This window comes from Populus euphratica, unplaced genomic scaffold (genome assembly GCF_000495115.2).
Source record: "Populus euphratica unplaced genomic scaffold, PopEup_1.0 scaffold26.1, whole genome shotgun sequence".
In the NCBI taxonomy this organism is placed as follows: Eukaryota; Viridiplantae; Streptophyta; class Magnoliopsida; order Malpighiales; family Salicaceae; genus Populus; species Populus euphratica.
In genome coordinates this window covers 962,602-1,100,439 of record NW_011499896.1, presented here as the reverse complement: position 1 = coordinate 1,100,439, position 137,838 = coordinate 962,602, and the positions used below count along the sequence as shown (strand labels likewise).

The window sequence follows — 137,838 nt, the reverse complement described above, 5'->3', positions numbered from 1 at the left end:
AACAAGTTTGCTATCATTCAATCCATTTTAATCAACCCCATTTAACACCCCTCCCACAACCAAATTTTTGATGATTTATAAAACAATTACATATGATTAGATATGCTTAGGTGTTTGAACCTGTAGATCTAAATTATAATCATCATAATGAATTAATACCGTGAAGAAGCTATTACTAGGCCACTTCCTTGAAAGAAAAAAACAAAGTGAAAAGTAGAATATAATCCACCCTTGAAGAAACAAATTGTTAACATGAAAGAGTTGTCCAATCATGCCTGGTTTCTGAATGAAACTTTGTGAAAGTCAACAAGACTCTAAGGAACCCAGAACAACCAATCTATCCCAAGGAATTGCCAAACAAAAGTTGATTTTATGAAAAATCCTTTGGCGCATGCAACTTCAGAGTGTTCTGATCTATACATGTTGCCTGTTCAGCTATTTATGCCTTTTGTGTTATTCATAATTGTAAATTTAGGCCCTGTTTGTTTGCAGGAAAGTTGTTTCCTTTTGGAAAGTGAATTCCGGGAAAGTGAATTCCGGGGAAAATGAATTCCTGAAAAGTAAAGTATTTTCCGATGTTTGGTAGTGTTATGGAAAATGAACTGGAAAACACTTTCCAGTGTTTGGTTATGTCATGGAAATTGAACTGGAAAATAATTTATTAATATTTTATTTTTCTCAAGTTTATTAAAATAATAAGGAATAAATCTTACAAATTAAAAGGTTGAATAATAATGAAATTGAAATTTTTTTTTCATAAATTATCTCAAATAAAATAAATAATAATCAAAATAATAAAGATCAAATCTAAAAAAAAAAAAGATGAAGAAATTAAAATAATAATAATTAACATTTCATAAAGTATTTCAAATAAAATAAATAACAATCAAAAGAACGAGGACCAAATTTGATAGAAAAAGTTTTTAATAAAAAACTAATAGGAGAAAAGCAAATAACAATTATAAAAATGAGGACCAAAGTAAATATAAAAATTAAATTTTAAGAAATGAAATTGAAAAATAAATATTCAAAACAAAATATATATAGCAATCAAAAGTTTGAGGATCAAATTTGATATAATCAGCAAATAATGACATTTCTAAACTTTTCACAACTTTCGGAAAGTGTTTTCCTCCCAAATTTTTCAAGAAAACACTTTCCTGAAAATCAAGCCAAATTTTCCTTTGACTGGAAAGTGTTTTCCTTTTATCAACTTTCCTAACAGCAAACAAACACAAGAAAATTTGGAAAGTGATTTCCCAGAAATCACTTTCTACAAAACAAACACAAGAAAGTTTGGAAAGTGTTTTCCCGGAAACCACTTTCCGGAAAACAAACACAGCTAAAAAGGAAAACACTTTCCTGAAAATTAAGCAAAATTTTTTTTTTACTAAAAAATATTTTCGTTGACCAGAAAGTGTTTTCCGTTGACCAGAAAGTGTTTTCCGTTGACTGGAAAGTGTTTTTTGTTGACCGGAAAATGTTTTCCGTTGACTAACTTTTCTAATGACAAACAAACACAGGAAAGTTTGGAAAGTGTTTCCCGGAAACTGTTTTCCGGGAAACAAACATAGCCTTGCTTACTTTTGGACAGTCAATTATGTTATAAATCATGTTTTAAGCTCGTACTTAGGTCACTTTTCTATTATCACATGTCTGATAATTTTCCTAATCTTTTAATTACTGGTTGTTCAAACATAGTAAAAAACTAAATCTCCTGCAAAGTGATATGTCACTTACAACATAAAATCTTTAATGAGAGCCTGGTCACAAGCTTGGGTGTGCATGTGCGGGCATGCAAGGTTGCCAATGACTTTTTAATAATAGAGAAACATAGATACATTTATTGAACAGCTACTTATGTCAGTATATATTTTTTTCAGTTAGTCTCCTCTTAAGTCTTTTTTAAGAAATGATGGTACTCAGATGACCAGCTCTTTGCATCTAATTTTTGTTTAGCTTTCTTACACAATAATCCTTCTATAAGAGTTCCCTTTATTTCTTTCTATGTCTATCTTAAAGTTGATTTTTTTTCTTCATATTTTTAGTTAATTTATTTTTATCTATATGAATAATTATTCTCAACCCTTCAATCTCCTGTGGATATATTATTTCTCAACCCTCTCAGATTAATGTAATCAATTTGACATGCTTAGGCTTCTTGGAAGTTGGCCTAATCTCTTTGTTGGAATCCAAGAATTGTATTCTCGAGGGGTCATACAGTGCCATATCAATTCAGGTCATATCTCGGAATGGTGAGGGACTTGTATCAAATTTAGTGTATGCTTTGCTCGGCGTTTCAGCAATGTCACGGGTAAGTTTCATTGTTACTCAATATAAATCATAAATGTAATTTCTTATGGGTCATGGGCGTGAGTGCATGATGTAGTTAAGTTGAACGCTTCAATCTTCTTTTTGATTAAAATGCTATATGATGGTATTTTAGGTCCTTCCTTCTGAATAAGTCTTGGCTTATTTTTCTTGTTTGGCCGCTAAACTAAGCAAACTCATGGTTCTATTTCTCCTTGCTATCAATAGTATTGTATAATTGTCTATTGAAATAGCAGTAAAAAATTGAAAAGGATTTTAACTGGAACATAAATTCATCAGAATTTGCTTTGGAAATAGAAGTTGCACTCTTATTAATTTCCCTAATTCAAAATAAATCCTTGTCTAATTATCATGTTGAACAACCTGTGAGTAAAAGTGTTTTTGAATATTTTGTTTTATTCTCTGAAGTATAACACATACAGAATCATTGGTTTTCTTAGATTGAAATAATTGAAATAGAGAATGAAGAAGAGGAAAGAGATGGGAAAGGAAGAGAAGTATAAAAATGATAGAAGTGCTGTCTTACTCTTTTAGACACACCCACCCACCCACACACATGTATATAGTATGTAGACAATTACATAAATACATTGACAAGAAGAATGTAATATTTGGATAACATAGTCTAACTACTCTTTATTGGTAGTTGGTATGTTTGGCATGCTGGATTGGGTCGGAAGAGAGGCTAGATTGGACAAGTTTTGTTAGTGTCCTTCGTTTGGTTGAAACTAGCATGGACTAGATCTGTTTTATGTTTGGTAAGATTGGTAAGAGTGGGGTTTAGACAATAACATGTTGTGATGACAACAATGTTTTTGTTCTGTTTCATGCAAGTAATATTATGATAAATATTTGGATTAAAGAAACTATTTATCTATTCTTTGTAAATTATTAAAAAAAAATTGAAGTATTATTTTATTTTATTTATCTTGTGCTATTCGAGTTTCAAAAACAAGAGCAATTAATTATTTTTTCCATTAGTTTCATAAATATAATGTCGGATTTCAAAAGCCCAAGTCACAGATTGAAGAGTATTCTTGGACTTGAAGGAAATGGGTATAGGTATTTTGGGAAGGATGTCTAAGATAATATTGTCATATGAATGGGACAGGTTTTGTCGAATTAGCTTGAAACAAAAAGGGTGCCTCTTGCCCATATCCCGTCTTGTGTCATTTTTAACCAAACACTCTCAAACTCATTTATCTTGTCTTGTTATTTTCCATGTACCAAATGAGCATCCTACACACTGCTGTAGCTACAAAGTGACGTGATTTTTTGTAGCATGCGCAAACTTGTTTTTCAAAATGAAACCTAATAAGCCTGAAATCCGAAGTACGTAGAACTGGGTACTTTCTATCTTGCTTCAGTATAGAAATAAATTAAGCATCAGAAAGGAATTGTTGAAGAAGTTTAAGGGCTAGCAAAATTGGCCTGGGTTCATTTGAACTCCCGTGTAGAGCACTTGGGACTTTCTATTTTCTGTAGCTTGATGTTTTGCTTGTATTATTCCAATACATTTTATGAAGACACAGCTAATACCCTTTGCTTGATAGGTTCACAAATGTGCAACAATCTTGCAACAGGTGGCTTCATTTTGCAGTTTAAGTGAGACAACAACTTGGAAGGTTGTTCTGTGCTGGGAGTCTTTGCATGGATGGCTACATGCAGCGGTCTCTCTCTCTCTCTCTCTCTCTCTCTATCTATCTATCTATCTATCTATCTATCTATCCCGTGTCTTTGCATGTGTGAGTGTGAATTAGCAAAGTTTGAACATGTAGGAAACAAATTTGTGAGATATACTGATTGTTGATCCATTGGAATATGAAGCGTTCACATTCTAATATAAGAGAGTAATTACTATAACGTACTGCTGAGTTGCCTATGATCCTTGTTAGATTAGGCTTGTTTCTAGGTTTTCCTTGTGTTTTATTTTTTCAAGTCTTGACATCGTTTGGCCACTGTAATCGCACCAGGTGCAGGCTCTTCCAGTTGAGTATCTAAAGCAGGGGGAAGCTGAAACATTAGTACCAGTTTGGATGGAGGCCCTGGTTGGTGCTGCTTCTGATTATCTTGGGAGCAAGACTTTCAGTGGGGAAAATAATAACTATGGACACATGCAAGGAAAGGGAGGAAGAGTTTTGAAGCGCTTAATTCGAGAATTCGCTGATAGCCACCGCAACGTCCCCAATTTGACCTAATTCCTGCATAAAGGCTGACTTATATCAAATATGGCTGATTCACCCTGCAGCTTCAAGAGCTACTGAGCCAATTGCTGCTGTCAGTACACTTGCTTTGAAGCTTGGTGGATCGAGGGGGTCAATGTTTCGAGCAAGGCCCCTGCATCGTAACTATTATTCTTTAGCCTAACCTTCGTTGTACAGTCTTGCCCTAATCCAATTTTGATAGATCTCTTTCGTAAGATATATATACATATATTATTTATTAGCTCTTTAGTCTTTCTCTGCATGAGCGGCTGGAGATAAACTTTGTAGAGGATAGATACTTGAGAAAGAAATCAACACTGCCTATTTTCCCCAGAAACAAATGGTATATTTTACGACTTCTGGGCTAAGGAAGTCATTGTTTGACTTTAACCATCTTGTAGTTTGCTTTGCCTTATTGTACCTGAATTGCTAATTTCCATCATATCCTTCTCTGGTTTGCCTCTGGTGCTGTGAATTTGGCCTGCAGGGACACTGGTGTTTTTGTAGATAAGAACGAAGAAAAAGACTTAGAGACAAATCAAGAGAAACTAATTAAACAATGAGGTTCGATATGAACTAGAAGAGCCCAAAACAGAAAGAACAATTTGCATTGATGAATTTGCAGAACGAAGATCTCACTAATTGATCACCTCGGAATGGAATATACAACTTTATTACGTATGTCCGATGGAGGCTTCCTTCTCGAGGTTGAATGGAATTTTTATAAACATAGAAAAACAATACCTAGTTAACATAATGTTTTTTTGATATTGTTATTGAATAAATTAAACTTGGATATTATTGATTGATTATTTGTTTGTTTAGCTTAGATTTTAAATTGAATTGTATTAAAGTTATATAGATATGATCTTGTTGATTTGATGTTAAAAAAAAAAAAAAAAAATTTAAGCTAATTTACCAAACTTGTAACCACAAATTATAAACTATATTAGGTTCAATTAATTAATTAATTTTATTATATGATAATATTTTATAAAACTCATTTAAAATCAATTAAATATATAAAATATAAAAAAAATAATATCCAACATTAAATGATAAAATTTAAAAAATAAATCAAAAGACCAAAACAAACTCCAAAAGACAAAAAAAAAAAAAAAAAAAAAAACTTAGTCATGTGACCCGAGTCAGGCCTAACACGTCTCGGTCTATTTTTTTCTTCTTTTCTTACCTTTATTTTTTTGAAAAAAAAGCGACACAAATTAAGTTTTTTTTGTTGAAAGTCTTATTCTCAATTCAATTTTATCTAACAACCCTTAATTAACACCATACAAATCACTTTAAATCATTCAACAACTTCAAAACATCCAAAAACCACATAAAAACAAAAATCAATAGAATAAAAAAATTCAAAATGAAACGGATCTTTTTTTAGATATGTTTATAGATAAAACCCACAACAATCAAATTCCTCTTGTCAATAGAATTCCTTGACATCAAGAATAACAAGTTTAGTCATCAAAAAGTGATCAAACGAATTATTTTTTCTTTCCTCATTGTTTTTAAATGAGTTTCTTTCTCTTTACTCTAACTCATGGACTGAAAAATAAAAAACATGAATTTTGAATCAAAATAAAAATTATAATTAATGCGATGTTAGCTATATATTTTCTTCATGTTTTATATCTTAGTCTCCTACCTTTCAACTTTTTATTTTTATCATAATTTCAAGTATATTTATTTTTTTCTAATTAGGTTATAAAAGGATTTGATTGAAAGAAAAAAAATTAAAAAAAATCCAGTTATTCAAAACCCCATATGTTTTAGTTATCTTGTTAATTTTTCTTTAGCTCATGGCAACCTCTCTTGGAATGCTGCTGCCTCAGCCCCATCAATATTCTCACTAGGAGGTGACTTGAATCAGTTTCTACTTTAACTGGCTTACCATAATTTAATTTTTTTTTTTCATACACGACAGTTCCGAACTATGTAAATTTCTATCAGTGTCATTAAAATGGGTTTAGCTTGATATGTCAATCCAGAAACTTGCCACTAAAATATTTGATGTTGACTAAGTTTTAATTTAAATTAGATAGGAGTTAATACAGTCAAATATAATCAACTCGATTAAATTTTAATTTGACTTTTTTATTTTAAAAAACTCAAAATAATATTATCATAACTTTTTTTATATAAAAACTTAAAATAATATCAATTTGAATTGATTCAAATCAATTTTAGCTAACTTATTCAATCTATAATTTGGATCTTGAATCAGGATATAAGTCGAACTAATTTTAATAACTTTGTATTCTACAATATTATATGCCAACATATTACTTTATCCATATCCAAATATCCCAATAGTAAAATATTAAATTAGTGTTCCATGCTACCTATGGTCATGATTAATTTTTTAACATAAAAAAATATCTAGATATTGTTAGTGTATTTTAAATAAATAAGAAAAACTTGTAATGTGAGTTATAGATCCAACTAAATTTAATAAGTTGGTTTGATAAAAAAAAAAAAAACATCAATGACAATAAAATAAGCTAAATTAATAAAAGTTGATCATAATGACATGAACAAAATAAACATTTGTTAATATTCTAAAAAAATAAGACCCCGAAAAGATTTCTGTAATTATACTTAATAACAAAATTGAAATTAAATAGATTTTAAAATACATTTCTAATTCATTTAATAATAAAAAAAAAAAAGGCAAATCAACATGATTTTTAATGTTGAAACAAAAAAAAACACCAAATTAAAAAATAACAACTTGAATCAATCCTAGTTTAAATGGCAAATACATAACTAAGGTTATAAAAATAGGACAACCTCGTAGAAAGAAAAAAAAAGACACGAGTCAATCTAAGTCAACCTGTCAAACTCACTATTTAAGTCTCGTGATTGAGATGATCTTATAAAAATCAAATCAAATAAAATTACAAAGTTCAATTACCAAACCAACTAAATATTAAAAGATGATAGAGAAAAGTATTCAATTTAAAAAAACAACCCAAAAAAGACTCATGTCAACTCAGATGTATCTGTTAAACTCGATACCCGAGACATGAGACTAAGATAACTCAATAAAAAAAAAATAATCATGAATTCTGATTTTCAACCTAGTTAACATTTCAAACTTGTTATACTGCTTATGAGATTAGGATTGTCCCATAAAAGAAAAATCAGAAAAAATTATAAAATTCAATCCCCAATCAATCCAATATTGAAAAATAAAATAAAAAATATTGAAAAAAAATAAAAATAATAATTAAAAGAATGAGGATCAAATATAACATAAAATATAATGACATGACATCTTGCTATTTTGGAGAGAATCAAAGTGGAAATCGTAAAGAATAAAAAGAAAAGATAAAAAAATATAAAAGGATGCTAGAGCCACAATGGTTTTTTTCTGTCAACATGTATCGCATCCCAAGAAAGTTTGTGTTGAACTATTTTAAACTCTACAAATAAGACGTTTTAACATTGAATGAAGTCGCATGCCTCGCTAGAATATAACATCTTCTCTCATACGATGACACATGGGTTGATACCGTATTCAGTTCTTTAATTATCTAATTTAATTTAATTTTGTCAAATTAAATACTAATTGAGTCTAATATTTTTCTCTTGATATTACAAGATGTCCATGTTTAGACAACCAATACAAACCATTAAATTCAATCCCAAAAAAAAAAAAATTAATCTAATGCATGGCAAATGATATTGCCCCTAAGGCATTCCACTCAGACTCAGTAGTTACAAATTTAACCAACTTTATTAAGTATGAAGTGCGTGCAGTGAGATTACAAAGAGCCTGTTAATGTATATGGATGGAGAATTTGCCTTGCACAATTGAATTGGCAAGAGCAGAACACAAAACCGAATCAATCCCCCGGCGATACACATCATTTGTCCCTTTTCTCTTGCATTTTGCTGCTGCTGTTGTTTTCATCAAAGATGGTGACCGAACTAGTTCAAGAAAGACAGTTACACACGCACACTTTTAGTTTATGGTTAGAGATTATGCATTAAAAACTATCATTAGTTGAAAAAGCTAATGACGGGAAAATCTTCTACTTAGATCATATGGGCGACCAAGATCTTTCTTGAGAGTCAATTCTTCTTTAGAGGTGGCTGAATCCACAGACAAGTTTTTCTTCTTTCTCGGACAAAAAACCTTTCCTAAGTAATCCTTGGTACATCTCGGCGAGGTGGAAATTGAGGGCTGGTGCTGGCAAAGATGTCTTGCATGAGGCGTTGACAGATTTTCTCTACAGGTGGTCAATCAAAAATGTGAGCTTCTTCCAATTTTCTAAAAGATCTTAATAAAACAAAGGTTGAATAAAAAAATAGCATAAAGAAAGATGAAGGTTGAAAAACAAAAAAGAAATATGGGGATCGGACAAAAGAAAAAAAGGGGAGGGGTTTAGCATGCACGCGCAAAGGGAAGCCCTAGCCCCTAAGAAACATCTTTGACTAGTCAAGTGAGTAACTACAGAGTAGTAAGCAAAGCAGCTCATTTCGCCTGCATAGGAAGGGGAGCTCTTCTTCTCACAGGTAATTTTGAGTTTCAGCTTCTTTTCATCTGCCTTTTATTCTTCTTCTTATTTTTAATGTTTTTGTCTGAAAATGGATGTCTTTTTTCTACAAGTAGAGAGCACAACACTATGGAAGCAGATCTGGTGATAATTTTCATCTTCCAATCTGTGTTTTTGCATCACTTGTGTGCTTGATTCGTGTCTTGAGAAAGGGTCAAAACTTAGCTTTGACCTTATTCATGACCTCAGCTCTGGTTTGTTTGATGCCCAAATATTTCATCAAGATGGAGACTTTGCTTTTGGATGGTTTTGGTTCTCTTGCGATTCCTGTTTTTGCTCACCGAAGTGATAAGCCATCGTCTCTAAATGCTGGTGTCATATTTTTCAATAGCAGTAAAGTGTATTGACACTGTTTCGTTTCCTTCTCTTTCTTGTTTCTTTTGTGTTTCTGTTGTATGGAATGTGTGAAATAGGATTTTCTCCTTGTGGGTATCTTATGAAACTATTGAGAATTTTTAGTTTATTCGATTTTTCAGCTGCCACGACTGTTAGAAGGCTTGCTATGGTTTAAAAAATATTGCTAGTTTTCTCAGTAATTGCTTCGTTATCCAGCAGATCCCTCGCCATCTGATCTTATATTAGATAAAATGCTATTTTTCTTTTCTTTGTAATACACTATCTCCACAGCTGTAAGTTTGAAGGTTGCCTGGTTCTCTTTATTTTCTTCCTTATATCCAGCAACAAAAAGGACAATATGAAAAACACTCAATAAATTCACCTTTACCTGTAATTCGTCTCCCTTTATGAGAATATTTACTTATGCACTATTATTTTTACTTATTACTTTATCACCACCTCAAGCTAGGTCTTTCTTCCTGGCCTTAGCTATGCCAGACACCTCTCTCTTGAAAGGCCTATCGTGAAACATCATTTCTGTATGCTCTTGCATCAGTGTATAAGTTTAACCATCAATGTTCTTCCTCTTGGAATGGAGATTCAAACATCAACCATCTTATAGCTTTCAATGTGAAGTTTTCGTATCCCAGTAAATGTTTTTAGCTTCATTATTTTATTAATGGAAGCTATGGGTGTAATCATCAGTTAGATCATATTGTTACTCAAGGTGCTAGATCCAACTCAACATGTTGCTGTGATAAAGGAATGCATTCTGCTAGAACTTTTTGAACCGTGAAAGTTGTTTGCATATGGTAGCCATGGATAGCAAATAAAATATAAGAGAACGTTTTAAGTGTATGTTGTATTGTTTTTCTCCCCTCTTTCTTTAGTTAGCCATGCAGATGAAAAGTGATATGTGAAATCTATATTTGTTTTTCATTTTCTCACCATTTTTCATTTGTCTATACCGGGAAAGTGACTTGCTGGCCTAATTTTTTGGGGAATTGCTTCTTGTCAGATTCATGTAATTTTTAAACACCCAAAGAAGTGCTCATTGTATATTATTTTGTAATCAAAGTGCTTATATGCTAATACTTCACAAGTTAATTTATGAATACGTGTTGAGAAAGTGATCATTCGTAACATGAGTGACATTGCATTTTGGAAGATAAACAGGAACGTGTTTTGAGTGTGGATCTTGGATTTGTAATGTTTACTTTCTCGCAAATTCTTGCAAAAATCTGCATGCAGCTTCGTGAGTACAAGCTATCCTGTGTAAAGTTCTCGCCATATAGAAAAGAAAACGCATCATTCATAGTATAAGAAAATCGATCACAGAAAAATTTAAATAACATTCATTACGTGTTCTACAAGTATTGTTACAAAGGGCTCATTTATGTCTTTTTCCTGATGGACGGTTTATCTTCTTGTTTATGCGGAGTTGGTTTGTATCTATGCAGGGTAACCATATAGTTTTTTTCGGTCTATAGTTAATCAACATGGCTGATGGTCATGAATCGGATAAGAATATTGAGATATGGAAAATCAAAAAGTTGATTAAGGCATTGGAGTCTGCAAGGGGTAATGGCACGAGCATGATATCTCTTATAATGCCTCCTCGTGATCAAATATCTCGAGTCACAAAGATGTTAGGTGATGAATTTGGAACTGCTTCAAACATTAAAAGCAGGGTCAACCGCCAGTCTGTCTTGGGTGCCATTACATCTGCTCAGCAGAGGCTGAAGCTTTATAACAAGGTTCCGCCGAATGGGCTGGTGCTTTATACGGGAACAATTGTTACTGAAGATGGAAAAGAGAAGAAGGTGACAATTGATTTTGAACCTTTCAAACCTATAAATGCATCATTGTACCTCTGTGACAACAAGTTTCACACAGAAGCACTCAATGAACTCTTAGAGTCTGATGACAAGTTTGGTTTTATTGTCATGGATGGGAACGGCACCTTATTTGGGACATTGAGTGGAAACACGCGAGAAGTGCTCCATAAATTTACTGTTGATTTGCCAAAGAAGCACGGGAGAGGAGGGCAGTCTGCTCTGCGGTTTGCTCGACTTCGGATGGAAAAACGGCACAACTACGTCAGGAAAACTGCAGAGCTTGCCACCCAGTTCTTCATTAATCCTGCTACCAGTCAGCCCAATGTTGCTGGGTTGATACTAGCTGGTTCAGCGGACTTCAAGACTGAGCTCAGCCAGTCAGATATGTTTGACCCACGGTTGCAAGCCAAGATATTGAATGTGGTTGATGTTTCATATGGTGGAGAAAATGGTTTCAACCAAGCTATTGAGCTGTCAGCTGAGATTTTATCAAATGTGAAGTTTATACAGGAAAAACGTTTGATAGGGAAATACTTTGAGGAGATCAGCCAGGATACCGGGAAGTATGTCTTCGGTGTTGATGATACATTGAAGGCTCTGGAAATGGGTGCTGTCGAAATCCTTATCGTGTGGGAAAATCTAGATATCAATAGGTACACACTGAAAAACAGTGCTACAGGAGAAATTATCATAAAGCACTTGAACAAGGAGCAAGAGGCTGATCAGAATAACTTTCGGGATTCAGCCACTGCTGCAGAGTTGGAGGTTCAGGAGAAGATGCCCTTGCTTGAGTGGTTTGCCAATGAGTACAAGCGATTTGGTTGTACACTTGAATTCGTCACCAATAAGTCACAAGAGGGATCGCAGTTTTGCAGGGGGTTTGGTGGAATTGGCGGTATTCTTCGCTACCAGCTTGACATGCGATCATTTGATGAGTTGTCCGATGGAGAAGTTTATGAGGATTCCGATTAGGAATTCATGAGTTCGTTATCACAGGACTGTGAAAGCTTTTGTCAAGTTCGGTGGGCCTTTGTGACTGGTGGTGCCCGTGATTTGATCAAAACATTACAAGATTTTTCTGCTTAAATAATTGCATATTCAGCTGTTCATCATCAGATATTTTGGGTTGTTACGGTTGACCAACAGTTTCCATTTTCTTCTCCTCGTTTCTTTCTTTCCTCTTTGTGATCGTGAATCCTTGCAATGTGTCAAACTATTCCATGAGGATCTCACAATCACGATTTTACCATAGAACAAAAGAATTGTCTAATTGTTTGCTTGCTGTTTTTGTGCAATTAGTGTTGTTGATGGGATGCGGACAGCTAGCCAGCCATGGCATATCATGCAACTTTATGTTAGTTATAGTCTCGTGGCATCTTGCAATTTTGCACCTTTTTGTTTGTCAGATTCCAGTGTTAAGTTGAGGCTTCTCGCATTTGAGGGTACTTTCCTAGTGATGATTTGCAGTTCTCTAGCCTTTTGTTCTCTCCTCGTGCTGGATTCGGTTAAGTCGAAGCTTCTTTCTACTGACGGCATTGATCTGGATGCTTGCATTCATGGAGTTTGTTACTGATCGCCTTAAGTTTACAATTTCAACGTGTTCCATCACGTTCATAAAATGAGACGTTTCCTTGAAGGAGCAAGGGGGTTGCCTGATGCAGCTATACATGCCAAAACTTCTGCTTCCTAGCGACGGGTGGCTTCCAAAGTGAGCTCCTGAAATTGAATGTTCAGCCGCAGCTTGTGTCGGAAAGAAAATCGGAGCATGCCAAGCTTCTTCTGCAAGATAGAAACTAAGCCATTGAAATTTGATTATATTTTTTTTGTCCAAACCATTCAAGAGAGGCAGGATTACGTCAGTTGTGGAGCTTGTGGATTTGGAAGTTCAAGGAAGTGGAAGAGTACCATAAGGGAGGCCGAGGTTTTGGCATTTCAATGAAGTCTCCAATGAAGTTTTCCGTGCAACAAAATTTTTAGAAGCAAATTAAACTAAACGCTAATAGCTGTGTTTTTCAAAAATTTATTTTTTTATATATTTTCAAATAATTTTGAACAGTAAATACAACTAGCTATTTATTTACGCAAGAAGTAGAAACCAGAAAACAGTGTGGTTGCCTCAGCCACACCTTCATGACTCAACTGCATGTTTATTGCAGTTCCTCCTGTGATTCTCCGACCAGACAACAAATTGGTGTTGCTAAAACCATGAAGCGTGTAGGAAAAAATCCTCGTGTTCAAACAAGAATGAGAATGCAATCCGAGGATCAAAAACTGCTAATTCATACGTTGCATCAGAAAGAAGCAGCCAAAGTTGTACGCATTACATGGACAAACAATAAACAATTGGAATCACTCGTGTACGATGAACATGGCATGTTGGCAGAAGCAATGGGAGTTCCCTCATATAAATGAAATATGGATACTAGGAATTTTATTGAACTGGAGCAACTGTCATGGTTAATTAGGGTTTGGAGAGAGCCTCTAATATAACTTGCAGCAGTGACCTCCCATGCTGCGAGTTAGGAAATTCAGCAATCAGCAAGTTCTATAAGTTGCTCCACCACATGTGGTTCAGCAAGTGTGCTGGTGTCTCCGACTTCATCTAACTGCTTGGAAGCAATTTTCCTCAAAATTCTCCTCATTATCTTTCCACTCCTTGTCTTTGGAAGGCCAGGCGCCCAGTGAATTTTATCAGGTGCTGCAAATGCTCCTATCTGAAAGATGGAACTATAAGGCTCCAGCCAGTGCAACCAATAGAAAACATGTATTTTTACGCAACACCCTCCTTCTATCAATTAAAGATTGTTATGGCTTAAAATCACTCCAAATAAGCCAGCCAAACAGATGAAAGGAATCTGATATGTATTAGGCTTGACAAAACTAAACACGTCAGATGAGGGGGTATCAGACAAGAAATTTTCACCATGTATGCACAAAAGACCTCTTTACATGATTTCAAGGGCCTCCTTTTTTTTTTTGCACAGTAGAGTAAGGTCCAGCATGAAAAGGATACTAAATCTAAAAGATGCAACTTTGAAAATGTGAGAAAACACCACATGTCGATTGCACTAATGAGCAAGCATAATATGTTTAAAAAGCTGGTCAAGCTGCTCTATTGAATACAGACCTGCTTCCGCACTGTGAGTACAAGACTTTTCCGAAGTTCTTCACTGTAAGGTTCACCATCCACAAGGGTAACAAAGGCATAAATCCCCTGTCCTTTAACCTAACAACAGAAAGATAACGAGGTTTAGAAATACTGCAGAAAGAAATTTTTAACAGTTCTCTCAAAAACATGGGGACATTGCATACCTCATGCTCAACACCAACCACAGCAGCTTCTGCACATTTTGGATGTGAAACAAGAGCAGATTCAACTTCAGCAGTTCCAATACGATGACCACTGCACATATTATCAAGGTGACAATGAAAAGAATTGCACACTTGCAACCATAGAAGAAATAATGCAAATTTCAACTACAGGGAGGGGGGGTGGTCACTGTACTTCCTTGAAAAGTGTTCAAGTCACTGAATTTATTTAAACTTCGCTGGAATATGTGCAGGAAAAAAAAAGAGAGAAAAGGAAAGGATTGAGACCCAAAACATACCTCACATTGATGACATCATCAACTCTTCCAGTTAGCCAGTGGTATCCATCTTTGTCCCTGCAACATGGATGTAAGCCATCAGTAGTTTTTTGGCCATTCTTAGATCCCAGATAACAATGGAAACAAAGCTTCAAGGTTAAGCCGTTATGGACACCATCAAAATCCAAAATTAAGTACACATAAAATGGAAATGTCATTGAGATTTTAGAAACCCTGCTACAGCCGTCACCAGTAAAATAATAGCCAGCAAAAGGCTTGAAATACGTGGTTTCATATCGTTCATGATCCCCATAAAGAGTTCGGAATGCACCAGGCCATGAACTTTTTACACACAAATACCCACTGCACTCTCCTTCAATCTCAACACCCTTCTCATCAACAATGACGGGCTACAATTGAAACAGAAGAAGATTGATGAAGGGTGGGGAGGCATAGACCAGGGGAAGATATTAAATGAAAAATGGATAAGATGTTTGATTGCATAAAAACCTGAACACCAAAGAAAGGGAAAGTAGCAGAACCAGGCTTCTGTGGCCAGGCACCTGGTAGTGGAGTAATCTAACGGGCAGCCACAGATACAATTATTAATATATTCCAATGGTGAAGTCACGATAAAAGACTTCTAGAAAATACAAAGAGAAATAGAAGTTCTGTGAAATTTCTGGTAGCCATGAATAACAATTATAGTACAATTACAATTGGGAAATGATGGCATTGCACCAATAGCAAATAAAAAGAATATACAAAAATACCATGACACCACCAGTTTCAGTTTGCCACCAAGTGTCAGATATAGGGCACCGTGAGCCTCCAACTACATTGAAAAACCACCTGTAAGAAACAGAAATGCATTAAGAATTCTTTCTAAACTAAAGACCAGTTTCCAGATCAAGAAAAAGTTAATATAGCAAAAAACCTCCATGCACTTGGGTTAATGGGCTCGCCTACACTTCCAAGGACACGTAAGGACTTGCGTGAAGAGCGAGTAACATGCTGCATTACCAACAATAGTTGAGATTAACATGTCATTCACAATTCACAATACTTGCTTGAAGAGCTCCTTTAACCATGCATGTGTGCTCTTGCATGTAAAATCGATAGCATAAATATAAACTTAAAAATAAAAGCACCATAAATATAAACTTGAAAAAAAATGTAACTTCAATAATAATTTGCTAGATAATATAACCAGAGCACCCCCATGATCGAATGAAGTACTGAAGTACAATCCATTCACAGCCACTGAAAATTTCAGATCCTTCTCATGCAACCTTTATTTTTATTTTTTTTGGTTAATTACATTTACCAGGACAACAGAGCTCAGAAGGAATGAGACTCATGTTAAGAGCAACTATGAACATATATCAAACAAATTTGCAAATAGGAAATGAAAAAACAACCACATGGCTTTCAAAAGGCATTGTTAAATTTTAATCTTATCTTGATTGGCAATCATAAATTCCCCAAACCAATTTTGTTAGCACTAAGATAAATTACTAACACATTTCTTTTGTAACAATTTTTTTTTTTTTTTGTGTCGATAGAACTAAGAAAAACAAGCTATACTAAGAAACAATATATTCTATAACAAATAAAAAATAATGTTGCATGTCCACAATTTCTTTTTAGAACAAACTAAACATGGATATGCACAATAGAAAACAGGAGAAAAAATAAATATACTAGAATAATGTAAGATAATGGAGTGGGAATAACACCATCCTACTTTTCATAAACTTTATTAATGCCTTTACTGACAAATTATATGCAATGTAGTGGATATCTTGCCTCATCACTCTCACGCATCAGGGAGCGCACCAGGGTAGGGGCAGTGTAGAATATTGTCACCTTAAATTTGTCAACAATATCCCAACATCGCCCAGCATCAGGATAAGTTGGAGTCTGCAGGACATGCAGATACATTTTATAAAAATGAAATTTCTACAAATCCAAGAAGGTCACGCCATATAACTGGAATTGAAAGCTGATACTGGTAGGGAGAAAGTAGTTTGACCATGTTTAAAGAAACATAGCTTCCACATAATTGCATATCTTAATTTTCTTCCACAAGCACCATATTCAGTTAAATTATTAGAATCTTCCACCAAATAAAATTTCAGTCAATATTCTACTAACAGACTCAATTTTAATTCTGTTTTTTACAGTTTTTTCAGAAATTTTGATCTGTGAGATAATGTATTCACATGAAAAATAGACTTTAAAACACATGCCCAGTTTGCTTTCCTCTATAGAAACCTAGTCCGCCATACCAAGATCGTGAGTTTATATTCAAAATTTTCTGTCATAGAATTTCAAATTGTGAGAAGTTTACACAGATTTACCTATGAAGTTTCTGGGTTGTTAACTCAGTTCTCTGATTAAAAGAAAAAATATAAATGAGAACTTTCCAGACTGTAAGTTCAAAATAAGTTACCCCTTCAAATACGACAACAGATGCTCCATTAAGCATGGGTCCGTAAGTCACATAGCTATGCCCGGTGATCCAACCACAATCAGCTGTGCACCTAATGACAAGAAAAAATTCAAAAATAAAAATTGAACAGGTTAAGGAGCCACTTCAAACAGAGGAAGTGAAAGAAACAACAAGACAGATCTTAGTTTCATGGATACCAGTAGATGTCAGATGGTTTGTAATCAAAAGCATACTTGAATGTTGTTGCAGAGTAAACCATGTATCCTCCCGTTGTATGAAGAACTCCCTTGGAAACCATTTATTTTAGAAAAGCAAAGAAACAAGAAAAGGAGAGCCTTGGTCTAACCAAAGAATTTCATTACCTTTGGCTTTCCTGTGCTTCCACTAGTATATAGCAGAAAAAGGGGATCCTCTGCATCAACCCACTCCACCTCACAAGTAGTAGGATACTTGGGGACAAAGTCCTGAAGATGAATCATTTCCAAGAAAAAACAACATTGTATGGCCACTCTGCTGACTTCTTTTCTCAATAAAAATATCTCCATTCATTTTACCATGGGAAAAAAGAAGAAGAAGAGAACTTTGTATATTCAATTATTATCAACTGGTGGAGTATAAACTACCCTTTCCTACTCAGACAGGGGTAGTATACATTGAATCAATCATTCAGCCTCACAGCCATGCTCTATTGATTTATCACATGTTAAAGTTAAGTGGCAAGTTGAAGTTCTTATATTAGAATATGAGAAAACTAACCTGCCACCAGACATCTCTTCCCTCCTGCCATTTAGTGCCTTCCCTCTTCATGGCATTTTGGTTTTCATAAGTTAGGCATACATCTGTAGAGTTGAAAAAAGAAGGAAAGAAAGAATAATATGAGAAGTATGACCTTCTATCCAGTTTGGAACGCACAAAAAGTGAAGTTTCTCATGATATAACACATACATTATAGTAACCAAAATTGAATTCGCAGAGACATGGCCATTAATTAATTTACATGCATGCATACCTACAGATATTCCATTTTTTGCAGATTCAGCAAAGGCGGCATCAACAATGTCTTTAAGGTGTATAGCCTTGGCACCTCTTTTGACAGCATTACAAGTAATCACAACTTTTGGTTTGCAGTCTACGATTCTCTGAGCAAGAGATTCTGAAGAAAATCCTGCAAATACAACCTAATGGGAAAAGAAAAAAAGAAAAAGGGTAAGAGGTATTTATTTATTTAGAGAGCAGACTGATGAGAAGAACAAGTCGTAGCAGCTGTACCGAGTGAACAGCACCAATACGGGCACAAGCAAGCATGGCAATGGGGAGCTCCATGAGCATTGGTAAATAAATAACAACAGCATCGCCCTTCTTAACACCAACATCTTCCAAGTAATTTGATAGCTACAGATAAAACAAGATAATACAGGATAAGAAGGGCTACAAAATTCAACTAAGTGACCAACATACAGAGGCTATATCTATATCCTTTCGTTTTTTTTTTTAAAAAAAAGAAAGACCTGGCAAACTCTGTCGAGGAGCTGGGAGTAGGTTAAACTGTCTTCAAAACCAGGATCATTGCCTTCCCAATAAATGGCAATCTTATCAGCATTTCCTGATTCAATATTTCTGTCTAAGCAGTTGTAGCAAATGTTGGTCAAGCCTCCCTTGAACCACTGCGCAATTACAATAAATTACTGTCGTTAATGGGTGTGCAAATAAGCTAACCACACCCTCAATTAAAAAAAAAAAATTAAGCCTTTCGCACCCACATTTAGCCGAAGCTTCAGATACCAGTGGAGCTATTCGGACTTAGATATGCCACAAGGAACTAGTGACGAGACTCAAATCTGAGACCTCATGGTTGAATGAATTCTTATTCATAATAATTACTACAATTAAAATAAATACAGCTCTAAAAACTATATTCAATTGCACAAAAAGTTGCTCAAATTGGCTATTAATTAACTAGATCACCATATAAAGAAGTGTTTGCGTGTGTGTGAGTGTGTGTGTGTAAAAGAAAGTAAAAAGGTGGAGATAAAGATGAAAAAGATGAAAAAGAAAAACCTGAATACTGATATTGCCTTTGCGAAAGTCAAAATTCTCAGAGCAAGCAGGTTGATCCCATTTCTTTTTCCAATAGAACTGAGAAGCAATATCGGACCAAAAACCAGCCGGATCTTCAACGGACCTTTTGTACATCTCCAAGTACTGTTGAGGAGAGGAAACATGAGCTTGACGAGCGAAATCATCGCTAGGAAAGACAAGATCATTCTCTTCAGAAGCAAGTGCTTCTCCTAATATGACGGCGTGGAGGGCAGAAATCTTGCCGGCTCCAGACGGCACCTCCAGCATTGATGTCACGTGCCTCAGCTTATTATCCGTCGCCATCCGAGCACTCCTCTTGTAGTGATAATTATTCCAAATGGAACAACCACAGGAGGTAGAGATGGAGGTGATTCTTCTGTCCGGTGATTTTTTATTATTCAGAAACAAGAAGGGAACTCGACTTCCAACGAATTTGCTGTTTAACACCGGAGCCTGCATCTCTCCTACTATATAAATAAGATTAATTAATTTGTATTTATAATTCTTTTTTAATAGTCCCCGTAGAGAAGTTAATTTTTTCTTTTACTTCCTTTATTAAAGTTTATTTAATTTAATATAAATTACTATTCTCCCACGGATGCAGATGCGGCTATTTTTTATTTTAAAAAAATATTTTGCAATGATTTCCACGCTTTGACAGGCTGGCTTTTCAAGTTGATATCATCACCCTCGCCCTCGTCTACATGCCCAAAAAATAAAAATTCATTTCCCATGAGAAAATTAATTCCAAAAATTAACAGCGAAAATAAAAAATGGGGTAGCGATGAAAAGGGCGGGGTTTGGTTTTGTACTGGGTTGGGGTTGAAGAGAGTGAGGGTATCAGAGAAAAAAACAAATGACACCATGAATGGAAGCTGGACTTACCTTGATAAACAAAAACAAAATCGTGTTTGAGGTCTTAAATCCAGGGATTCTGAGCCACCTTCCGAAGGATATTTTGCTGATATATTTATATTTTCGCTGACCACACCACGTCCACCTTCACATGCCCAGCTAGCTGGTGGCTGTAGCCTTTACTATTTTGGTAGTGGTGGTGATGGCTGTTGTAGAAGAGGAGAAGAACTCAAGGGGTGGTTTTGAAGATGGAGGAGACGGGATGGGACGATGGGAGTTATCCATCTTTCACACGTTTCGTTTTCAACGATAACTTTTCTTTTTTTGTCGCTATTCTATTTGCCTGCCTGTGGTGGTGACTTCTGGTCGTGGGCACTAGCATCCAAGCTTTATTCACTGTTCCGAGTCTTAAAGTCAATTCAATCTGAAATTTCTCCAGTAGTAATTTGGAAAATGTTTTCAAAAATAGCTAAATGCAATGCGTGCATTGATCTTAAATTGCTCGTCATTCTTCTTGAAGTTAACCCAGCTAAAGGGCAATCCTAGCTACCTGGATATGGATATGGTGTCATTTGATCAAGTCCTTGTGGGTCTGCGCTGTGCTGTGAATTGAAATAGAAGAAAGAGACAAATCAAGAGATCCTCGGGATTCTCAGCCCAAGTTTAAGAGAGATTAGGCTGCTACTTCGCTAATACTAAAAACTTGAAATCTAACTAGAACGCGTCGGGTCAGTAACTGTACAGCCGGCACCGTTCATCTTTTTATAAAACCCGGTGGATGACATTATTTATTTTTTAACAATTCATTTTGTTACTTGAAATTTTATTTTATGTGATATGATTTTAATTTAATATCAATTATTTTTTATTTTTTTAATTAATGGTAAAATTGGAAAAATATAGATTAAAATAAAAAAAATATGAATGGTGCCATAAGTTTACAAAGAAATATATATTTTGATCCTCTCACTTTAAAAATAATATAAATTCTATAGCTTCGATTTTTTATCAAATTCAATTGTAATATAAAATTTTATTTTTGTTATTTTTTAGTTTTTATTTGAGAAAGAAGAGAGAGAGAAATTACCAACAATATAGAAAGAAAAATATCTTTAACATCAATTTAGGTTATCAAAACAGTTAATATTTATGTCAAATGGTTCTATTTAATAAAAAGAATTCAAATTAGATATTTTTTTACCTTAGTTCTTGAAAAAAAATCTAAACTCACTTTGATTTTTAGTTTTTTGGATGATTATTCAATTTTTTTAAGTCATTGATAGGTTTATCATTATTCTTAAGATATTTTGAGTAAAAAATTAAAATAAAAAACAAGTTTTTTTGGTAAAAATAATTTAACGTTTGATTTTTCGGTATTATAATAGTCGAAACTTGGATAAATTAGATGATGCATCACCTAATATTTTTTTAAAAAAATAGAATATACAAAATGTCATCCTGCCCCGTTGTAATAAAAAAAAATACAAAGATCTAGTATCGCAGACTTACCAACATGGACCTGCTTATGGGCCTTGACAAAATGGGTCAAGCTCATCAATGCATGGCTTTTGATATTTTTTTATTTTTTTTTAAAAAGTAATTTTTTTAATATTTAGATTACTATCTTTTCCATCTTCTATTTTGTTTAGAGAGCATGTTTTAAATGATAGTTATTTTTATTATTATAAATTTAAATTTAAAAAAAATTCTTATTCATCTATAATTATTTTTGTTTTTTGTATAGATGAATTTTATTTTTTAAAATAAAAAAATTACTTTCAAATAACATTTTTAATATATGTAATCTTGAATACTATTTTTAGTCATTACTTTTTATTTTTTATTTATTAATACATATAATTTTTAATTATGAATAAAAATTTTAATTATAAAAGATGTTGAAAAAACTTGTATTTATATTTGGTCGACCCTCCCATATAACAGGACATGAATGGAGATTACGAGGATGAGTCCAATGTAGCAGAGCGGGGAGAGGCGTGCACATTTTTCGTTTTCTACAGTAGGTTTTTTGGTCCCCGTTTTGTTTACCGCTGTTGGTAGTTGGGACCCGTGCTTTAGCCATGGTTCACTGTATTATGTGTTAATAAATAAATAAATAAATAAGTCATCAATAATAACTGAAAATAAAACTGAAAAAATCAAGAAACAGGTATAGATTAATTTGCAAAATAAAATATTTATCTTGTTATATTTATTAAAAAAAATTATTAATTTTTTATTTGATCAAACTATAATGAAAATAGAAACACACTAAATTGATTGAGTAAAGTAAAAGGTTAAAAAAATTATACGAGGTTGTATATATCAAAAATATTATCTAAAAATAATTTTTTTATCATAAAAAATAAATTCATCTATGCAAAAGATAAAAAAAAATTATGAAAAAAATCAAAAAAATCTCTTCAAAAATTAAATACACACAAAATAGTGTTTTTAAAAATATCTATAAAAAAGATTAAAAAAAAAATCATAAGTGAATGATAACAATTGAAACATAAATTTAAAAATTATTTTACAAAAAAACATTAAAGAAAGGTATAAATAAAAACAAATAGGCCGGATATTATAGCCTAACTTATTAAATTTGTGATTCAAGTTAAGGAATCAACTAGATAAAATATTTTTTTATCTTAAATATACACCTAATATATATAATTTAAAAAATACAAAAGATAGCTAAAAAAAACTCAGGCATGCAAGGCCATAGGCTGACACATGTAGGTGGACCTTCAAGCTCAAGTTTGTATAATGGTTTTATTTTAAAATATTTTAAAGGATTTGATAACCACTTATATTTATTTTTAAAAAAATTATTGATTTCACATTACATGTCATGTCAAGACAGATGACATATCGTCTATAAACTCAAATTATAACCACTAATATGCTGGGTGTAAAATATGGACAATATTTTTTTTGTTAAAAAAACCTAATTTTCAATTTATTTATATCTAAAAACACTTTATTAACATTATTGAAAATTTAAAATCTCACAAACCAATCTATCAACTTAAAATACCAAAAAACACATTTTGTTGATTAAAAATAACTTAAACAATGATTTTTTTTTTATTACTGGAATTCAACGATTCTTTTCTTTCTTCTCTTTTTAACCATAGATTAAAAAACAATATAAATAAATTTTTATACTTAAATTGATTTTATTAAATTTTAAGGGGTCTAAATTATATAATATATTTTATTTTTAAAATTTAAGAATCCAAGTGTATTTTTCATATAATTTGTGCCATGTCATCAATGTTTGGTGTCTATTTAATTTTAATTCTAATTCTTTTAATTCCATTCTTTCCTAAAAATTCTAAATTAATTAGCCTTTTAATTAGGATTAAATTTCTCAAAATAAAATTTTGAGGACGAAAATGAATTGCCAAAATGAAAATTTTTTTAGAGTTATCTTTTATCGCATTGCATCTATGAAAACTCAATCAGATGGTCTTTTATCTCATGGATTTGTGGGAACTCAGTCATCAGGATCGGAGAATATGTTGCAGAAAATTCCCCAGTATCTCTTCAATCAATCAAATCATTGTAAGCTGGGTTGTTTTTTTGGTGAAGTTCGAGGAAGCATTATTATTCACATTGGCTTTTTCACTTAGAAGATAGATGGGTAAGGGTGTGATGGTGGCTGGATAATCAGGGCCTTTGATTGGCGGCGATGGCCATTGTCAGGTGGCGTGGTTGCAAGTGCTAGAGGTTGGGTTTCGACGTGGAAAAAGAGGACTTAATTATTTGCTAATGTTGCTACCACTGTTGGTATGCCCTGGAGGATGGGTTGCATGGTGAGGTCTTCAGACAGAGAGGAAAAGAGCTTTGTGGCTTGGACGTTTGTGGTTATGGAAAATAGAAGGGTGCTGCTGCCGGCAAGGGGAGGGGTGGCTATGGCATAGGCCGTGGGTGGTGGTGATGGCGATAAAGGATGAAAGAGAAGAAAGAGAAGGGAAAAGGAGAAAAAGGATCAGCTAATTAATAAAAAGGAAAAGAAACACAACGACAGCCCGATCTAAAACACTCCCAACTACCAATTGCCGATATAAAAAAATATATATATTGAATAAAATTAAGTTACAGAGGGTGCTGTGAGGAAGGAAAAGGAAAAAACAAAGAGAGTAAAAAGTCAAAAATATTTTAGTATTTCTATTAAGTTTTAAATATGCTATTCAGTATGTAAAGTATAATTTTTAAAATGATAAAAACAAAGTACTTTCGTATTTAAATATTGGAAGGGTCAAAATAAATTTCTCTATTGTTATCTATATTTCAAAATAGAAGTGCCAATTATTATCATACATATATCATAAGAGGTCAGTTTTTGGAATTACTGCACTCTCACTCTCTCACAGTACATTATGGATGGGAGTAGTATATATATATATATATATATATATATATATATTTTGTAATTTTCACATTTTGTATTTTTGAGCTGAAATTAGCTCTCAATTGAATATTTTTTAGGAGGGATATTTGAATTAAAAACTAAGGAACTCAAGTAAAGCTAGAGTAACATAAAAGGCAGGTCAAAACTTTTGTTAACACATTTATTTTAATTGCATATCCTTTAAAAATGTTAAGTGACGAGTCCCTTTAATTTAAAATATATATATTTTGATAGTTAATTTTATTTTTTTTCAATCTTTTTTTAGTAGGAGGAAATAAAGGGTGTCGTCGAATTCTAGCTTAAAGAAAAAAATAGTCGTTGGAGAAGAATACGGTCACCAAAACAATTGATTTTTGTATTAAAAGGTTCCATATGATGAAGGGGTTACTTTAAAGTATTTTTTTTTTACCTTAAAACACCTAAAAAAATATGAACTTCGGGAAGATTTTTTGTTTTCAAGTGGATTTTGGGTTTTGGGGTGATTTATTGAGTTTTTGGTAGTTATGAATTCACTCAACAATGTCTCTAAGGTGCTTTCTTGGTATTTTGAAGCAAAAATAAATTGAAAATAAGTTTTACGAGTAAAAAATAAAGGATTGTGTTTTTCCAGCCATCGCAGTGGCTAGATTTTGTTTTGAAAAAAATAATGCATTATTTATGTGAATTTTTTTAAATAAATTTTGGGTTTGTGTTTTAATTAGATTGTGAATATTTTTAAATAATATTGAATGTGTTTAATTTTTAAAGAAGCACGCATGATTCATGTATGTTTTTTTCTTAATTTTATATAAATTAAATTTGTTTTTTTAATATTAGCTTTTTTATAAGATTTTTAATATGTGCAGCCTTGCATCATTTTTTAATTCAATAAATTTTATATATGTGTCAGTTTTTATTACAAATTTTATTTATTTTTCTATTACAAATTTATTTTTATAGAAGAACCCATTAAATAAAACTAGGTAAATTATCTGTATTGTGATATTAGATATTTTGATCTTTATTTTTCACTTGGTTTTCTTAATTTTTTTTATTATTGATGATTTTTTTATTTCCTTACACAATGACTATTTATTTACTTAATTAGACACGTGCATAAGTTTTTATATTTACATCTAGAAGTTTTTTTAGTGTAAAAAAACAAATTGAAAAAAATTATATATTATTTTTTATTATATTTTGACGTTTAAGATTTGATGCTTATTTTTATAATTTTTTTTTATTTTTTCCCCTAAACCTTTTATGAAAGTTTTATTATTTTTAATCTCACCGTTCAATCCAAGTTTATAGTGTTTTTTTTTTTGTTTGTTTTTGTTCTCTTCATTTTTATTCCTTGGTTAATGTTTTTATTCTTTTCAATTTAACTCTCAAGTTTAGAATTTTTTTTTTGCCTTTTGATTTATTTTTTAATGCAATTTTAACTCATTATTTTTCTTGTAATTTTTTTGTGTGTTTTTTTGTTGTGATTTTAATCCTCGCAATTTCTTTAATGTACAATGCTTTCAGCCTTATAATTTAGGTCATGATTTAAAAAGTTAATGGTAATGCAATTTTAACACTCATTACTTTTCATTTTTTTTATTTATGCAATTATCCTACTTTTATTTAATTTTTACTTTGTTAACAAATAAGATTATTGAAATATTTTGAGAATATTGTGAAGGTATATTTCTATAATATTGACAAGCGTTCATCTTTTATATTACATCATTGTTTTTTTATTTTATTTGCTCTCAATATTTTATTTTTTAATGATATCATTAAATTAAATGAATTTATTAAACTCATTCGAACCAATTACTCGAATATTATATTTTTTAAAAAAAATATTTATATCTTTTTTAGGTTGATTTGTGATATAGCAAGGATCATCTATCTAATAAAAATGCCAATTTTAAGAATTTTTCAAAAATTTTAAATGATATGAACTTGAAATAATTTGAGTTTTTAAGTTAATTCACTTCATGTTACCTATAAATCAAACACTACTTTAAAAGATATATACAAGGTGGGTTGGGGACAATATAGAGTTAAAGTCTATTTGTTTTTATAGTTACATCGTGTTTTTCTTTTTAAATAATTTTTTAAAAAAATTATTTTTACGTGCTAATATGAAAAATAAATTAAAAATTATTATTTAAATATATCTTTAAATAAAATTCACTTTAAAAAACAATTACTATTATAATATCAAATATTATTTTAAAGTGTGTTGCTTCATAAAACTCATGATTTCCTTTGAAAAACAAAAATATATTCCTAACCAATTATAAATTATAAATAGTAATAGATCTGGGGAGAAATTTTTCCATTGATTATCAACTCATTCATGACATATAACTAGAAGATATAAATAGATTAATCTACTTTAATTTTTTATTAATAACGTACAAGGTCTATGTATATGCATTTCCATCTCAAAATCATAAATCATGATAAAAGTGCCAACTCAAAATTGCGTTGACAACAATTATTATAATTATAAGTACAACTAAAATGCGCGGTGGTAAAAATACTGTGGATGGTTCATAATTTTTTCTATTTTGTTATTATTAAAATCAATTAAATATCTAATTATTTAGGGTATTTTATTTATTTTATAATGAATTATTTGTCATTACTACATTAATGTAGCCTATATATATCTTTTTAAGTTTGTCATGTACAATGACATGATTTTATTGTCCTTGATCAGAAATTTTAAGATTTTCGGTGAGGGATATTTTTGTTTTCTTAAATTTTATATACGATAAAATAACTAAATTATTTCTTAAAATAAAATTTTATTCATTAATAGTCAGAGGTATTTTGATATTTTTAAGATTTTTTTATATATAATAATAGGTTCGTAGAGGAGTTTTTTAAAATCTCAACTTTTAATATAAAGTTAAATTCCTTAAATATCATCGGGATAAAAAATTAAAGCTTCCTTGGAGAGGCTTTTTGTCTTTTAAACTTGGCTTTTTTGTTATACTGGGGAGGTACAAGGGGAACTTTGGTCTTTCTATTAGGAGATATAAAAATTAATAAAAAGAAAATGTTGATGACACGTATAGGCCACTAAGTGGACACTGTTGACATCCTTCGGGTGAAGCATTTGACGAAGTTTTACAGTCAAACGATGTATTTATAAGCGGTGCTGACATCTTCTACGTGGTGTGCAGTGTATGCAGTTCCAGTGTATTTTATTATTTATTTTGTATATCAAATTTATTGTTTATTTTTTTATTATTATATATTTTTTTAATTTTTTAATTTTATCATTATCATTTACTTAAATTTAATTTTCATATCATAATTTCATCCTTAAATATTTAATTTTAATTTTTTTATATTAATTTTTATTTTTATTTTTTTTATCATTGTTTATTTGTTTTGGATATTTTTTTTTGTATTTTTTCCTCAACTTAATTAATTGTTATTTTTTTAGTTGATTTTTTTTTTATAAGATTACTCTAGTGGTCAGGATCATAAATTTGTACTAACATTAAAGTCAATTCAAAGACAGGGCAAAGCACCACCAACCTGACCAGCTTAGAGTACACAAATTTTTATTTTTAATTTTCAAAATAATGATCCTGAATATTATTTTTAATGTCAAAATGTGGTAGTGATAAAATCATGGAAGGATATAGGATAAAATTTACAGTAAAAAACTAAGTCTGGGTTCTTGGATTTCAGGAAGGAGAAGGGATTAGGATAGTGGTTTGGATTTAAAAAAAAAATCAATGAAAAGGTTATAGTATTCAATTCAATATAAAGTTTTTTTAGTCAATAATTGAAATATAATGTTGATACTATAAATATTTTGAATTATTTTATATATATTTTCACGTAAAAAACAAAAAAAATCCTCACCACTTTTACAAGTACTTTATATAAATACCAAGTAATTATCTTTCAAGCTATGAGGATCATGAGTGCAGAGCAGCATGGGAATCCCTGGCCATGCAAACAGATCGTTAGACGTAAAACCTTCCGTTCGTGAAGCACCTTTATTACAGCATTTTAAACTAGAATTGTGGGGCTCCTATACAAGAGATCCCCTCCAAAAATTGGCGTATGCCGTTATTTGCGGCGTGCACACGGTATTTTTTATTAAAAGGCGAAAGAATAGTTCGCTCTGTGCTCACCGCGCGGCTGCGTGATTTTTGCGTGGAGAATGTACTCATTTATATAGCAACGCCTCGCGTGTTGGAGTTTCTCTTTAGGCGATGTGGGACATTCTCTCTAACGTTGCCAAAAACCTCTTTGATACTTTATGCTTGTTGTGTCACTTCGTTCCACGGGCTTCGACGAATGTTTTTCTTCTTCATGGATTAGTAGTATCACTTATTTTATATATCTAATTTATTATCTATTTTTTATTATCATGTGTTTATTTTTATTGATTTTTCTAATTTTATCTTTTTTATTTTATATATCTAATGTTTTTAGTATCATATCTTACAGTCAGAATTACAAGTTTTGAACATTATTATGAATTACCTTTAGTTTTTTTTTTAGTTTTTATTATAAAATTAATTAATTTTTAATTTCATCATTAAATATTTAATTTTTTTAATAAATCTTTGTATTTATTTTTCTCACTTTCTCTTATCTAAGGTTACCACAATCCCAGCTTTACTATAATTTTTTTCATTGCTTTTTGTTTAAAAAACTTAATTTCTTTTTGTTTTGTTGCTAAACTTTAGATATATATATGTGTGTGTATGACACATTTTAAAAAATATGTATTTTCATTACATAGCCATTACAATACTTAAAATCGGATGGTAAACTTTAATTGCTTTTTTAAAAAAAAAATAAAAATTGAAGGCAAGCATGAATTGTTTTAACAGTAGAAATTGCTACAAAGTGGTGTGTGTGAGTGTGTTCTCCATCGGATATTAAAAATCCCACTCAAGAATTACATATCCATTAAAGTGTTCTTGCGGTAAATCCCTTAAGGCATACAGTATAAAAAGGCATATCGTCTAACTAGGCAAAATTTGAATTAATCCAATACATGCGAATTTTTGTTTAGGAAAAAGGATGAACTCCGTGGATTTTAAATATGAAATTTTATTAAAAATTTTGAGCTGCATTTAATTCAGAGTATTCCAAATAAGATATATATATATATATATATACACATATATACATATATATATATATATATATATCGCATGATTAAGAATTTAATTTAAAATTAAAAGAGAGGAAGAATGACTCAATTATGATTAAGAAAGATTTCAGCTTGTTAAAAGATTACTAGACCGACTAGATAAAGGATTTTATTTATACACGAATTTAACATACAAGTAAATTGCCTACCCCCTCGAATATGACAAAATTATACAAACCGCCTAAAAATTCAATAATTTGACAAGCCCGTCCTCTACATTTAAGTAAATATTAAAAAAAAAACTCATTTATATATCCAAATGCCCTTGATATTCATGAAACCATCCGCTTTAACATCCTTTAACATTAAGGAATTTCTAGAAACATCAAGAACATTTTAGATATTAAAAGGTGTTTTTATAACATCTTTTCATCTTTAATCAAGCATAACCTTAAAAAATTATCTGGTGGTTAGATAATTTATTTATATCATGAGTTCATCTTTTCAGATTAGTATTTTGGGGGCTTGATATATCCCAAAAAAAAAATCTCGAGAACATTTTCTTTCCTTTTTTTATACAAGAATGGATATAATTTTCTCTATAAGAGTGAAAATTAATTATTGCTAGTACATTATTATCTCTCATGTCCCAACATGAAGCGAACATATTGGTTAATTTTCATTTTTAATAATTTTTTTATTAAATGGCAAAATTACTTTTATACTTTTAGGGAAATTTACTAAAAACATACCATGCATAGCAGTTTCTCTTCATATTTCAAGTTAGAATTTAATTACTATCTCAAAACATAAAATATAAAAATAATAGAGAAAAGATATCACAAGAGATGGGGACAAAATCAGGTTTGATAGCAATATACAAAACATGAAGATAATAGTTTGGATTTTTTTAAAAAAAATTCATAGAAAAAGTTATAGTATTTAATTTAATATAAAGTTTTTTAGTCAATAATTAAAATATAATATTGATACTATAAATATTTTGAATTATTTTATTAATTATTTTTATATATTTTCAAGTGAAAAAAAATCTTTACCGCATTTACAAATACATTTTATATAAATACTAATAAATTTTTATTTATTTTGGGGTAAATTAAAATATACTAATAAACTTTTTTTAATTTATTTTAATTATATTAATAATTATTCAAGGAGGACAAAAAGCTCATGAATATTTTTTTTTAATCTCAAATGTACGAGTAATTTTCTAAAACAAAATTTTTCAAAAGTTCTATGCTTGTTAAGTGTTTTTTTTTTTCAGGGTTGTTTGAAAGTAAAATATAACTGTTTTTAATTAAAATTTAATTTTTTTATCATATATTTTAGTTTGGATCTATGTTTTATTTAATAGTATAATTACTTTTTAAATAATTTTTTATATTAAAATATATATTAATAATATTTTTATTATTTTTTAAAATTATTTTAAATATCAACTCATTAAAATGATTTAAAAATATATTAATTTAAAATTAATAAAAAAAAATTAAATTTTTTTAAAATATTTTTTAGGCCATGTTTGTTTCCCGGAAAACAGTTACCGGGAAACCACTTTCCAAATTTTCCCGTGTTTATTTGTCATTAGAAAAGTTGGTCAACGAAAAATATTTTTAGGTCAACAAAAAACATTTTCCAGTCAACGAAAAACACTTTCCGTCAATGAAAAACACTTTCTGGTCAACGGAAAACACTTTCTAGTTAACGAAAATATTTTTTAGTCAAAAAAAATTTGGCTTGGTTTTTAGAAAAGTGTTTTCCTTTTTGGCGTTTATGAAATGTTAATTATTATTATTTTAATTTCTTCATCTTTTTTTTTATATTTGATCTTTATTTATTTTATTTGAGATAATTTATGAAATTATTTTTTTTTCAATTTCATTATTATTCAACTTTTTAATTTGTAAAATTTATTTCTTATTATTTTAATAAACTTGAGAAAAATAAAATATTAATAAATTATTTTCCAATTTATTTTTCATAATATAACCAAATACTGGAAAGTATTTTCCAGTTCATTTTCCAGAACACTATTAAATATCAGAAAATACTTTACTTTTTAAAAATTTATTTTTCTTAAAATTCACTTTTTTAAAATTCATTTTTTCTAAAATTCATTTTTAAAAATTTTTTTTTTCCTGTAAATAAACATATCCTTAACTTATAAACAAATAGCAATTAGACTGCTGCTGAGGCGCTGTGATGCGGTGGTGGTGCGGTGATGTGGTCTGGAAGAGAGGGCAGAAAAAAGGATTTCGGCTGAGGAGAGGAGAGAGGTTGTGTTGTTGACAAAGATAAGGACACGCGCGTCTTCGTCGCATATAAAGTGTAATTTTTGAGAAAAATAAATATTATCTTGCTAGAAATATTGGACATTCTTAATAATTTTCCGATTTGTTTTTATCAATTAAAAAAAAAGGGTGAGATGGAAAATCACGAGGTAGACTTTGTATATATTTATAGTTACAGATTGACTTTGACCTTTCCTTTACAGACAAATTAAAAAGAATCCGATTTCCCTTAATCTCCACACCCTCTATTCATTGCATCCCTCCCTCCCTCCCTCCCGCCTTCTTCTTCTGCTGCTGCTGCTGCTTTATTTTTTTGTTATTTTCTTTTCTTTTCCAGTAAAGAAAATGGGAGCTAGCAGCGACCCAAATCAAGACGGGTCGGACGAGCAACAAAAACGATCTGAGATCTACACATACGAGGCACCATGGCACATCTTCGCGATGAACTGGAGCGTCCGCCGTGACAAGAAGTACCGCCTTGCCATCGCCAGCTTCCTAGAACAGTACCCAAACCGGGTCGAGATTGTTCAGCTGGATGACTCCAACGGAGAGATTCGATCCGACCCGAACCTGTCCTTCGAGCACCCTTATACACCTACAAAGATCATTTTCATTCCAGACAAGGAGTGCCAAAAACCTGACCTCCTCGCAACCTCCAGCGACTTCCTGCGCGTGTGGCGCATCAACGATGAACAGCCGCGCGTGGAGCTCAGAAGCCTGTTAAACGGCAACAAGAATAGCGAGTTTTGCGGGCCTTTGACTTCCTTTGACTGGAACGAGGCGGAGCCTAAGCGAATTGGGACATCCAGCATCGACACGACATGCACCATCTGGGATATCGAGAAGGAGACTGTTGATACACAGTTAATCGCTCATGACAAGGAGGTAAACGACATCGCATGGGGTGGTGTTGGGGTTTTCGCTTCGGTTTCAGTGGACGGGTCGGTTAGGGTTTTCGATTTACGGGATAAGGAGCATTCAACGATAATCTACGAGAGTTCGGAGCCCGACACGCCTTTGGTTAGGCTGGGTTGGAACAAGCAGGATCCGAGGTACATGGCCACGATAATCATGGACAGTGCGAAGGTTGTGGTGTTGGATATTCGCTACCCAACTCTTCCAGTGGTGGAATTGCAGAGGCATCATGCTAGTGTTAATGCTGTTGCTTGGGCCCCTCATAGTTCTTGCCACATTTGTACTGCTGGGGATGATTCACAGGCATTGATTTGGGATCTTTCTTCGATGAGTCAGCCTGTCGAGGGTGGATTGGACCCCATTCTTGCTTACACTGCTGGTGCTGAAATCGAGCAGCTGCAGTGGTCGTCTTCGCAGCCTGATTGGGTTGCTATTGCATTCTCTACCAAGCTTCAAATTCTCAGGGTTTGATCGAATTTGCTAGGCAGGACTTTAGTTTTTCCGTGTAGAACCTCCGTTGTGGTAAAAGAAAACGAAAAATAAAAACGCTGAAGTTAGTTGTTGCTATCTGACTGTTATTTTAAAAACAAACTTCTTAATCTTTCTTTCTTTCTTTCTTTCTTTTTTTATGCTAGTGGTTTGTGTATCTTACTACTAGTCTTGTGTCTTTACCCCCTTTGATTTGCAAAAATTAGGAAACTGAACCAGCTCGTTCAATAATCTAAAGAAACTTGGACTAGTAGAGTAGGAAAAAGGTAATTTGTGGTTCAAGTATCAATTGCCGGATATCGATTAGGATGAAGAGAAGTTATTATATTGAATTTCTGTTCTCTCCTTAGATTTTCGTGGAGGCGGCTCGCAGCTATGGGCTGCTATGCTTTATAGTTTACATGATTTCCTGCATTATGGTCTTTATGTCCCTTCCTCTCTGTTATCTTGTTGTAGAAGAGACAAGCTTTTGTGGGATATTACCATTATGATTTATGATTGTAGCTGAAGTTATTCTGAATTGAAGAATTCAAGATTTTCTTTCGTGTGGTAAGATGAAGATTGGTTGCAGTTTCAAATGTAGGAATTGTTGCTTGATACTTTGCGCAATGAAGTGATTAAGGACCATACCACAACATAAATTTGGTCATGCAATGAATTAGGCATTTCAGACTAGTCTTCTGTAACTGTTAGAAGTGCAATTGGGTAATGTATTGGAGATTTTTCAATGTTGAGCAGTAGCAGCAAGTGTTATCTTCGTATCATCTGATCTTGCAATGCTCTTAAGCTTGCCATTTCTCACTAGTTTAGTGTTCCTCAGTACAGATGTAGGTCTGGCAATGTTACATTATTGTGATTGAGGTATGGGTGGGATATGTTGGTTTTAAATAAGGCTGTTATATGGATGGTGTGGGGAAATTGTTTTCGGTCAAGGGGGTGGAGCAAATATTTTGTCACTTGCATGCTAACATTGTGACGGACAGCCTTGGGATAGCATCAATAGCTGGTTAGATGAGTCAGATAAGGTTTGTTGGATATATGCAGGTTGGTCTAGTCAGTTCACTGTTAGAAGGGGACTGCAATTATATATTTCAGTTTTGTTTGTTTGTTTTTGTGTTTTAAAAATACTTTTAAAAAAAATTGAATTTTTTTATTTAATTTAAATTAATGTGTTTTTGGTGTTTTTAGATTATTTTGATATATTGATGTTAAAAATGATTTTTTAAAAATAAAAAATATTATTTTTATCTATTTTCAAGTGAAAAATAATTATAATTATATTTCATTATAATTATATTCTAAAACACTTGAAGCATTTTAAAAAGCAATCAAAATAATTGTAACTATATTCTTAAATACTTAAGAGCAATAGGAAGGTTGGGTTGGCAGCTCTAGAACGGGGTCATGCGGTTGGCGGCATTCAACTTTGTCACCATCAACATTATATATTTTGCTATTTCTGTTATTGCTGCTGGCAATTGTGGATAATCTTACTCTAGATGGTCTCTGTTTTATGTTTTCTTCTAGATTTGTTTTGAAATCTCCCAAAAGCTCTGTTTCCTCTCATTAATGTCTTGTAGTAAGATGGTGTATAGATCCAAACCAGAGTGCTGTAACCATGGCTTGACTTTGGCACACGGATATGAACTGTTGTATATAGTTTGCTGCTCTCTTTCATAATAGACAAATCCAGGAATAGCAATTCTGCCCACCTCTAATGAGTCCATCTTTACTGTTTGCTTGAATAGCTAACCCAGAATATGCTGGCATATTATATTTTATGGTTGTCTAGCTTGATTTGAATGTAAAATGTCTTTGCAACTCGGTCAAAATGTTTCTATTCTACAGAAGTCCCAAGTGCCGGAATTTGTTCCAAAGGCGGATTAGAGGTGGAAAATGACCACCTTCATTAGTTAGATTTGGTATTCGCTTTTGTTATGGGAACTTAAGCTAAGATGGAATGTTTTAGTGCAACTTTTTCAATAAACAATTGTGGCTTTTGCTCAGCAATAATATTTACCGGGAAATTGAGATGCCTGTAGCTGTTGGCTATATTAAATCGAAGGGAAATAGGGATGCCTCTAGCTGTTCACTATATAAAATCGAAGGAATCATCTATTAGTATTTTTAAAAACCTTGCTGAAAGAACGGCCTCAACTTCATACAAACCCTGAACAAGTCATCTGTTATACGCATCACTTTTGGTCTCGGCCTTGGAAGAGATTGGGGACCAGGATTCCTCCAAAATGGTTCCTGGAGGCTAGTGGGAGTGAAGCAGAGCAGAGCTTTGTAAACATCCATGGATAAAAAACCTGAAGAGAGATGAGCTCAAAGTAGCTGGGAGAAAGTTTCAAGTATTACAGTAATTTGCATAAGAAAAGTTCTATTTGCCTGAAAAGAAGAGAAAAAAACAAAAAAAAACACAAAAATAAGAAAGAAAGAAACTCAATGGAAGGACTACAAAAATGCTAGCTAACTATCCCATTCAGTTGAGTCAATGCGAGTGAGCTGGTCACCCCTGCTGATCTTCAGTGCATGGTGCGGAGGTCTCACATCACATGGCATCCCACAGTATTTTCATCGCTGAAGTAATCCTCAACTCTTACTGTTGGCGTCTGGACTGGTGGTTGAAATACTGGCCTCTCGTAAAGGAGGTATTCCTGACCAAAACCTGTGGGGTTGACAGGAGGAACAGTGTATGAAGGAATGGCATAAAAGGGAAGTGCAATTGCGTAAGGCTCAACCTTGTAACAATATTGATTGCAAGTCCTGAAATTGCTGACTTCTGGATGTGGGGGGACAGGATTTTGACTTTTAACCACTTCAGGATTGCTAGACTTAACGCTGACTTCTGTCTCATTATAGTCCTTTGAAGCTTTATTCTCACCTCCATCCCCACCATTTTTAGTCTCTCTGTTCTTGTCAGTTACCTTGACACATGAATCTGAAGACTTTGTTTGCTCACACTCGGATTTTGACTTATCTTTCTCTTTTTCAACCAGCATGTCCGCTTCTTTCTTTTCTTTTCCCGCATTCTGATTCCCACTACTCCACAGTTCTGCTTGTTTTCCAGTTTTCAAGAGTCTTTTGATTAAAATTTCTGGATTCACATTTCCCAGGACTGTCACCTTGGGATGCAGTGGATCGATTTCGGTCTTTAGAACACCTGAAACCAAAGTTTCATCCAAATTAGCCTGGGAGGGGGAGGAAAGACTCTTCACGAAAAATGGACACGAACTTTCTGAGTCACTACTCTTTTCATTACCTTCAACACCTTGCAAGGCCTTTTTAACTTTCCTCTTGCAGCCATCACAGCAGTTGACAGATACCTTGAGCTCAATCTTCTGAAGTGAAGTAAAAAGAAATTGGTTTTAGACCTTCCTTGTTAGCGAGGTATAAATCAAAAACAAGAAAGCTAAGGGGATTCTAAGTGTACAAAACTGAAGAAACATGCACGTGGAGATGTTTTCAAGAATTTGAACCTTCAATTCTGCTTCCCTAGCCATGAATCCTGTGCTGACCTAGGCCTGTCACCAGAGTAAAAGCTGGAAGCCTAGGGCTATAAACCACCCGAGAGGAACAGAACAAGGATGAGGTTTTTGCCTGTCCTTGTTAAATGTTGAAGCTGTATTTATATGCAACAAAATGTATCATATCAGGTGGGGTCAACACCAGAATAATGCTGCTGATTTAATAGCCTTCCCTTTTGTATATTAATATAATTATTTTTTATTTTTTTAATTAATGGTAAAATTGGAAAAATATAGATTAAAATAAAAAAAATATGAATGGTGCCATAAGTTTACAAAGAAATATATATTTTGATCCTCTAACTTCAAAAATAATATATGTCTTTCCATTGCTGTTGTTCCAACGCAAAAGCACTAAGAGGTAGCTTTCTCTGAAAGCAAAACACATGCAACTTCACCCCTTCTTTGAATGTTCACAGATGCTTTGCTCTACTGCCATTCCTCTAAACAACGTCACGGTGTAGTGCTTAAGACACTGCTTTAGCTGATGTTGCCGCATAGATATTCTCCGAGGTACAGGTGTTGATCGAGATCTCACACAGCTTAGCCTGGCAGCCATTTTCCCGTCTTTCTGGTATAAAAGACAGGGACTAGTTTAGGACGTGGCATTTGGGAGGACAGGATTGTATAAATTTTAATTCGAGGGGGCATTTTGTAGAACTCATTTAAAATCATATGCAACCTCAGGGGGGATTTCGAAAATCTTCAAAACTTTGGGAGGCCAAGGCCACACCAGACCCCAAAATCGTCCTTCGTTATGGAGATGATCAGCATGGGGGGAGTCTTTGATGCCAAGAAAATTTTACTCAATTACCTATTCCTAAATAATAATAACATGAAAAATAATAATAACTTGTTTTCACCGCAACTTATAAATAACATCTCAGCAACTTCTATGTCAATTTCACCGAATTTCCATAACCAACACAACCACAATACAAAGTTATTACAAACATTACATTATTTTTATCAAGTGTTTATAGGTACAACTTGGATGGATTAAAAATTAAGAATAGAAATATGGGGGAGAGCTGTAATCGGAATATCAAAAATAAAAGCCAGCAAGATTAAGTTATTTTATATAAACAATGCTTTAAGGATTGGATTAAACGGGGAATACATATTCAAGTTTTGTTATCTCCTTTTCAAAGATATCATATCTGAAATTTATTATTTTGTATTTGAAAATATAATAATAATTATTTTTTAAAGTGATTTTTGAATAGAAAATCTATTAAAACATTTCTTTTATTTTTTAAAAATTATATTTTACATAAAACATAAAAACAACCCATAAAAATAAAAATAAAATCTTACTAAAAAATTAAATTTTTTTAAAATACCATTTCAAATACCTTCTACAAAAACTACAGATACCTTTGAGCATGAAAAAGATTTAACTTATCTTCATATAAAAAAAGGTATATGTGCTATTTTAAATTTATTATTTTGTATTCGAATGTGTAGTAGTGGTTATTTTTTAAAATATTTTTTTAGCTATAAAATCTATTAAAATATTTTTTTATTATTTTTTTAAATTTATTTTTGACATAAAACATAAAGACAATCCATAAAAATAAAAAATAATTTTAATAAAAAAATCAAAATTTGTAAAAAATACCATTTCAAACACCTTCTAAAAAAACTACATTGAGCATGAAAAAGATTTAACTTATGTTCATATAAAAAGAAAGCATATGTGCTATTTTAGACCTATCTTGATTGATATGCTCTTTTTATTTGGGTGGATTGTATAAAATTTATCTGAAAAATATTTTTACCGTCAAGAAAAAAAAAGAAAAAAATTACGAATAAAAATAGATTTGAAGCAAAACATAAATGTGATTCTCTCGGACGGTTACGCTCTCTGCTTGATTCGCTTGCCTTTAGCTTTATTTCTTGATCATGGAGATCATATGTACAATCAATCACGAACCTTTAGCAGCGAGGAGGGGGGCCAAAAAAAAGATTTCAGAGAACGAGGACCGTACACGTGGAATTATTGACCTAAAATATGAAGCTAAAAGACCGAGGAACCGATGCAGTCCAAGCTGGTTTTCCAGATAACTGCTGCGTCTGTCGATGAAGTGAATAAATTAATAAAAAGAATCGGAGACCAAGATGATTCCTTGTATTTATGGGGCGTTGAACATGGCTTTGCTGCTTGTAGCTTTGAATCATATCAATTGTTTCTAGGGTTAACCAGAGCTGGTGAGATGGGCAATTGGCCACCATGAAAATTCGACATGTCTCTCCTCTTCTTTCTTTAAAATTCAGTGTAACCATCTAGGTGGTGGCCAAGTGATAAGGATTTGGGATCAAGAGGTTTGCTCCCTCTGTGGTCTTAGGTTCGAGTCCTTGGTTACTCATATGATTGCCACTGGAGGCTTACATGGTCGTTAACTTCAGGGCCCGTAGGATTTAGTCGTGGTGCGCGCAAGCTGGCCCGGACACCCACGTTAATCTAAAAAAAAAAAAAAAATTTGGTGGAGCTTTAAATCCTCACCTCACTTGTTGCATGAATTCAGATTTTGAACCCCCCCCCCAAAAAAATAAAATTAGCAGATGGAACTGTGATTTCTACCATGGCAGCCATTCCATCAAGAATATAATGGATGAAACTATTATGCCAAACAAAAAAGATTCTGCTGATGATAATCTCATTGATAAATTCACCTAATCTTCACCTAAACCAGTGACAGTTGCCAACAATTGCTCGATGAACTTTATCGCATATAAATACTTAGATAACGAATGATTGCTAGGTCGATCTGGATTTTTGGATCATAATGATTAAGACACTACAACACACTTGTATATCCTTAGTTATAATGTTGGAGATATTGCAAATCCAATTTTATCAGTTCCACCAGTAAATCTAACCTCCAACTACAAATCTGGATCGAGTACTAGATAAATCAAATAAGCATCCTCATGTCTTTTATGTAATTAAGTGTTATATATTTCTGGGAAAAAAGCCATCAAATATTAAAAAAAACCTAAAAAATATGTTTAAATCCTATTTACCACGAACTTCTTGACTCGGCTATTTATAAGCTACTGCATCTCTTTCTGTTTTTCTTTATTCTACATGTGAATTTCAATAAGAAGCTTCATTGATTTTGGATCGTGCCCCAGCATTGTAGCATGTAAAAGAAAGATATTGTTGGTCAAATATTTTTATATAATACAACAATTTAAAAAAAAAGTTATCATATAAAACAAAATCTTACCATTCATTTTGTATGAGAAATAAATAAAATGGATTCACCGATGTGTGTGGTCATGAAAACATAAATCTCCTTCATTCGATTCTCTGAACTAAATGATGATCTCCTTAAGAAACACTCTGACATAATGTGTTAAAGATAAGCACCCAAATACCCTCCATGATGATCTCAGGTTTGAAATCCCTCTACACGGCCATGTCTTCTCAGCTTGAAAGACTTTTATCTTTTGCATACTTTTTTGCTTTTTTCTAGGCATCTTATTACAAATCACGCAACCCGATTCATAAAAAAATTAAATAAAATAACAAAAATAAAATTTTAATATTTTTTTAAATATCAAAATTTAAATTCAATCTTACCTAATTAATGACATTGTGATTCTCCCATGCTCACCAGGCTACATCATTGTTAGCCTCCCCATAATAAATTTTTCCCTTATATGTCAATTTTATAAAATAATTAGTGTATTGAAATTAATAAACTAGTCAAATTAAATAATAAAAATTATTTGTTTATATATATATATATATATATATATATAAATAACAACCTTGAACTTTTCGAATCAAGTATCAATTATAGGTTTCATTCAAGACTCTTGGAAACCTGACTCCATTACAATAAAAACACTTCCATTAATAATTTTATCTTTGATGTTATTGTGTGAGCAACCTCAATATTTGTAAATCTGAATTTCAATTCGTTCATTAAAATTAATTACTCAAACTTTATCCATTGTTTTTTAATTTTTTATTGTGTAAGAAAGAAAAACAAATTTATATGTTGTTTATATCAAAATAGGAAGGGGGTGTTGTTTTTTATAAAATGAAAAAGGAAGAAGAAGAAACAGGAAAAGGGAAGAGGGGGGGTCATGATGCTAATTATAACTTTAATATTATTGACAAATTCCCCGATGAAAATTAGCGACGGTAAATTATCATCGGTAATTTAATAGAAATATTGACATATTAGATTTGCCGATGAAATTAACGAGGGAATATCTGTCTATTTTTTTATTTTTTTAATTTCACCAATAATTCTCTCGGTATTCACCAATATAATTTTTTTCAATGGTTATTATTGAAAACAATGATGTAATTTTTCATCGGTAAGTTTCATTTTAATTTATCAATGACATTTTTTATATCGGTATTATCGTTGGTATTTGATAATTTTTTAATAGTGAGCTAAAAATACAAATTACTATAAATTGGAATAATGAAATGAATGTTTTTCATTTCTCAAACAAAATCAATTAACTTGTTTTGGAGATGATATATTCTTTTCCTCCTGTTTGGTCGATTATAATTAGATTAATTGGGGACAAGGTGGCCTTTTCATATTTTTAGCTCAATAAAATGACTTAAATACACTTATAAGAAAAAAAAAATAAGCATAACAAAATTACTAAATTACACTTAGGATAAAAAAAATAATTTGATTAAAAGGAACTTTTTCGTATTTTCATTTTGGTTATAATCAAGTTGATGAAAGGATAATTTAAAATTTTAATAAATATAAATATTACTTTTTAAAAATTTGCACTTACTAATGACTAGGAGAAACATGTGCTCTTCAGGCCAAATGCCTCCCTTTGCAATGATGTTGAAAGTGTCTTGACATCATTTTCATAGTTGTAATGCGTTTGTATAGGATGGTGTAGCAATTGCTCTCTAATGAACTTTTTTTTTCTTTCCTCCATTTTTTCTTTGTTCTTGCCTTAGGTTTTGTGCTAGTGCTTTTAAAAATTAAATATGTTATATTAGTTTGCATATATATTAATTTTGATTTTTCATTTTTTTAATTATTATTTGTTTTGTTTTTAATGCCTTTTAAAGTAGATTTTTTTTAAAAAAAATTTCATCCATTATCATTTTATTTCGTTTAATTTCTTTATCCAATTTATTCCTCATTCTTTTTATTTTTTTATACTTTTATCATTTTATTTTATTTTTCAATATCACCCCTTATTATTTTATTTAATTCATGTCTTATATCATATTTGGACCTTAATATTTTGATTATTGTTTGTTTTCATTTTTATTTTTGGATGATTGAGAATTTCGCTTTATGATTTTTTTCATGTTTGTCATCTAAGGGGTAATTCTAATCCCATGACTTGAATCATAAGTTTCAAAGATTAGCTCAATTTGATTTCAATCTTTTTTTAGTTTTTTTAAGTTGATTTTTTTTCCAATTTTATCCTTTAAACATTAAATTATTGGGCTTTGAGCTTCATAATTTTTTTTTTGTTTTTCTTTCTATAAGGTTATCCTTATTTTATATCTCAGATCACGAGTTATGATGAAAATAAGACTTGTTTTTTCTTTGTCACTAGATAACACAAATAAGCCATGGCTTCTCCTATTATTATTATTATTATTATTATATATCCAATATTTGGTTTCTTGACGATTAATCATGGCTTCTTTATTATTATTGTCATCATCATGAATATAGAACACAACTTGTTTTTTTTTTATAAAATATTTTTCCCAACACCAACAAATAAAAAAAAAAATAATAACAAACACATTGTTTAAAAACAAACAAGCTGCTAAATATTAATTTATGTTTCTTCTATCCATCTATATAGCCTATAATATTAAAAATACAAAAAGGTTTTAGAGTTGCAGACTTGTTTTTATGTTTAGAAAGTATTTGAGAGTGTGATAATAATTACAGTTTAAAGTAATTTTTACTTAAAAATATATTAAAATAATAAAACAATACCAACACATAATATATATATATATATAATATCTTAAATATTTTTTTTTAAATTTTAAAAAAATATAATTTTAATCCTATTCTCAAACACATAATATTTCTTTCTAATTAGGGTACTCCCATTTAATTAAAACACCATCCATTTGAATCCATCCAGTTCACTCATCAAGAGCCAATATGACCTACATATAAAACCCTTTCCCCATAATGAACATTCTATTGCAAGCATCAATACGACCTCGTTTTGGTAGCTTAAAGGCTCCGTTTGTTTGCATGAAAGTTGTTTTTTTTTTAAAGTGAATTCCGGGGAAAATAAATTCCTGAAAAGTAAAGTATTTTTTGATGTTTGGTAGTGTTATGGAAAATGAACTGGAAAACACTTTCTAGTGTTTGGTTATGTTATGGAAACTAAATTGAAAAATAATTTATTAATATTTTATTTTTCTCAAGTTTGTTAAAATAAAAAGAAATAAATCTTACAAATTAAAAAGTTGAATAATAATGAAAATTAAAAAAAAATAATTTCATAAATTATCTCAAATAAAATAAATAGTAATCAAAATAATAAAGATCAAATCTAAAAAAAAAGATGAAGAAATTAAAATAATAATAATTAACATTTCATAAAGTATTTCAAATAAAATAAATAACAATCAAAAGAATGAGGACCAAATTTGATAGAAAAAAATTTCAATAAAAAAATAATAGGAGAAAAGCAAATAACACTTATAAAAATGAGGACCAAAGTTAATATAAAAATTAAATTTTAAGAAATAAAATTGAAAAATAAATATTCAAAACAAAATATATATAGCAATCAAAAGTTTGAGGATCAAATTTGATATAATCAGTAAATAATGACATTTCTAAATTTTTCACAACTTCCGAAAAGTGTTTTCCTCCCAAATTTTTCTGGAAAATACTTTCCTGAAAATCAAGCCAAATTTTCTTTTAACTGGAAAGTATTTTCTGTTTACCAACTTTCCTAACAGCAAACAAACATAAGAAAGTTTGGAAAGTATTTTCCTGGAAATCACTTTCCGGAAAACAAACACAGCTAAAAAGAAAAATATTTTCCTGAAAACCAAGCCAAATTTTTCTTTAACTGAAAAATATTTTTCGTAATATTTTCCGTTGATCGGAAAGTGTTTTTTGTTGATCGGAAAATATTTTTTGTTGATCAACTTTTCTAATAGTAAACAAATACAATAAAGTCTAAAAAATAATTTTTTAAAAATAATTTTTTTTAAAAATAAACATGATCCAAATGATAAAAGACAGGCTGTTTTATGACAAGATTGAAGGATGGAGAACTAGCTTGGCCCACTTACAAGAAATCAAAGGTTGAGGCCCAAAGATTGGAAACCAGATGGAGCCACATGCTGCAGAGACTCTCTACTACGCACAGTCATGCAAGTTTTGGAAAATGGAATGATAGAGATTTGGAGACACCAACACCAAGCAGAACCACAGCCATACATTCATTGAGAGGCTATCCATAATCTAATCCTCTCTTATTTTTTTCTTGCCTGTCATCTCCCAAGCCACCACCCTCTACTTCTAGTGCTGCTAAACCAACACTAGAACTACTGCTATTTGAAAGAAAATTCCTGCTTTTGTCAGCCTGTTTTATTTCCATAATACCATTATGGCCTCGGCTACCTTTTCTGTAGCCAAACCATCTCTTCAGGTTCATTGCTAGAAACTCTTATGCTTCTTGCACACTAAGCTTTGTTAACCTTTTCTTATGCTTGGTGTGTTTACTGAATGTTCCTCTGGTTTGATACAGGCTAGCGGAAAGGGATTCACTGATTTCTCGGGTCTCCGCAGCTCATCAGCTTTCCTGCCCTTTACAAAGAAAACATCAGATGACTTTGTTTCAGCCGTTTCTCTCCAGACCTCTGCTGTAAGTTCAGTTACGTTATTTTCCCATTTGTAGTAATAGCAGACTTAGAGGATGAACATTATGCATCAATCATCAACCGAGCATTGCAGTTTAATTACAACGGTTATTCGTACTGTAGGGTATTGTAACAAACATGAATTGACAGAGGAGAAACACGTCTAGCTGCATTGAAAGCTGGTTGTGCTGGGAAATCACATGAAAGCTAATATACATACATACATACATACATACATATATGATGGGTGGTAGTAAGACAGAGGAGAAGGGTTGAACATTAAGAAAGAAAAGGCAGAAATGTTATTTCAATTTAAAGCAGAGGATAATAGCTAAGCTTCTTGGATCTTGTTGATTCAATAGTCAACGCAAACTGAATTTGCTATGCTATGGTCTAGCCAAATCAGATGAATTAATTAGTATTTTAATCTTCATCCAAAATGTACTTAGTATACATCAAGCAGTTTTATTGTTTATTCACAGTGAAATATATATTTTGTCTGGTGTTCTAAATGTGATAGGAAACATAAGCTAGACATGTAAGTTCTGTTCATTGATTTTCTTTTTTCGGGTGTGACCGAAGTTGGGAAGCAGCAGTGGAGGATACAGAAAAGGTGCCGCAGAGGCAAAGTTAAAAGTGGCCATAAATGGGTTTGGCAGGATCGGCAGAAACTTCTTGAGGTGCTGGCATGGACGCAAGGATTCACCTCTTGACGTCATTGCCATCAACGACACTGGAGGTGTTAAGCAGGCCTCACACCTTCTCAAGTATGACTCCACCCTCGGCATCTTCGAAGCTGATGTTAAGCCTGTTGGTGATAATGGTATCTCTGTTGATGGCAAGGTCATCAAGGTCGTTTCTAGCCGCAACCCTCTTGACCTCCCCTGGAAGTAAGAGTCTCTTTCTCTTTTGTTGTCTAGTTTGATAAAGACTTCATTACACATGTTGTTCATATGTTTGATATTTCTTCATACGAACCAGGTGTGCTAATGTTGTATCGACCAATTCGTTTAATATGTTGTTTGATGTTATAGGGACTTGGAGGTCGATCTGGTGATAGAGGGCACCGGGGTTTTCGTCGACAGGGAAGGTGCAGGGAAGCACATCACAGCAGGGGCCAAGAAGGTGCTCATCACAGCCCCTGGAAAGGGTGATATACCAACCTACGTTGTTGGAGTCAATGCTGACGCCTACAGCTCTGATGAGCCTATCATCAGCAATGCTTCTTGCACCACTAACTGCCTTGCTCCCTTTGTCAAGGTTCTTGACCAGAAGTTCGGTAATTAAATCTATCGAAACTTTCCCCTTTCCTCACGAATCTTTGTCTCCTAGCCACCTTTTCCTGTCAATCGAAAGGCTCTAGCCTTCCATGTATTTTAGGAGCTGCTAACTTTAAATCCTGAGCTTTTGAGCAAAGAAAATTTTGAGCTGAAGCTTGGTCGAGTGGGAAATATGGGACAGTCACAGACACGGCAAACCTTCAAAAAAATTTGAAGCAGAAATTAAAAGAAAGACGATCATATAAGAAACAAAATGTTGGGATATTTTTAGCAATTAATTAGACAAAAATGCCCTAGCTAATTAGGAAGCATGACATGATAAAATAGATTATTAACATGGATATTGAACTTGTGGCAGGCATCATCAAGGGCACCATGACCACCACTCACTCATACACCGGTGATCAGAGACTACTTGATGCAAGTCACCGTGATCTCAGACGTGCAAGAGCTGCAGCGCTTAATATTGTTCCAACGTCAACCGGCGCAGCAAAGGCAGTGGCCCTCGTCCTTCCTACCCTCAAGGGCAAACTCAATGGAATTGCCCTCCGAGTTCCAACCCCAAATGTCTCGGTGGTCGACCTTGTTGTCCAGGTCTCCAAGAAGACCTTCGCAGAAGAGGTGAATGCAGCTTTCAGAGAGAGCGCTGAGAAGGAGCTCAACGGTATCCTATCAGTTTGTGACGAACCACTTGTTTCAGTGGACTTCAGGTGCAGCGATGTGTCGTCAACAGTAGATTCATCACTAACAATGGTGATGGGAGATGACATGGTTAAGGTGATTGCTTGGTATGATAATGAGTGGGGTTACTCTCAAAGGGTTGTGGATTTGGCTGACATTGTTGCCAATAACTGGAAGTAGATGTCTCTCTACTCACGCAATGTAATTTCTGATTTTTGTGGAACGATTTTCTTCAACTTCTATGAAAATTTGCCGTTGCACCGCAAGCACACCAATTTTCAAGCCCTTCGATGATATTCTATATATATATATATATATATATATATATATATATATATATTCTACAGCTATATTTAATTGCATCCGATGTGTTCTTCCTGGTTTTAGTGATGAAAATATTATAGAAAGATGGATTAGAGACATAAATTTTCTCAAGGATGTACTGGATGAGATTAAATACATATGAAGATAAATTGAACATAACCCCTTTGATATAAGGATATTGTAGAGTAATTCCACCAAAATAATAAGGTATTATATATTTTTTTATAGAAATTAAAATATAGATACTGTTCGACATAAAATATTAAATGGAATAACACTTTATAATAAACTTTTTTATTATTGCACCAACTCGTTGTTTAAATAATATATCTTTTAGTATACCTTTTACTCACTATAACGAAGAATTTTTCGAAATAAATTTTGTAGCTTTTATTTTCTGGCTTTTAAATGATTTGTAAAATGAATTTTAAGATTTTACCATACATTGTTTTCTATTTTTGTAGAAAATGGTTTAAAAAACTATTTGATTTTATGTTTTGAAAGTATTTTTTAAATAAAAAATATTTTATTTATTTATTTTAAATTATTTTTTAGCATGTTTTTAAATTTTTTTAATATGTTATTATTAAAAATAAATTTTAAAAAATAATAGGTGCTGGGAGAGCCAAAACCCAAACGGGCTTTAAGCAGGCTAGGTTTTGAACCTGAAATGTGGATTTAGGTGTAAAGTGTGGGCCTATTGCCTTGCTTTACCCGAAATTCAAAAACCATAGATAGCAGAAAAACACGCTGAAGCTGTATAGCCCAGACGAAAGAAAGCGAGGCTAAGGCTAACCTCCCAGAACCATGGCAGCTGCTGCTGCTGCAAGGACCTTGATTTCCTCCTCTCACAGCAAACTGTTCTTCTTTCCTTTTTCAAATTGCAGCAAAAGACTACACAGACCCATCATCAATAAGAATCCTATCTTCGTCCCTCTGAGGTGCTTGCAATCAGCCCAGCAAAATGCCTCCACAACCCATGACCCAATGCGCAGCCGTTCCAGCGTGGTCGATATCCTTGAAGAAAGAGGCTTGCTTGAATCCATCACCAGTGACAATCTCAGGTCTATCTCTACTACAAGCACTCTCAAGGCTTACTGTGGTTTTGACCCGACTGCCGAGAGCTTGCACTTAGGTAACCTTCTGGGCATAATTGTTCTCTCCTGGTTCCAAAGGTGCGGCCATAAAGCTGTCGCCTTGATTGGCGGCGCCACCGCCAGAATTGGAGACCCATCTGGGAAAAGCCTGGAAAGGCCAGAGCTTGATGCTGATACTTTAGAGAATAACACACAAGGGATTACCAATGTTATTACAAGAATCTTGCATATGAATAGCAGCAGTAATGGTGATGGTGATGGCAATCATTTGAATTCAAGTTCTTTCTTTGTAGTTATGAATAATTATGATTGGTGGAAAGAGGTTAGGTTGCTTGATTTTTTGAAACAAGTAGGGAGATTTGCAAGGGTGGGGACTATGATGGGCAAAGAAAGTGTAAAGAAGAGGCTTGAATCAGAGCAAGGAATGAGCTATACTGAATTCACTTACCAGCTTTTGCAGGGTTACGATTTCTTATATCTTTATCAAAATGAGGGTGTTAATGTTCAGATTGGAGGGAGCGATCAGTGGGGCAATATAACTGCTGGTACTGAACTTATTAGAAAGATTCTTCAGCCAGAAGGGGATGTGGCTTTTGGCTTGACATTCCCTCTTCTATTGAAGAGTGATGGCACTAAATTTGGGAAATCAGAGGATGGTGCCATTTGGCTTTCACCGTCCTTGTTATCTCCTTACAAGTTCTACCAGTATTTTTTTTCGGTCCCGGATGCTGATGTTATTAGGTTTTTAAAGATACTTACCTTCTTGGACATAGAGGAGATTGATGAGTTGGAGAAGGAAATGAATAGACCTGGCTATATCCCCAACACTGCTCAGCGGAGGCTGGCTGAACAGGTCACTCTTTTTGTTCATGGTGAGGATGGACTTAATGAGGCTCTCAAGGCAACTGAGGCTTTGAGACCTGGAGCTGAGACCAAGTTGGATTGGAAGACCTTTGAGGGCATTGCTGAAGATGTGCCTTCCTGTTCTTTGGCCTCTGACCAGGTTCTCAATATCTCTCTTATCGATCTTTCTGTTTCTTCCGGTCTGCTTGATAGTAAATCAGCTGCTCGCCGTCTGTTGAAGCAAGGAGGGCTTTACTTGAACAACAGCAGAGTTGATAGCGAAACTAAGAGAATTGAACCTCAAGACATTGTGGATGGAAAAGTTCTCCTTTTATCTGCTGGCAAGAAGAACAAAGTCATTGTACGAATAACTTGACTACTCTTGTTGTTGCATAGTTGATTGTTTGCTTTAAATTGCTGTTCCATCTTTTGAGTTTCGCTGCAGCCTTCCCAAGCAATGAATTTCATGGGATAGAAAGACACTAAGGGTATTTAAAAACAGTATTTCAAAAATTTTGCACTTATTTATCACGTGTTAAACTATGATCTTGATCAAGTTAGATGTATCACCTAAAAATCAGTATTCTCTGTAACACAGTTCCTGTCACCCACTTGTTTTCTCATATTCATAACTCTTAAGCTTGTAACTGCAGACAGTAAGAAAATTACTTTATTTTAATTCGTGTGTTTTTGGGTTTAGATTAGATGCTAGAGATGTCACTGGTTGATTGGTGCATATATTTTTGTGGATAAATAAGATAGTAGAAAGCCTATTTCATGGGCGTTGGAAGATTACAAGAATGGAAGTGACATTTCTGTACACATTTTACCTTTCTGGCTTTCCTTAATTTTCAAGAGAAAAGGAACGATCACCATCCTCTGCTGAGTTGGTTTCTGGCAGTGTACATTAGTTATCCTCCCCTTTCTGGTGCTTGATTTCAATTGAGTGATGGGAGTAGGATGAATTGAGGATGGAAAGAGGTGGTAGTATAACAGCACACTTGGCCTCTCCAGATGTACCTGCAGTAGGATGTTTAAGGACAGTAAGTATGATAAGGAGCTGTCCTGAATTAGAGCAGTGTCGATGATTGATTTTTCTATATCCCACATTATTATTTTGTTCCAATCTCATGCTTTTAGGTTTTATCCGGGCACTTTCTGATCCAGTAAGCAAGGTGAAATTTCATTGTCTGCATTTCACATGGAATTTTTCTTCTTTTTGAACAAATTGCACAGGGATGTTGAGACTTAGATGGAAACCGAACCTTTTCTTACAGACACTTACCAGCAAAGTCTTCAATTTGAGAGCTAATAAGCCTAAACTTCAACGTTTATCTTGATAAAAATCAAACTCACTCCCTTTACCATATTCAACCTTTTCTTGGAGTTCGTGACTGCCAGGAACGAGAAATTCCTTGCTTGCAGACCGCATGGAGAGACCCAGATTACTATAAAATATTGGGCTGAGAATGGAAGTGGATCACATGCTTGCGTGTGCCTTCTCATTTTTCATGGTACCCCATAATCAATGTTATTTAGGCCCTAGATCCTGGTTATTTACAGAAATTTTCCTGCAAATGATTCTTAGATCTGGCTGTCTGTTGCAACTCCACTCCCGATAATCTTGACTTTCTCGATTGTGATCAATTTCCTGTCTATCCCGTCTATACAAGATATGGCTTCCTCCTTATATCTCAATTTATAAGAATGATCCCACTATTCTAATCGGATTTTGTGGCTCTTTTTATATTGCTTACAGCATTTTTACATCAGTTAAAAAGCAACAGTAGTCACCCCAACCCTTGATTTTTATGGTTAAACCTGAGGAACGCTCTTCTTTGACAGTCAAGGTACTGCTAATATTTGCCTGATAATTAGATGCGTAATCCATTGATACGATCATCTTTTCCATGCTTTTCCATGGAGGTGGGCGGCTCAGGCCCCACCTGCTCCTGTGACAGCCATGAATCTTGGACTCGGTCCTGGGGACTGACCTTGAAATTTGTAGATTGGAGAATGCGTCGCCCTATAGCACATGCACATGCGTGGGGACTGACCTTGAAATTTGTAGATTGGTGTCTAGAATGCGTCGCCCTAAAGCACATGCACATGCAGAGTTGCCGAAGGATTATATTATGTTTCCTAAACTAGGGGACTGTCCTCCATGTTAATGACCAGAAAAGGGTAAAAAGATAGGATCCATAAATTAAATATTATTAAAACATAGGGTTCCATATATTAACAAATCAAGGTCATAAAAGCGGTGACGGAGATCTATCATGTCATTTTCATATCCTTGACAGCACTTGGTAGGTACAGATACTGATGTATTTAGCTACAGTTTGTGTGGGAAGATTTAAGGATGTAGGAAACTGATAATTGAATCACCAGAAAGTAAAGCTTGAGCATCTAACGTAGGTGAAGCCATCATATTTCACAAGATTCACTGCCTCACCCACCAGAGAAGAAGAAATTATTACCCATTATTCCCTATGCTTATTAAACCGAAGTGACCCGTCAAGCCGAAACATGATGATACCAGCAAATGGATTAATAAAAACAGCAGAACCAGTTCTAATAATTTGAATAAAGGAAACTAACTAACGGCATCATCCCTTCTTTACTGTCCAAATATATGGCTGCAGTGGTACTGACGACAAGTAAAAAGCTTTTAGCTAAAGAAGTTTAAATGTCACGGTCACGCTTGCATTCTGGAGGGAGATTTGGAAAGCGAACACGATCCGTGCAATAGTTGTAGATGGTGTATTTTTTGCGAACCCACCCGAGTTTCCTGTATTGAGCGGCATCAAGATCTCGGAACTCCTTCCGATCCCACCAACGCTTACCTTGTGTCTCACAGAACTTGGCATTTACAGACGCCTCACAACCGTCGATGTGGAAGCCCTTGTAGGAGGCTATGAAGGGAGCCTTGGCCCAGTCAGTCTTCTCTAAGCCACCCCTCGTCGCCCAGTCATCTGCATTCCAAAGGCTTGAGTATATCTTCATAGGTTGGTTGAATGGGAACTTCAATCCTAAATCTTTGCTGTTCTTGAACACTCTGATTGGCACGTCATCTACAAAGAATCTGCAGATAAAAGAGGGAAAAAAGAGATAAATAGGCGTGGTATCCCTTGGTAGGATCAGACCAGAGTTCTTACGAACAGATCAATAGAGGGCAGCACCAGCAAGAATGGAACTTACACGATCTGGTACGTGTTCCAAAGTACAGAGTAGGAGTGGTATCCCTTGGTAGGATCAAACCAAAGATAAATTCTCTGCTCTTTGTCTCCTCTCCCTCCAGTGTACACATTTGTTTGTAAGATGTAGGGCTGTCCTGTTCTGTTTCCCAAGAACTCAAAGTCTATCTCATCATGCTCATTGGTTTGAGAAGATAACTACACACAACACAAAAAATTCAAAACTTTCAAACAGAAATCCAATTACCTAAACAGGGAAAAGACAAGGAACAAGCTTCCTCTATTTCAGATTCACAAAATGACTTGGAAAGGGAAGCAGTACATACATAGAATGCAGTCACAGTTCCGGCAGAATCCCCTGCAACCATCTTTATGTGCATGCTAAAGTGACCAAACAGGTAAGAGCCTTTAGATTGAAATCCAGTCCCTTTTGTGTGTACATGCGCATATACACATGAGAGTTAATACAAAGAAGATAAATACTTAATAACAGAAAAAATGGGTGCAATCTACCATGAAAACAAAAATAAGAAATCACTTGCATTGGAGCACCTGTGAATTTGTCCAGTTTGAGCTGAATCTCAGAACCTCCATTGATGTATTTGATGTGATCGAAAGCCCAAGTAGGCATATAGTTGCGGCCGAACGGCACATCCACAACCTTGTTTGGTGAAGCACCCTTGGTTACGGTAGCTAAAAGCAGGAAATTCAAACATACAGTCCACAGAAAAGAAGCCATCGCTACTAGGGGAGACAAGATGCCTCAGTGCATGTTCCAACAGATTGGTTCCTGTTGCGCATATTTATAGTCAAGCCTTTAGACACCCCCGGGAGAGGTAAAGGGTAGTTTAATACTATTATAACTTTGGGAAAAAAAAATAATTCAAACAAACAATGTTGGTAGATATTTCGGCCTCCAACTGCGTGAGTGTTATCTTTTAACGTAGAAAATAGTTGAGCCTGCCCTGCTAATCTCATCGTTTGTCAGCAATGAAAGGAATTCAACGTGGTGAGGAATGGATAATTGATGAAAAGTGATTTTATATATATATAAATACTGGATTAAAAAAAAATACTGAAATGTAATTTTTTTATATTACAAGCTATGCCAAACATGCTTCAATAAAAACATGCTAGGTATAGTATTGGCTAAACCTAGCCACACCGGCAAGGCATATCCTGAGCATTATTAAATTCATTATACTTATAAATTTAAATATAATATTTGAATCTAATAATACCAAATTTATAAATTTTTATATAAAATTTTAGATGAATAATTTCTTATAAAATATATTTAATTAAATAAGTTCACATTCCACTATATCATTAAGTGTATTAAAGTCTATCATGATCTATAATATTTTTATTTTTTTATAAATAAAATAAATGGAATACAATTAATGATATAACTTAAAATATTATAAAAATAAAATTACACTTTAGTCTTTTCTATTTATTAAAAAAAACTTATAAATTATAAATATTTCATAAATCATTTAAAACAAAGATTCATAATTTTTATTTTTTTATTTTTATTTTTTAATGTATATATATTTTCAGAATATTTCTCTAAAAAATAATTATTTAAACATCTAAAAATACTCAAATCTTTTAAATTAAATATTTTACATGTATTAACCAAACATCAAGTACAAGTTATCCATTACATTAGCCAAAAAAAAATATTAAAAAATTTAATTAATTAATTATCCCACTCAAAATTACTTTGATTCCTTGAGACATCCAAGTTACTTCACCTCATCAATTTTCACAACAACATTTCCGGTTACCATAAAATTGGAGGAAAAGCAGTTGAAGCAAGTACGCGTAAATTTTGGACAACGAAGTTAATGAATTCACATTAATAGGATCTGATGGGGAACGAAAGCCCAATTCTGTCCATGGATGAAGATGCCATGGCCACACGTGGTGGTGTAGCTGAAAGCTCTATCTTTTGTTTGCAGAGAGAGGTCCATGGATAGTTGGGCGCGTATACAAGTAGCAGCCACCAGAACAGCCAGGCCGGTGGTTGCCTTGCCTTGCCTTCCACTCTCTGGTCCCCTGAATTCGGTTGGCCTTCTCATGTGGGCGAGACAAGTTTTCCACGTCGCCTACGACTTCTTTTTTGCCCTTTTTAGAAATATTTGTTTAGAGGGACAAGTTTCTCATTGATAACAAACAAGAAGTTTTTTAATAAAAAGTAGAGGGACTAAAGTGGAAGTCTAGATTCTTTACAGAGCAGGCGGGCAAGATAAAAGACCAGTTCCATTACTCTCTTACAAGTCTGCAACCTGTTATCCTTTAATCTTAACATAAACTAATGTGGTCGGAATGCTCAATCAATCCACCGAAAGAGGAAATCAAGGAATAAATAATTAATGATAGTAGATGGATCAGAGCACGTGAGCTGGTTGTGTGAATTGCTTTGATCGATGAGATAACACTGAAGGGACACACACTGACACGCATTTAATACATATACAAGTGCTTCTTCTGGAGTTTAAATATATTGTTTTTAAATTATTATTTTATTAAATATATTAAAATAAATTTTATTTATTTTAACACCAACATCTGAATAATCTAAAAATACAACAAAAAAAAAAACAGTTAAACCACGATGCCAAACAACACCCACACAACACCAAAGAGGCACCAGGCTGTTAATTAGTGAATAATTTACATCTATTATGGCTAATCTGGGGCACATCACCACCAGCTGGTTTTTCTGTTCCTTCCGGGAGATGGATACCAGCAAAACATTGAAGCAACCAAATGCTAATCAATGTTGTTAATGGGAGCTTATGGAATTTAAGAATGGATTCCAATTAATCTCTCTATAATAAATAAATAATCTCATAGGAGGACTAAGAAGAACGTGTTTTGCCTAGGATCTGACTTCTGTGCTTGCTTACCACTCGCTAAACTGATCATCTCTGCAAATAGAAGCTGGATTCCAGCGATCCGCATGGTTTGGTATATCTTAAATGCTAGAAACAAGACGCAATTCCCAAGTCCCAAAACAGATACAGCCTGAGCAATATAAGTGGATCTTGCACCAAAGCAAATTAAAAATAAATAAAACTTCCCTTCCTCATCTTGCTATCCATTCTAGCTCTTAATTCTTTGATTTCTGCTTGTTCTGGGTTTGTTTCCCATAACCCCTCATTAGAATTTAGATATATTGCTATTTATTTTATAACATCCAGTGATCCACTACAAATTAACAAGAGTATGTAAATAATATTCCTGTGAAAAAAGGCAAGCAAACATAATTGATAACTCAAACCAGAACTTCTATTTGAGACAAGCGGAGAAGATAAGGAATGGAAAAGGACATTACAACGAGGCGGTAATAATAATATATTAGCCCTATCCCAATGCATCAATAGTTAGAAAATGTCATAGTATGTCCTCTTAAAACCCAAAACAAAATCAATAACTTTACAAGAGATAAACAATTTATTTCCTATAAGAAAGATATGAAATAATGAAGATGTAACACAACATGTAGCAAAACTATGTGCAGTAGAAAAATCTTTGTAAATGATCCCAATTGCTATACCAAAATCAACAGTCGCGGCATCATCTAGAACAACCAGTGTTTCTTCTTTGGCTTCTGTGGAACAGGAGCATCTGAAATTGGAACCAGGCATCTTAGTGCAAAATCACCTTGGTCCTTTTCATTTAAGACCACAAAACCATTAGAATATCAAACCTAAAAGAATTCAGTTCTAATTTATAAACTAACCTCGGATTTCATACAATGAGTTGTAGTGTACCTCGGACCAAAAACTCAACCACAACTCTGCATCATTAAGAAATAAAAGTAAACAAGGATGGTAAAAGCACCAAGTTCATTAAGGCATTTATAACATCTTTCATAAGAAAAATAAGTATGTTTAAAGACAAATGCTTTCCCAAATTCAAAATTTACAGCTATATTTGCTACTTCGTATCCAACAACATAGATAAATTAGCCAGAAGTGCATATTGGAATCACATACACGGGCTAAGGTCCTGTAATTTTTTTTTCCTTTTTTACATTCAAATACACGGGCTACTGCATTTATTTTTTAGAGCTGATAGGCTTTTATTGCCTGCTCTTGAGTTGCAGGAAGCAAAAAATTTATTAAATCCTGCAGAAGTCAGTTGGATTGAATCATAAAGGTTTTAACTTGAATACAAACTCAATTCTCAAAAATTCCCACTTTCAGAGAGAATTAATTCTCTGTTAAAGTAATGCCAGTGGAATGTTCAACAATATCAGAGGTTCAGCCTACAGAGGCAGTTCTTACCTCGTTTTGGTGGCTGGTATTGCGGCATAATTTCAATGAAACAGGTATCTCTAAAAGATGTCAAAAGGCATATCTTAGCAGCAAACTGCATATAAAAAACCAGAAATATAATAAAAAGCGGTGCTGAATTATGCCAAATGGTACAACTTTAGCAGCATATCATAAAGTGAAGCTCACAGGGAAATTGGGGCTTTAACTTGACAAAATTTCAGAAGACATTTGCACCATTCTTAAGCATTGGAGTGCATGAGTTTATTAAAATAAATAGTTACCAATCCATTCCATCAAAATAACATTTTCTTCTTCCTTGTTCCAGGCTCAAAGAACTGCAGTACGACAATTTCTACTGTTCCACCAGATATTTAACCAAATGTTTCCCTTGGACATCCAATGGCTAATTTCTCCAGGTGCATATTTCATGATCCATTACTAATTTCTAATTACATTGCATTTAGTGTAAGACTGTGATCCCATGCTACATAAAACAACAAAACAAGATATTTGTTTCAGATTTGACCATGGAAGCCCAAAAACAATCTCAACATCAACATCTTGTATAAAATCAATCCTGTGGTGAAACAAGCACAAAGTCAATCCTAGACAGCACAAGAGAATCAAAGTGAGGGAGAAGTCTCTATGCTATTATTATTAATTAAGCTGTCATAAAACACACAAATCTTAAATCCTGCCCCCGTATTTCAAGTGCAGTTTTGATAAGTGGATAACGATTTAAATTACATTAAATTAGAAGGGAGGCAATGCTATTATTTGCAGAATTGCCTCCGCTATATTGTCATTATTCCATCAACCCTTTACCCAATAATAGATAACCATATGATTACTAAAGTACTTAATGAATGAGAATCTGAGTAACTGTATTCCAGAAGCCACAAAATTGTTGCAATTAAAGGGTAGCTTATCAACCTTCAGTCCAATCAACTATGTTTACCTCTTGATATAGGTAAATCAAGGAGAAAGAAAAGCAGCAACTCCAAAGGAGAAAATGTAACTGAGACCAACATGATTGAATATAGTCTCCACTTTTCGCATCACAATAATTTCAAGTAAAGAATGCTAAAACAATGGTCCAGTCCTCTAACACCCTAATGAAGCACCATAATTACGAAATTAGTGCACTAAGGGAACTCATAACAGTTTGAAAAAAAGATACGAGACCTTATCAGCAGCTGCTTGTAAGGTAACATGGTCCCCCCATTCACCAGACCTGCATTAGGCAGTTAATTAAAAGAAGAAAACTGAAATCACTAACAATAAAACTAAAACACAAAGTACATGCAACCACAAAGTACAGGTCAATTGCAACAAAAAGTAAATGATTCTTAAGTAAGCAACATACTTTGCCATTTTCTTGCGATAACGTTTGTACTTCATCGGGACATGGCCTTCGTATAACGAGCGGTATTCTTTCAGCTAAAACAGGAAAATGAACCAAAAGAAAAGGTAAAATAGCATTAGTGTTCACTGTTGAGTCTTTTGCCTTGACAGATGGCTAACCTCTTTTGCTATTGCTAAACTAAAATTTGTTGAGTCAAACATATAGAACTTTCTATGTCAGACCATGCATTTGTACTCGATTGCAGATCTTGAAACTAGACATGAGTGTCAAATATTTTTGCTATGAGGAAGAGCTATCTTAGCTATGAGATTCTTCTTCAAAATACTTGAGATTTATAGAAAATCACAGCTTGAAATGGCAGCTGGGTTAGGATCTTCAAAATTGTACAAGGAGAAAGTGGTCCTGGTCTAATGAGAGGCAAATGATGGTGATTGTAGCAGCAGTGAGAAACTAGAGGCATGCAAGAGATAGAGACGACTGAAGGTGCTGCATTGTGGGTGTTTATCCTGTCAGCGAGAAGGTGACTGACTTGACAATCAGATGTTTGGAGATTACAAGCAATTTGATATGCTGAGACAATGCAGTGCAGTGCTAGTCTGGTTGAGAGCCAAAGACAATAAGGTAGCGATGGTATCATGCCTGCACAGAACCTGCCAGACGGAATCCTAAAGTAGTTAAAATGGCAAGCTACCACTTACTTTTGAAGGAAGGTGGTGGTGGTAATTGTGCAACTTAGAGGCTAGTTGGTCATTGCAACTCAAGCATGCTGCTAACACATGAGAGACAGCACATTGCACAATATGGGGAAGAGGCCGAGAGAGGAGGTGGGGGTAATGGTGGTAACATCATAACTATTGGCATGGATCTAAAGTTGGAATTTAGCAGCAAGGCCAGAGGAAAGGGATGTGACATGTGTCCATAATGAAGCCAACATGATGTCCTTAATGGCGCCATTTCATCCTCCCCTCAAAGTCCTGTTCTTAGACTACGAAGTTTACATCCCATCAAACATTTATTTATCATTCCTTTACTGTATTGCAACAAGAGGTTGGTTCAGTTCTTGACTTAGCAAAAGCACTAAGATCACATGAAAAGGTTTGAAATTAGAAGCCCCAATTCAATTTAATTCTGATTTTAATGAACCAATTCCACCTTTCATAGAAATCTATTAGGCCCTTCAAAGAACCCCCACCTGTTTCACAACATCCTTTCGAACATGCTTGTGATACTCAGGTGACTTGAACATCTGCTCTGAAAGTGCACGGAACTGCAATAAATTAAGAAGGGAGAAATCAATACTATTTCATCAGGCCAAGAGCGAGAAAACACTTCCACGTGACTTCTAAAGTCAACATACCTGACAATTTCCATCCCCAGAAACCTTTACTTCACATAAACCATAAACATTTAGCCTGAAAGAAAAACATTAAAAACACATTATCTCTGATCATCTGCATAATAACAAACTCTAGCATTAACCCAATGAGACCCCAAACTAAATAGTACTGTTTTAAAGGAAAATTCTATTTGATATCTCGAACAGTCTCCAGTGTAAAATACCAAAGGCTTGAAGCTAATCGATGAGATTTACCACTTATTTTACCCAAGCTGAACTCTCAGAACACATCCCCCCCCCCTTTCAGTACTATATTTAAAAGCTATGATGCTTTCCTTCCAAATGAGAATCAATAACTTCTCATTAAACCTAGCAGTAAGAATTCAAACATTTCCATGCAAGTGTATGATTGCTGTCATATATCCTAATCATGAACCAAAAGAAAACGACATTTTATCTGCCTTTTGGCAATTGGTTACCAAATGCAGGACATACCTTTGAAGAAGCCGTTGATGATCCAAACTGGCGTCGCTCAGGTTGGGAATGTAGGAATTTATCCGCGGAACATGCTGAACATTTAATTAAAATCTTATCAAAGCCGAGAAACAGATAGATCATGCAAAATCCTAAACAAGTCACGGACATTTTCTAACTCTACGAGTATTGCACAAACTCTTCTTGAAAAAAATAGATAAAGAATCATTGATTAAATAGATAAAAAAAGGCATTTCTTAATTAATGGAAAAGTGGGTAAGTTACAGGAACAGGTGCAAGGTTTGAAAGGCGTTTAGCGACTCCTCCGTCTAGGTTGGCATACTCCTCAGTTAACACAAGAGCGATCATCCGATCATCCTCATTATCTTGCTGACTGCTCAAGGAAGTTGAGCTGGAAGATTCACCCACGCTCCATGTCCCATTTCTCATGCTGAAACGGCGCAAACACTAACCGTTCCTTCTTCACCTACCTTATGGCACAAGGAAAACTGAACTGCCTGGTAGAAAATCATTAACATTCAACAGATTAGAAAAAATTAAGAGGCAGTATACCTGATGAGAGAAATTTGTTTGACTTTCATGACATGTTGATGTTCAATTATATATATATAAAGAAGAAATTGATAATGGGAGAAAGAGGTGGGAGTTGTGGAAGAAGAAGAAGAAGAAGAAGAGAAGTTACCTGTATGTGTTGGTGAAATGATCTGGTGCTGGAAATGAAGGGAAGAGATTAGAATTATGAGCAGATTTTCAAGCATTGACTGATTAAACCTTTATGGATGGATGATATCGTACGGTTGTTGTTGGTCGATGATGTAATTCGCGAGGGAGTTGAAACATGAAACCAAAACAAACAAAATATCGTTTATTTCGGGTATTCCTTTCCGGTTATTTTTAAAGTGTTATATTTTCGAAATATATTATATATTTTTCTTTTTTAAAATTATTTTTAATATCAATATATTAAAACAATTTTAAAAAACACAGTAAATAAATAAAAATTGTTTTTTTAGAACACCATTTGAAATGTAATCTTAAACTGTCCAATAGGCTTTTTAGTTTATTAACAGAGAATTAAGTTCTCTATGATCTATGATCTATGCAAGATAAGAGATTATTAAAATTTAATTATTAATTTTTGTTGTCATAATTAATTATATTAGGTTAGGAAGCAACTGCTGGGAAGATAAATCTTCCACGTAACGCGTCTGATGATTTTTATATAATTTATCTTGTACTGGAGGGTGTGGACACGCGCTCAACTGTTCTTCTTTTGGGTTACGCGGTGGCCCATTGAGTTACGCTGCTAGCCCTAGATTTCAAGTATAATGGGCCATGAACTGATTTCCCAGTCCTTCCTGCATCAACCATTTTGGCGGCTGTGAGTTATTGATTTTGCATTTTAAAAATATTTAATTTTTATTTTAAATCAATATTTTAGATCATTTTAATATAATATAGTAATATTAAAAATAAATTTTAAAAAATAAAAAAAATATTATTTCAAATACATTCATCCAATAATTATTGCCACTGCCATTGGCAGATAAATGTTCATTGATATTTCCCATTATTTTATTTTTTATTTTTATTGTTTTTCGTAAGCTGCAGTTAGCGTGGGAAGGGAAGAAAAGGTAATGCCAACACAACGAGGAACTCATTGCCACCGCCAAAAAAGAGTTCAGGGGCCATAGCCCCACCTCTCAAATCTGTGGCTAAATGCTTATAGTGAAGTAGTCATAATAATACGTTCGAGCCAGATTTGTATTCAATGCAAAATATTCTGGTTGCTACTTTCATTGTTTCGCATGTAAATTATCTATAGAAGCACGTCATTACAGGTTTTTTACCCTTCAGTACTGCAAGAGATGTGCCTCTATTCCATGCCGAACCAAGCTGCAAACCACAATCATTCAAGGTAGTAGTCCCTTCAACTAGGAAACGTTAGGAACTCAAAGTCGCAGAGTCAGGGCCTTGAGGTCCTCAGCTAGAACCCAAATCATTCCTGCAAATATTTTCATTACAAAATGGAACTGCCCCAGTATTTCAAGCAGAGCCACCAAAAACCATCCAGAAATCAAAATGCTTCCGTCGATGGGAGAGTGGCTTCCACAAAGCAAATAGATTATGCATGCCTCAACTGCTTTGGGGTGAGTTAATACCAGCACATCTTCTCACCCAATTATTAATGTCCGTTGTCCTCCTAAAATGACCTAGTAAACCAACCAAACAAACCAGCAGAAAATAGTAATTGAGTTTGGACTATGGAAATAGTCATCAACCAACATATTGCATGGCTATAGCAAATTTATGTGGGCCACTTCTCCCCCTGCGAACATCATCCTTGAAAACTCAAGGGTAACGATTCTTGCTCCCCTAAGCAGTCATGAAGTTGCTCTCAAGGTAGTGTGCTTTCCTTGGTCCATGCACTCAGCAAGGCCAAGGAATTTAGTATGCAGCAGTAGAGTAGACTTTACATGTGTGGCAAGCAAATAGAGCCAGTTAAATAACAAAGATTCTGAAGACTCATGAACCATACTTTCGCTTTCTCTGGCCCTTGCCTATAGGAAAAGAACGCTTCACATACCTTGAATTAACAAGCTCACGAGGGATCACAGCTCCAGAAGATTTTAAGACTTCAACCAAATCTGGAAATAAATTCCTGTTCTCCTCATTAACAAATACAATAGATGTACCATCCTCTCCCATTCGCGATGCCCTCCCAATCTGATGGACATACTCCTTAATGGAATTAGGCATATCAAACACTATTACCTGTCTCACGCCCAAGAGATCAACTCCCCGACCCAAAACCCCAGTAGCCACAACCAGGGGAACCTCTCCAACCAAAAATGACTTCATTATCTCTCGTCTCTCCTTCATAGACTTCTCTCCATGAATTGACAGGGCCTTCAATCCAGTGGTGACTGTGATTGCATTAGATAGGAGATCTGCCCCAATTCGGGAACCCACATATACAATTGATGGTGGTAGAAAATGCTGCTTGCTCATCAATATGTCAAAAAGCTTTTGCTTCTTTTGTTTTGACTCCACCCAGATAGCCAGCTGCTTCACGGCGTTACTTGGTCTGTTAGGCTGCCCAATGGAAACAAAAATTAAATCTTTTGCCATAGAGCTTGCCATCTTCTCTACCTCTTGTGACATTGTAGCTGAATACATCAACACCTGGGGTTGTGACAGAGCCCTGAAAATCTGCATAACCTGATCTCGGAAGCCCTTTTGAAGCATGCAGTCCACCTCATCCAGGACCAATGTCATTATGTCATCTAGTTCAATATCATGCTTTGCTAAGAGATCAATAAGCCTACCAGGAGTTCCCACAATGAGTTCCACACCCTGCTGAATGCGGTACAGTTGTCTAGGCATGGCATCACCGCCAATCACAAGGGCAGTTTTAAAAGGCAAACCCTTTCCTAGCAATTTAGCCTGTTCCTCAACCTGTATACAAAGCTCCCTGGTTGGAGTTAAAACCATCGCTAGTGGTTTTTTACTTTTAGATAAGTTCCCATGCCGAAAAGTCGCACAACGAGAAACAACAGGAACCAGAAAGGATGCAGTTTTCCCTGAGCCAGTGTCAGCTGAAGCAAGCAGACTTTTTCCAGTCAAAGCAGCCGCAATACCTTGCATCTGTATAGGTGTCGGCATGTCATATCCTAAAGTCTGTATGTTGTGCAGGAGTTTCTCAGGAAGATTACAAGAAGAGAAAGACAAAATGGGATCTGGAACTGAGTCTCCCTTCACATGGATTTCAAGTTTCCTCCTCAGCAGTTCTGTTTGATCGCTAGTTAAAGGAAGAGATTCTGAGTCTCTCACATAGAAGCACTCATCAGTTGCAGCCAGTCGTTTAGGAAGTGGGTGGCCAGCTGGAAGGTGGGCGTCAGCAGCCCTCCCTAAGAGAGTTTGTTTGCATTCCAAGCTGCAAATATCAGACTCAGTCTGATCACATATATACTCACCATAGCGACCACAAACAACACATATAGGCTCCCCAGGCAGCGCTTCTCTCTGGTCTCTAGAGGTCTTTTTCACATCATCTCCCGCAGCCTCAGACACTAAAGGATAGGAACACGAAATTCATTCAACCACAATCTAACAGAAGTCTAGTCTTAAAATTCAAAAAAGCAAACACCCAACAAACATAAGGTATTTAAATAAGAAGCAGAACACACCCGGTTATAGAATCTGAACTCAATTTACAATTAAAAAGAAATAAAGATTGAAATCAGCAATCAGGTGAAGAAATTGCAGCTGAAAATTAAGATACCAGTGAGTTCATTAACAAGTGGTGTGCTCATTGAAGTTCGGCCCTGATTCTCTCTGTTAACGTCTCCCATGAATTGAAGAAGAAGAAACAAAATTAGAATAACCACTTTGGCGTAGATAGATGAACGAAACCCAAAATATGTAAATAAATTGCTTGCAACACCCTTCTCTATCTCCTAAAAAACAGAAGAAAAGAGAGAATTAATGCATACCGACTTGGATTTGTTGTCCGCAGTTCGGTTTTGGCAGATGCAGAGGACAATTTATTCAAACCCTAATTGTTCCAAACCCAGAGCTTGGAGGATTAATGGAGGGTAGGTCTTAGTTTTATTCCTTTCCCAAAGGGAATATTGGGGGAAAAATGGTTAGCTACAAAAATATCCCTCCTCTATCAGATCGTTTACAATGTTGCCCTTTATCAATTTGGAGAATCAATCAATTTTACCCTTAATGTGGTGTTTTGGAGTGGATCTTGTTAGATGATTGAACCTATAAAATTGAATAATAATAAGCAAACTATTTTTTTTCCTAAAAAAAAGGAACTAATTAAAATATTTATCTGATATTAATTCTTTATTTTTTTATAAAACTAAAAAAAAAAAAAAAAGCATTCTTAACAGAGAAGAGAATGGGAAGTAAGTATTCCCTTCAATTCTGTTTACTAGAAAATTGAAAGATTACTGACAATTAAGTTATTAAATATTAGGTTTTCTTAACGTTCAATTAAACTCCATTTCCATATTTTCTTAATTAAAATTCACGGATCATCATCTTGACAATTTCTCGTTTTGCTCTACTGATTTATCACTGGCAAGAAACCTTACTGTGACCAGCATGCATAAAAGTATCAATAATAAAATACAAACTGCTTTTAATTCTTTTGTAAGGGTTGAGAGTGATTGACATTAATTCTTTTTAGATTTATTTTTGGAACTACTGTGTTCTTTTTGAATATGATTTTGGTTGTATCCATCACAAGGAAAAGCTTTGATGAATCTGGATTTTCTGGTTTTATTATAGAGCTATAAAGCATCAAGTACCACACTACAAGATCTAAAAAAAAAAAAAAAAAACCCATCCCCAGTCCAGCATTGGGGATGTTCCAGCCATAAAAACACAGGCTGTAGTTTTACGAGTATTTTCACCATTTATGGTTCTTGACCTTCGCTGTAAGGCTTTGAAGTTTTAAGCAGTAGCCCCTTGAAGCATCTCCTGACACCTCTTCATGGATAGTTGCTTCTGCAGCCTCATCTGGTGATGGAATCTCTTGATGAACAAATCAGCCACATGGTCTATCTCGTCTTCCAAGCTGAACGACTCCCCTTCTTGCTTTGAATTCTTTACCATGTCTATCACAGACACTCCTGAATCTTCAAACTCTACACCTTCAGTGTCAAAGAGCGAGTGGGTAAGGTCTGGATACTTCTCCTCGTCACCGCCAGCTTCTTCATAGCCATGGCCAACAATATTATCCTGGCCATCCTCTGCAACATTCTCCATCAACTCGGTGTGAGTAGGATTGATCAGGAGGGGCGACATAGAGTTGAAGTCGTTATGGAACACTAAGGCCTTGTTTTGATCTAAGCATTCCAATTCCAATGCTTCTTCTTGATCTTTGTCATGCTGCCCCATCAGAGAATGGAGCTTCTCCGTTATGGAGCTCATCATAATCTTCTTGTTTCCGAGTAGAGAGAATATTATCAACCGCGTCCTCAAGGCATTGGTTTTGCTCTTCAGAGCCAGAGTTTTAGCCTTGGCCATGGATGCCAACACGGACATTATCCTCTTCAAGAACCCACCTGATTTCTTCTTCATCGTTATTGCTCGAAAACTTTCAAGACACCACTAAACCAAGAGAGGAGGATGATTGAACAAAGCTCGCTAAAAATATACAGCAGGGCTCAAGCTTCTGGAGATATTTAGGCTGCACCCAATCTGTGAGAAAATACTCAATGATCTGGTTTGGATTGGCATGAAGGGGTTCGAGAGCAGGGAAGGGTTTATATAGCTGAATTAGACAATAAACAACGAGTTTCTATTTCTCCATGTTTCTATTGAGAGGGTGAGATACAGAGAGAGACAATGAGTGGGGACTAAGAAAAGAAAAAGGAAAAAGTGTCCTGAAGTGAAAGTTAAAGTTGAAAGTGACAAGGTGAAGGACACGTGTCTGCGTCCTGTAGCTTGGTGTGGTCTAAGGAAGGCACAAATTTTGGTTTATTCGTGGATATAGTGCCCAAGAGCTGGCTTTGCCTTTTCTTTTAAAAGCGAGCCTTGTTGTCGTAATGCTTCCTGAACTCTGGACCTTTATAGATTACCCCCGGAACTTCAGAGTCTTCACGGTTTCGCCCTTAAACTAATTTTATTTTACAATATGGTCCTTCTTACTGGCTAGTTACGCTAGATGTCTGTGCTGATGATTAAAGAAAAATCATATTTAAGAGATAAATATATCTTGTTATGAAAAGAAAAAATAACGAGAGAGATTTTTTTATTTTTTAATTAAGAAAGGAGAGAGAGCTCGATCATGAGAGATATTTTTAAATTGAATACGATGATATTTTTTGAGGCCTTTTGAGTTCAAAAGTTTGCTTGGAAGTATTTTATTTAGAAATATATTAAAATAATATTTTATTATTAATTTTTAAATTTTAATTTTGATATCAATACATTAAAACAATTTAAAAACACAAAAAAATAAATTGATTTAAAACTAAGAAAATTTTCAAATATTTTAAAAAACAAGATTACATCGCAATCAAGTATTACTAAAAACAATGAAGGAATCGTAAAGTTGGTTAATCAATGGAGTACATTGCAAAGAAACCAGAGTTACGGGGGTGAAATCTTGAAACGTTTTAGTATAGGGAGTGACTTGACATAGGACTAAAGATCAGGAATATCGTCAGAACGGACCCTTCTTTAGCCCTACGGAGAACTTTTCTTCCTTTGTTTATTTATTTATTTATTTTTCAAACCCTAACGTTGAGAAACCAATCTTCAAAACACAGCTCCAATTATTGATTTAAAATGCGATAAAAAGAGTTTTGATCGAGGTGGGGGATCACCTCCATGTTCAACAACCTCCACGTACTTTCCCCTAGCAGATAATTCCTTGAAGAAACCAGAAGCATTCATCATCGCCACAATTGGCGACTGGTGATTTTACAACTTTAGCCTTCTGCGTTAAGAGAAGAAGAGAGAATTGTCTTGAAGTGACAAGCACAAGCACCTCGGTGCTCCAGCCAGTTGTCAGTGCTGGGAGATATTTTTTGGTGGTTGCTTAATGGAGCTGCGTTTCAGTCCACGAACAAAGTGCTAATCATAACAACAACAGTTGCCTCTCGAGTTAGGTGGGGGAGTGGTCAAAAAAGCTGCTGCCTTTCACCCATCTCTATGCATTAGCCGCACAGTATTTCTTAGCCAGTAAGGCTACTAGTTTTATCCCTTGCTCTTCGCCTTTTTCTTCTATCCGTGTGCCTGCCTGCCTCCAGCCCATGAACCATCATGGTGTGCTTCTGCAATTTTACCATGAGGGTATGTTGATAGGCCTTGGGCCTACACCTTGTTCACATGGGCTTGTAATCCAGTTGTATATGGGTTTATAACACGGCCTATAAAGACTAGATGATTGGCCTGCTGCGCGTCTCCCTTACTTTGTTTCTTAATTAAAAAATTAATCATGAACTTGGTGCATATTAGATGATACTTATTTTTAAAAAATATTAATAAAATAAAATATTAAATTTTATTATTTTTTAAATATTAAAATAATAATATATTAAATTAATTATAGTTAATTTATCAAATATACTATCCGAGTTATGAAATTAGAATAACTCTACAAAAAATAAATTAAAATTTTTTATAAAACTCAATTATCAAGTAACTTAATATTAAATAAATAAATTTAATATATATATATATAAAAACTAAAAATGACAAAAAAATAATTTGGGTTAGCATGTTAAACATGATATCTGAATTATGGAATTGAGATAATTCTATTAAAAAAATCAAGAAAAATTACAAAAACCAATTAAAAAAATTTAATTAAAAAAAATTTAAAAATAAATATAACCAACTCGAATCAACTTGTAAAATTCTCAATTTTTTTTCTGGGCTTGAGTTTTAGGCTGAGCCCAATTGTTTTTTAGACTTGGATGTTTTACCCGAGTTTGGAGATGGGTCAAAAAATTATGAGCCCATTACCTTTATGAGTTTGGTAGAAATATTGATCCATTATAGTCATGCTAGAATATAAATTTAATTACCATGATAAAAAAAAAATTAATATTTAAAATAACCTTTAAATTTATTGTTGTATTTTTAATTTAGTCAACCATCTAATCTCTTCTATTAAACCTTGTTTTTTCTCTTAATGTTAACTATGCACGGGAATATGTAAGAAAAATTAAGATCAAGGTCTCATGTATTTGTTAAAAAATAGTTTTTTTAAGTTTTTTTTATAACAAATAAATTAGTATAAAATATATTATTTTTCAATACCTAACAATAACATAAAAATATACATAAAAAATATTTTCTAAATTGATGGTACAGAAGCTTTGTGAAATAAAAGGAAGTATTAAGCTATTATTCCCCCATGAAACGGGCCACTTTACCTGCTGGTTTTATGCGGGGCGGGTCACCACTGAATCATGGCCCTACTCGAAATAATAGTAATGAAATAGGAACAGAGGCTCCGGTGGGTTTGCTTAAAATATAGTATTTTAAAAAACTCTTAAATTTATTCTTGTATTTTTAATTTAGTCAATTAACCATCCAATATCCTCAATTAAACCTTGTTTTTTTCTCTTAATGTTAACTATGTAGAGGAATGTGTAAGAAAAATTAAGATAAATGTCTCATTTATTTGATAGAAAGTAATTTTTGTTTTTTAAGTAAATTTTATGAAAAATTAATTTATGTAAAGAGTATTATTTTTCGATGTTTGATGGTAATATAAAAAATAAATTAAAAAATATTTTCTAGTATTTATTTGTATAATAAAAAATAAATTGAAAAATTATTTATTAATTTTTTTAAAATTATTTGACATGTATAAAATATCAAATGTAACTATTTAATCATTTAAAAAAGAAAGGGAAAAGGTGTAATAGTATATATTTTTTTTATTTATCATATATTTATATATAGCTTGTTTTTATAAAATATAACTATACATTTTAAAAAATATTTTAAATAAAACATAATCATTGGAGAACATTGAAAATAATATTTTTTTCTACGGTATTCTGATTTTATAACACAGTTTATATGATTTAAAATGTATGATTACCGTGTAATATAACATATTTTGTATTTAAATATATTTTCTAGCAATATTATATAAATTAAAGTATTATACGGAGGAATACATCAAATTAACATACTTTAATATTGCATAGCAATGCATCCCGATATACTGTTATTTATATAAATAAATTATTAATTTATTATCTCCAAATACTATTATACTTGTAAAGTATTCTATTAACATATTATCATGTTATGTTATGTATGAATATAAAAACAATGAAGTATAATACTGATGAGGCTATAAAAAATCATATGAAATATTATGGAATGAATTATTTATTTGGATCTTTGTAGATTATTTATAGTATGTTTTATGACCTTCACTTTTATACATATTACCTGTTTTTTTAATGAATTTTTTCAGAAGTTGTAATTTTTTTCTTCGATGAATATTTACACAATATCTTTTAGAGATCCTTGTGAGTGTTGATAGAGGAGTATCTAAAAATCAAGTCAATACGAGGTATTTTTGTGTTGTGAAAAAATATTAATTAATATATTAACGAGCTTTTATGAAGATAAAAATATAAAAAATATAAAAAAATATAAAAGTTAAAAAAGAAGGAGGAGGATTATGCATATATCTTTGAGCATAAGGTTTCAAATATTTTTCAGTATACTTAAGTTCTTTTTATATTACCTGACTTGACCTGTTTTTTTATAATATGACAGAGATAGATATGTAATCTCGTAATGGTAAAATAATGTTATTATACTACTCATATTATCACATCTAATTAATATAAGCATGAATTGCTTATTCGTATTAAATGAGATATGATAAGTGTTATAATTACTAGCTCAAAGACAGAGTATGAAAGACTGAATGTGAGATTACCTTTTAATTTAAAAGCTGTATTTAGATTTAACTATACGTTGAACCCAATAAAAATTAGACGCAATTACAATATGATTTAATATGAAGTCGGGTGCAGATATACTATAATTCAACTTAGAGTTGGATATCAAAAAATTATAACTCCATTTTAGATTGTAATTTTTATGTGATGACTTGGGAGTTTAGAAAACTATGACCCATCACATAACATTTTAATTTTTTAAACTAGAAAATAATTTTTTCTATCTAAAACTTGTATTTCTTTAATTGAAAGGTGAACTTTACTAATCAGTTTTTTCAATAATGTAGTTAAATATAAAAAAAATAGGAAAATACGATTCATTAGTATAAAGGAAGCATTGTGTTAATCCCCATAAAACGGGCCACTTTACCTGCGGGTTTTACGCCGGGCGGGTCAGTACTCAATCATGGTCCTACTTGAAATAATAGTAATGAAATGAGAAGAGAGGCTCCGATGGGCTTGCTTCGCCAGATAATATGCCCTCTGAGCCGTTGAAAAAGCGAAGCATCCTCTGTCCCTCCGACCACAGTGTCCCAGGCGACATTCTTATATTTAATACCATGGTGTTAGCTGTCTTGAACCCTACATTTCAACCATTAACATGTATATTTTGACTCTTGTTCTCCCTTAATTTTTTTTTTAAATATAATAATTTTTTTAAATATTTTTTTATTTATAAATACATCAAAAAAATATTTTTTAAAATTTATTTTTAACACCATAATGTCAAAACAATCTAAAAACATAAAAAAACTTAATCTTAATTATACATATAATAAAAAAATATTTATATTCTTAGAGTTATTACGGATTTCTCCAAGATTTAAATCCTGAATAACAACAATAATAATGCGGGAAAAAGAACAGTACAAGGTTTCAACAATCCTCCTTGAAATAGTAATATGAAAGCAATGAGTTGTCGGGTCCATTTGAATGTGGTGATGTTTGTCTTAAGGCTCCCCCAACTTTCCATTTCCCTTCTAGATGGATTAACCCACTTTATTTTATTTTAATTTTCTTGGTGAAAACAAATTAAAATAGAAATGTTTTTTCTCGTGTTTAATGAAATGGGAAGCTCTGCCTATAAATGGACAGCCCTCATCTTCAAGTTTTCTCACAGGGTTTTCTTTGTTTTGCGAGGTCTAGCTAACCTCGCGGAAACAAGAAAACCCACTTGCCCTCCTCTCTCTCTCTTTCATCTCCTATCTTCCCCTTTGGTGTTAATGCTACCAAGATCATACAGATTCCCACAAAATTAGAAGGAGAGTATTGTGCAATGGAGGTACATCCAAGGGTAAACTCTATGTTAGCCAAGAGGCTATGGCATGTTTTGAGGGTAACCTTCTTTATGATAAGGAAGGGATTGGTATCAAAGAGGAAGTTGATCATGGACATGAATCTCATGATGAAGAGAGGGAAGCTCTTGAGGAAGTCCTTAAGCAACCTCATGTCCCTCCACCACTACACCCACCATCATCACTCAAAGGATTTGGCACGCGGTAGCTTCGGCTTACAAGAATATGAATTCTCATGCAGCAACAGTCCTGATCTTGTTTTTTTCCGCATGCCAAAGCGCAAACACCATTATTTCCCCTGTATCAATCTCCCTGAGGTCATAGAAGAGGAGCAGCTCGAAGCAGGGGACGGCAAGGGCGCAGTTGTCATGGTTCCAAAGACTCCTGAGTACACTTTCAACATCCATTTTGATCACGCCTCTGAGTTCGCTCCGGGAGAGAAGCGTAGCCCTCTTCTCTCCCCGTTCTCGGTAAGAGTGTCAGATTATTCATCAGAAGATGAAAATGATGGTGGGAATGTACAGGTTGACGATGAAGCTGAAGAATTCATCAGAAGGTTTTATGAGCAGCTAAGGGTACAAAGTCGCATGCAATTGCTGCAGTATCAGGAAGCCTAACAACGTACAGGAGATGCTCGCTGTAGTGGAAGATAGGCTAGCTATTCGGCTTACGGTCCATCTCTCCATGGTTTAATAACGGATATTAAATGGAATTAATGCAAATTAGTGTAAAGTTTTGTGAAATTGTGATTGTTTCCCCCCCTCCTAATTGCTGTTAATATCTGTTGGTTGGTGTCTTGGATTTTTATGGATATACTATGAATTAAATTAATAACATTGATAATGTGATGGATGAACTGGCATTTTGGAACGTTGGCTTGTCTCGTCTTTTCCCTTTATTTCAAATCCGAGTGGCGAGCCATGATAAAGATGGGTTTGGTGTGGATCGATGATCTCTTCACGAAATAGTACTGTTTGCAAAAAGGAATCATTGTTTTTTCCCTTCTGCTTTAGCTTTCTTACAGTTGTTTAGGCTTCTAATAATTAGACCCACAATTCTGCACATTTTCACCGACTCCTCCTTCACTTTAACATCATTTTCGGACCAACCCAGAATAGAAAATTGTTTATCCTTTGCTTTTTCTTAATTTATATTTGCATCTGAAGAGCATGATATTAGGCATGTGAAAAGCAGAAAGCCCACAAACCCCCCACAGGTTTCCTTTCTAGGCGATATCAGCAAAAAGTTGTAGCTAAAGCACAGTGCTACTCAAGAACAGCAGCACACTGCATCACTCGATTAATGATTACACACTGCCATTTTAGCTGCTAGGGTGATGACTGGCTGTACTTGTAGTGCTTTCTTCAACACTTCGTATTTACAAGACTTCAACACTTGCGCGCTAGCATTCAGAAAGGCGTTAACACTGTAGAAAATTGAACAGGGAGAGGCGTAAGGGTGGCCATGAGGAGCTAGTCGTTAATGGCCTTGTACTTGAAAGAGAGACTGACTAAATAAAATATACGATGACGAGCATGGGAGGTTATTGACATGGAGGGGGAATGGTATAATTTATTTCTTCAAGCAAGGGCTTCTCTTTGTGCTTTAATTCCAAGGAAGGATTGATTGAATTTGGAGCAAAGTGTTGGTGTTTTATTACTTGTGGTTGGAGGCCCAACATCAAGTCTAAAGAATAGTTCTTTCTTTATTCTTGGGAAAGCAAAGCATAAATGAATAAATAAAAAATATAAAAAATTTTAAAGGTATTTTTTATATAAAAATATATTAAAAAATATATATTTAAAAAAAATTATTTTTAATATCATCATATTAAAAAAATCTAAAAATATATAAAAAAATAATCTTAAATACTTTTTTAAATTTTGATTATTTTTTTGAGTCACAATCCCATGCAGACACTAAAGGTATATCCAAATCTAAAATATAGTTTAATATTCAAAATGAAAAATTCGAAATGAAATTAGTTATGGTCATTTATGTATCCAAAGAATCTGTGATTATTTCTAAACTTTCTGGATATGCTTATATATTGCAGGAAAAAGAGTTTGGTATCCAAGAAGTTTTCCAGGAGTCAAAAGTCAAACGTTTTATCACCTCCCTGTGCTCGGTGGGTTTATTGGTGCCGCTAAGGTTGTCACAGCAGTTTTCTAGCAGCCACCACGACAGTATGTGGTGAAAGAATCGTTAGCTTAAGAAAGAAAAATATGGAGTTAGGTGGCTTGTCTCCCAACAGGACATCAAAATTATGAATGGTGGTGGCATCTGGATTCTGGAATAAGAGTTGGGTCATGGATGGTGACCAGAGGCAAAGCCTGAGGGATCTCAGCTTTGCCGCCCTTTTTTGGCGCATTGAACTCCAAGGCGAAGAATCTACCAGCCGACGGCATCTCATCGGTGTCTACCGCATTGTGAAAATTTGACAAAGATAAGTGAGTGACCAAGCAACCAGCCTTTACTGCATATCTTCATCGACCTCCGGGCACCAGCACTGATAGACATTATAGGGCATGTTTCGCCAATAATCCACGCAAGAGCATGCTCCGCCCTTGAAATGGTGGAATCTACGAGCATCTCTCACAACAATCTCCCTTCGGTAACCTTAGAGATGAACTTAGGGTCTGTTTGTCTACGCGCTAGTATTTGTGTTTTTTTAAAAACATACTAATTAGTTGTTTGGTTATGAATTATTAAAAAATAAATTAAATTCACTTGTATTGTGATGCAATCAATTTTTTTTAAAAAAAACTAATATTTAAATTTACTTACACTATAATATCAATTTTATACCTGATGATATTTTATCTAATTTTATTACATGGTTAAAAAATTATGAAAATTATAATTTTTATTAGATAAATTTTGTACATAATAAAATTATAAATAGTTTAATGGAACAATAAAAACTATTTTATATAAAGTATATATTTTATTAATATTAATATGTATTTTTTAAAATTATTTTATAACCTCAATTCAAAAATATTCTTAACCAAACACATTAAACTACTTTTTTTTCAATCTTAATTTTAAATTTTAATCATAATTTTTCTTCTTCAAAAAACTAGTATAGAATGAATTAAATTCACTCATACTGTAATATTAATTTTATATCTGATAATATTTTATTTAATTTTATTATACTATCAAAAAATTATAAAAAATATAGTTCTTATCGGATAAATTTTGTACATAATAAAATTATAAATAATTTAATAAAATAATAAAAACTATTTTATATAAAGTATATATATTTTATCAATATTAATATATATTTTTTAAAATTATTTTATAACCTCAATTTAAAAACATTCTTAACTAAATATATTAAATTATTTTTTCTTCAACCTCAAGTTTAATCAAATATTTATTTTTTCAAATATACCTCAACTAAAAATATTTTTTATAAAATATTTTTTTAAAATTATAATTACAATAATTATCACATTACTAAACACACACTCAGTTGCATTCGGCAATCCCCGCGTACACCAGGACTTTCCCTTGTCCTGGTTAATTACACTCTCAATTTAGAGACCAAACGCAAAGGCCAACTCCTCGCTACCCGAGGACAGCATGTTCTCCTTGGCCTCCTCCCCTCCACAAAATGCAACACAAGGTTTGTATCTGGTGTGTACCCTTCTTGGCGAATCCTGTCCATCAATTTATCTTTCCATAATAAATCAGAGAAAAAAGTCAAGAATTAAAAGCGGAAAAAACCTCTAAAAAAAATAACAATTTAAAAGGGAAAAGTCTTTTATTTTTATTTAATCATAAAAAATTATTTCACATACTTAAGTAAATAAATAACATAATTTTAAAACATTTAATTGTTGAGCTAAACTCATCAATTAAAACTGTCTAACATAAATAATTCAAACAAATAAAATAAACTCAATTTTTCCCAATAAAAAAATAAAAGGTTAGATCATTTTATATCATTTTTATTTATATATTCGTGTAATTTGTGGTGTACACTTATGTCCTCACAGGGTATTCCTGGCGGCAGTGAATGCACAGAGCTTGTTTTTAATCTCTATAGCTGTGTATCCAGCAATTATTTTCACCCCTCCGTTCTTCATTAGAGTTCTAATTGTAGAAGCTTCTTCTCTTTTCCCAGTGAATGGGTAAATGTTGTACAAGATGACGTATCTCCCTAGTTTCCTGGATCCAGATCAAATAATGCTCTTGCTGCAATTTCAGTAATGTCTACCCCCCCAGATGGCTGCATTAGACCCAATTGGCACTCTCAATAAAATCTCAAGCTTCATCTAGCTTTCCAGCTCGCCCTAGAAGATCAACCATACATGCACAGTGTTCGGGTCTTGGCGTGACTCCAAAATCTCTAGCCATGGAATTGAAGCACTCCCTTCCTCCAGCAACTAAACCTGAATGACTGCATGCTGACAATATTGACACAAATGTTATGTGATCCGGCTTTACAGAAGCCTTCATTTGATCAAAGAGGTTGGGAGCTTCTCTTCCCCAGCCAAGCATCCCATAGCCTGAAATCATGGCACTCCATGTGATGATATTTCTCTCCTGTATCCATTTCTAGCTTAAGTTAAGCTTCCACATTTCACATAAAGATCAACCAGGGCAGTTTCAACCACTAGTCTTTATTGTAGAAGAACCCACAAGTTTTGATTCCATGAACTGCACGTGCGAGCTCGAAAGATGCTAGAATAGAGCAAGCTCGGATTACACTAAGGAGGGTGATAGCTCAGTGAATATCCCTCGCAACATCATTTGTTTTAAAAGCCTAAAGCTTCAGAAGGCAAATCAGCCTTGGCATAAGCCACCATCACTGTTGCCCATGACACTAAATCCTTATTCATAATGCCATCAAACAACTCTTGCAGCTTCCATTCTCCCACATCGTGCATACACCCCCCCCGCCGCACTCTGGACAAACTAAACAAAATCAAGTCCATTACCTAAAACTACTCTATAAACATCATCGGCTTCCTCATCACTACGAGCACAGGCCATCACATTAAAAACAGCATCACTGATGGGCCTAAATCCCTCACCTAACATCTGCCAAAGCAATGAAAACCCTTATTCACAGCGGTCATGCTGCGAGCAAGGGCCAATTATGGCACTCCATGAAACAACATTTCTGTCAGGCATTTCATCAAACCCGTGGCGAAAAAGCTCATACAGCTCACATTTACCATACATGGAAATGAGAGAATTGGAAATACAAACATAAGACTGGTACCCAAACTTAACAACATCTTGATGAACACGAACGCCGAATTCAAAGTGCCGAAGACAGCCGCAGGTCCTGATAACAAAAGGGAAGGTGATATATGGTCGGGTTTGAATGCCCAGTTTTAGCATTTGTTGGTACAAAAGCAGGGCATGGTGGTAATAGGAATAATGAACAAAGCCGCCGATCATGACATCCCCAGAGGAAGAGACGGGTGGATGGGGTAGAAGAGTAGATGGAGCGGGCATAAGAAATGGATCCCAGAGAGGCGTATTGAACAATGAAGTTGGTGGTAAGAAAGTGAATGTTGTGGGGGCGCTGGTATTTGAGCATGGAGGCATGGACTGTTTAGATGGAATGGAGAGAGGTGCCGTGTTGCTTCATGAGTGATATATGCACACGGTGTTTTTGCTACAGAGACAGCAGGAACCAATGGCTTGCGTTCTTGGAGGGAGGGAGGGAGGGAAATCTTCTTAGCTTACGAACAAACCTGTACGCTGAATCATTATATACCTGGTTCTGTAGCATGATTCTGTTGGCCATTTTCCTTTCTACTTTTCTTGCAACGAAACATCTCAACCACGAAGCCAAGAACAGTCGACAGCATTTCCAAATCACATCCAATTCAGCCAGCTCAAGAGCGTCTGAACAAATTAAAGGCGAGTGATTATATCATAAAAAGGATTTAAGCAATGACTATGCCCAGGCTTTGCCTCCTTTTCTCGATACAAACATAAAAAGAAAGCATGCTCTTTCATTGAATCAAGTGAGAGCAAGTATATACAGCAATAATGCCACCCACACCTTTCCAAAGCTAACAAGAATGTTTCATCCTTGACATAAAATCAGTTGATCCTAAACTTCTAAACAATGCGTGCACCTTACAGCAATGGCTTTTTTTTCCCCAAAAAATAATAATAATAAAAAAAAACAATTCCTTCCCGGTGAACTTGCAATGTTGTTTGCTATTTGTACTACAATCAATCAAGGGGTTTGAGGAAGCACTGGGTTTGTTTCTAATACATTTACACCATCATCATTCATTGAAATCTTACTCCAACTAGAATTTCTTAGGGAAAAAAACTTAGGTCGGTCAAAGACGGTTCCTCTGAAGCCAGTTATTTTTGAAGACACCATGGGCATCACAAGAACAGCAGATGCATTGATGGAATCCTCTCCGAAACCTAGTGATAATGAACAAGCAGTCTGCAAGAAAAGCAGGGTTAGCTTTCATGAATAATTAATTCATATTTATCAGCATAAAGTTTCAGAAGGGGAGAGATCGTTTCAAATGGTGGCACCTTTGCCTTGGCTAACACCTCTTTAATTTTTATCACCATTGCTTGGGCGTATGATCTGGGATCTTTATTTTGTGCATCTTCAGATGAGATGACCAGCCTGTAAAAGATAAATATGCAACAAAAGCCAGTGAAAACCATATATAGACTAATATAGTGTGGCCCGTGATATATATATTTGACACCCAACAATGGATTACACCAATAACTAATTCCATTCAGCAGTATACAAGTTGAAACCATGCCAGAACGTAAAACTTCTTCTCTAATTTGTTCACGTTGCACACTCAATAAACAGAAACTCAAACTGAAAGAAGTTTCAAAGAAATTTTAAAAAGATTTTAAGTTATAAGCATAGAAGTATCAAAGAGGATTCCCATTATTCATTTAACTATATTTCCCTTCCCATTTTATGAACTGAACACAATATGGGAGGGTTCAGAATAGAATCTTCATCAATATCTGAAAATATCATTATGTACAGTACCTGTCTGTTTCAATTGAAATGCTTGAAGACACAACTGGAACCGAAGATGCATTATCTTTGACCTCTCCAGCTGAAAATATGCAATTAAGTTTAAAATTTTGCTCTCTGTAGACAGAAACTGTCAGAAACTTTATCAAAACTACCTTTAGACTCATCTGGTGCAAGCAGAGAAATTCCAACGAAAACAGATGTCATCCCTAGTATGAACATTGTTGTCCTTAGCGCATCAAATACCTGTTCCAAGTACCAATAAGTTTGCCAGGTGAACTATATCCTACCTTTTAGGCTACATGAAACAAGTTAAATAAATAACCTTCCAATGAAGGAGATACCAGCATTATACATGAATTAAAAACAACACAATGCACATGGACTAGCTATCTGCATGCAGATCACACTCATCCAGGAATTCTACATATTAGGACATGAGGGCAGACACCTTCTGTGTCAGATCAGTGCTCTAACATGGGAATTGTACCAATTGACAGGTACTCAAATGAAATAAAACCGAGATAAACAGGTTGCTCAGTGTTCCGTGCAGAGATGTGCTTGGCTAACTTTGATTAATGGAAAGAGTAAGGGGAAGAAAATTATCACTCAATTCACCACTAGAATTCATAGAACAGATAATTTTTTTTTAAAATAAATTACAAAGGATAAGCTTTTCCACTGGTTGCCAAACTCTCTTTGAGGTTCACCCTCAATACAAGCATCAATGACCAAACTACATCAACTCAACAGAGAGGGAGAGAGGGAGAACCTGGTATTCCTGAAAATATACAAATCCTGTACAAATGGAAAAGAAAGTCCAAACAATCTGAAACATCGGCACAATGAGAATTGCATCAAAGAGTGCCAATCCTTCATTCAACCTTGTCATCTGCGCAAGTAGAAAGCGGGACAGAATTAGATGATTGGTACATTGTATCTCCACCATATTGCAAATAAGAAGAAACAAATTGACATGCATTATCTTACCCAAAATCCCGCTGTACTAAGAAATAGAAGAAGTATGGAGTAAGTAAACCAGCTGTGCAACTGATAATCACTAGACATGGCCAATCTTAACAGATTGGATCTGTATGCAAAACACTTGCCATCAGAATAAAACGTGAATGCCCAATTTTAGTGCTCTCGTCTCAGAAAAGGCAGGGATATTTTACACAAAAACTTACAGAGATTTGGCAAACAATACTGAGCATGATCCTACCGCACCCGAAACTACAGCATAGGAGAAAGGAAGCAACATTTGCCAATAAGGTCTAAGATCTTGTCCTGAAATGGCAAGTATAATTTCTCCTCTCCTGGATATTATTGCCAAGGTTAAATGTGAAAAGCAGAAAGATTGTGACTTGAAAATCCATTCCACAAACAAATGTGAAAATGATAACCAATCTCCAAATCTCACCTGTAAATGTAGTGGTGCAAGGCAACAAGAAGTATCAATACCAGACAGTAAAAGAGGAATGTCATATTGCTGTATTTCTCTGCCAACTGCTCTGGTGTGTACACTGATAAGAAACAAATGGCAAGAAATTTAGTTTTCTAACCATAAAATAAGCACTAACCAAGTTTACAGCTGTGGCTTGTAGGTACAGCCATGTGGATAAGGCAGAATAATGTGAATGATTTATACTTATGGATCAAGTGTGGTGGAAGAATATAAAGAATGCTGGAAATGAAAATTACACAATTAGAAGCATTGCTCTTTATCTAAGATGAGATATCCATTTTCTAAGAAACTCAATTAATTAATTCTCATACTTTCATGAAAAAAACTTACAGGAAAATAAAGGGCATTATAATACATGCATGTACTTAATTATACCATTCTAGAAAAACTAAAGGTGTGTTCGCTATGGGGGTAGAAGGGGTGAATAGTTACCATAGCAACTTTCACCTTCTTTAGATATTTTTGGTACAATTATGGGGGTAGGGAAAATTTAAAGAAGGTGAGGGAAGAATGTAAAATTTTTCAAGGGGATTTCTTTTTGGTTTTTATGCCTTTTCTCTTTTTTTTGAATTTAATTCTACCTTCTCTTCTTTTTCTTTCAACCTCACATCTAGGACAATCAAATATATTATTTATTTTTTTAATAATTGCATTTAATTTAAATTTTGTTTTCACTTATATTGGCATTTGAGACACACTATTACCCATATGATTTTTTCAACTCCTAACAAGGTCCTTAACACTTAACCCCTCAACACTTTTACACACTTTAACATTTCACCATTGAATCTTACTCCCTTTACATTTCCCATCCATCCTTTTCATCCGATACCAAATGCAAGAGACAGTCAGGACATTAAACGTAACATGTTTCAAGAGCCAGTCAAGTACCAGGAGACTGATGGTTGCCAAAAGCAACAAGAAATATATTTCCAAGAACAATAAAGGCTGTCGCTACCAGGACTCTGAAAAAAGAAAGAAAATATCAATCAATTGGAATCAACTTAGTAACAGCAATGTGGTGAGTGAAATGTTATATTGTGCTATAATCTTCAAAATTTGTGTCACTTCTCATTTCCATACTTGACAGTGACCATTTTGTTCAGCACGAAGTACGCAAATGCAATGTTTGATACAAATTGAATAGATCCCAAGGCTGCAAGAAGTGACTGCACAGAAAGAAGAGAAGGTAAAGAAAAATAAAATGAACAACAAAAAGAAAGGAGGGGAAAAATACATTTTCATGAAGTTCTAGAAAAGGAAACTCCATCATTGCATATCAGAAGGACTGTGGGAATACATGATCTGTAACTGACCTGAGCAGCATATCCAAAGGAAATGAAATTAAGGCAATTCCCAAGAAAGAAAAATAGAATACCTGCATAACACAAAGCACACATACTTAAGCTAAAGATCACATACAAGTCATTCCCTTGTACTTCTTAGAGAAAAATCCTATGCATAACTAAAAAACAATGAGACAAATCCATACCAACTCTCCATGTCTGAAAATATATGATAGGCTTTACAGGAACCTTCCCGCTTGTTCCCACATTGTCTTGCATGGAATGCCTTTCTCTCTGTGAATAATTTAGCCAGATTCTTTAAAGCTTTCTAAGCCATTTGAAGATGTAAAGTGAAGCCATTAAATTAGTAATTGATGTTGGAAATTGAACCCAGCAGTGTTAGGATATCTGGTATCCAATTCAATATGTAAGTAGGACTTGTACAATGTAATTGTCTGAATAGGAGTTCTATGATAGTTGGTTTAGGAATTTTATGGGTCAATAACTCTAGTATAAAAATATGGGCTGGTCCTCATTTATTTGTGTCCAATCTGTGTAAAACAAAAGAAAACCATGTGTGTAGTAGTGGTATGGCAAAAGAAATAGAAACTACATAAGAGTAAAATTAAGGATACAGGGAAGTGCCACAGTAAGTTAAGCTGTGTGCAGCAACCTGTCTGTGTGGGTTGTCTAGGTTGTGGCAACCATGGTGCAAGCTGTGTGGGCCACGATTTGTGTGTGTTGAGTGTGGCAGCTCAGTTCCGAGAATTAAAATTAAAATGTCAGCATTCATTTCTACTCGATAAATCAGTGTTTGTGTATTCGACACTTTTTACTTCCCTGCCTTTGGCATCAGAGCCAATTCACAGTGCATTCAAGGAATCATAAAATTGAGATTTCCTAGAGTTCATGTCTCCACGTGGTGTATATCACAAGAAAGCTAAGCCTATTAATTTCCATGCTAAAATTAAAGGTTAATGGCAGACTAGAACTTTACATCAAGCGAGCCTAAAATCAGTTCAGCTCATCTCCACAGTAAACTCGTACCAAAGTGAAATGCATATTATAATGGAGCTGACCACAAAGACAGTAGATTATATTATGTATATGCCATAGCATGCTTGAGCGGCATTGAACCCCATAAACTTTTCAGTGATGGAAAAAATGTTTAAAATGAGTCAAAGAACGGAGACGAATTACAACAAAATGGAGCCAACATACCTCATTATGACCCAATTTAAGAAGGTTGGTCCCAAAGTTGATAGCAATACTGCCAAAAAGATTGATAAAAGCTCCGATGACCCACTCGCCCATGGCTTACAAAATCTAAAGCAGTGAAGCAGGCAGCCCACATGCAGTTGAAATGCCAAGCAATGCAATGCTGTGAGATTGATTATTAACTATTCAGATGCAAGGAAACATAACGAAACTCTCTCAGGCTCATAACTGATCCGGCATCACCCAGTTCAAGCAAACAATTTGCCTAGAACCCACATTGATGTGCTTTCAATTAATAATAACCTGAAAATATAGATAGAGCAGATGATGGCATGGAAATTCAAACCCAGCACAGAAAGATCATATCTAAACCAAATCCTTTGATGTTTTTCCATAAAAAGAATCAATAAATAAATAAACACAAATGAAAGGCACGGTTGTTGAGATTTATTAGCTAACACTGATTACATGGACGACCACCAAAACGAGAAAGAGAAAAAATGGAATAGATCTAAACTACTCCGTCGATCAGAGAAATAAATTCCCAGATCATATAATAAATTAACCATCTTCTAGTACAATCCCCCGATTAAAAGTAAGGAGCGGAATCTCAACCGAAAGCAGAAAAAAAGAAGATTGCGTAGCCTTACCTTGAAATGATCCAGAAAACAGCGTCTCTTTCTTTTATTGTACGTGTTAACTAGAGTATAAGCAAAATTATGAGAAATCAATCAACGTGTAGCTCCTCAGGTACGGTCGTAGCAAAGATGAAGATGAAGATGAAGAGTCAATAGCAAAATCGTGAGAACTCTGCCTTACCGACCGCTCTTTTCTTTTACCTCCGCACTCAACTGTCGGCTGAATAATCTTCCACGCGTGGTCCTGCCATTATTACTATATGTCCCTCTTTTTATAAACATCTATGTCCTTTTTTTTATGATAAAAAATATTTTTTGAATTAATTTATACATCTATTAAAATTATTTTTTTCAAAGGATCTAAGAATGCATCCCTTTGAATGTCATAACTTTTTAAACTTGTACAATTTAAGAAATAGAGCAAAATTTATTAATTACCACTTATATATTTTAAAAGTTAAAAGTTGATAAATAGATATGTCTCGAATTTTTTTCAGCAATTTTAATTTTAAAATCTAATAAATATATATAAAATCAAGAATAAAAAATAATAAAATATTTATTTAATATCATGATAATTTAATAAAAAATAAATAAAATAAACCATTAAAAATAATTTAAAAAACCACCTGTGTTCATATGTATATATTTTAAAAAATTGATGAATAAATATGTCTTTAACGCTAAATTTTTAATTTCATGTTCTTTGCACTTAATACTTGGAATAAATAACTTTTCGATCTTATAATAATCATAAAATAAATTTAAAATAATTATTTAATATTTATGAAAATGGTAAATTTTACCATTAATAAATCACCTCATTCTATTATTTTTTTTCAATAATTTGACCATTCATTGTCAGAAAAGAAAAGAAAGAGGAGATAATATTGACCGTTCAAGTTTGCAATCCAAGTGACGACAAAAAGGAAAAAGGAAGAAAAGTAAAAAAAGAGAGGGAATATTGGGAGGCTAGCACGAGCGTACCAACAAACACGTGCGAGATGCAAAACGGGTGCGAGACCACTATCAAACCGGGCTCTTCCTTTTTAAAAAAAAAACAGGTTTTGCCGCGGCATCGTTTCATTCGAAAATCGGCGTGGGATACGGAGATGAGCCCAATCGGCGGCGCCGGAGGAGATTACGATTCCAAAGAAGAATGGACCGAATTTGAATGGTCGGAAGATGCGCTCTCAATTATAGAGAATATTGAGGAGCAAAGTTACCAGATTCATCCATCGATTAAACAAGAAGAAGAAGAAGATGGAGATGGTGGTGATGGGAGTTTCGCTGCCGAATTCTATCGGTGTGGAATCGATTGGTCTTGCTTGTCACCGGTGGCTGAAGTAGTTGAACCTTCCCATTCAAGAAATCTGAAACAGGCGAATCTATGGCAGATGTGGGGCCAAAACAAACCTTCTTCCCTTTCCTCTCCGCCCCCGAAGAAGAAGCTGAAGCCAACTCAATTCTGCAGCCAAGGCAAGGCTGCTTCCTCTTCTCCTAAGCATAACCGCCCTCGCGCTTGCCCTTTCTATAAACGGATTCCAGGTAATTCCTCTGCTCTTATTTCGCTATTTTAATTTTGCTTGTTGCTTTAAAAAGTTATTATTATTATACAAACAAACAGATACAGGTTTCTCAGTTGATGCATTCCGGTATGGTCCGATCCCAGGATGCTCTGCGTACTTCCTGACCCACTTCCATTATGATCATTACGGTGGCCTTACCAAAGGATGGTCTCATGGCCCTATCTATTGTACTCCTCTCACTGCTCGCCTCCTTACAATCTGTCTCTCCCTCAATTCCTTGTAATCTTCCACTCAAAATTATTTTTATTTATTTATTTATTTATGCTTTGATTGATTGATTGGGGTTGTTTTTACTTTTAATGCTTCTGGACCGCGCAGATATATTCATCCATTGGAACTTGACACAGAATATGTTATTCAAGGAGTTAAAGTAACATTACTAGAAGCTAATCACTGTCCCGGTGCTGCTCTCCTTCATTTCCGTCTCCCGACTGGACTCTGTTATTTGCACACTGGAGATTTCAGGGCTTCTAAACTTATGCAGGCCCATCCACTTCTTGCAAACAACAGAGTTAACGTGCTTTACTTGGATACAACCTATTGCAATCCAAAGTACAAGTAAGATAAACAAGCTTCTTTGATTTTTTTTTTTTTTTATGTTGTTCTTATATGTTTACATTGCAATTTCTGTTTCAGGTTTCCTTCTAGGGAAGATGTGTTGAGTTATGTTGTTAGAGTTACTAAGAGTTCTCTCAAAAAGCAACCAAAAACCCTCGTTGTTGTCGGAGCGTATAGTATTGGCAAAGAGAGTGTTTATCTTGCCATTTCCAAGGCATTAGGGGTATGCTTCTTGTTTCATCAGACAACATTTTTATTTTCATTTGGTCGATCTTTTGCATTTTCAGTTTCCTGGATCAATCAGGAAGCCACTTGGTTCACAACATTTATGGCTTTTGTAGTCTGTGATTATCATATACATTGACATCAAGTATAATTTCAGCTGCGTGTTCTATGGAATATAAATGTTATTGAAAAGTTGTTGTCATGATTGTCTGTAGCATGTGGTCGATCTTTTTTTTTTTTTTTCAGGTTCCCCACATGAAAACCTAATTAAGATATTTGGAAAACAGAACACCTTTCCTCGTCTCTAGACCATAAAGTAGCAATTATTGAAAGGACTAAATGATAACAAAATTCATGAATTCAGTTTCCTTCATTAAGAAAAAAAAAAGACCAAGAAATAAAAAATCTGGGAATCAGTTGAATGTTCATTGTTTCAAATTGTTTCAGGTTAAAATATATGCAAATAATTCAAGGAGACGGATTCTGCAATCTTTTGGTTGGCCTGATCTTTCGACGAATCTTTGTACAAAAGCTACAGACACATGTCTTCATGTGCTGCCCATATCTTCACTGCGATATGAGGTCCGATTCCAGGCTTTTAACCTTTCTTTTGTCTTGAGAACTACATCCTCATTGTTTTGATCCATCATCAAACTTTGTTGTTCCTTAAGACCTTGAAGGATTACTTGAAGAACCATGTCAATCAGTATGCAGCAGTTTTGGCATTCCGGGCAACAGGTGAAAATATACTGATTTTCTTTTGTGTTTAGCTCTGGTTTTTTTCCCTGTTTTGGACAGTTGCAAGAAAATTCTGCTTTACAGAAATATATGTTTTCATTTATCTTGGTTCATTCCTCCAGGCTGGACTTACTCAGAAGGTTTAGGCAGAGAGCTTGATCTAATAAGGCCTAGCACTAGAGGCAACATCACAATATATGGTGAGAAAATTTGGATTTGCAGTTCCTTGAACTAACATAATATTTTATATTCTGACCCAACCTTTTGTACTTGCTTCCAGCTGTTCGAGAGGCTGATTTTTGGTCCTCTAGTGTTTCAATGTTTTAATCGAAAAAAAAATCCTAGTTTCTTTGTAAGAATTTCTGTTAGCCATGATGATTATCAAGGTTTCGTTAATCACTTTTGCAGGAGTTCCATACAGTGAGCACTCTAGTTTCACAGAGCTGAGAGAGTTTGTCGAGGTCTATCTCTTAAATCCAATCATCATATCCATCTCTACATTCTTAAGAAACGCCAGCTATTGTCGTCCATACTCTGCACATATTGTATGCTAATGGATCTGCAATTTTCCGTTCTGATTTCCAGTTTTTGAAGCCTGACAAGATAATTCCTACCGTCAATGTTGGGAATCCAGATAATCGAGATAAGATGCAATCTTATTTCCGGGAATGGCTTAAAGGGTAGTGCCCCTGCAGGAATCGATGATGTAAATTTGTGGAAGTAATGAAATTTGGACTCGACCCAGCGAGTTCTATTGCGCATGGTAAATTCGGGTTGGCAAATGATTAGCCTTGATGTAAAGGTTCACCATTCATCTACAGGGCGTGTTCAAAGTAGTCTCTCTTACGCGTGTATATCTTGCTCGAATTTCGTAAGAAACAAAAGTGAAGCATCCATGATCCAAGCTGCTGGCTTTCCCTTGATAGAGTTACAGATAATCTTGTAGTCAATCTTCATTTATCTGACTATTTAAAATTGTTTGAGAATTTATGCATGAGCAAATGAAATCCTGCTGGTTAAATTTTTTGTTATTTTACTTATTGTTGTTTAACATTATAATGTGTTGGTGGCTGCTCCTTTTGCTCTTTCTTTTAGTATATTTTTGAGAACATGGTTATAATTGTTTTTTTATTTGAAAATATATTAAAATAATATTTTTTATTTTTTAAAAATTATTTTCCATACCAAAGTATCAAATAATCTAAAATCATTAAAAAATTATTTATTTAAAATAATAAAATTTCAATTTTTTTCAGAAATGTTTTTGAAAAGCAAAAATTTACAGAATTTTTTTCATAAATTCATTAAAAAATATCTAATCAAGGAAAAAATAATTCTAACTATCAAAATAAACAATAATTCACTACTTGAATCCACTATAAATTATGAGAAATGCACAATGTATAGCGCTTGAGTGTTTACCCCTCAGGGCTTAATTTTTTTTAATACCTAATACAAAATCAATTATACAAATTATACATTTAACCAGCCTTTGGATGTATGGTCAAAGTTGCAGTGAACATATGGAGTGTAATTGTATGAAATAATTACACTGACACTGGGGAGGGCACTGCGGGGGGGACCCGATTTTCGGTGGGAATCTCAACAAACTCAGAGAGGATTGCTCGGAACTCATCACCGGTCATGGTTTCCTTCTCGAGGAGGACTTCCACAATCTTATCAATGGCTTCACGGTTGCTCCTTATGTGGCTCAAAGCAATTTCATATGCACCGTCTGATATCCTCTTCACAGCAGCATCAATGTCTTCTGCGAGCTTTTCTGACATCGAATTCCTTGCCATCATTCTCATGAAGACATCAGCGCTTTGAGCTGATGCATCCATTAGTGACCATGGTCCAATTTCTGACATTCCAAACGTGGTTACCATCTGTAACCACAGATCAAAAAACACTCCTCATTTCAATTAAATTCCTCTTGATGAAATATGCAGGAGGGCATCCAAACACATACAAAAAGCAAGACAGATATGCCACACAAATCACTAAAAGAAGAAAGGAAAAGACATGGTAAATGTGACTTCAAATTAGGATGAAATTCAAGACACCAGATACTGGTTTTAACTCGAGCTGATCCAGATTATGTTTACTTATCAACTAACTAAAAGAGAATCCTTCTATCTTTGGGAAATTGGAATATTAAATGCACAGATACCATTTCATACTCCAAAAAGACATTACATAAATTGAAATGTTTGGCTACCTGCTTAGCCAGACCCGTGATCTGCTGCAAATCACCGGCTGCCCCAGTGGTCACCTCAGGCTCACCAAATATCACTTCTTCGGCAGCTCTGCCACCTAATCCACCAACTATTCTTGCAAAAAGTTGTTGCTTAGAGATCAATGTGGGGTCATCTGCAGGAATAAACCAGGTGAGGCCCCGTGCCTGGCCACGTGGAATTAGGGTGACTTTCTGAACCGCATCATGCCCTGGAGTCAAAGTTCTGAATAAAACAATAAAGAGTGTCATGGAAGTTTATTTTGCAAAGAAGTAGATATCTCAACTAATGCAAACGATGATGATTTTGGATGTGGAGAAGAAGGGGTGATCAAATGAGGGAAGTGGTGCAGGAGTAATAACAAGTAAATAGGATCAGCTTCTAGTTAGTTTTCAGATTTTCAGATGTTTTACAGGGAATTTTGGGAAACAGGTTAGATGTAGAAGAGAAGTTATGTAGAAGAGAAGTTGTGGCTTTATACTGGAGGAAACTTTTCTTGATGACGCAGTTCATCCATGTCAAATGATAAAGATTAGAATGTAGCATAGTAGAGACCAAGCATCGTAAGTTACTAAGAACATGACCGTCATTTTTTCACTTTCAGTGTAGATGCCAGTCAAAAGTTTGAAAACAAGTCAGGTTCTCTTTTCTTTGTTTGAACATGATTCTTGAGCTACCCTTGGAAATTACGGTTTTATGGTCTCTGTCCTTTCATATTCTGGATGAAATTACTTTTGAGTTTCAAATTTCTACTGCTATTGAGATTTTCAGAGATTTCAACAGTCATTTATATTGCTGCTTTCAGTTCTCTACGATCAAGTTTTTCTAACAGATTGATTTGCCAGCTACATTACTGCTTCTCAACTTTAGTTTAGCATCAAATGGAGTTCCCGGCGTTACTGCTCAGTTCTAAATTCCAATTTGATTTACTCCATCGAATAATTTATAAAGATAAAAACTAAATCTAACTCGGGAATTTATAAAGAGACAGATATTTAAAGGCTACTATCTCCCTTACCCGCAAACGGCATGCCCGACTTCATGATATGCAACGAGACTTTTACTCTTTCCATCTGTCATAACAGTTCCTTCCATTCCAGCGACAATCCTATCAATTGAATCATCAATCTCTTTAGATGAAATTGCTGTCTTTCCACGCCGACCAGCTAGAATTGCTGCCTCATTCAAGAGATTTGCAAGATCAGCCCCGCTGAAACCAGGTGTTCTCATGGATATCACATCAAGAGACACATCAGCATCAAATTTCTTATTGCCGGCATGCACTTTTAGTATCTCTGTTCTTCCTCGAATATCTGGGACATCAACAGTCACCTGCAAATTGGCATTTTTTATAATGAGGAATGCCCCAAAGAACAAAATGTAACCAATAAGAACAAGGTAGCATATCCTTACCTGTCTGTCAAACCGTCCCGGCCTCAACAAGGCAGAGTCGAGAATGTCCGCCCTGTTAGTTGCCGCAATAACAATGATGCCAGTATTACCCTCGAAACCATCCATTTCTGTCAGAAGCTGGTTTAGTGTCTGCTCTCTTTCATCGTTTCCTCCACCAATTCCTGTTCCTCTTTGCCTTCCCACAGCATCAATTTCATCCACAAATACAATGCAAGGAGCATTCTCTTTGGCCTTCTTGAAGAGATCCCGGACTCGAGAGGCACCAACACCAACAAACATCTCAACAAACTCCGAACCTGAAATGGAGAAAAACGGAACACCCGCTTCACCAGCAATTGCCTTGGCCAGAAGAGTTTTCCCAGTACCTGGAGGCCCAACAAGAAGAACACCTTTTGGAATGCGAGCCCCTACTGCAGTGAATCTCTCAGGCTTCTTGAGAAACTCCACTACCTCCATGAAATCCTGCTTTGCTTCATCCACTCCAGCAACATCATCAAATGTCACACCAGTGTTTGGTTCCATTTGGAACTTTGCCTTAGATTGACCGAAAGCTAAGGGGAAACCAGGCCCACCAGGCCCACCCATTCCTCCTGATGAACGTCGAGAAAGAAGGAACAGGCCTCCAATTAAGATTAAAGGAAACGCCAGATTCCCAATCAAGTTGAATAGCAAGGAACCTGATTCTTCCTGAGCATTATGTGCTGCAAAGTCAATGTTCTTCTCTCTAAACTTCTGAAGAAGCTCTTGGCTGAGCCCTGGAAGCTGAACACGAACTCGCTGCACCCGGTTACCCAACTCAGGTGAAACAGCCTCTACGATAGCAATGGTTCCATTCTCGAACAAGTCTACCTTTTTCACCCTATCCTTATCCAAATACTCCAAAAACCTAGAATATGACATCCTGGAGGAAGAAACCCCTTGGTCATCAGCAAATGCTTTCCCGCCTCCTAGCAAAGCGGATCCACCAATCCCAACATTCCCAATCAACAGCTTCAGAAAACCCCTTCTTCCTTCATGCCGTCTCTTGTCCAAAACTGCCTTTACAGTTAAAATTCTCGAAGTCTTACATAACGGAACACTGGTAGAAACAAAAAGATGACTGCCACAGAACTCCTTCGTCAAATTGCGTTTGGCATCACTGGTCGATAAACCATTTCCTACAAGGCGTGCCGACGACGCTGCCATCTGGTAGCAGACGAAAGCAAATAACAATCCCAGAAATACAAAACGTACAAAGGTCAGTATTCTAACACCCAACAACATACAAAAGATGTCTCGATATTCAAATTGCTGACAATTTCCAAAACAGTGAACATAACAGCATAGCAAGCAGTAATATCAGTTCTTTACAGCAAAAGGTAAAACAAAAATCAAATCAATTCAATTGAATATAAAATAACAAATTCCTAAACAATTATTTATTCCTAAAGAGAACTAGAAAAGGTGAAGAAGTAAGCATACCTTGAAGGAAGGACGGAAGGACGGACGGACGGAAGGAAACGAGAGATTGGAGATCGCAGTCCGTAGCCGCTGCTAAATACTAATTAGTATCAAGTAGTGTGTTGTCAGAGTCAGAGCTCCGTTACGTGCTGGGGTGGACTGCTATATTCAATTTGCAAATAATGTATGATTTCAAAGGGTTTAGTGATATAAATAGTAGTATTTTATAGTCTTGGGTTCAGAATGGATAGTTGGGTTTTTCATACTTATCTTAATATTTTAATCTCTCTATTTAAGATTAATGCGTGAAAAAATTAAAAGAAAAATAAAATTACTGATTAAAAGAAAATAAACAAAAAAAACGAAAAAAATGTAGAAAAAAGAGGAAAATTAGGGGTTGAAAAGATTAGAAGTTTCAAACTACCAAAATCATCGTATAATTATAATTTCTAGAAAGTTACATATAAATAATAAATAATAAAGTAATCAATTATTGATTTTTCATGTCTATACACATGTGTGATCTAATAGGTAGGTTTGGTATCCTTACCAATTTTTATCGGATTGGAGAAACTCGACCCTATCAAGTGTAGCTTTAGATACTAATAATACTTCTAAAAATCTAGGTCAATTTATTACAACGTATCTTTAGTGAGCAAAATACAATTTAAATCAAGTCATTTTACCCAACAAATTAAGAATCACTGACCTCACCATCTTTGATTAAAAAAAATACTTGTTCACCTAAAATAGCATAAATATATTCATGTGGTACCTATGACAAAGAGAATTAGGGTAGGGGTTTCAAGAGAAGTATTAGGAATGTGGCTAGGTAGGGTCTTAAAATGATCATTTGGAATGAGTTTGTGGCCTTGTGTATTCAATAAGATCTTCATTGTTAAAAGTGGAACTAATGCTAAAATCAGGTGATAGATCATAATATAAGTATTTGAGCCAACCCGTTGTCACACTTTGAATAGCACAACACTATGTAACTGTAATTTTTTATTGGCTTAAGAAAAATATTGTTAAGATCTAATCTATATCATGATACAATCTTTAATATTAAATTCATTATAATGTTAATATAAATTAGCTTAAAGTTTGTATTACACATTGCTTACTTAAATCTTCTTAGTAACTTCGAGATACAAATTCTAAACTTTATGCATATGACTTAGTTGACTCAGATACCCTAGTATGGGAAGACATGGAAAGAATGTCTAAAGGCTTTTTAGGTTTGTAACCATGGATAACTTTAAATGGACTTATGCCTATCTAGAATCAATAACCACATATATAGAATCATGTTTTTTTAAAGTACACGGAAGTCCAAATACAAAATCCATACTTATAGCCAATGACAATTAGGTATAGGAAAAGGAGTATAAAGACCAATGTTTTATTTTTTATATTTATCAATTGACATATTGGCTACATCACTTTTTAAACTAGACTAATAAATTAACGCTCCATCTTTTTTATGGTATTATTTATTCTAAAATCCCACATGAATCTCCTAAATTAGAAAGTTATGCACTAATATTTACAATATATAAAACTTGTTATTCCAAAATAAATATCCTTCATAAAGGTAATAGCTATCTACGATAGGGTGACTCATATCTCTTAAGGTTATATATACCTCTTTAGACTCATAACAAAATTTATATTTTTCTCTAACTTTTTCAAATTTAGTAGCTTGAACACTCATCATGGATAATAATATTTCTTAGTTACCCAAAACACTTGCTGCTTTATTCTTAACACCATATTTATGTTTCAATAAAAATGAATAGACTTACAAATAATTAACCCAACAACCATATTTATCGTTAAGTTTATTTTTGGGATTGAGATAATAAAGGGTCTTATAGTAAAAAAAAAAAAAGGTTTATTTTTGGGATTGAGATAATAAAGGGCCTTATAGTAAAAAAAAAAAAAGAAAAATAATATTTCTTAGTTACCCAAAACACTTGCTGCTTTATTCTTAACACCATATTTATGTTTCAATAAAAATAAATAGACTTACAAATAATTAACCCAACAACCATATTTATCGTTAAGTTTATTTTTGGGATTGAGATAATAAAGGGTCTTATAGTAAAAAAAAAAAAAGAATAATGTAAACCCTTACGTAAATGTAAGACCTAAGATAATAAGACTTCAACAAGTAAGGAAAAAAACTATATGATCTTGCCTACACCACTAATTGGAAGTAATATAAGGTCTAAATTAAAGAGGATAAAAAAAAAAGAGAGTAAATGGGCTTAGTTCAGAGGTTCGGATTAAAAATGAGCAAATCTGTCATACTCAATATTTGGCTACTTTTAGGTTTATATTTCGAGCATTAAAGGGAGTTTCATTTTGGTTCTAGTTGGGTTAAAAAACAGTTTTATCATTTTAATGATATATGGTGGCTCATTAATTCACTAAGATGAGAGAGAACAATATGTTTGAAGTTGGACTTAGAATCAGATTCAAACTGTAATTCTAGTACTGTCTAGTTTTCTGCTATTATATATAACTTTCAATCCAATCATTGGATCAAGATGAAATTTTATTATTAGCCTCCTAGCATATGTCTTTAACTTGGGTTCAAATTTTAGATTAATTAAAGTTTATAAAAGCCTTACAAAAACACTAATAATTAGATAAATACTTGAAAAAATGAACTATAAACTCATTAAGGATATTATTATTATTTTAGAAAAAATTATTTTTTTACCTATATAAACAATAATGCAGCTGAAATGAAAGGGGAAGACCAACTATTATCATCATCATCATCTTCTTCTTTTGTTAATATATATCATCATCATCATCATCATCTTCTTCTTGTGTTAATATATTTTTTTATGGAAATTGATGTTCTTATGATGAAAATAAGAGATTAAAACCCCAAATACCTAACACTAATCCTAATAAATTATCTTGAGATACAAGGGAGAAAGAGTGGCAGGATAGAGAGTGAAGAATTAGAAACAAATAAATATTAAAGATGAAAAGTTCGGTTTGAAGGAATAGAATTGATGTCAACACAACTTAAAAAGGTTACTAAAACGCTCGGTTTACTTCAATTTTATTTTAGTAAGTATTAACATTGATTTTTTAAATATTGTAAATTAGGGTTTTTGAAGGATTTTTAGAGGAATTGAGAATTTTTATTGAAATATAATAAAGTAAAAATGGCTTAAATTATAAATGATTGAAGAAAAAAATAGATGTTCATGCTTATAGGGTTTCAGCTAAATTACATATATTTAATTTATATGAAAGTGTTGAAAATGATTTAATATGAATGCATTCTTGTATTTGAAATTAGTTAAGATGAATATGCTATCATGTAGATGAAATAATTATGTAAAATGTCTATTGTGATTTTGTAAAATTAAATGATAATAATATAAATGTTAATGAATTCAAAAGATTATGTAAAGAAAAAGTTAATGTTTTAGGGCTGGTAAACCCATCCATACAAGAAAAAAAGTGAAAACTTGAGTAATTATATAATTGTTGTCTAATGGCATGTGATTAGCAAGTGTTAAGTGATGATGATGAATTGAGATGATGAAATCTTGTGTTGGTTGCAATAGAATTTTTGATATGTTGTGATCTTGATATGAATATAGGTAATGATAAGCTTTATATTTAAAACTATGAAAAATAGTATTTGATAATATTTTAATGCATTAAAATACCTAGTTTACATGTTAAATTTATTTTTTTATGCTGTTAGGACTTTGACATATTGAATATTTAACTTATAACTTAATTTAGAACTTCAAAATGATAAAATTTAAAACAAGTTTCTTCATAAAAGTTATATATATATATATATATATATTAACTTTTAATCGAAATTAATCTTAATTAAATCTGAGTTATATAACTCTATATATAAACTAGAAATGAAGGAAAAGTTCTAAACTAAACTAAACTAAGCATTAGAGTATAAACTTGTTATTTAGTTGTATTTAAAAAACAAAAAAATATAAATACTCCTCTGCTCCACTTTTAAAAACCTTAATTTGAAAGAGGTAATTAGATTATTTTACTGAATTTTTAAAAAACTAAAAAAACACCTCTACCCTTCACCAATCCTTTTAAAACTAACAGGCTATAACCATCTAGGTGGTGGCCAAGTGGTAAAGACTTGGGACTAAGGGGTTTGCTCCCTCTGTGGTCTCAGGTTCGAGTCCTTGGTTGCTCATATGATGGCCACTGAAGGCTTACATGGTCGTTAACTTCAGTGCCCGTAGGATTAGTCATGGTGCACGCAAACTGACCCGGACACCATCTAAAAAAAAAAAACTAACAGGCTATACAAAAGATCACCGCACCTTCAAAACCAAAGCATTTGATATTCTTCTAGAAGAGTAAAGATATCATCACATTGTAAGGGAAAATAATAAAATATATCTACGCTCACAGTAACTTTGCCCTCTTCCGTGCTAGTTGTTTTGTTACCAGCCTCTTTTTTTTTATATATATATTTTAATCGAGAATGGACCAATCTCAGAAGAAAGCGACGAGCGGGCCCTACCGGTTTAGGTTTCCACGCCACTTGCTTATCGAACAAGAAGAAACCAAATCTGACATTAGAGAATTAGGTTCCTTTCTTTCCCGTTCGTCTTCCCTTTCCTTCGTTTTGATACCCCCACCGCGCCAGCATCTCTAAAGCTTGAACAGAATAAAACTTTGGAGATTTCAGTAAATTAATTATGACATCATAACAGTTTTATTCACCAGACTTTCAAATATATTCGTAAATTAATTTGTTGTTTACTTATTTATGGACTGTGTTTAAAATAAACTAACCTTTTCTGTTGTAGAAAAGATAATAAAATAATTAATTCTCATAGTTCAAGAAACAAGTGAATTGTAAGAGTTTCTTACATAAATTAAATATTTTTATGAAAAAAAGTAAATCATTTTGTTTTATTATTAAGAAGTTAAATATATCGTATTCTTCTTCTTTTTATATTTTTTAGAATATTTTTTATTTAAAAATATATTAAAATGATTTAAAAATATAAAATAAATATTAATTTAAAAAATTAATTTTTTTTTTAAATATAAAAGTAAAACAGAGCATCAACCCCGCTCGAGTCGGATTGAGAAGGAACCAGATTCATCACATATATTCACGGGGAAAATGGCATTTGAAAAGAGAAGGAATAAAAGCTACAAGACCCATTAGAAAAACCACCGATATTTTGTTTTAAGAACAGAATTTCTGATCATCGTCGTCTCTGCTGGGTGCTTGGAAGTCACCATGAACAGAAGCACCAACAATACCACGCAAACCACATGGCATTGGTACAGTGAACAAGACTATGATAATACCTATGCTCCTAACAACAGTAGCGGGAATTATCGAAGGATGCCCACGTTTTCCCATTTCCGCCGCTCCGCCTCCCAAGCCCGTCCGGTGAGTAGTATTTATCAAGCTAGATTTAAACAGACACGAACATGCAGCAAAGAGCTTGCACATATATACAAACACACAGTATACGTTTTTATATGAGTGTGTTGGATTTGAAAGAGCATGGTTTAAATGTGGCAACAAAATTGACAAGAAGCATGATTGATAGGATATGCAGTAGACGACGGCGATTAACAGCGATATGTGTGTTTTGTGAGCAGGGCCAGAATAGAGGAGGTTCACAAGATACATGGCAGCCGGCGGTGGAGGAAAGAGCCATAACAGTCCCTCTCGGTCTAGCCGGGTACCTTCTAATTTTTGCGATGATGCATGTTTTGTATGGTTCTGAAACACATGAATTCGCGATTTACCATGATATTTAAAAAACCATTCATTAATTCATATCATTCTTTTTAAATAAAATAGATTAGAGTATTTGTTTTTTTTGGGTGCTATTTAAATTAATTCCTCTTAATGATTATATATTAAATTATATCATCAAGGTAAAGAAATGAATAATAAAAAAAAAGAAGAATTTTGATCGAAGAAACAAGATTTCTCTCAAGAATTTAAATAATTTATATTCTTAGAAGTATTTAGTTTTATTTTTATTTTCATAAAACAAAATAAAAAAACTTGTTTAATTTTCACGACGCCGGTGAAAAACTATTTATGTTATTGTAGTGTTTTCATGTTGAATAATCAATACTTAACTTGTGCAAATTACTTAACTCTTAGACTTGACATTTTAAATTAAGATGGTATTATAAATTTAACAGAAAAGGACAGATTTCCGATCATCTCTATCCCGATTAAACCCCCAACCTGTCGATTGCTCCAATGGAGTTCCCCATCTATATTTATTGAGGCTTTGCCTATGATCTGCAAGGATCTTCGATTCTAGTTCAAAAGGCAGAAACGAGGAACCCTAAAGTACTATGGAACTAAGAATCATACACAAAATGAGCTGAAACTTATGTTTGGTCATTCATTGAGTAACTTCCAGTATCAGAAGATCTAAAGCTTCGATGTGATTGTTAAATTTTTGTTCAGTATAGCTAAATGCCAAGCCTTTTGTTAGATTGTGTGCGCGTGGATTTCTCAGAAGTTATTTAACATTTAGTGCACGGCAGATTTTCTATGCAGCCAGCTTCACCCATTCAAGTTCTTTTCCTAAATACTAGACTGGCAAGAGAGCTACCAGGGCCCTCACGCCAACGAAATTGGCAAGCCTCTTCATCTACACAAGCGGATCGCTCCAGATCAATCCAAGATGAGCAAAACAAAGCATTGGCACAGCTGAAGAGAGAAACCTATAACCCTATCCCAAAAAGGATGACTACTAGATTGAGTCTGTACTACAGAGACCGTGCCATTGATGCTGCTAAAGACAGGGCACGGGAGACAGAAGATGATGGCAAAAGATGTGCGATCTGCCTAGAAGATTTTGAGCCTAAAGAGTCGGTAATGGTAACCCCTTGCAACCACATGTTTCATGAGGAATGTATTGTGCCATGGGTGAAGAGTAATGGGAAATGCCCTGTTTGTCGGTTTGTGCTCTGCGACCGAGCAGGAGGAAGTGCAGCGCCAGCGCAGAACATCGAAAGTTTCGCAGGCGATGACTTATTTGAAGGAGAGCTGATTTCAGTCATGAGGGCCATGGAAGAAGCTTTCATACGGGGCAACACATCACGTTGGTGATCAGTGGTGATGGGAGATCAGCTTGCCCTTTCCGCTTCTTTCCTCTCCCTCTTCGTTTTTCTTTTCATGAATCTAAGTTTCCTAAGAGCCAAAATAAGTAAGGAAATTACTGAGATCTGAGATATATGAGCACATTAGTTATGAATCGTTGAATGTTCTCTCTAAGCCTTCCAATTATGTTCGATAAGCTCTCATATTTACACGAGTCTTGTAAATAAAACAAACCAAAACCTCTGTCTCTGTTTTGTCTTTTGTTTTATGTGTGCGAATATGTTTCATTCATGACAAGGAACAAAACGTTGTAACCTGTCGAGTTCAGGGGTGTTTTGAATTATAGTAACTATTGTTTTTAATGACTTGTTTTTTATTTAAAAATATATTAAAATAATTTTTTTTATTTTTTTTTAATATAAATACATTAAAATAATATAAAACATTAAAAAATATTAATTAAAAATAAAAAAATATTAAAAAAAAAACTTAAAAAGACTATTAAGTAAATATGCCTTGTATTAAATTAGTTGGTTACATGTAACATTAATTTTATTCATGTAAAATATATTTATTGCTAGTAAATGTTTTTTTTATCTTTAATATTCATTTATATTTCATTAATTAATCTAGGGTAAGATAAGTCTATTTGATAAAAATATTTTTTATAAAATGTTATAAAATTATTATAATTATGAGATAAATATTACATTAAGGTATTGTTCATAAATGTTCTTGGTCAATGTTATAGTACGATTCGATATTAATTAGAGTTGTTGAGATCAATTCATATTATATTCCTTTCTTTATGAAAGGAATATAATTATGAGATTAATTAGAGTTGCTCTTATAAATTCAAATATAAGGGATGTCTAAAACTAATATATAGGTGCTTATCAGATGATATATGTAACAAATTGATTTGTAAGAGAATTTCATATAGAAAGATCACTCCTGTTTATGAAAAGACTCACATAATAGTTGTGAAAGTGATCATTAGACTTAAAATTACTAAGTTATTTTATATAGGGTGTGTTATATTTTGGGTGTGACCATACATTGTCTTAATCAAGGGTGATAAAATGGTAGATATTGAGTATAACATAACTATATGAAGGGATTTGAGTAATTAAGAGAGGATTCATCACCCTAAATGAATTAGAAAAAATATTTTATATGTTCTTAAAAGGTATTAATTGCAAAATCCTTAATCAATGTAGAATAAGTTTTGAAATGAGTTTTAAAATCTTATTCAAATAATCAATATCTATAATGTTAAGAATAAACGTGATTTATAAAATTAGATATACTCCATGTTATGATGATGTTTAAATTAAAACATTTTTCATGAAGGAGTAATAATTACACTGAGAAACTAGTTACTAAAAGGTTAAATCAAACCACTTATAAATTTTACTTCCTTAATAATTGGGGCATCATGACAAATTAATAGATATTGTATTTGATTTTCAAATATAAATCAATTATTTTTAAATTGATAATAAATTAAATTATCTAATCATATTTTATTTAGAATTATGATCTATATTTGGGCTGACTTATTAGGAAATCTAATGGGTCATATATATAAAAACCATTAGTTAAAAATTAAAATAGGATGATTAATCAAGTGTGACTTGATTGTAAATAAATTTTAGAAATTGAGGACTAGAATGTAATTGATACAAGGGATTACAATTCTAGACTTACAAAACAATTAAGTGGGTGCTTGATTGAATAAATCTCTAAAATTACCCTAAAATACTATATATGATATTATTTAAGGAGAAAATTGATATTTCACAATTTATAGGGTTTTTAGATTTCTCTAAAAATAGAATTCTATGCCTTTTATTTCTAAAGTGAGTAGAGTAAAATATAAAATCATCTAAAACATAAAAGAAAAGAGTTAACACTTTAAGGTATAACAATCTCTCTCTTTTAAAAAGGTTTAAGAGATTTCTTATTGGTGGTTCATGTGGATTACCGTTAGAAATCGGACACTTTGACAAATTGTGGTTTGTGACAATTCAACTTTGAAACAATTATTCAAAGTTGTAAACAACTCTAAATCTTTCTAATAGAATCTTTAAAACTTTACAAAAAATTTAAATTTATTGTTTCCTCTATGTGTATGTATTTTGAAAACCCAACAAAAACACAATTAAAAGATATACAACCAAAGTGTAAAAAATAACAAAATCTACTGACCAACTAAATTTAGCATGACAAAGTTCATTTTTTATCCATTTATTTTCATTTTTTATCTTATTAAATACCTTTGGTTTTTTGAAATTTTATTTTAGTTCTATACTTTATTTTTTTTATTTCTTAGTTTTTTATACGAGGGAAGGGAGAGAAGTTATTAAATTACGGTGATAAAGAAAAAAAAATCAATTCACCACAATCCAATTATAAAAATAAACAATCTTGGTGTTAACGAGTCTTATTCAACAAGATGATTTTAATTGTGATGATTTTTTCTATAAAAATGTCTAAATATATATATATATATTGGTTCTGCTTAGTTTTTTTGGTTTGATTGATTTTAATTTTATAAGTGGTTTTATAGTGTTTTGGGCTAATAAATGATTTAGATAGGAATGTTTATGAATATAATTGAGTCAGATCTAAACTTATATATAATTATACCAACCTCACTTCTAATAAATCTTTTTATAAAATAATGTATATAAACTTCAAGTTTTCTAGTACTTAATTTTCAGACTATTTTCTATAAAATGAATCAAAGTTAAACTCTCGTGATTTTTTCGAAACCGATGAAGCCAATTATCATAGGATATTTAAAGGGAGTACTAATTTTACCTCGAACTAGCTAACTTGAGATGAACAGATTGAATAAATTCAAGCTAGGAGGGTAGGCCAGAAACTCGGTGTGCATTATCCATCTGAAACCATGGCAGTTCACTCAAACATAATATCCCCCTCTCCTTTTATCCAAAAACACCATCATCAGACGTATTTAGGGTTTTCTGTCGAAATTTGCTGGTTAATCTTCCCCTGTAATCTTCACGTTTCTGCTGAATGTCTCTCCTTACATGTTACAGGTGCCTGTTCTTTTGCCTAATACGTATAACTGTTGAAATTCGTTGAACACCAATATTATCCAAAACCTCTTCTCTTCCACTTTACCAGTAGCCCCAGACATCTGTTAGATATTGTCAGGTCTATATCAGTCTATCAGAACTTGAAAAGGAGAATTTATTTTATAATACTGCTTGACCAGTCTAATATTCCCTGAACCAATCATGTGCTAAGAGGCCATACTTAATTATGCTCAATCATGAGCACTAGATTCATTTTTCTCAGGTTGTCCCTGTATTTCCTTGTAATTTCTTAAGATTCTTTGAACTTATTTCTCATGGCTTGATTAGTCTTTCGGCTTTGACTTAGCTTGGATTAAAATGGAAGGGAGTTTTGAGTTTATATCATCACTGTTTCCATCACGAAAGGTCAAACAATGAGAAATAATCTCTAAAAAACAACCTAGCTAGTTCAGCTTTGGATGACTAACATTTGATCTCAGTGGGCACAAAAGAATTTAAGAAACAGTGAGACACAGTCGAAACGATGAACTTCGGATAAGGACAGCAATGCTTTGGACCCTTTACAGCTACAAGGTTGTTCCTTTTAGGAGCCAGTATGCCATCGGATAAATCACACCGGCCAACAGAGTAGGCCAAAGAATGATAAAAGCAGCTTCTCAATGAATCATCTCAAGTAATGGACAGTGAAAATCAATTTCAGGTCAAGACTTGAATGGTTTATATATATATATATATATCCGAGGAAAAGCTCGTATATTTATTTTTTTACTGAAAAAAGCATACATGAATTGTAGCGAAGTAGCTTAGAGCTACTAGGGGACAGCCATGCTCACTTAATATCACTTTACCTATATATTGAGGGAACTTGTTACTATTTATTAATAAGAACTAAGTGAGGAGGGAAGATCATCATTTTTTTTCACTGAGTATCGGAACAATAATTTGTATTTTTTTAAAATATTTTTTAAAAATTTATTTTTTAAAAATTAAATTTTATAATTTATTTTGATTTACTTTTTATAAGATTATCTCAATTTTATAATCTGAGTTAAGAGTTTTATAAATTAACCCGATTGGTTTGGGTCTTGTATAGTTTTTTTTTATGATTGATTCTTTTTTAATTTCATTCTTTACTATTTAAGGTGATTGATAATTAAATTTTATTATATTTTTTATTTTTTTTTAAAAATATTATTACAATATTATAACTCAAGTAATGAATTTTATATATTAATATAGATTAATTCAAATTGATCCAGTATATTATTATTATTTTAATATTACAAAAATAACATTTTAAAATTATTTTAGTTAAACTGTTTGATCCCCCGATTATATAGGTTATGTTTGGATTTACTGGATTATGTAGGTAATTTTTTTCCTGCTTCAAAACACGCGTCATCAATACAGAAATACCTTTTCAACAAAATTATTCCAAAAAGTAGCGTCACTGGCGATCAATTGGTAGAGTGAGCTAGTGTCATGAATTTGGCGGTGTCTAACCAAAGACATATATAACCATCCCTGGTGAATGTCAAAAGCAGGCACTTCAAACAGCTGTTTCACCGATGACCACTTGTTTTCCAGGGAATCAGAGGTAAAAGCGAATTCATAGTCGGCTCCAACCAGGCTTAACATTCTCTTGTCACTGTAGGAATTTTTGTTTGTGAAGTTTCATTTTCATGGTGTACGACCTTAGAGTCAACTTTAAGGTTGATGAAGTACCATGCCTGCGTGCTTATATATGTATATATAACTTTCAGGTGAAAGAATTTGAGCATCATGATTTGACTTAAGTCAACTTCCATGGCAGCTTCTTTTTTAAAGGATCCATGCATTTACTAAATATCGCCATGAAAATAGTATCTATAAAAGAAGCAACTTGTAAATCCATGAGTTGTTGAGGCATGTTTTTCCCTGGGAAGAATTTGTAATCCTATCTTGTTCTATATATCCTTCCAGGAAAGGTGATAAAAAGCAACAAAACTGTACCAGTGTCGACGCAAGATAAAATCTTCATCGTGTATTTTAATGTTAAAGCACCATGGATAGGAATCTCTTTCTTCCCATTTGATCATCCTTCCGTGTAACTGAATGGTCCAAACCTTACTTTTTATTTTTTTTTCCCTCTTTGTGAGAATATATAAGAACCTCAAGATAACATTCTCAGCGAAAAAAGGAGGTCAGAAAATCCAAAAAGCTTGAAAAGCTAGGAGGAACAAAGCAAGGAATTGTGCTTAATTGATCAATTTGCACAAGCCTAGCTATAAATACCGCATCTTGCGATGACTTTGTACAGTAGATTAAACTTGGAAGGAAAACGATATCCATCTCCTCAACTGGCTTCTAGTTTTCATTTAGAAGCGCTCACTTAACTCTCATTGCTCTAGTTGCAACAGAATTGACATTGGAGAGATAAGGGTTTGCCTGCCACTTCTTGAACTTGTACTGATCAGAAGGTGATTTTTTTTATATATACATAAAAAAACTTTAATATTATGCGTTATGAACGTGTATCTTTTCAGATTGATGCACGTATATCTTTAACATTTAACAAGCTTTGGAACATTGTGGCTTGTATAAACAGGTTGATGATGAACCTTTGTAAGTCCCTGTGCCCACAAACAAGTCGGATGCTTGATATCCCTCCTGGGAGGCTCAAAATGGACATGCTAAGTCCCAGAAGCCGGCAAAAGGAGAAGGTTGTGATAGTAATGGGGCCTACTGGAACTGGCAAGTCTCGGCTCTCTATTGAACTTGCAACCCAGTTCCCTGCAGAGATCATAAACTCCGACAAAATGCAGGTTTACAAAGGACTTGACATAGTCACTAACAAAGTTGCTGAGGAAGAGAAATCTGGTGTCCCTCACCATTTGTTAGGAATAGCAAATCCTAATGTGGACTTTACAGCAACAAATTACTGTCACACGGCTTCCTTGGCTGTCGAATCAATTTCGACTCGAGGATTGCTCCCGATCATTGTGGGAGGTTCCAATTCATACATTGAGGCCTTGATGGATGATGAGGATTTCAGGTTACGGTTGAACTACGATTGTTGCTTCCTCTGGGTAGATGTATCAATGCCTGTGCTACATAAATTTGTTTCGAGGCGAGTCGAGCAGATGGTTAGTATGGGGATGATCGATGAGGCCAGAAACATTTTCGATCCCTACGCTGATTATTCTACGGGGATCAGGAGGTCAATTGGAGTTCCTGAATTCGACAAGTACTTCAGAGCTGAAGCATTTTTGGATGAAGAAAACCGTGCCAGACTACTTCATGAAGCAATTTGCGATGTCAAAAAGAATACATGTAAGTTAGCTTGCCGTCAATGGGAAAAGATTAATCGGCTTAGGAAGATCAAGGGGTGGGACATCCATAGACTTGATGCCACTGAAGTATTCCAAAAGTCGGGAAAGGAAGCAGAGCATGCCTGGGAAATGCTTGTGGCCAGACCCAGCACTGCCATTGTGGGACAGCTCCTCTGCGGTGTTCCTGCTGATAAGGTCCCCGCCATAGCTAGCGTAGCAAAAACCATGGGCTATCTTCGACAATGCCTTGTGGCATAGCCGTTCAACATGGCTAATTAACGACTTTAGAAAGGGATATCATATACAATATTATCTAAGTAGAGGGCTATCAAGGCAGGAGTCATCAGCAATAACATTATCCCATTACTGGGAGGTTTTGTATTGGATGTTTTTTGGGAGATTACTGGAAACAATTTAATTACATCTCTTTCTTTTGCTCTTTGGATCGCTCTGACTGTATGTTCAGTATCATATTGTCCCAGTTTCCATAATCTCACAGTTAGGCTCCTCCATTAATGACTGTATGTTGTCTGGTAAACGTCCAAAAATGCCAACAACATACAGATTCACTAAACATGCTAGCTAGAAACATGAAAAACAACATAAAAAATCAACAAAAATCATGTTTCAAGCCTTGTTCACGAAGAATCAATCACAAACTAGCAGCATAGGCAGGTCTTAATTGCCAGAAAGATGATGTTGCACAACATCAACGCACGAAGCAAATGTAAAAGGGAGAAAGACTATCAAATCAGCAGTGATTAGAAGTGAATAGTTATAGAGGCTATACTCTTGACCACCTCCAATCAGCAGTGATTAGATTATCAAACTGTAGTTCATGTTTTTTTTTTTATATATATATATTTGATATTTTTATAATTTTATGCTTAGCTTATTTATTAATATTTTTTCTTATATTCATTTTTTTGTAATGTTTTTCTAGTTTTTCCTCTCTTTTCTTCCTTATAATTGTTTTGGAAAAAAATATTATTTTTTATTTTTTACACTTTAAATATTTATCATTCTACACTTGACTTATTTATATTATTCCTTTTGTAATTTTTTTTGTTTTTTATTTACATTTTAAAAAAATATTATACAAAAAGTAAGGAAATGATGTTTCATTTTAGCAATTATAATATTGTTCAATTCTTTTATTACGTAAAAAATTATCTTGATATCTTATATGTTTTTATTAATGTATTTAATATTTATTATATATAAATATTATTTTTTTAATTTATAATTATATTTTTTTTACTCAATAACAAAAAAAAAAGAGAAATAAGTGTAGATGGATCAAAACACCAAATACATATTTGGCACCCATGAATTTCTGACAGAATCTGTGATAGGCCTTTGGACTAGTATTGGAATCAGAATAATAGACTTAGAGCATGTCTGAGAAGCCAAGCCTAAAAGAATCTGTCACTTGAAATTAACTAACTTGATATTGTTAAGATTCTGTTATATTATTGTAAGTATAAAGCAATTAGAGCTAGATAATTATAACTGCTTTACAGTTATATTAGACTGATTGTGTGTGTGTGTGTGTAGCGACACACACATATATAGTTTACTCCTCTAGCTAAAGATAATAAGAAGAGAATAGAAATTTATTCTCTTAAAATTTTTTTTGATACCAAAGCCTTTCGATCAAAGATCCAATTATGGCTTCTGCTTCTACTCAATCTTCTTTAGCTTTTGGCTTGATTTGATCTGGACAAAGCATAACAATGACATCCATTCCTTCCTATCAGATGTTTAACCACACGCTGCCTGTGAAACTTGATCGAACTAATTATATATTGTAGAGATTTTAAATTAACAATGTGGTTTATGCTAATGGTTTTGAGGATTTTATAGATGGAACCTTTATTTGTTTAGAGAAAAAGCTAAGTCCAGGAGCGCTTAATGCTTAATCCAGTGTTTATTGCTTGGAGAAGACAAGATCGCACAATGCTCAACTAGATCTACTCTACTCATCTCTCATTCTAGCAATCATAGCACAAATCACAGGCCATAATTTTTCTCACTTTGCTTGGAATGCATTGGAGAAAACCTTCTCGTCGTCTTCAAGAGTCAGAATAATACAACTAAGGCTCGAGTTACAGTCTATAAAGAAAGAATCTCTAGCTATAATAGACTATATCATAAAGGTCAAAGGAGCTGCAGATAGTCTAACAACTATTAGAGAACTTATCTAAAAACAAGACTAAGATATAAATCTCCTTTAAGACCTTGGATTAGACTACAATGTAGTTGCTACTGCTATTAATATAAGAGATGACAAGATCTCTATTAAAGTTGTTTACAGTATGCTTCTAGCTTTTGAGCATTGTCTTGAGCAACAAAACCCGATTAAACATATCTCTACTATGTTTGTCAATTATACATCTTCCTCTAATAACAAAAATGGTGGAAGAACTTATAATGGCAGTTGAGGACAAAATTATACTCCCAATATTAGCAACTATACCTACAGAGGTCGTGGTTGAGGAGGTAGACATAGACAAAATCAAAGGCATAATTTAACCAACTCTGAGAAGCCACAATGCCAGTTATGTAGCAAATTTGGTCATACACTTCAGGTTTATTATCACAGGTTTGATATCTCCTATCTCTTAGAACAGTGATACTTTTTCTTGAATGCTGGTAATCAAAACTCTATTCTTACTATGGTTGCCTTCTCTAATAGTCTTGCATATGACACTTAGTATCTTGATTCTGGCGTAAGTCATCATCTAACTCAGAATATGGAAAATCTAACCAGTTATACACCCTACACGGGGCTAAATAAGGTCAAAATTAGGAATGGTAAGCACCTATCCATTTCCAACACTGGTTTTCAATGTTTAGTCTCTAATTCACATACCTTCCAACTTAAAAAGGTGTTTCATGTTCCATTTATCTCAGCAAATTTAGTCAGTGTTGCTATGTTCTGCTCAGACAATAATACATTAATTGAGTTTCGATCTAATAGTTTCTTTATAAGGGATTTATATACGAAAAAGGTGCTTGCTTGAGGTAGACTTGAGAATGGTCTTTACATGTTTTCAATATTGAACAATAAGAAATTGGTTTATGTTGGTGTTCATAAGCCTTCTACTTTTCATTCTCATAATTTTTGTCTTGTTAATAATAAAGTGGAGTTATGGCATCACAGACAAGGTCATGTTGCTACTGATATTATAACTTGAGCAATGCATTGTAATGTTTCTTATGGAAAGAATAAAGCTATTATTTCCTCTACTATTTGCTCTTCTTGTCAACTTGCTAAAAGTTATAGGTTACCTACTCATCTTTCAATTTCCCGTGTATCCAAACCTTTAGAACTTGTTCACACTAACATCTGGGGACTTGCTTTTGTCAAAGCAATATCTCATGCTAAATACTTCATCGTATTTCTAAATGGCTACTCTTGGTACACATGATTTTATCCTTTATAAATAAAGGACCAAGCTCTTTCTATCTTTAAGCAGTTCAAATTTCAAGTAAAAAATCAATTGATACTAGAATCAAATGTATATAGTCTGATAATGATAGTAAGTTCTGGTCCTTTATATCTTTTCTTCAGTAATCTGACATACTTCATCGTTTTTTTTTCCCTTACAACTCAGCTCAGAATGGGAGAGTTAAGAGGAAGCACATGCACGTTGTTGAGACTGGGTTGACATTGTTGGCTCATGCCTCCTTACCAATGAAATTTTGGCAATATGCCTTTTAGACAATAACTTTTCTTATAAACAGAATGTCAAGCCAAGTACTCAATCAAAACTCACCCTATTTCATCCTTTTCAACAAAATTTCTGATTACAAGTCTCTTAAAATGTTTGGTTGCTTGTGTTACTCATTCATTCGTCATTACAACAATCATAAGTTGCAGTAGCGATCTGTTCAATGTAATTTTCTTGGCTATAATTTTAATCATGAAGGATATTTGTGTTTTAAGTCAATGACTAGACGAGTCTATATTACTTATGTTATCTTTTATGAAATACAATTTCCCCTTACTAAACCTTCTACTTCAAACAATAATGCCTCAACAATAACTTTCACTCCAACAATTATAACTTTCTTTACTTCTTCACCTTCCTATTTTACTGGAAACCATGACTCACCATCATTCCTTTTACCTTTTATGAGTGATAGTTCACATTCTATGAGTAGTTCTAAGACTACTCTTGCCTTCAGTACCTTACTTAAGTTGTTTCATGAGGCTCTACCTTCCTCTTCTCCTCCAGCTCCATGCATGACAACACGATTAATGAGTGGTATCACCAAGAAAAAACCTATTTTTTTTATCTCTATGCTGTAAAGGTCTCAGAACCTTACACTTTTAAATAAGCCCTCAAAGATCCAAACTGAACTCAAGCTATGGATCTAGATATTATTGCGCTTTATCGAAATCATACTTGGGATCTTGTTGAACAACTTTAAGTTGTCAATATAATAGGTTGTATGTGGGTGTACAAGCTGAAACACAAGCCAGATAGGAGTATAGAAAGGTATAAGGCCAGGCTTGTGGCTAAAGGATATATCAAACTCACAATCTTGATTATTTTGAGACTTTTAGTCCAGTTGTTAAAGCTATAACTATTTGAATCATAGTAACTATTGCTCTCAGTTTTAAGTGGGAATTGTTATAGCCTGATGTTCATAAAGTGTTTCTAAATGGTGAGCTAGAAGAGCAAATATACATAACTCTACCTCCTGGATACGTGAACACTATATTCACCATCAAATTGTGTAGATTGAAAAATGCTTTATATGGCCTGAAACAAGCACCATAAGCTTGGTTTCAATAAGTTAGTTATATTCTTCTACAATAAGGTTTCAACAATTCTAGGACTGATAGTTCTATGTTTATACACTTTGATAAATCCACAACTTTTATTGTTCTTGTCTATATTGATGATATAATCATCACTGTTAGTTCATCACTACAAATTACTTCACTCATTGCCAAACTTGATTTTGTTTCTGCCTTAAGAGATTTAGGGTAGCTATCCTACTTCCTATATATAAAGGTTTCTTACCATGAAGGTTCTATAAATTTAAGCCAAACCAAATATGTTTCTGATTTGCTACATAGAACTACCATGTTTGATACCAAACTAGCAAAAACAACTAGTGTTGTTGGGTAGAATTTATCTAAGTGTGATAGTGATCTTATAGAAGAGGTTACTCAATATCGGAAGTAGGAGCACTTTAGTATCTTATCATAACTAAGTCTAATATAGCTTTTGTTGTTAACAAGGCGTGCGAATTCATGCAATAACCAACCTCTACTCACTGGCTTTTTGTCAAAAGGATTCTTCAGTATCTAAAAGGCACTATGCATGATGGATTATTGTGAAGTCCTTCAAACCATAGTTTTGAAACACAGCCGACTCGCGGCTGGAACTGGACTGGATTGAAGAAAAAATAAAGGAAGGAAAAACACGGTTAACCAGGAAAGGCCAGTTAAAAATTCGGTCGTAACCCGTTGACTTTTTTTATACTAAAACGACGTTGTTTTGATTTTAAAAAAAATTAACTTGGGCAACCAGATCAAAACTCGAAACCCGGGCCTTGGACTAGCCCGGCTACCAGGCCGAGTCTAAAAACTATGCTTCCAACTACTTGACAATAGAGGGATTCACTGATGCAAACTGGGATGCTCAACCTGATGACAAGTACAATACAAGTGGATATCAGATTTATCTAAGAGGTAACCTAGTCTCTTGATCCTCCTCCAAACAAAAGGTTGTATCTCGCAGCGATGCAAAATTAGAGAATTGTGACCTTGCCTTAGCTATTGTTGAAATGGTTTGGATGCAAGCCTTGATGCAAGAACTTTGTGTATCCATACATGCAATCCCTCTACTCTGGTATGATAATATCAATGCTTATCATATAGTAAAGAATCATGTGTTTCATGCCAGAACAAAGCATACAAAAATCAATCTTTTCTTTATCCGTGATTAAGTTATATAAGAGAAAAGACATAACTGCTTTTTATTCCTATTGAAGAGCAGGTTGTAGATCTATTGACTAAGCATCTCACAAGTTCAAAGTTCTTGTCTCTCAAAACACAGCTTTGTATATTTTCCTGACCCTTTAATTTAAAGGGGGAAGATAAGCCAAGCCTAAAAAAATCTCTTACGTGAAATTACCCAACTTATTAACTTATTATTAGGATTGTATTATATTGTTATAATTGTAAAGGAGTTAAAGCTAGACAAAACTTTTCTAGTTTGAGTTAGAGCATGAGATTACGAAAACTAGCAAGAGAAATTACTGTACTCAATTATAAGAACATGATTACGCTTTATTTTCAAGAGAAATTATTATAAGATACATGCAAGTACGAGAGCTTGAAACAAGCAATGAAAGAAAACACAAATATCTTAGATCATAAATATTGCCATAACTAATTAGAGGTTCATGATCGAAGATCACGATTGGTTAGCAGTGTATATATGATGAGAAACCATATATATCTGTCACCAAATCTCTGACAAAATCCACCAGAAATATTGTATATGGCAACAACCAATCAGCACTTAACAAGAGTAAGAAACACTGCAAGAGTCATTGATCTTGACGGTGTATTCATGATGAGGCTTTGAAAGGAAGGGTGGCAAGCGAACCAGCAGTTGACACACACATTCAGGATCCACATCACTCAGCCACCGACAACAATTTTCTTCTAGCATTCCTCCGTGGTTATGCCCATGGCGGCCTCCGAGCCGATGCCCGTTCCTGTGTCTGTGGCCATGCCCGTGCCTATGCCCGTGGTTGTTGTCGTCATCTGCAGGTAAGGCAGCAGTAGCGGAGGGCAGGGAGGTAGCTGGTGGAGCTGGAAGTAGAGTTCCGCAAGCATAGTTCACCAGAGCAAGTTGAGAGACGCATAGGGGGCGTAGAGTTCCGCAAGCATAGTTCACCAGAGCAAGTTGAGAGACGCAGAGGGGGCGTTGAGGTTGAGGTTGAGGTAGAGGTCTAGGTTCCTGCAGCTGGCCATTAACATCGAACACAAGCAACAACAATACTGCGCAGAAAGTAAACACAAAAACCTTGAGATTCTCCATTAGAAGTATATCTCTCTATTTGCAAGTGTACATGCACCACAAGCTTTCTGACATCTGCTCTAAATACTAGCTAGCCTTGGTTTCCTTATATACTGATGTTGTGCAGCCATAACCTTAATTTTGTTTCTAGTAGTTGAAGTTTTGGTGCTTTAGGAGATAATTAATCAAAGGGTGATTGATCATCAGGAGAGCACTGGTTTGTTTAGGTAAAATTATGGAGAAGAACAGCTCCAGAATAGTTAAAGAACGTGCATTCGTTATGCGTGACAACCAGTTAGGTTATATATTGCATGAGCATGAAAACGCATCCAGGCTACCGATTACCAATCTTGTTCCTACCAGTGGAAACCATTTTATTCTATAATAAAGTCTCTGTGCGTGGGATTAATTTTAAGACCCCCCAGAACCACCCTCTGCTTCACAGGTGATCGAGCTTTTCCATTTTCAAGGTTCTAATTACCGGTTAGCTTTCTATTTTTTTTTTTGATAATTTTACATCGTTTTGATGCGATGTGTTAAAAATAAATTTTAAAAAATAAAAAAATATTATTTTAATTCCTTCCAAACAAGAATCACACAACCAATACAAAATAGCTAACAACCCCTGCTATGATAAGCACCCAATTGATTTCTTTCCTGTGGAGAGAGTTGAGGCTCAACATGATATATGGGAAAGTCTATAATGGCGATGATTTGAGCATCCGTTCAATGTTATAGGTTTCAAGTGCATTGGATTTAAATAAAATTATAAATAAAATTTTTCATATATAAAACAAAGCCAAAAAAAGCAGAGGATTACATGCAGAGAAAACAGAGCTGCTCGGTTGTTCTATCATGTCTTGTCACTAATTGGCCCCCCTGCCATTAAAATTTGCAATGGCAGCATTAAGCTTAAGTCACCGTTTTGGAGTCATAACTGTTTTTTTATTAAAATTTAAATTTACTTACTTAAAATATTATTTTAGAGTGGGTTTCAATCTCAAGTAGGAAGACAACAGCGAGCTATCTAGTTTTTTTTTTTTTTACATTTTTTATTGATTTTTTCCGAATAAATTACATTATTTTATTTAATTTTTGTTATAAAATTATTCATATCTTATAATCAATCAAGTTGCAAATTTATATGTTGAGAAAAGTTAGCTGTTTTTATCCTCTTTTAAAATTTATTTTTTAAAATTTATTTTCAACATTGATAATTGAAATACTCATTCAATTTTGCTTTATTATCATATAAGATTTTCAAAACCTTTTAACAGTATTTAAAAGGTATAATTTATAATATTGGGAAGAATTTATTTTTTATTATCATTATTTTTTTTTATAATTATATTATTAAATTAACAAAGTTTATTAAATTTATTTGAATTATGAATTTTTCTTGCTCGTCGGAGCATGTTAGAATAGACTTAACTTAGCCATGATTGACAGTGTTTTGGCAGCGGCCGAACACACAGGTTTTTTTTTCCTGCTTTCTGGGCTTCACCCTGTTTTAACTTAAACCTTCTTTTGAAGAACAAGCTCTCAGCCAACTACATTAGTTAGAGAGCATAAGTTTACTCAACCTTCTATCCTTTTTAGCATGTGCATGTAAAATTGAAATTCATTCTTTTTCCTGGTATGGAGATTGAGATTCAATGATTAAATGACCAGATAATTGCGTTGGAATACTGAGTTTATATGTAATCTCCTATTACAGTCATGATGACAGTACTATAACAGCTTATTCATGAACGCTCATTGGCAGACTAATGACCTTAAATTTCCCAGGGTATCGCTAAGAAATCAAGGGTTAATTAATTAAGGAGATGCAGCTTACTCTCTAACAGTTAATGAGTGAAGTTTATCGAACTTGTATTATTAGATTAGATGTAAATAACTGCTGTTGAGATGCCATGCTCCATTGGAGTTACAAATGCATGTCACAACTGTAAGTAACATTGCATGCCTCAGCAACATTGACAGTGTACGTGTGTGCAGGCTTCGAGAGGAAAGAGGGCAGGCGATATAGCACATCGCAGACACACTCTTCATCTAACTCTTTCAACCATTTGCAGCAATTGTCTTCTGAAGATGATCCATTGTGACTGCCACCATGCCTTTGTCTATGCCTGTGTCTGCGCCGCCCATGACCGTGATCATGTCCATTCCCATGCCCGTGCCCGTCATCGGAGGTAAGAGGGTGGGTTGGCAATGAGTAGCCTAGAATCACTGAACATGCATGGTTCACTAGAGAATACTGGGGCATGCAAAGTGAGCGTTGAGGTGGGTCTGGGACAGCCTTAGTCATGGGATCAAGTAAAAGAAACGCAGCAAGAAGCGCTATTGCGAGAATCTTGACCGTGCCCATCTGAGTTGCCTAGTACAGAAAAGAACTGGTTTCAAGAACACCACAACAGTTTCTGCTCTTTTTATACTAGGTTTTCTCACGATCTTTCTGTTTCCTCTGGTTCGGTATGCCTGTGGGGATTGCAAAGGGAGCTGCTGCTTTTTTAGTTGATATGCATTAAAGAGTACATGGTCTGAATTGTTATCGCGACTCATTTGCTTTGTGTGATTACGAGTTAGGTACAAGGCAGCCCTTGACAGAAAACAACTTAATTTTTCCCTAGGAGCTAAAATAGTGATTTATTGCAACATCATGAAAGTGCAAAATCACAAAGATTTTTAGAGAAAGTTATTACTTCATAGGATACCTGCACAGCCAGTTTTCATTACCGGTCGGTCAGACAACTAACAATTGAGCAAACTTGTCCTTTTCAAACTCAACTGCTCGGCTGTCTCCGGCCACCCCTCTTCTAAAGCTTGCTAAGCAGTATTTCTAGTGCGAAAAATCTTGCCCGTTTTCACTCTAATGGTAGAAAGCTGTGCGACATGAAACAAAAACGGGGGAAACAGGACAACGGCAAGTGATGCCCCCCTGCCTTTCAACCATTTTACTTCAAAAACCATATCACAACCTCCAGACTTAATCAACATAATTAGAGCATATAATTGAATTCATTAAACCTAAAATCTGGATTCTAAACAGTTTTCCTCACTAAGAATTCTATTTCCATGAGCAATCCTACCATCAATTAGTTATTGTACAAGGGTTATCGATCAGAATTTTTAATCAAGGTTAAGTTTCCAATGAAAATATAGTTGTAATTATTTTTAAAAATATTTTTTATTTTTAAAAATATTTAATTTTTTTTATTTTTAAAAATTATTTTTGAGATCAGTGTATCAAAACAATCCAAAACATACAAAAAATTAATTTTTAATAAAAAAATTAATTTTTTTAAAAATATAATTTACTAAAACCCATAATTATTGCATTGAGATACACCTTTATTTCTTCGTAACAACTTTAAATCCATTTAAATCAATTAACTAGATCCACTTTTCTGTTCTTTATCTTCTAGTTTTTCTATCAAAAATATTTCTATATTTTAAATTTATAAATAGCTTTCTACTTATCATTATTACACCTAAAACATAATCTCTTATCTTTTCTTCTTTATTTAAGTTAGGATATGTTTTTAAATATAAAACTTGGGTTTTATATCCATCTTGAGTTGGTTTGATGGGCAATCCTTCTTTAAATCCCACTAGTATTAGGCCTCCATCTCCTGCATACTACTTGTATATTTTATTTTTGTATTTTGACCAATCCATAAGCTGGAACTAAATTTTAAGGATTCAACATTTTTGTATCAATCTTAATTTCCTTTTTTAATCCTTTCAAAAAAACAACTTAATCTATGTGAATATGATACTCCTCTCACCCTACTTGATATAAGCTCTACTTGGGTTTTATACCCTTCCATTATAGTGGTTTATTTTAGGCTAATAAATGCTTTTATAGGATGATTATAAATAATCATTCTAAAATAGACTTGTAAGGCCTCGTAAATGAATCTCAGCTAGTAATGACTCATGTTTCTCCCATCTCTTAAAACTATGCAATAAACCTTCCATTTATATGAAACTAGTCATGAATAACTCATGTTCAGGATTAATATTATGATAGTTTTAAAAAATAATTGGCCTTACAGACCTAACCTTCAGGATCCTCCTCATCAAACTTAGAAAAATCTAACTTCATGGGTTTTAATTGAATATGGTTTTCTTCACAAGGCTCCAGTACCTATCGATGATTCTCATTAATAGAAGTTATAAGGATATTTCATGGTGACTCTACTAGCCTCATTCCTCGAGCCTCTAGTTGATTTACTTTCGCTGAAATTTGTTGTAACTACATAACTAAATCTTCTAATACATGATCTTGAGTTTTTTTATGGTATTCTTGTTGCTCATGTTGTTGCTTCAAACTAGTTACTGTGTCGATTAATTATATCATTTTTATGCTTTTATTTATTATTTATTAGGGCTCTGCTACAAATTTATAATGATTCTCACTTATTATAACATAATAATTTTTTGTTTGATAAGAAAATTAGGAATTTTATTGGTGATTGCATTTATAAGAATAGGTGTAATTTAAAAGAATGATAATTTTGGATTTTTAATTAATTGAAAATACTAATTGATAAGGAAAAAAATTAAAAAATAAAAGTTTTTTTTCTTTTACAGATTTAAAATAGCTTGGGCCTCGAATTCTAAATTAATAACTTCATGGCATTCAACATGTCTCTCTTATTTCTAATAACTATTATTTATAAGCAAAAATTAGAGATAAATTAGAGATAAATACATATTGAAATTTTAAAAATAACATGGACTTCATTAGATTAGTTGTTAATATGTTGTGTTGATTTCTTCGTAAATGTAGATTATTTTTTAATGAACATTCATAGTTCATGAATTACTTATAATAATATTCATTCTTATCATATAATTATTGGTTCATTAATATTAAATATTTTTTATTAACCAAACTCAAGCCTAAACTCACCAGGCTATAAGTCCATTTTCCGCCCATAAAACAATTTTTGGCTTGAAATTTTTATTATTGAAAGGCTTTTCTAGAATAATTTCTCATTTATCTTCATTTAGTTTTTAAAACATGTTATATTTTATGTTAAAGCACTTATATTGGATTACAAATGCAACATAGCTTTAAACTCAAATGTGAGTGGACCTTTTACATAATTTGACTCTAAAATGTACATTGCATGTTTTATAAATCAATTTTGAAAAAAGACACATTTATAGGATTGAAGTTGAGTCTTGTTTTATAGTTTTATTAACAATTTTATAATGAGATAAGAAAAAAGATGTAACATGTTATGCAAGATCTTCTTTTAAAAAAAAATTAAAAATATATACAAGTGTAGTTGTTTCGACCTCAAAACTTGAATTCGATGTAGAGTAAACATGAAAAAACAAAAAATCCTAATAACATAACAAATAACAAAATATAAAATTTAGAATTCCTCATCTTCTAAATTTATTTTAGAAGCCCTAACATGAATTCTAATCAACTTAAATGACTCCTCACTTTTTGCTTGATAAAAGATTTCTCAAATTCAAAGTCTTAATTAACAAACTCAATAAATGACTTTTCTTTTTTAGATGGGTCAATTAGCCTAAATATATTTGGATATTTAGACACCAAATTGACCAAAAAAATCATTAGAAAAACAAAATTCTCTTTCACTTGAACTAATTTATTTACACTTATCATTAGTCCTCTTCAGTAATTTGCATAATTTTAAAACAATCCATCCCTTATTTTCCAAAGGAATCCTTTTTTTAAAAAAAAATCTTTATTAATGGCTAATATAGACAAATTAGACAGGTTCTGACTAGAACTTGATTTAATTATAATAAACATCAAAGAGTCAGGTTTTTATCAAGAAAAGTAAAAATTTTAATACTAGAGCACAATCTATTGCACCTTTTTTCGAGGTAACAAGAGAGGATTACTTGACCAGATTTGTTAAGGATCTCTTTGACAACCTTTAAGTGAAGTTTATATCACTTATCTCTTTTAATAATATAGTTTAAATAAGATTTTTAGGCCACATAACTTTGAGGCTTGAAATGAATTTGGAATGGATGTTGAATATTAATTTTATAACATATTTTTTTATATAAAAAGTGCTTAGTACCAATTAATATTACAAATAAAGTAGGTTTTGAAAAGCATATCTACAAAATATGACCATTTAGAACCAACTTAATATTCTTCTTTTTTTCAATTATATTTTGTAATATTAGATTATTTTGGGAATTATGCTTTGTAATTTTTTTTAATTTCCTTGATGTTGAATTTTATACTAGTTTCATGGATTTTTTTTTCTTGTTTTCAATCTTCAACGATAGATCTATTGAAAGTGGAGTTTTGTATATATTTTTTTCAATTGTTTTTTTATGAAATTATTTTGATATCATGAACTAGATTGCAAATTTAACAAGTTAACTTGGGTTTACTCGTGTTTTTTTTTTTTGCCTTTTCTAATTGGTTGTTTTTACCCTTTGACATTGGTTTGATTGAAAATTGAGTTTCATAATTTTTTATGGGATTATACCTATCTCATGAGACGTGGTCATGGATTTGGTAAGTTAACGTAGATTAACTCGGTTTATTTTCTTTATTCTTTTTTAATTAAATATTTTTTTCAATTTTACCTTTCAATAACTCAATCTTCTTTTATTTACTTAGTTTTTTTTTAGTTTTATCATTCAATATTAGGTTTTATAAAAATTAAATTATATAATTTTTTTAATTTTATTTCTATGAAGTTTTTCCGGTTTCATAGATTTAGTGTTTTTTATTGCAACCTTAATATTAGATCTATTGGAGATGAAACTTTGTAATCTTTTTATGAAATTATTTTAGTTTCATGACATAAGTCGTAGGTTTAACAAGTTTGCTCAGGTTGATATTTTTTATATTTTTTTATTCTATCCTTCAACTTTGAATTGGTTGGAAATTAAGATTTGTAATTTTGTTATTTTTTATAAGATTATCTCAATCTCATATTCTAAATTAATGGTTTGACAGGTGGCTTAGGTAATTTTTTTAATTTAATATTTTTATAATTTTATAATTTAACAATAAATTAATTAAGAATTAATCTTTATAATTTTTTTTTAGTATTACGATGGTTTTATAATCAAAATCAAATATATAATAAATTAACTTAGATCGATTCAATATATATTTTATAATTTTTAAAAACAAATATAATTTATTATACATGTTATTTTATTTTCTTTATTATAATAAAATCATCCGACTCGCAGGACAGTGCTCGAAAATAATGTGATAGCTATTAAAACTACAGGGCTAATTAAATTATTTTGTAAAGCCAAGAGGACGAAGTTAAATCCCAGCTCCCATGGAAAGCGAGAGCCCTTCATGTCTAAATCTGGTGACAGCTGACGGACGAAGCCCCTTAAGCCACACCACGCAAACCAAAAGCAGTACCCGCATCCACGAAAATTCCACACACACGCACACACATATATGTAGATATAAATAAAATATAAATAAATAATAGTACGGTGAAGGCGGTAATGTATTTTACAGTGACTCCGTGTCAGAGTCAGAGTCAGACCGCAATGCAATCGAACAACCTGTAATAAATAAAGGTGCAATTACAAACCTCAGATTAGTCTCTCAATTATCCACCATTTCTCAACTAGGTCCCCTAACTATTAAGTTTTCCAAATGAGTCAAAGAAGCATTAGATGTTCTCCAATTGAATCATCTCTTGTATAATTTACAAGCGTTTTCAGTCTAAATCATGTATACCATTTATATTGTAACACGAGAGGTTCTACTTTATAGTATTATTTATATAAACATAATATATGTAGATATACATTATTTTTTATTTTATATATATATTTAACAGGTGGAAGCCTTGAGTAATCTTTGAGTATTTAGGGTCTTTTGTTATTTGAGAGCAATTTTTATTTCATAAAGTATAATTTGTAAATATATCTTATTTATCTTTAAGAAGTTTTTTGTTAAATGGGGGCCTACGTAATTTCTTAACTTAATCCGGCTCTGCTTTAATCAAGAAACATAAGGTGCTTTTAAGGATCCAATTAAAAAAATAATATTTGGGTATTACATTGAGGATACTTTCATAGTAAGAGGACTAATTTGATATTTTCTATTTAATTCGATGGACTTATTCTCCCGATAAAAAAGCTAACATACAGTCAACAACAAATACCCAAAGCCAATCTCTTTCTCTTCTCTTCTCTTCTCTTCTCCCTTAAGTAAACCACACCACCTTCGCCTCTCCCTCTCTGTCTCTGTGTACCGTCCAGTTCGAAATCGCAAGGTCTGTGCTTTTTTTATAATCGTGATTAAATTCAATTGAATTAGCGGAATTTTGAAATTATATTCGTTGTTGATTCTTTTTAACAAGGCGGAAGAACATTAGGGTTTCTATGTTTTATTATTTTATTGTTAACGTTTGGTGTTTTACTTTGAATTAATATTTTTTCTTCTTTCTTTTTTACTCGCAGACTATTGCTGTTTAATAATAATAATATAATGGGTTTCAATACAGTTTATAAATGCTTGACTGACGTGTTCCCTCAGGTATCTACACTATACCTCTCATCTCTTATTATTGCGGAGTCTAATTGCCCCATAACGTGTGGATTTTTTTTGTGATCGTGCGAAATGGTTGTGATTAAGGCATTGTTTTCGTTGATTACTGTAATTTCTAACTGTTTTGAAGTTGTGTAATGTTTTAATCATAAATCGAAAATCCCATTTATGTCAAGCATCAAGAGTTTCACTTAAGTTTGATAATTGATTTTTTTTTCCTTTTTGGGTTAAGTCTCCAATATTTAATAATGCTCTGTCTATGTTAATTAGTAGGGTGTCTAGTTTTTACTCCTTTATTATTATTGTTATTGTTTCCGAGTGAGGCGTTGTTGGTTTAAATTCATTCACCTGCTCAGGTTGATGCACGAATTCTGAAGGCAGTTGCCATTGAACATTCAAAAGATGTCGATGTTGCTGCTGAAGTTGTTCTTTCAGAGGTTATTCCTTCACTTTCCAGGCGTTCTGCAGCTCCTAGTCCTCCCTGTGAGGATTCCAGCCCAAGTCTTCCATTAGATGGACAAAGTACTATTTGAGCCCCTCAAATCACTTTAACAAATATTTAACTATGTTTATCCAAATAAAATTGGTTCCTTTATTTTTTGGCACATCTTTTTTCAATTCAATAATGAAATTATGACTTATCAAACATCTTGATGTGCAGCCGAACAAGAGGAAGAAACTGGGCTGAGGCCTCGGCAAGTTAGTTTGGTGAAAAGTGTGACATCTTCTGAACCAGGATTGATAGCCGAAGAAGATGATGGGAAAACTGAGTTAACAAGTGGTGTCAATGATGGTGATTCAACCCATCAAGAAAATAGGCAGGATCAACCTATAGTTGGACCTTCTGGTGCAAATGCTGACACCAATCAGTTGCAAGGGCATATTGAAAGTGAGGAATTGATACTGCTGGGAAAGCCCCAACACCAAGAAGGCATTTCACAACCGGGGTCAAGTCAGACTCTGGTACTAGAGTCAAATGATTTGCTGCTGGGAGTTAATGCTGAAAATATGAATTCCAAGCAATATAGACAAATTGAACTTCTTGAAGAGATTGTCGAAGCTGCTAAAGACAACAAGGTATTGTTGGCTTTGAATTTTTTTTCTTGGTTTTGAATCTCAAATTATTGACAGTGGAACATATTTGTACACCATGCATCCACTAATCATGGAGATTATTTATTATTTCTTGTTGCTTTACTTGTATTTAAAACAGTTCATTGTGTTATATTCTTATGATCTTGTTTGATTTAGTTGATCAAATTCACTAAACATATAGCTTTATAATGTACATAAAGTTTGAAGACTTTTCTTTATGTGGTTTGGAGATAGAGTGAGATTTGCATTTCTTTGACTGTACAGTTCCTAATCAATTTAAATGCACTCTTTCTTTTTTTAACTTGATACAGAAAACCTTGTTTTCGGCAATGGAGTCAGTTATGAACATGATGAAAGAGGTTGAACTTAAAGAGATATCTGCAGAACAAGCTAAAGAGGAGGCTGCTAGGGGAGGTTTGGACATTCTAGTTGAGGTGGAGAAACTCAAAAAGATGCTGGTACATGCAAAAGAGGCAAATGACATGGTACGAAAATTATAATAATGTATTTAATCACTGGTTGTGGATTATGCTCATTTAATTTTGAATGTGTTTTTGTCTTTTTTTTTCTTTTTCTTTTTTTATGATTGTTTGCTTTTGTAGCATGCTGGAGAAGTTTATGGGGAGAAGGCAATCCTAGCTACTGAAGTGAGGGAGTTGCAGGCTCGACTACTTAGCTTATCAGATGAAAGAGATAATGCTCTTGCTATTCTTGATGAGGTATTGTCCTTATAATTTAATGGTGTATTTTTTATTTAAATGTCTTTCACACAATGTATCCTCTTGAAATCTCGTTGAGGAAGTATTCTATTATAACTTCACACCACCTTTTTCTTTCCCTGTCTGTGCCTACATGTTGAACTGTAATTATTCTTCTTTCCATCATTTTATGAAGGCTTTTGGTTTACTAATGTATTTTAAGTGAAAGAATGCATCATCTGTAGTCCTTATTGTTGCTAACCTGAACAAAAATTGCGTATAGGTGCGCCAAACCCTTGAATCACGACTAGCTGCAGCAGAGGAGCTAAGGAAAACAGCTGAGTTAGAGAAGCTGGAAAAGGAGGAGACTGCACGAAATGCTCTTGCTGAGCAAGAAATCATAATGGAGAAGGTGGTGCAAGAGTCAAAAATTCTACAGGAGGAGGCGGAGGAGAATGCTAAGGTGGCAATGCAGTGCCCACTATCACTCATAGTAATCTTAGGGTGTCTTGTCCAATTAAACAATAACTATTTGTTACTAATCCTTCTAATTTTGATATTTTGCAGCTGCGGGAGTTTCTTATGGACCGCGGTTGTGTTGTTGATACATTGCAGTAAGTCTTCCTCTGATTATTTTGATTAAGTTCTGCATTTTATATTTTGCTCTTTCCTGGTGACCTGAATTTACTGAATCTGATTTCTTTTGTTGCTTATCTTTAAACTCAAAGGTTTTCTGTTAGTAATAGGTTTTTAGTTGGAAATATTGGTATCTCAAGGTTGCATGTTTGTTTTAGTTCTTGCAAATCACTTCCTGTTACTTATTCTGCTATTGCTTTTTTCATCCATCATTTTTGTCTGTCTTGCAAATTAATTTCTTTGCAGGTCAAAATTAACTTTTCTGCTAATTCTTAGTTGATGCCTCTTGAGAACCATCATTTTTTAGGGATCTTGAAAAGATTTAAGTGATGATAATATACTTTGTAAGCCGCATTTTTGCAGAGGAGAAATATCAGTTATTTGTCAGGATGTGAGACTGCTGAAAGAGAGATTCGATGAGCGTGTTCCATTGAGTAAATCTGTTTCTTCAAGCCAGACCAGTTGCATTTTAGCCTCGTCAGCTTCATCCATTAAAAGCATGGCATCCAATCTGGCTGCTGAAACAGGCGAGACATCTGAGCTTCCAAAAGAGCCAATCCTTGCTTGCTCGGTGGAAAGGGATTTCTCCAACGAGAAACAGCTTTTGGATGATGGATGGGATTTCGTGGAAGAGTGACCCAGAAACATAAAGGAGCCCTTGTAAATAGTTGAATAAAGTCAACAGTCGCAGTTTATAGTTATTTTTATATCAACATTGGTGATTATGATTTTAGACTGCTAGGTTATCTTATCATTCCCTCGCTCACAGCCAATGTTGATTTCTATACAATCCATCTCGTTATTGTTGTAAGAATTTGAATATATTTTCAGAGCAACTCATATTTTCGGCGGTAGAAGCAAAAATTGTTTGGAAGAGTAAGGTACACCATTAATCAAAGTTCAGGGAAGTTTTCAAGGATTCGAGATTTGTTGAGAAGGAAATTAAGAGAGCATAATCGAAGCTAGAATATAATTCATAGGCAAATTGATAAATTAGAAGCATCAAGTATGGCTTGATAATGATGTATTCCCGCGTTGTTCTCTCGACTATATATATATAAAGTAATTGCATGGCTTGAGGGTTGATGCTGATCAAGACTATCGGGATCAAGTGGTTCAGTGGTTCTCTCAGTTTATGCTCCTGATCTTTTCTCAGCCATCGGGTGCTGGATTCCTTGTAGAACGAATATATCGACATCTAATTTAATTTACAGAAACCCACTGAACATAAAGAAACTCCAGTTGACGCAGAATAATAGGATCCCTCGGATCCCACCCTCAAACAACCTTACAAGGTTCCAGGAAGTGGATGATGTCGGAAATAGATTTAAACTAGTAAGAGTTCGTAAGTCAACTCAGTAGTCTTTTGTTTCTTTCTTCCACGCATTTTTACACCAAGACAAGTCCGGATTCCAACCTCTGTGTATTGTTAAAAAAGAAAAAACCAGAAGAACTACGTTAACTATTTGGACTCTGTATAAACTCTACATGACAGAGAACGCACAATTTACAGCCCTTAAGTTAGCCGTAGCAAAGTTACTGCTTAGTAATTGAGGATCAAACATCAACCCAACAACACTGGACACTGATTGAGCCTCCATTGCCTGATGCAAGCTCGCCCATCCATCCATCAAAGGTTTAGCAGAACTCTAGTCATGCCAACATAGAAGCATCACGGTGCATCTCCATATTATGTAAAGCCGTGTTCTTTGCTCTCTGATTTGCTTTGAACACCTCTGCCACGACCTTAGCTTCATGTTCCTCATTGACAATGCATCTGCTGCCATCTTAGAGCTTAATTAGGGAAGGAAGTGTAATTGCTGAAGGCAAGTAAAGCGAGCACTTGATTTTGGCTTCTTGTGCAGTAGAAGTGGTGGTTTGAACTTGAAGGGCTCTCATGGATCTTGAGGCCATTATATAGAGAGATTTGGAATGGAAGATATGTGAGTGACAAATATGTGGTGATAGACGAATGGTGGACTGCGTTCAGGGCAATGGGCCAGGTGTTGCTGTTGATGTAAATATTACAAAGAATACTTACTACCTTGTCTCCTTTGCCCAAAACAGTCTGATATGGACCTTGTCTTCGACTTGGAAAGAGTTTGCGACAGTAATAAATGTTGAATTTTAAAATATTTTTTATTTAAAATTTATTAAAATAATTTTTTATTTTTAAAATTTATTTTTATACAAACACATCAATCCAAAAATATATGAAAGGTTAATTTTTTTAATTTTATTTTTTAATATTGATTTATTTAATTTGTTTATAATAAAATTACTTAAATATTACAAACAAGGGGAAGCCAGTCATATTATCATTACATTTTTTTATTTATATTATCAAAATTATAAAAACTTATTAAACTCAATCAACACATTATCTAGTGAATAATTGTTACCCTGCATCCTGGGAAATACACTTTATTTTCTATATTTTTCTTTTAAAAAATTTAATCCTTACTGTTTTATATTTTTATATTTCAGTCCTCAAACTTATTTTCATTTTGTTTCAGTCCATAGGTTGTAACAGATGACAAAGAAAGTTAGGACCATAAAAAAGCTTATCTTGATATTAATTGGTTTATTAGTATTCCTTTTAAAAATGCTGGAAAAATTACACCGGGATTCATAAATATATTTTTATTCAATTTGATTTTTTATTTTTAGGGTGATTTAAGGATGTTTGGGATTAAAATGAAATTATTAAAGTTTTTAAAATGTCTTGTGAGTTTTTCGATAAAAATAAGGTCTTATAATTCTAAAAACCCGAATCCGAGTCATCAAAAATAATAAATAAATAAAAAAATACTAGTAAACGTAATGTCTTCTTCCCTAGTGAACACGTTGTTCATCTTATATATGTGTGAGTGACGTGCGCACCAGGGCTCTTGTTTTTTGGTCACTCATGGCCCGTCCCTCCAAGCTCCTGCACTCCTTGTTTTCATGTGGCCGTTTATTTTATTTATTTAATAAAATTATTTCCAGATAAAATAATTATATTTAAAAAATTATCTAATGATATAGTTTTTAAATAATATTAGAGTATTTTTTATAAATTAAAAATTATCTTATAAATGATACTAAAATTGTTTATTTTTTTTTATTTTGTCCTATGATCACATAAGAATAATCAAGATATTACTTGTTATTTATTAATTGAAAGTTATTTTACAAATCATGATATATTTTTATATAAAGAACTAAGCTTTTGGTTAAAAAAAAGAAGAAGCATTTTTTGTCAAAATAAAAGAAAATAAAAGACTGAAAAAATAGTGTTTTGTCTAAAGAAATATGTTTGTTCCTTCAAATTTAAATTATCTGAATATAAAAAATTTATATTTTAATTGATTTAAGTTTATATTGAAAAACCATGATGTTGTTGGAAAAAAAATCATGGCTACGCCAAATAAAAAAATTCATAAATAAAAAAATAAAAATTTAACTAAATAAATATATTTTTTACTCCAGGTATTTATTTTAATAGTAAAAAAATTAAATAAAATAGATTTTGAAAACAGATCTACAGCATTGCGCGGCCATAAAAAAAAACCTTGAAAAAACTACACCTCCTGGTCTGTACATTACCAAAATTAATATTCTCGTCAATAAAACCCTCAATAATTAACTTAAAATATTGAATTATTTCAGCAAGTAAATTATTATCTCCCGCCCTAAAAAGAACTAGGGTAAAAACCCTGGCTCTTTCACTGTGTTCATGTGGATAGCAAATAAGCTTTTTAAACTATATTTTTTATTTAAAAATAATAAACATCAATATATTAAAATATTTCAAAAATATTTTAAAACATAAAAACAAACTATTTTCTCTGGCTATTTAACAATTTACTGTATACAAACAACCATTGAAACCAACCGTGCCCTCACTACACTCCACAATCACGTGCACCATGTCTGGCTAACTTAAAACCCATGCACCTAGTCATCCTCAATCCGACATGCCGGGCACTTATCCTTGCCGGCCGTGAGAAATCAGTTCAAACCTCAAAGTCAATCATAACGTGCCTCCTGTTCTATTTCTGTGCTTTATCTTCATGGGGGCACAGAGGGGGTGTTACTTCGTTGTCCAGAAATAACCTTACATAGACCTTATGGTAACAGTCATAACTCATATGGGGCCAGCCTGTTCGGAGTTTGTGAATGGAGACGGTGACAAGTGTTCTGTTGGGTCATCCTTTCTGGGATCTGACCAAACTGGGCCATTGTCCACGTTCTAAAGCTTGTCCTTATTCCTCGTGTTGTGATTAGGTTAGGCGAATATAGGGAAGGAGCAACCTTATCTCATCGAGGATGAAAGCGAAGGCCTGTCTAGTGACACAAATTATGTGGCAAAGTTCTTGCTATGTAGCTACAAACTAGTTTTATGGAAGCTGACAGTCAATGATCATTCTTCCTTTGGACGGAATGATGAAAAACCAGACAATTAATGGAATAGGAATGGTAATGGTAATCGTAATGGCCGCAGTTGAGGGGGCTTGTTTTCTCTTACCCTTCTGAATCAGAAAATCTCAACCCTTCACCGTGCGTTCTTGTATCCGCCCGGAAATGTCCATCGGGAATCTAACCCACCGGTTTTACAATCCTTTCACCTATACGATAGAAAAGCCATGGCGATTAAGAGGGAAATATACACGTGGGAAGTCGCAACAACTTACTTGTTGCTGGCAACTAATAAGTGTTTGAACAGCCTGCGTCCTGTGGCTAGCTGCACATGCTGCATCTAACTCGATAAAAATCCAACCTGTCGGGTGGATTTATATTGTGTCATGTGACTTGAAAGGAAATTCATGATTGCCCATCCCATGATTCTTGATTGTATTGCCCATCTCTACCTACTTGATTGTGTTACAGAAATGCAAACTGGAATTTCTTTTTAAGCACATTTTAAAAAAAATAGTATATTAACACATAGAAGAGAATATTAAAGGATATAACATAGGTTAACGGGTCTTAATTATTATCTATAGTACATGACTCGAAGATGCTATATACAGCTTTTATTTTGTAATTGTTATTGATCATAAGACGAGTTGTAAATAATATATGTGAAGATAACTCATTTCTCTCTCTTGACTAAGGTCACCATCTCGACCCCCTCCCTTTCTTTCTCTACAGTGGTTCTATCAATTTTTGGTCGAAATAGTCATCATTGCTACCGACATTTTATATTTAAAGGTATATTAAATAGTTTTTTCTTTATCAATATAATCTAATTTATACTAATTTGTGTGAATTTAATTTTTTACAATATTAGGATTTTGAATTTGGAATTTTTAAAAAAATTTGAGTTTTTTTAATTACATTAATTAGATAAAATTTGAGTATATGATTAGGTTATTTTTGTTAAATAATCAATGATTTTTTTTTTTGTTGTTGATTGTGAATTAATAAAAATATTTTGTTAAAGTTAATGTTGATTTATGTTAAATTAAATTATGAATTGTACCGAATTACATATAAAATAAGATATTTTCCTATGAAATACATAGATTTAATTGATAATTTTGTTACGATAATGAAATTTGATGGATATAGATATTTAACGATTAATATGATGAATTTAGATTTTGGTTAATTATGTTACCATTATGTTTTTGTTAATAAATTATACACTTTGATTAACCCCAAAATATTAATAAATTATATTTGTATTTTGTTGTATTATTTAACAAAATGTTTAGTTATTTAAGAATATTAGGCTTCCATAATACAAAATGTTTAGTAATTTAAGAATATTACGCTTTCATAGTGGTATCATTATCAATAACAACAATGGTATCACTTATAATAGAGAAAGTCTTGAATTTCTAACCGTTACATTAGACATATCTTTTTAACAAGTTATCTAGAATGTGGAATATATTTGAAATAGAAATTAAAATTGCTTCAAGAATATTGCTAATTGGGATCGATTAAACTTAAAAGATGAAATTAAAAAAATAAAAAAAATATCTAAATCAACTTAGCTAACCCTCAAAACTTGATAGTTAGGTTATGAAACTATGATATCCTTATAAAAAACAAATAAAAAAATTAATTATGAAGCTTAATTATTAATCAATTTAATGTTGAAAGATAAAATTTTTAAAAAAATAAATAAATAAATCAAGTCCACACAATTGATCGATAAAACTCACAATCTAGATCATAAGATTAAAAAATTATATATAAAATAAATCAAAATAAATTATAATATCTAGTAAATCAAATGTAGGAAGATATTATTTTTAAAAAACAATCCTAAAGACCCAAGTAAAAAAAAAACCTTGAATTTTTACTATTCAGGTTCATTGTTACAGTGAAAGTGAAAAGCCGATCACTTCTAAGATATGTTAATTAATGTCAAAAGCATTAAATGTCTAATGGTACACAATGGCTTAGTGCCGAACCCATATATTTTGAGCATCGATATAATGGAGATGGCCTTTAATACTATTACATTTGAACAAAATAGCAAATTCAGTAGCTAACAATGCCAGCAACAACTGATAAACAGTAATATGTTTGAAGCTCAAATTGATGCTACGTTGCACACCAAAATCTGCAGATCCCATGGTCACCTAACCATAATGCCCAGTCTCTCGCGTATAAAAATACTAGCTCAAGGCCATTTGACAGTCAAGATGATTTCTTTTGCAAGTAAACTAACAACTGGAAGTTTAAACCGCCGTTTAACGAAGCAAACACTACACAATCCATTTTGTGATCCGTGGTGGAAGCAGGTGCTAAAATTGTATGAATTGCATTAGTAATCATTTGTGATAGACTGCCTGATTCTGTAATCCAAGTTCCTTACATGCGAGCAACCTTTTTGATGAAACACAGATAGCAAATATTTTTCTATTTATTCCAAAATATAGACATGAGAACAACCAAGCAAGCAAGGGCTAGTTTCTCACAAAAAATAAATAAAAAAAGTTCTAATTATAGTTTATATGTTTCAGTAACCATGGCTTGATTGATATACATGCTGTTTTTTAATCTCTCTCTCGCAAGTCACATCTCTCCCAGTGCTTTCTTGATATCAGCCTGTTCCCAAAAAACAAAGCAAAACTGAGTGTGAATTTTATGAATAACATGTTTGCTAGAGAGGGAGGGAAGGAGGGAGGGAGGAACCTCAATGGCCATAGGAGCAGTGATTGTGCTATAGCGACCAAGGACATGCCCGTCCTTGTCAACCAAGAACTTGGTAAAATTCCACTTTATCCTATTTCCCAGAAATCCAGGTTTACTTGCCTTGAGGAACTTGTATACAGGTGCGGCATTTGGTCCATTAACACGAACCTAGATGCAGCAGAGAGTGGAGAATCTCGTATTAAATAAGTACGTTCTGAAGAGCAAAATCAACTACTTCTAACTGAAGATCCATAGCTGGTAAGATGTTTAATTTATGGTCACATGAAAAAGCACAGTTAAGTATCTCTCACAAATATGATGATTGACAAGCAATCACTTAAACATCAGGTTTAAAATCTTGTCAAATCAGAAATGGACTTCTTGAATGCCAACACAAGCCATTAAATTCTACTTCAACTAGCATATTCATTTTCCTTTAAGAATTTGTCATCTTTTACTGCATCCTAAACATTCTAGCGATTCTAGATAACTGTAAATTGCTACTATACTAAACCCTTGTAACTTCTGATAGTGAAAAAGATTAACAGCCTATACAATAAAAACATGCTCCTAATTTCTTAACATGACCCTTGTACAAATCTTGAATTCAACGAACTTCAGGAGAGAGAAAAAATCTAATTACTGATTAAACATCCATGTATGTCTGCTTTTAAGTGTCAAAACAATTATTTCCCAATATTTTCAGTTCCACTTTTTGTCGCTTGATGGGGTATTGTAGACCACATATCTTTGCACCTCTCAAAGAACCAAAACATGACAAGGATGTAAGTGCAGCAGTTCAGCTTTAGACCCCTTCCATTACCAGCCCATTTTTCTCAAATGGTAAACAAATGCAGGCAGAAGTTCTGTGATCAATTTAATTTGCAACCTATGCACTGTAAAAGGTTTCCATGTCCCAATAAATGTTAACCAAAGGGCCATCCAATTCAGTGCATGGGATGAAGTCGGGAATTCAGAAATACCCCTATTGAAAATATCATTAAAAATAAAAATAAAATGATTGTTTCTTGGGTGCATCAGCTCTCCAATCAAACATATGGCCACTTGCCTCCCACAGAACCTCTCAAGGGTGCTTCCCAACAAGGAAGTAGCAGAATTGACCAATTCACTTCCAAATCAATACCTCTTCATCATTGGCCACTGGCAGCCCCATTTCTAATGCATTTAGACACTAGGCTCACATTCAATCTGCTAATACTGGTACAGGCATTTCCACATCAAACAATACCATGCGCCCCTGCAGTCTAGAGTCATCAGTGTCTCTTTATGAAATACAGTGATTCCTAAGTCTTTCATAATGGCCTTGGTGGTAGAGAAAGTTAAAGACCTTCTACCCCTGTAGCAGTATGAAAAGGTAGTGTTTGCTAAGCTTGCCTCTGATCTATATGGAATTCATAGATCTTCATTAACTCTCAATAGATAGCTAAACCAGCTACAATCATCCTAAGAGAATGCATCGGGAAAAAAGAGTTGTAACAATCTTATACAGAAATGAATGAACTTCTAGCATCATCTTATAACCAGAAAGAAGATAATCACAGGCGCTTGAGATCACCTTAGAAGTAGCAACATAATGCAAAAGACTAGCTAAAAATTGGGAGAATATAGTGCCAAATGTTCCACTCCGGCCCCTCTGATCTAATGTCAACCCATGCATTTAAATAGCCAATGAACCTACGGCACCACTGTTTTGGAAGAAATAACGATTAGCCATGTTGGCCACAACAAATCTTCTTTTGGGGATAAATAGGAAAATTAAACATAAAAAAGGGGCTCCATTTAGGCCTGTTAGAAATTAAACTGGGTGGATTGTAACTGCAACAATGCGCTTAACACAAGGACATGGCAACTGCATGGAGCGAAATGGACATTTGGCAAACTAGAAGGGGTGAAATGTCCAGAACAATTATGGAGGAGATAACATCCTACCGCAATAACAAGTCCAAGTCCATTCATTACCTTGTGGAAAATTGGATACTCAGCCTTGTACATAGTACAAGCAAAGTTTTGAGCATCCTCGCTTGTCCCAGGCTCTTGCTTCAAAAATTGGTTACATGGAAACGCCAAGATTTCCAAACCTGGCAGCATCTCAAATCATTTTATTTTATTTTTCATCACAGCAGCTTTTAAAAAAAAAAATCTGGGTGAAAACATAGCATTAATTTAGAAACACAAACCTTTGTCCTTGTAATTTTTATAAAGATCAGTCAACTGGGTGTAATTTGAATCTGTAAATCCACTGTTCCAAACAACAAGAAGAAATCAATAAAGAAGTTTCGAGTAATTTCATTCCCTAGAAGAAGAAGAACAAAAAAGAAACAAAAACAAACCATTTAGAGGCGACGTTAACCACAAGAAGAACCTTTCCTTTATAGATACCAAGGTTCACGTCCTGACCTCTGCTATCCTGTAAGTAATTCATAAAAAAAAAAAAATATATTTTTTTTAAAGAAACCCATGAATCAACAAGCAATCAATCAATCTATAAACATAATATTTTATTTTGTTACCTTGACAGTGAATTCATGGATTGATTTCTCTGGTACCGATGGAGAAGACCCCATTCCTCTCTACTCTCTCTCTCTCTCTCTCTCTCTCTCTGCCTCCGATGTTTACGTTTTGTTTGCAGTCTTCTTCTTCTCTTTTTTTCATACTACAAAGAAATAAATAAATAATGGAATTTATTATGGTACTGTGAGTTGTTGGTTTGAAAAATTAAGTGGTCCATAGTGGATTAAATAAACTATAGCAAACTTGTCTTTTTTCTTTTTTTAGTTTATTATTTTTTATGAATATGTCAGCATGCTGGAATTTTAAACCGCGATGAGGAGAGGAAGCGCAAGCGCTGGATTGACATGAAAAAAAATGTAGTTTTTTTTTTTCTAAAACAAATATATATATTTTCTAAAATATTATTAAATTGATATTTTTTAGTATTTTTTAATAATTTTGATGTGTTAATTTTAAAAATAAAAATTATTTATTTTAATATATTTTTAAGTAAAAAATACTTTTAAAAAACTACATACATTAAAATATTAAATATAAACGAAGTTCAAATATAAAGATCAAAATGAATTACAATTATAATTTAAAATTTTTTATTCTACTAGTAGTTTAAATATTTATTAAATAGTTATCCAAATGCTCTCTTGTTGAATTTGTGAACTCAATTAAACTTGGTCTCTACAATAAGTCGGGTTTTAAAGTAAACGAGGTAGGAGTTATTTTAGTAAGACCTAGTCAACCTAGTAGGTATACTTGCAACTTGATTGATTGGACCAACACCAAATTTGTTTTTATTTTATTTAAAAAAACAATATTAATTTAATTTATTTATTTTTTAAATATTGGAACAATAATATTTTGAATCAACAATGGTCAAATCATATTAACTTATACAACACGTGACTTAAATCATGATTCTAATTGGGTTTAATAACCTTGCTTTTTAGAATTTATTTTTTATTTAATTATAAGATTATAAAAATAGATATTTGCATGCAAGACAACAAATAAAATTATTAAGTAGAAATGTATTTAATCAATCTATCCCTTTAAAATATTATTGCATTTTATTTTTCTAAAACAAAAATTACTTAAACATATAAAAGTCCCCAAATATATAAATGTTGTCCTTTTATAAGTACCAACTATTAACCACATTGGCCCACTAGGAACCGGACATAAGCTACAAGCCATCTTGGTTAAGGAGAATGAATTCAATTATTAAAATTAAAAAATTAATTCATTACTTAACACATAAACCCTGCTCTTAAGCTATTTGGATTTTTTAGAACATCATCAATTGACATCATTTATGGATATTATTAAAAAGCTTTAATTATTCTTTCAGAATTGATTTTTTTATATCCTTAATCACTATCAATAATAGACAATCATGATAAGCCTAAGATGGAACGTCTCATGAATCTTCCTATAATTATTAGCATAACTACTATATCTAAACATCAATAACTTTTCAATCACGCTTGACTCCTTATTAAATATCAATATATCAACCAAGAGAAGCTCTACAGGGCTATAAAATCACTCAACTAGAAGAATGATGTGTATTTTATGATTTTATTAATGGTATCAATGAAGTTCCTTTAAGAGGAAAGACTATTTTATTGATAAAAAATGTTTCAAATCAATTTGGAAGGCTTGATATACTATGAATATTAAAAATGCACTATTTGTAATAGAATTATAAAGCTAAGCAACATTTTTATTTATCTTAAAGTTAGAACATGATTTTTTTTATTGACTCAGTCTTTTTAGTGTAATTTTATAACTCACCTTAATAAGAATTACATGATATCCCTAAGGCAATAACTCGAAGTCACTAAGGATGACATTAACTCTATCTCTCTAGTATGATTGCATAATTTACCTTTTTAAGGATCAATATGTTCTTCTTAGTGTGATAACACAACTCACCAAAACTGAGATTGACTTGGTCTTTATAGTATGATTGCACAACTCATCCTAGCAAGGATTGACATGATATTCCTAAGGCAATAGCCCCAAACTATCCAAAGAATTTGACTTGATATTCATAATGTAATAAAACCAATCTCCATGAAAAGCCTAAAGGCATCTCACCAAGTCATTAGGGATTCATCCAAACAAGAATATACCTACAACCTCTTATTTCCTCTTGGTTCCAAACAAAGAGATAGTCCTATTAAATCTTACTAAGTTTAAGCAATGTTTAAAGTTCAATTCAAGTTCAAAGAATAATTTTTACCAAAACTTTAAACTTTAAATATTTTATTAATTGTTAAACCTATATAGACTTTTTTAAAAAAAATCTAAATATAGGCAATGCACCATGCATGTAATTTTCACTATAGATGTTAGACCCATGTAGAATCCACAAGTTAATATAGAAATAAAATATAAAGATGTAGTTTATAAAATAATAAGTATTACATAAAGACAAACCCTACAAAGACAAACCCCACATGATTGGGATTGTTTACGTGACTGAAGGGAGATTGAGAGCTATGGTTTAAACATTTAAGTCAAGCTTCTCAACTAAATATTCCCCATGTTAGTCAGTTACAGCCTTAATAAGGAATACATCAACAAAGTTTGGAATGAGAAATGGATAGAAAGTAATATTGAAGTCCATTTTCATCCCTCTTGATTAATTAAAGAAGAACATGTTAGACATGGCAAGGGAGATTTTATCCTCGACCGTCTAAGATAAAGTGACAAACCTTCTAAAAATTCACAAAACTTCTTAAGAGAATTTCTTAAAGCCTCTAGTCATACTTGAGAGCTATGGACTTATTCTCTAATAGTAAGGAGCTTAGCCCTCGACCCTCAGCCTATCTTGAGTGACTTTCATTATAAACCATTTAGAATTATTTTTGGTGGAGACCAACTGAAGAACAACACCTTGAAAACTCTTTTTTAACGTGTCATAGACTACCTTGAAGCTATTCTATTTATTCTCCACAACTTTATCTTTTCTAAGTCATTGGAGGGTAGTCTAGTATGCCCTATGTTTAGCAATGACCTCCCTTACATGGTTTCTCTCAGCCATTCAAAACCTCTTAATATGGTTACACATCGTGAAAATCTATTAAAGACAAAATTGTTAAGAACAATAGTCATAAAACTAAACCAAGAAGTTTGAATGAGGAAGTTCCTTACACTAAAAGTCATTTTTCCTATTAGGGCTAGATGATGGTTGTAGCGCTCATCAAACTTCATTAAATTATCTAAAGGGATAGTGAGAACCCTCTTCAATTGCCTCATAACTTAGAGGTCAGATCTCCCACTAACAATAGCATTCATGGTCTGGTTTTCCTTTTTTATTAGGGTAGGGAAACTGAAAGGAGTTTGACCAAGAACGAGGCTAACAAAAGTATCCTCAAATCTTTGTTTAGAGTCCTCAGGAACTTTCTAGGTAAATGGTCAAACAGTTGTTACCTTTATAGCCAAGATTACAAGTGGAGATAGAGGAATTATGTATATGAGCCTCTATAAAAGAGAATGAAATACTAGTCTTTATAGGGGCGAAGGCCTTTTTTCTCTTAAAGTAAGCAACAATGCCTATAATTACTTTAAGAGGAGTCAGATCAGCTTAACCCTATCTGTTTTTTCTACAGGAATTCTGGATCCCTCCATTGTTTTCTCAGGAATAGTTTTTTAAAAAATAGAGAGTTTATATACAATGATAGGGTCATCTTTTATCTCTTATCCAGGATTGCCTTCACTTAAATTAAAAGATGAAGACCACCTTCTTGGATTTTTCTCTATAAACTTAGTTAAAGTTTCTCTTTCCCTTGCAACTATTAATCCAACACAAAAAGAAAGTCAGTAATGATCTTAGATGCATAAAAAACAAAGGATAAGAAATTTGCATACTTTGCAACATGGCCTAGTAATGTCATTTGTCTATCTCATTAATGTCATGCTTGGTTGAGTCCGGTGCCAAAACAACACATGTTTTTTCATCATCCAAGCTTAGATGAGGCTTATTGTTCATATCAAAGGAAGGTACCCTTTAATAATAGGAACAACTTCATATTTGTTGCATTCTATTGTTAGGGCTAACTGACCTAGTATTCCTTATTATCAGTCACCTCCCTTTTTATTTCTTAACACGTAAAGGCTTGCCCTGTAAGGTTCCTTTCATTGCTTTTGTGGGTCTATTAACAAAGATAAAGAACTAATGTATATCATTGTCATCAGTGGTGTCAGCAACTAAATTATAACAAGTCTTAAAAGTATTAACTCGAGGCTTGATTTTGACAAACCTAAAAAACTTATCAAAGGCTAATACGGTCATCCACCTATTAAAGAGCAGCTGGCCTAGACTCGGCCCATAATATCTAAAAACTTCTCTCTCAAATCCTTTAAGTTAGAGAGAATATTTCATCGCATATATGTACAAAAAGGCTGTAATTTTAAATTGACCATGGGTAAAGCCTAGGGTCAATTAGTTTATATGCCCAGCCCCGGTAGGCATTTGAGTTGTGTATTCTCCTGGTTTTTTACCATTAATAAACATCATCTATACCTAACATGTTAGACACATCATCGTTGAAGGTTTGAGGCAATATTTCTCTCCCCTAAGGTTCCCTGGTAATACTAAGAGAAGAACTTCTCTAATAGAAAGAACTACTTTCCTCTTACCAGAGGTGATTAGTAGGGTTCCTTTTTGTTCTTGGGCCTTATGTGATGAACTCATTTCCCTTACTACTTCCTTCAATTTCAGGTTGGAACTTGAATACCTCACTTGAGTTTGCGGTAGTATTTATATCCCTAAGAACATATTTAACTTTTTTGGACCTATTTTACTATTAAAAAAAAAGAATAAGAAATAATATTTTGGTAAGAAATACCTATAAAGATATTTTCTTTCAGGTTAGGGCAAAACTAGCTTAGGGATTTTTCTAACAAAACTATTTTATAAAAGCTACAAAGTAAAAACCAAAGAAAATATGGAAGCAATAATGAATAGAGTTATTAATGGAAAAACTTTTCACCTTCACATTTAGATGAATGACCTTTCATGCATCATATATCTCTAAAAATCTAATCAAATAGCACATTAAATGCACACCGCCAATTTATTTTCCAAATGACACCTTTTTTAATAAGAATAAGTCACTTGGCTATAATAAACTCTAACAGTTCTACAAGGGACAAATAAATCCAATGAGAAAGGTATAGAGTCGCTCATTGATGGGACATACAACTCTCAAGTAAAAAAAAAATCTTATTAAAGCTGATAACCTTTCAAATCTTTGGGTATTTA

The 137,838-nt window shown here is 33.3% G+C and overlaps 22 protein-coding genes across 33 annotated transcripts in view; 10 read left to right on the top strand and 12 right to left on the bottom strand.

The window, feature by feature from the left end:
- LOC105132112 (ARM repeat superfamily protein) overlaps positions 1 to 4,992 on the top strand; it is a 23,172-nt gene extending 18,180 nt beyond the window's left edge. For all 4 annotated transcript variants that reach the window (XM_011035415.1, XM_011035413.1, XM_011035412.1 and 1 more), the window contains exons 22-24: positions 2,157 to 2,314; positions 3,885 to 4,001; positions 4,305 to 4,992. In XM_011035415.1, the coding sequence (XP_011033717.1) occupies positions 2,157 to 2,314; positions 3,885 to 4,001; positions 4,305 to 4,529 (500 nt within the window). In that variant the 3' untranslated portion in view covers positions 4,530 to 4,992. The remainder of the gene's footprint in view (positions 1 to 2,156; positions 2,315 to 3,884; positions 4,002 to 4,304) is intronic.
- A 3,384-nt stretch (positions 4,993 to 8,376) lies between these two features.
- LOC105132111 (eukaryotic peptide chain release factor subunit 1-3) lies at positions 8,377 to 12,691 on the top strand. The gene is made up of 2 exons (XM_011035411.1): positions 8,377 to 9,071; positions 10,909 to 12,691. The coding sequence occupies exon 2, from the start codon at positions 10,948 to 10,950 to the stop codon at positions 12,256 to 12,258; it is 1,311 nt and encodes a 436-aa protein (XP_011033713.1). The 5' UTR covers positions 8,377 to 9,071; positions 10,909 to 10,947; the 3' UTR covers positions 12,259 to 12,691.
- An 846-nt stretch (positions 12,692 to 13,537) lies between these two features.
- Positions 13,538 to 20,656, bottom strand: ACS (acetyl-CoA synthetase). Of its 4 annotated transcripts, none has more exons than XM_011035410.1 (18): positions 20,293 to 20,656; positions 19,387 to 19,874; positions 18,837 to 18,992; positions 18,598 to 18,720; positions 18,338 to 18,506; positions 18,085 to 18,167; positions 17,691 to 17,792; positions 17,526 to 17,614; positions 17,329 to 17,419; positions 16,683 to 16,796; positions 15,811 to 15,887; positions 15,647 to 15,725; positions 15,384 to 15,452; positions 15,115 to 15,283; positions 14,895 to 14,958; positions 14,599 to 14,689; positions 14,414 to 14,512; positions 13,538 to 14,000 (listed from the first exon to the last, which is right to left on the bottom strand). In XM_011035410.1, exons 2-18 carry the CDS (start codon positions 19,864 to 19,866, stop codon positions 13,815 to 13,817), a joined length of 2,241 nt encoding a protein of 746 aa, XP_011033712.1. In that variant the 5' UTR covers positions 19,867 to 19,874; positions 20,293 to 20,656; the 3' UTR covers positions 13,538 to 13,814. The 4 variants fall into 4 exon arrangements, with proteins under 4 accessions (XP_011033712.1, XP_011033710.1, XP_011033709.1 ...); XM_011035408.1 differs by having other exon boundaries at positions 14,895 to 14,950; positions 15,107 to 15,283; positions 19,387 to 20,107; positions 20,293 to 20,650; XM_011035407.1 differs by having other exon boundaries at positions 14,895 to 14,950; positions 15,107 to 15,283; positions 20,293 to 20,650.
- An 11,696-nt stretch (positions 20,657 to 32,352) lies between these two features.
- LOC105132108 (WD repeat-containing protein LWD1) lies at positions 32,353 to 33,627 on the top strand. Its single transcript, XM_011035406.1, has one exon. The coding sequence runs from the start codon at positions 32,447 to 32,449 to the stop codon at positions 33,485 to 33,487; it is 1,041 nt and encodes a 346-aa protein (XP_011033708.1). The 5' UTR covers positions 32,353 to 32,446; the 3' UTR covers positions 33,488 to 33,627.
- A 2,178-nt stretch (positions 33,628 to 35,805) lies between these two features.
- LOC105132107 (uncharacterized) lies at positions 35,806 to 37,193 on the bottom strand. Its single transcript, XM_011035405.1, has 3 exons — positions 36,988 to 37,193; positions 36,771 to 36,849; positions 35,806 to 36,671 (listed from the first exon to the last, which is right to left on the bottom strand). The coding sequence occupies exons 1-3, from the start codon at positions 37,009 to 37,011 to the stop codon at positions 36,055 to 36,057; spliced, it is 720 nt and encodes a 239-aa protein (XP_011033707.1). The 5' UTR covers positions 37,012 to 37,193; the 3' UTR covers positions 35,806 to 36,054.
- A 7,311-nt stretch (positions 37,194 to 44,504) lies between these two features.
- Positions 44,505 to 47,132, top strand: LOC105132106 (glyceraldehyde-3-phosphate dehydrogenase A, chloroplastic). The gene is made up of 5 exons (XM_011035404.1): positions 44,505 to 44,685; positions 44,785 to 44,901; positions 45,479 to 45,786; positions 45,931 to 46,175; positions 46,535 to 47,132. The coding sequence occupies exons 1-5, from the start codon at positions 44,644 to 44,646 to the stop codon at positions 47,035 to 47,037; spliced, it is 1,215 nt and encodes a 404-aa protein (XP_011033706.1). The 5' UTR covers positions 44,505 to 44,643; the 3' UTR covers positions 47,038 to 47,132.
- Positions 47,133 to 47,892: 760 nt separating this feature from the next.
- Positions 47,893 to 49,796, top strand: EMB2768 (Tyrosyl-tRNA synthetase, class Ib, bacterial/mitochondrial). The gene has a single exon (XM_011035403.1). It carries the CDS (start codon positions 47,989 to 47,991, stop codon positions 49,495 to 49,497), a length of 1,509 nt encoding a protein of 502 aa, XP_011033705.1. The 5' UTR covers positions 47,893 to 47,988; the 3' UTR covers positions 49,498 to 49,796.
- Positions 49,797 to 51,484: 1,688 nt separating this feature from the next.
- On the bottom strand, positions 51,485 to 53,113 carry LOC105132104 (probable xyloglucan endotransglucosylase/hydrolase protein 5). The gene is made up of 4 exons (XM_011035401.1): positions 52,871 to 53,113; positions 52,645 to 52,745; positions 52,323 to 52,516; positions 51,485 to 52,206 (listed from the first exon to the last, which is right to left on the bottom strand). Exons 1-4 carry the CDS (start codon positions 53,055 to 53,057, stop codon positions 51,807 to 51,809), a joined length of 882 nt encoding a protein of 293 aa, XP_011033703.1. The 5' UTR covers positions 53,058 to 53,113; the 3' UTR covers positions 51,485 to 51,806.
- Positions 53,114 to 55,646: 2,533 nt separating this feature from the next.
- LOC105132103 (Cysteine proteinases superfamily protein) lies at positions 55,647 to 60,671 on the bottom strand. Of its 2 annotated transcripts, none has more exons than XM_011035400.1 (10): positions 60,490 to 60,671; positions 60,072 to 60,300; positions 59,808 to 59,881; positions 59,334 to 59,388; positions 59,169 to 59,243; positions 57,977 to 58,050; positions 57,796 to 57,844; positions 56,620 to 56,704; positions 56,073 to 56,129; positions 55,647 to 55,957 (listed from the first exon to the last, which is right to left on the bottom strand). In XM_011035400.1, the coding sequence occupies exons 2-10, from the start codon at positions 60,234 to 60,236 to the stop codon at positions 55,911 to 55,913; spliced, it is 681 nt and encodes a 226-aa protein (XP_011033702.1). In that variant the 5' UTR covers positions 60,237 to 60,300; positions 60,490 to 60,671; the 3' UTR covers positions 55,647 to 55,910. The 2 variants fall into 2 exon arrangements, with proteins under 2 accessions (XP_011033702.1, XP_011033701.1); XM_011035399.1 differs by having other exon boundaries at positions 60,072 to 60,304; positions 60,490 to 60,670.
- Positions 60,672 to 61,541: 870 nt separating this feature from the next.
- LOC105132098 (P-loop containing nucleoside triphosphate hydrolases superfamily protein) lies at positions 61,542 to 64,493 on the bottom strand. Of its 2 annotated transcripts, none has more exons than XM_011035395.1 (3): positions 64,304 to 64,493; positions 64,093 to 64,155; positions 61,542 to 63,880 (listed from the first exon to the last, which is right to left on the bottom strand). In XM_011035395.1, the coding sequence occupies exons 2-3, from the start codon at positions 64,121 to 64,123 to the stop codon at positions 62,334 to 62,336; spliced, it is 1,578 nt and encodes a 525-aa protein (XP_011033697.1). In that variant the 5' UTR covers positions 64,124 to 64,155; positions 64,304 to 64,493; the 3' UTR covers positions 61,542 to 62,333. The 2 variants fall into 2 exon arrangements, with proteins under 2 accessions (XP_011033697.1, XP_011033696.1); XM_011035394.1 differs by having other exon boundaries at positions 64,093 to 64,145.
- A 582-nt stretch (positions 64,494 to 65,075) lies between these two features.
- Positions 65,076 to 66,154, bottom strand: LOC105132099 (uncharacterized). The gene has a single exon (XM_011035396.1). It carries the CDS (start codon positions 65,904 to 65,906, stop codon positions 65,277 to 65,279), a length of 630 nt encoding a protein of 209 aa, XP_011033698.1. The 5' UTR covers positions 65,907 to 66,154; the 3' UTR covers positions 65,076 to 65,276.
- A 5,220-nt stretch (positions 66,155 to 71,374) lies between these two features.
- LOC105132100 (uncharacterized) lies at positions 71,375 to 72,435 on the top strand. Its single transcript, XM_011035397.1, has one exon. It carries the CDS (start codon positions 71,547 to 71,549, stop codon positions 72,180 to 72,182), a length of 636 nt encoding a protein of 211 aa, XP_011033699.1. The 5' UTR covers positions 71,375 to 71,546; the 3' UTR covers positions 72,183 to 72,435.
- Positions 72,436 to 75,513: 3,078 nt separating this feature from the next.
- LOC105132144 (pentatricopeptide repeat-containing protein At3g12770) lies at positions 75,514 to 77,341 on the bottom strand. Its single transcript, XM_082978855.1, is given in 8 exon segments — positions 75,514 to 76,133; positions 76,136 to 76,199; positions 76,202 to 76,305; positions 76,308 to 76,346; positions 76,349 to 76,437; positions 76,439 to 76,995; positions 76,997 to 77,209; positions 77,312 to 77,341. Coding segments are annotated over 8 exon segments (1,386 nt in total). The 3' UTR covers positions 75,514 to 75,843.
- A 134-nt stretch (positions 77,342 to 77,475) lies between these two features.
- On the bottom strand, positions 77,476 to 83,431 carry LOC105132102 (magnesium transporter, putative (DUF803)). The gene is made up of 14 exons (XM_011035398.1): positions 83,191 to 83,431; positions 82,544 to 82,843; positions 81,529 to 81,616; positions 81,353 to 81,414; positions 81,120 to 81,205; positions 80,928 to 81,001; positions 79,992 to 80,094; positions 79,759 to 79,887; positions 79,562 to 79,661; positions 79,344 to 79,463; positions 78,727 to 78,817; positions 78,584 to 78,653; positions 78,100 to 78,196; positions 77,476 to 78,004 (listed from the first exon to the last, which is right to left on the bottom strand). The coding sequence occupies exons 2-14, from the start codon at positions 82,634 to 82,636 to the stop codon at positions 77,783 to 77,785; spliced, it is 1,335 nt and encodes a 444-aa protein (XP_011033700.1). The 5' UTR covers positions 82,637 to 82,843; positions 83,191 to 83,431; the 3' UTR covers positions 77,476 to 77,782.
- A 746-nt stretch (positions 83,432 to 84,177) lies between these two features.
- SNM1 (DNA repair metallo-beta-lactamase family protein) lies at positions 84,178 to 87,319 on the top strand. 4 transcript variants are annotated; one of them, XM_011035390.1, is made up of 9 exons: positions 84,180 to 84,726; positions 84,806 to 84,986; positions 85,086 to 85,325; positions 85,404 to 85,548; positions 85,998 to 86,132; positions 86,222 to 86,288; positions 86,411 to 86,488; positions 86,697 to 86,749; positions 86,874 to 87,319. In XM_011035390.1, exons 1-9 carry the CDS (start codon positions 84,183 to 84,185, stop codon positions 86,970 to 86,972), a joined length of 1,542 nt encoding a protein of 513 aa, XP_011033692.1. In that variant the 5' UTR covers positions 84,180 to 84,182; the 3' UTR covers positions 86,973 to 87,319. The 4 variants fall into 4 exon arrangements, with proteins under 4 accessions (XP_011033695.1, XP_011033693.1, XP_011033694.1 ...); XM_011035391.1 differs by lacking the exons at positions 86,697 to 86,749; positions 86,874 to 87,319 and adding an exon at positions 86,569 to 86,684 and having other exon boundaries at positions 84,179 to 84,726; XM_011035393.1 differs by lacking the exons at positions 86,222 to 86,288; positions 86,697 to 86,749; positions 86,874 to 87,319 and adding an exon at positions 86,569 to 86,621 and having other exon boundaries at positions 84,178 to 84,726; positions 86,349 to 86,488.
- Positions 87,320 to 87,631: 312 nt separating this feature from the next.
- LOC105132096 (ATP-dependent zinc metalloprotease FTSH 2, chloroplastic) lies at positions 87,632 to 91,483 on the bottom strand. The gene is made up of 5 exons (XM_011035388.1): positions 91,400 to 91,483; positions 89,939 to 91,123; positions 89,544 to 89,857; positions 88,510 to 88,750; positions 87,632 to 88,177 (listed from the first exon to the last, which is right to left on the bottom strand). The coding sequence occupies exons 2-5, from the start codon at positions 91,121 to 91,123 to the stop codon at positions 87,836 to 87,838; spliced, it is 2,082 nt and encodes a 693-aa protein (XP_011033690.1). The 5' UTR covers positions 91,400 to 91,483; the 3' UTR covers positions 87,632 to 87,835.
- A 5,023-nt stretch (positions 91,484 to 96,506) lies between these two features.
- Positions 96,507 to 98,755, top strand: LOC105132095 (E3 ubiquitin-protein ligase TTC3). Its single transcript, XM_011035387.1, has 3 exons — positions 96,507 to 96,812; positions 97,028 to 97,110; positions 97,940 to 98,755. Exons 1-3 carry the CDS (start codon positions 96,657 to 96,659, stop codon positions 98,505 to 98,507), a joined length of 807 nt encoding a protein of 268 aa, XP_011033689.1. The 5' UTR covers positions 96,507 to 96,656; the 3' UTR covers positions 98,508 to 98,755.
- A 5,176-nt stretch (positions 98,756 to 103,931) lies between these two features.
- Positions 103,932 to 105,318, top strand: LOC105132094 (adenylate isopentenyltransferase 3, chloroplastic-like). Its single transcript, XM_011035386.1, has 2 exons — positions 103,932 to 104,025; positions 104,154 to 105,318. Exon 2 carries the CDS (start codon positions 104,158 to 104,160, stop codon positions 105,133 to 105,135), a length of 978 nt encoding a protein of 325 aa, XP_011033688.1. The 5' UTR covers positions 103,932 to 104,025; positions 104,154 to 104,157; the 3' UTR covers positions 105,136 to 105,318.
- A 5,931-nt stretch (positions 105,319 to 111,249) lies between these two features.
- Positions 111,250 to 111,969, bottom strand: LOC105132093 (uncharacterized). Its single transcript, XM_011035385.1, has 2 exons — positions 111,788 to 111,969; positions 111,250 to 111,733 (listed from the first exon to the last, which is right to left on the bottom strand). Exons 1-2 carry the CDS (start codon positions 111,948 to 111,950, stop codon positions 111,426 to 111,428), a joined length of 471 nt encoding a protein of 156 aa, XP_011033687.1. The 5' UTR covers positions 111,951 to 111,969; the 3' UTR covers positions 111,250 to 111,425.
- A 1,635-nt stretch (positions 111,970 to 113,604) lies between these two features.
- LOC105132092 (metal tolerance protein 1-like) lies at positions 113,605 to 114,411 on the bottom strand. Its single transcript, XM_011035384.1, has one exon. It carries the CDS (start codon positions 114,295 to 114,297, stop codon positions 113,857 to 113,859), a length of 441 nt encoding a protein of 146 aa, XP_011033686.1. The 5' UTR covers positions 114,298 to 114,411; the 3' UTR covers positions 113,605 to 113,856.
- Positions 114,412 to 120,139: 5,728 nt separating this feature from the next.
- On the top strand, positions 120,140 to 123,766 carry LOC105132091 (uncharacterized). The gene is made up of 9 exons (XM_011035383.1): positions 120,140 to 120,196; positions 120,428 to 120,459; positions 120,828 to 120,993; positions 121,133 to 121,548; positions 121,878 to 122,051; positions 122,169 to 122,285; positions 122,548 to 122,727; positions 122,832 to 122,878; positions 123,264 to 123,766. The coding sequence occupies exons 4-9, from the start codon at positions 121,480 to 121,482 to the stop codon at positions 123,535 to 123,537; spliced, it is 861 nt and encodes a 286-aa protein (XP_011033685.1). The 5' UTR covers positions 120,140 to 120,196; positions 120,428 to 120,459; positions 120,828 to 120,993; positions 121,133 to 121,479; the 3' UTR covers positions 123,538 to 123,766.
- A 5,878-nt stretch (positions 123,767 to 129,644) lies between these two features.
- Positions 129,645 to 132,717, bottom strand: GPX4 (glutathione peroxidase 4). The gene is made up of 6 exons (XM_011035382.1): positions 132,569 to 132,717; positions 132,389 to 132,465; positions 132,236 to 132,297; positions 132,018 to 132,136; positions 130,038 to 130,205; positions 129,645 to 129,950 (listed from the first exon to the last, which is right to left on the bottom strand). Exons 1-6 carry the CDS (start codon positions 132,620 to 132,622, stop codon positions 129,918 to 129,920), a joined length of 513 nt encoding a protein of 170 aa, XP_011033684.1. The 5' UTR covers positions 132,623 to 132,717; the 3' UTR covers positions 129,645 to 129,917.
- Positions 132,718 to 137,838: the final 5,121 nt, after the last annotated feature.

Excerpts from the sequence above, each read along its gene's own strand:
- LOC105132111 (XM_011035411.1), top strand. The coding sequence starts at position 10,948 with ATGGCTGATGGTCATGAATCGGATAAGAATATTGAGATATGGAAAATC.
- ACS (XM_011035410.1), bottom strand. The coding sequence starts at position 19,866 with ATGCAGGCTCCGGTGTTAAACAGCAAATTCGTTGGAAGTCGAGTTCCC. Across the intron at positions 18,507-18,597 it reads GTATTGGTGCTGTTCACTCG|GTTGTATTTGCAGGATTTTC; the intron begins GTACAGCTGCTA and ends TTTTCCCATTAG. Across the intron at positions 15,453-15,646 it reads CTGAAACTGGTGGTGTCATG|ATTACTCCACTACCAGGTGC; the intron begins GTATTTTTGTAT and ends GCTGCCCGTTAG.
- LOC105132108 (XM_011035406.1), top strand. The coding sequence starts at position 32,447 with ATGGGAGCTAGCAGCGACCCAAATCAAGACGGGTCGGACGAGCAACAA.
- LOC105132107 (XM_011035405.1), bottom strand. The coding sequence starts at position 37,011 with ATGGCTAGGGAAGCAGAATTGAAG. Across the intron at positions 36,850-36,987 it reads CTAGGGAAGCAGAATTGAAG|AAGATTGAGCTCAAGGTATC; the intron begins GTTCAAATTCTT and ends ACTTCACTTCAG. Across the intron at positions 36,672-36,770 it reads GGCCTTGCAAGGTGTTGAAG|GTGTTCTAAAGACCGAAATC; the intron begins GTAATGAAAAGA and ends CTTTGGTTTCAG.
- LOC105132106 (XM_011035404.1), top strand. The coding sequence starts at position 44,644 with ATGGCCTCGGCTACCTTTTCTGTAGCCAAACCATCTCTTCAG. Across the intron at positions 44,902-45,478 it reads TTTCTCTCCAGACCTCTGCT|TTGGGAAGCAGCAGTGGAGG; the intron begins GTAAGTTCAGTT and ends GTGTGACCGAAG. Across the intron at positions 46,176-46,534 it reads GGTTCTTGACCAGAAGTTCG|GCATCATCAAGGGCACCATG; the intron begins GTAATTAAATCT and ends AACTTGTGGCAG.
- EMB2768 (XM_011035403.1), top strand. The coding sequence starts at position 47,989 with ATGGCAGCTGCTGCTGCTGCAAGGACCTTGATTTCCTCCTCTCACAGC.
- LOC105132104 (XM_011035401.1), bottom strand. The coding sequence starts at position 53,057 with ATGGCTTCTTTTCTGTGGACTGTATGTTTGAATTTCCTGCTTTTAGCT. Across the intron at positions 52,517-52,644 it reads GAACTGTGACTGCATTCTAT|TTATCTTCTCAAACCAATGA; the intron begins GTATGTACTGCT and ends TGTTGTGTGTAG. Across the intron at positions 52,207-52,322 it reads TGGAACACGTACCAGATCGT|ATTCTTTGTAGATGACGTGC; the intron begins GTAAGTTCCATT and ends TTTTATCTGCAG.
- LOC105132103 (XM_011035400.1), bottom strand. The coding sequence starts at position 60,236 with ATGAGAAATGGGACATGGAGCGTGGGTGAATCTTCCAGCTCAACTTCC. Across the intron at positions 59,882-60,071 it reads CAAACCTTGCACCTGTTCCT|CATGTTCCGCGGATAAATTC; the intron begins GTAACTTACCCA and ends TTAAATGTTCAG. Across the intron at positions 57,845-57,976 it reads TATCGCAAGAAAATGGCAAA|GTCTGGTGAATGGGGGGACC; the intron begins GTATGTTGCTTA and ends TGCCTAATGCAG.
- LOC105132098 (XM_011035395.1), bottom strand. The coding sequence starts at position 64,123 with ATGAGCACACCACTTGTTAATGAACTCACTG. Across the intron at positions 63,881-64,092 it reads ACTTGTTAATGAACTCACTG|TGTCTGAGGCTGCGGGAGAT; the intron begins GTATCTTAATTT and ends CCTATCCTTTAG.
- LOC105132099 (XM_011035396.1), bottom strand. The coding sequence starts at position 65,906 with ATGAAGAAGAAATCAGGTGGGTTCTTGAAGAGGATAATGTCCGTGTTG.
- LOC105132100 (XM_011035397.1), top strand. The coding sequence starts at position 71,547 with ATGGAGGTACATCCAAGGGTAAACTCTATGTTAGCCAAGAGGCTATGG.
- LOC105132102 (XM_011035398.1), bottom strand. The coding sequence starts at position 82,636 with ATGGGCGAGTGGGTCATCGGAGCTTTTATCAATCTTTTTGGCAGTATT. Across the intron at positions 81,617-82,543 it reads TTAAATTGGGTCATAATGAG|AGAGAAAGGCATTCCATGCA; the intron begins GTATGTTGGCTC and ends AATTATTCACAG. Across the intron at positions 80,095-80,927 it reads TGGCAACCATCAGTCTCCTG|TGTACACACCAGAGCAGTTG; the intron begins GTACTTGACTGG and ends GTTTCTTATCAG.
- SNM1 (XM_011035390.1), top strand. The coding sequence starts at position 84,183 with ATGCAAAACGGGTGCGAGACCACTATCAAACCGGGCTCTTCCTTTTTA. Across the intron at positions 84,727-84,805 it reads TTTCTATAAACGGATTCCAG|ATACAGGTTTCTCAGTTGAT; the intron begins GTAATTCCTCTG and ends ACAAACAAACAG. Across the intron at positions 86,750-86,873 it reads AGCTGAGAGAGTTTGTCGAG|TTTTTGAAGCCTGACAAGAT; the intron begins GTCTATCTCTTA and ends TCTGATTTCCAG.
- LOC105132096 (XM_011035388.1), bottom strand. The coding sequence starts at position 91,123 with ATGGCAGCGTCGTCGGCACGCCTTGTAGGAAATGGTTTATCGACCAGT. Across the intron at positions 89,858-89,938 it reads CGGGACGGTTTGACAGACAG|GTGACTGTTGATGTCCCAGA; the intron begins GTAAGGATATGC and ends GCCAATTTGCAG. Across the intron at positions 88,751-89,543 it reads GTCGGGCATGCCGTTTGCGG|AACTTTGACTCCAGGGCATG; the intron begins GTAAGGGAGATA and ends TGTTTTATTCAG.
- LOC105132095 (XM_011035387.1), top strand. The coding sequence starts at position 96,657 with ATGAACAGAAGCACCAACAATACCACGCAAACCACATGGCATTGGTAC. Across the intron at positions 96,813-97,027 it reads CCGCCTCCCAAGCCCGTCCG|GGCCAGAATAGAGGAGGTTC; the intron begins GTGAGTAGTATT and ends TTTTGTGAGCAG. Across the intron at positions 97,111-97,939 it reads GTCCCTCTCGGTCTAGCCGG|ATTTTCTATGCAGCCAGCTT; the intron begins GTACCTTCTAAT and ends AGTGCACGGCAG.
- LOC105132094 (XM_011035386.1), top strand. The coding sequence starts at position 104,158 with ATGATGAACCTTTGTAAGTCCCTGTGCCCACAAACAAGTCGGATGCTT.
- LOC105132093 (XM_011035385.1), bottom strand. The coding sequence starts at position 111,950 with ATGGAGAATCTCAAGGTTTTTGTGTTTACTTTCTGCGCAGTATTGTTG. Across the intron at positions 111,734-111,787 it reads GGTGAACTATGCTTGCGGAA|CTCTACTTCCAGCTCCACCA; the intron begins CTCTACGCCCCC and ends ATGCTTGCGGAA.
- LOC105132092 (XM_011035384.1), bottom strand. The coding sequence starts at position 114,297 with ATGGGCACGGTCAAGATTCTCGCAATAGCGCTTCTTGCTGCGTTTCTT.
- LOC105132091 (XM_011035383.1), top strand. The coding sequence starts at position 121,480 with ATGAATTCCAAGCAATATAGACAAATTGAACTTCTTGAAGAGATTGTC. Across the intron at positions 121,549-121,877 it reads AAGCTGCTAAAGACAACAAG|AAAACCTTGTTTTCGGCAAT; the intron begins GTATTGTTGGCT and ends AACTTGATACAG. Across the intron at positions 122,728-122,831 it reads AGGCGGAGGAGAATGCTAAG|CTGCGGGAGTTTCTTATGGA; the intron begins GTGGCAATGCAG and ends GATATTTTGCAG.
- GPX4 (XM_011035382.1), bottom strand. The coding sequence starts at position 132,622 with ATGGGGTCTTCTCCATCGGTACCAGAGAAATCAATCCATGAATTCACT. Across the intron at positions 132,466-132,568 it reads TCCATGAATTCACTGTCAAG|GATAGCAGAGGTCAGGACGT; the intron begins GTAACAAAATAA and ends AATTACTTACAG. Across the intron at positions 132,137-132,235 it reads TAAAAATTACAAGGACAAAG|GTTTGGAAATCTTGGCGTTT; the intron begins GTTTGTGTTTCT and ends AGATGCTGCCAG.